Below are 144,179 nucleotides of genomic sequence, written 5' to 3'. Positions count from 1 at the left end.
AATGCTTTACAGGTTACCACTTTATGGGCAGTTCCATATGGAAATTTCTCATCTAAGTTGTTTGCATCTGTACAGGGCACTGACATTGTGAGCAACTCCATGCAAATGCGCCAAATTTATATCACAACTGAAAACACAGAAAACTGACTACTGAGCCCTCTGGCCAATGAAACAACACTTTGAGTTCTTTTGTGTATTTCCCAACACTGACATAAGAGACAACCTCCTACTGCCAAGAGATGAATAACCCCAGTCATCCTAATGTAAAAAAATAATATATGAGTGTCCCAAGTGCAATGTTACTGCAAAAAAAAAAAAAAACTTAAACAAACTTAATGAAACCCACAAGCAATGCAATAAGTCATTCAAAATATCAGCAACAGTGTACTTTAAACTGCTTATAAAATGGTGATTATTCAGTAAAAGACAAACACTTGTGAGGTACATGCAAGGACGCTGAGTCATGTAGTACCGCAGAGCGTTACAGAACATGGTTTAGTTTCAATTGCCAATATTGTGGTAGATGCTGGGTTCGCAGTTACTCTGTAAGCAGGTATAATTAGATAAATTCAATTCCTTTTGGCTTGGCACAAGCATTAGACTCACGTACACATCATTGTTTCATTCATGTATGCTGACCAGCATAACAGCCTATCACATGTTTTGACCAAGTTCACTATCCCTGTGTTATGAGATAGCTATGTCCATATGTACATAGTGCATTTATGCACATCACTTTACTTGTATAGTACACAGTGATTATATGACCACATATCTGGGAGACATTCCATTGCATAACTGACATGGGTCATCTGCCATTGTAATGCAATGCTGGCCTACAATGGGTTATACCTCTTTTGTCTTCTGCTTAAGCACATCATCAATAGATATGTGGTGATCTTGAGCATGTTTTGCTACATCACAGGTTATACTGTATTGTTGTATGGGGGTTTGGGCATGCCACTGTAGGGGATGTCATGTCATGTTGCATACAAAATAATTGCGCTGTCCTGTTTCACATGCATTAAGTATGTTAGCAAACACACATTATCAAAATGGTTGGTATCACATTAATACTATTGTCAAAAATGGCATTCACCACTGAAGTGCATCAGGTCTTTTATCTTATCTGCTATAATAGGGTGTCTGCAGTATTCATGTCCTTTTATGTTTTCATTAATGCTGCCATTGGTGTGTTGCACATATAATGTGCTTGTCATTTTAACCTCTATAACAGCAAAACATGTAATGGGATGAGGTTGCATATATCTACAAGAGGTACATCACAACTATGGATGGGACATTAATCAAAACACCTACACAACCAGTACATGGCTACCTACAGACTGCACATATGTGTAAGCCACTACAATTGTATAGGTTGTATTTTGTGATGGCACTGGAATAGCATGTTACAACAGCAGATGTCATCTGCTCTTATGTAATGCTATAGTGTCCAGAACTCAAGCCAGCCTGCCCATCAGCAGATGCAGACAACACAGAGCATGACCACTGCTACTGGGTTCTGTCTTCAAGGCAGAAAAGGACTACATGATAATGACAATTTTGGACCATCTGGGATGATCATACTAGCCAGTCAATAACTACCTGCAGCACCTCCTCCTGATGAACTGAGGGACCAGATTTGTGATGTCATCACTGATATATTCTGGATGTGCATGGAGGAAATGATGGGCAACTTCTTCCAGGGCATGCCATTCACAAGTTCATACAGGAGACTATATGCATGATCCTCTGTGATGTTCAACCTGACCATGATGGTGAAGTATTGTCTGTCTATTCCACTCGTATTATGTTGCCAGCATGGTTTTCCCACACTTTGGGGAGGATGTGTGTGTATATATGTGGTCATGTTTTTTTTCCCTTTTCTATGTCCTCTGTGATTGGCAATTCATATTATGGCTCTCATGTCTTCATTTCAGTTGTCTTCTTAAAGATACACTGTCCTTCCTAGCCATAACATACAACCCATCCTATTAAGAAGACCTGCACTGCTTTCATAACCATCTGTTTGCATATATGGTCTGGCTCAGGGGGAGGATGCCCCCCCTGTTGTAGAAAGAAGTAGTAGTAGTCCACAAAAATCACAAAAACTGACAGACCAAAAAAAGACACATAAAGATGACGGAGTGGACTACTGAGAATAAGAAAGAAATTATGTATTGCTACTATTCTGGATAGAAGATCTACAAAAAGATTAAGACAGAAATCAGAGGAGAGAAAAATACTTGCACAAATAAAACTGTCAAAAGTTTCAAATGCAAATTTGTGTTCATTAATACAACAGATTTATGTAAAACATTATATAGACCAAGAATCCTTGGACTGTTTGGAAAAAGAAGCTATTAAGGATATATGAAAATATAAAGAACAAAATCTAGAGATTTTTGAATGTATAAAAAAAGAAACATGGACATGGGAAAGAGAGAGATTTGATATGGTGCAATATGCATGCAAAGGAGAAAATTCAATTAATTAATACAAAAGAGCAGCTCCAAAGATATTCAAAAAGAAATACAGGCAACGGCACCCAGAGATGGAAATTTTTACAGTACAAAAATAAGATCATAAAGTGGAGAATGTAGAACAGAAGATTAGTGAAGTAAAAGTTGAAAAAAAATAGAAGCTGAAGTTATAGAATACCTGCAAAGTAAAGAATTTAATGTAGAATGTCTAGCAAAGGTTATGTCACAGCATGATGGAATAATGATTCCCCCAAGTAAGGACAATCAGGAGGAGCGGGATACACCTGAAAAAGAAATATTGAAATGGGAAACAAAAAGAGATTTAGTATGGTACAATATTTATGCAAAGGAGAAAGCAAAACTAATCAATACAAAAAAGCAGCACCCTAGATATTTGAAAAAAAAAAAGTGTAGGCAAAGGCATCCAGATATGGAAAATTGTACGATACAAAAAATAAGAATACAAAGAGGTTAAATAAAAAAGATGATTACTAATAGAGAAGTTAAAGAAAGAAACTGAAGTTTTGAATTACCTGCAATGTGAATGATTTAGTGTAGAAAATCTAACTCTGCCAACATCACAGCATGATAGAATAATGAATGTCTAGATTAAGGAGAAACTAGTGGGATGGGAAGCATCTGATCAGTTGCCATTTGAAGTTACTTTGGAGCCTTCTGTAGGGAACCAGTACAAAGCTCATTTGGAGTTGTACAGCAAGGGAAGGAGCAGGAAGCATTGGCAATTCTGACACAGTCAATGTTTTGGAGTGATAGGCCAGCGAGTTCCCATACGAAAGAGCAATGGTTGATAAGGGGTGAAGCTGAAGAGAATATGGCACTGGAAGATTTTCTGGAACTTTCAGTAGAATGCTCACAAGAAACAGAGACCAAAGAATGTGCCCTTAGTTATCTAAGGGAAGACTTGCTTGATTTAATAGATGAAGACAGACATATTAAGATCAATGAAAGAAGTAGACTACAGAAAGTTAATATGACCCTACATTGATCGATTACATTACAGTGACCATGTAACAGTGGCAAGCAACATTGCAGCTAAGCCATAATAAAGGACAAATTATTATCCCAGGGATAAAAATTCAGAGGGGGATATTTCAGGGAAACTCGTTGTCACAGCTAATCTTTTGTCTTACCTTTAACCCATTAAGCTGTCTACATAATAGATTACATCATGGCTACAATCTGGCTCCCAGACAACAACAGTGTAAAGACTTATCTTCTTTTTGTGGATGATTTAAAACTGTATAGTTCATTAGATGAGGAATTGAAAGCACAACTGTAAATGGTCAAAACTTTCTCAGATGATATAAGAATGTCATTTGGTCTTGAAAAATGTGCAAAAGTGACCATTAAAGCAGAAAAGCTGCAGCACAAAATATCATCTGGGACAATAATGTGATATAAAAGAACTTGAATAAGAGGGAGTATATACATATTTGGGAATTGATGAAAGATCAAATATAAAACATAACAAATATGAATAAAACTTAGTAAGGAATATTTTAGAAGACTGAAATTAATACTGAAAACAGCACTGACATCTAAGAAAAAAGTCTAAGCTATAAACCGATTTGCTCTTCCTGTTCTAACATACAGTTTTGGAATGATTGACTGGCCACTAAAGTTACTGGATCAGTTGGATAGGAACACAAGAACAATGCTTCATGCTTATCAAATAATTTATAAAAATCTGTGTATCCCAAAATTATGTATTCCACAATATGAAGGAAGTAGGGGCCTCCTTGAAATTGATTACATATATAGATCTGCATTCATAGTACTACATACATATCTGCTGACCTCACAAGATCCAAACATTGAGAAAGTTTTAAAACATGAGGAGAACAAGTCTAAGATGACTTCCATGCTTAGTTTAGCAGAAGTATATCTGTGTCAAGCAGGAATGGAAATCATACCAGAAGTAGATAAAAATTAGACGGCAACTGAATGTGCCAAAAAAGAAAATAAAGAATATAAGGTGAAGGATCAGATGAGAATGCAAGAAATGTGAAAAATGCATAAATATAGTTGCAAGTACAGAAAACTCCTGAGTATACAGCTCAGCAAGCTCCTGCCTGGTGCCCTGCAGAGTTCTACAGCAGCAGAGAGACAAAAGAGAGAGTCACCCCCAACTAAGGAAACCACAGTAAACAACTTTTCTAAAGCAAACTTCACCTTATTTAAGACAGCGGTGGTGAGTTTCACAGCTCGCACGCTAAAGATTAACACTGCCCAAGATGCAGAAACCTTTACAAATACACTCTATAAGCACCTACAAGGATGCATGGATTGTGCCATCCCTAGCAAAACCAAGACTCACTCCTCTAAGAGAAGTAAACCAGTTTGGTGGACCCCTGCAATAAACAGGTTATACAACAGAAGGAGGAAACTAGTTCAGAAAAAAGCAAATCCCAAGAAGGAAAGACATCCCTGATCAGTATCAGTAAGAAACTAAGGTCCCTCATGAAATCATCCAAGGCTAACTTCAAAGGAAAAATAGCTAAGGATTCAAAAGATAACCACAAAGCCTTCTTTAGCTATGTTAAGAATTTAAGTGGCAGCTCGCAGATATGCACTGAACTAGTGAAAAATAGCACAAAATATACAGAACCTAATATTGCCAACACCCTCCAAAAGGGCCCACAACAATACCGGAAAAGTGTAGTGTCCCAAAAATCACAGACGCACAGGTGAAAACAGCCGTTTCAAAAGCTAAAAACACAGCGTCAATGGGACCAGATGGTGTCCCAGGCTGCGTCTTGCATGAACTACAGAACAAACTAACCCCCCCACCTAAACACGCTGTTCACCCTCAGGCTCTCCACAGGCTACGTGCCCATAGAATGGTGCACAGCAACAGTTATTCCTCTCCACAAAGGAGGGGCCACAACTGACCCTGGTAACTATTGCCCCATAAGCCTGACTAGCCTGGTCTGCAAGGCTATGGAGTGCATCATCATGGAACTCATTAACAAACACATTGGAAACCTCCAAACACTTGACCCGACCCAGTTCGGCTTTGTTAAGGGCAGATCATGCCTACTAAACCTGGTTGACTTCTTCGAGACAGTCACCAAGGCCATAGACGAGAGAAAGGTGGTTCACACAGCCTACCTTGACCTCGCCAAGGCTTTCGACACCATTCCCCTCTCAGGTATTACAGAAAACTCACCAGCCTGAACATAAACCCCTACATCATGAGATGGGTTGCCAACTTGCTTACAGACAGAACTCACATGGTAAAAATAGCGGGCTCCAGGTCCGACTCTAAACCAGTCACAAGTGGTGTCCCAGAAGGCTCAGTCCTGGAACCCCTACTGTTCGGCATATACTTCTCAGAAGTACAGGCAAACACAGGAGGACTATGGCTAACCAAGTTCACCGATGACTGCAAACTGGGAGCCATAATTGCCGCTCCAGCTGACACGAACATCCTCCAAAAGGGTCTTACTGAGATGGACACCTTGTGTCAAAGTCCTGGCCTCAAGCTAAATGCCAAAAAATGCATAGTCATCCCAATTGGGAAAAACAAAACACCCACAAATTACCACATAGGTGGCAGCCCCCTTAATACAGAAGAGGTAATAAGAGATCTGGGGACCCAGGTGGATAGTAATCTCTCCTTTGACAATCATATTGCCAAAGTAGTTAGGAAATCCTTCTATGTGGCCCATCTAATTACTAAAGGGTTCGCATCTAGAAATAAAGAGGTTATAGTGCCCCTCTACTCGTCACTCATTAGACACATCATAGAGTACAATGCCCCATTTGGGATGTACCTCACAAGACACTTCCAACAGCTGGAAAGACCACAAAAGTACCTCACCAAGAGGATTACTGGCCTCAAATATATGTCCTATGCAGCCCGACTGAAAAAACTCCGGCTGTACTCAGTGGTATATCGCTTACTCAGAGGTGATCTCTGCCTGACTTACAAAGCCATGTCCAACTCAGAATTGATGGACATGCTCCACCTAATGAAATCCAAGTCACTACGAGCCACGTGCTCTAGTGAGTTAAACCTCGCTACAATAATAAATAGAACATGCTGGAGGGATAGATTCCTGTCACAGAGACTCCCCATGCTTTGGAACAAAATTCCAAATTACATCAGGCAGAGCCCCTCACTAACTGACGAGTGGATGGGTAACAGAAAATACACCCCTGGGATCACTTTATTGGCTCTGCCTGACAGAGGATCAGTTAATTAATCAATGGGGCGGCAAAAGCTGACATACCTACCTATGAACCTATGAACCTATTAAGTATAATTTTTCTGCATTTTCATGCTGCCTTTAGCTAATTCCACCTAAAATGCTGATTTTCTAGAGTTACTGTGATTTTAAAAAGCTTGTCTCAGCTACATATTGTACTTGTTTTACTGCCTGCACTTTAACAAAGTCGTTTTTGTGTTTAAACTACCTGTTTAACTGTTGTAGGCTACACACTCAAGTGTGATAGCCATTTCTGTGCATTTAAAGTGTTTTTTTTTATTGTATCAGCTTTATTTTCTGAAAACAAAAAAATTGTTTTCCCACTTTTCTAAGCTTGTATAGTCCAGTTTTCAGGTTAATTCTGAATTTAGGGCTGTGTTACAAGTTTCTGTGTTTTTCCCCTTACCTTACTTGGATAGAAAGAAGTTTCTCTGTTCACTGTGAGAGAGGGAGCTTTGAGCAGCCTATCTGTCCCTGGAGGAGTGGTTTCATCCTAGAAATTAGTACTTTCTTGGCCATTTTGGGCTAATTTCTATCTCTTTCATTTCCCTGCTATAAAACCCACATTTGCAAGGTTTTTGCGCTAGTATACAGCACAGCAAGCTCCTGCCTAGTGACCTGCAGAGTTCTACAGCAGCAGAGAGACAAAAAAAGACTTTGGAGTGATGAAGTATCATTTTTCTGTGTTTCCTTGCTGCCTTTAGCTAATTCCACCTAAAACGCCGATTTTCTAGAGTTTCTGGGATTTAAACAGCTTGTTTGAGCTACATATTGTACTTATTTTACTGCCTGCACTTTAACAAAGTTGTTTTTGTATTTAAATTACCTGTTTAACTGTTGTAGGCTACACACTCAAGTGTGATAGCCATTTCTGTGCATTTAAAGTGTTTTTTGATTGTATCTGCTTTATTTTCTGAAAAAAAAAATATATATATATATATACTTGTTTTCTCACCTTTCTAAGCTAGTATAATCCAGTTTTCAGGTTAGTGCTGAATTCAGGGCTATGTTACAAGTTTCTGTGTTTGCCATACCTTACTTGGATAGAAAGAAGTTTCTCTATTCAGTGTGAGAGAGGGAGCTTTGCGCAGCCTATCTGTCTGTGGAGGAGTGGTTTCAGCTCAGAAATTAGTAGTTTATTGGCCATTTTGGGCTAATTTCCTTCTCTTTCATTTCCCTGCTATAAAACCCGCATTTGCGCAGTTTTGCATGCCGGGCAGCACCGGTTAGCTAGGGTATAACTATTCCCGGCTCCACAAAGTCTACTCTTCAATTTTTCCCTTGGAACTAGACAAACTTTCACATTAAGCACTCAAACCATTCACTTCTCATCCCAGCACTTGCTCAAAACTCATAGCAAGCACTAATAAACCTTAGCACTAGACCCCCCCCCATACTGTAGAGAAGGACAGGGCTCTCTATTTGACCTTACTAGCCAATCAGTAAAACAGTTCACTGCACCTATCCAGGCATGTCCAAAGGGCAGTTTCAGGTGTACTCTCCAGTCCAACTGGTGAATCTGGGCATTTCAAGGCAATGTTACAATTGCCTCATGTACACAGACAACCCTCTCCTCCTTCCACCAAACACTAATACATGCGAGAGATGCAATTATACAGCCAAACTGGAGGCTAAGCTCTCTCAACCCAAGACTAGACCAGGGAGTCAAGAGGAGAAGGGATTTACTTGCATCACACCACCAGTCTCACATAGACCTATGAAACCAGCATCTGCAAAAAACTCACATAAATACATGAAAACATACTCGGAGGCTCTAAACAAAAATCTGCAAAAGCAACAGAGACCTCCAAAGCAGACATCCAAGAAACCTCCACCCTCCAACATAAACCATGAAACACATACTTCACAAAACCAGTGTGCCACGCAATCACAGCTCTTAAGGCAAAATAACATACCCAACACACTAGTAATAGGTGACTCTATAGTCAGGCACACTGACATCTCACTCACTAGGCTGAACAAGGAGAAGGTTACTGTTAGCTGCCTGTTGGGTGCCAGGATCTGCCACATAACACAAGCACTCAGGTCACTCCAGAACAAGTACAAATATGACTCTGTCATTGTCCATGTTGGTGTGAATGACCTGAGCCATACCTCCCTGGACTACATGAAAATAGACATGGAGGAGCTCTCTGATCACATAGCCCAGGCCAGTATGACCCTGAACCTGAGTAGCATCTTGCCCTCACCAAGAATGATACCACGGAATAGAGAAAAAATTATCAATTTCAACAACTGGCTAAGCTTCTGATGTCATTCAAAGGGGATCCAGTGTCTGTCAGCCTGGGATTACATGCTCGACAAGCTACAATGCTTTGCTAGAGATGGCTTGTACCTGTCATCCTTAGGCTTTCAATTACTGGCCAAGGCTCTTGCCACCCCATAGTGCCTTTTTTAGGCAAGGCTCAAAAGACAAACCGACCGCCATAAATAGTACAAGTAACAAAAAACTGAGGGTAATGTTACTCAATGCCAGAAGTCAAAACCTCAAAATGCACGCACTTGAGGCACTCCTCATTATGGAGAAAATCGATATATGGGCAGTAACAGAAACCTGGTTTAAGGCTCCAGAGAGAACCCCGGCACTACCAGGCTACAACTCATACCATGCATTTTGGACACAAAACCCTGACCGAAATACAAAAGGTGAGGGAGTATCTATATTCATCAAGGATACCCACACCTCCAGGTTAGTGGCACAGCATGATGCTTTAGAGATCATACATGTGCAACTAACAACAGGCAAAACTGCTATTCAAATTATAGCTTGCTACAGATCACCCACCCTGTCCCAGGACCCACACTCCGCATTCCTGGAAACAATGGGAAACATAAAGGTCCTACCAAATACCCTGATATTGGGTGATTTCAATTACCCAAACATTAACTGGGAGAACCAGTGGTGGCTGGTGAAGTCAAATCAAAGGGGGGCTGCAGGAGACAGCTGAATGGGTGGGGCCAATGGGAAGGGGTGTGGTCAACTAGAAATGGGAGGTGCTATGCTCAAAACCACAAAAACTGGAACTTTAATAAAATACGCTACCCTGGGTTTAAAAACCATCATTATGAGAGTCCAATTAAAACAAAATGAAGAGTAGAAGAAAAAAATATTTCAATGCATTGACTGCATGACAACTTACTTAATATCTAGATGGAAACAAAAAGATTGTGAGCCATGAAAAAATAAATAACTTTTTAAATACATTACTGGAATGCCAGTAAAAGTCAAGTATAAGAAAAACAAGCAGCACTCAACTCAAATCACTTCTCCTTGCACTGCAGTTTTCATTATAATTTATATTCAGCTTTATTAAAGTAACAAGTAACATGCTGAAAGTAGCAATCTCTGTGATACCCCCACTTGTAAAAATGTTTCTTATCCAAAAAAGACCTGCTGCCTGACAACAACTATCTACTTGCTTCATGGGGAAAACATTATCAAAGTAAAAAATGAACAGAAAACAAGAAACAAGCTCAAGATAAATTGCTTAAAGGATTACTGCACAGGTTATGGACTACACATGATAGATTGCATTCTGTTTAGTTTACGGGTAAAGTCTGCAAAGATGACCAAGTCTTCAGCAAAGGTAATGAGCTTCTTAAAATACTGTAATCCTGTCCTTTATTACAAATACTGTCGTATGCATTTCAATACCCAGGGCTTATAAGTTATCTAGTTATGTAAGTATTTTATGCATGGCAGCAACAAAAAGGCTTTCAATGTTGGTAATTTTTTAACAGTATGCTTATTAAAACTTATTTGCATCTTACAATCTCAGACAAGCTTACTTGATGGTCATGAAAGCATTGCTACTTAAACACAGAGCAATGGGCACTTTATGAATAATAAGAAGCATAAATCAACAGTATAGAAATATGACAGAAAACCAGAACATTCTGCAAAATCAAGCAAGGACAGATGAAAAACCACTGTAGTACTTGTGTCTACCTTGGATGGGGTGATACTCTGCACACTTACACTGCTTAACTGTCTGTGTGTCCCCTTTAATAAAAGAAGTTCTCATGTATGTGAACCAGTATATGTTAACAAAAACTCAAATTTATACCCTATAGGTACAATCAAACAGATCACTTGGTAGCAGTGTGGTCACAACTAACAGGTGTCAGACAATGTCTGTGTCTCTAGATAAACATCATTAACTTAGACAAAAGTCTGCACCATGTTTATTAACTCACTTTCAAATAAATTGTTATTTTGCTGCTAATCGACGGGATTGTGGAAATGGGATTCTAAATTAGGTGTGTACACTTTTACTGAAACAGTACTTAATGATATATGATGAATTCGGCATGTGCCTGTGTGTGCAAACAGCTAATTTAGAAAAACTTTAACTGAACAATCTGAACAATGAAAATAAATATTGTTTCTTCCATGTAGTTAAGCATTGCGGGACCTAAAGAAAACATAATACGAGGTAAAAGAGCAAGTTATTTCAAGTTGTAACGACCAAAAAAAAAAAAAAAAAAGTGATATGCTGAGTGGCTAGATTGGCAGCGGTAACTCTAAACTCTTCTGTTGTGCGAGGGGGATGACGTGTGGCAAATTTCAGCTACCTGTGGAAAAAAATCAGCTATGCCTTTAACATAACATGGCAGAACACTTTACTAAGTAATTTGCATTTATTCCCGTTTTCTATAAAAACAAGATCTTGTAATACAAATAGCAACACCTTTCATTTTTCTCCATACATGCCACTTGCTTAGAGCATAAACACATTTTATAACACAGCATTTCTCGCGGTTTACAGTAAATATATAATATTCTGTAGCTATTAACCAAAGGCGTGACTGGCACTATGCTCTAAATATATACAAACACTCACACTCTGAGATTTGTTTTGAAGTATAAGTGCACTCGTACCATTGCACTTTTTAAACTTTTAGACGCTTTCCACATTAACATTACTTAATCAGTGCATCAAGAAAAAGAAAGCCTATCGAAACTGTAGAACAGTTTTGAGCACATCTCGGCACAACTGATCAAGTTAAGCTAAGTATATCAGGAACATGCAATAAATGCGTGCGCACACACACGCACACACGCACACACACACACACACACACACACACACACACACACACACACACACACACACACACACACGCACACACACACACACACACACACACACACACACACACACACACACACACACACACACACACACACAAAACACACACTAGAAGCTCACCTTCACTTCATCTCTGCCAATGAGCAAATCTGCCCTGTAATACTCTCTGCTGACTTGCATTGGTATCCATTGAGCCCTGTAATGCCAACAAGCAAATCTGCCCTGTAATCCTCTTTGCCAACAAGCATTGGTATCCACTGAGCCCTGTAATCCTCTCTGCCGATGAGCAAGCACTTGTGATTGGTCCAGCGCACCTTAGCTTAGATATCCATTGAGCGATTGGTCCAGCCTGCTGCTGCTGCAGTCCGGAGTGCCTCCAGTCTATGATGTCACCACCTCACAGACTGCCAGGCATCTCAGGGCAGAGATGCCTTTCCACCTATCTAGACTGCTGAGAAAGCAGTCTGAGAGTGTGCGTGCATGCATGGAGTACTTCCGGGAATTATGGGAACATGTTGTTTTTTACTGTTTGTTTTTGTGTTTCTTAAGTTAATTTTTTTTTTTTTAGGTGGGAGGGCTGCAGTCCTGCAGTCCTAGAGCATGAGCCACCCCTGGGGAGAACTACTCAAGTACAAACTCCCTTGCACAACATTTCCTAGAATTTATAAACTCAAACGCCATGGATCAACTGATCAACACCCCCACCAGAGGTGGCAACATATTGGACCTGGTCATCACCAACATGGGCGACTGGTGTTCCACACCGGAGGTCAACCCCTCACTGGTTAGATCTGACCATAAACTAATCAATCTGGATATCCACATTCCGCCACCACCCCCGGTCAAAGAAATCACTGTGAAAAACTCAAAAGCAAACTTCACGTTACTTAAGACAGAGGTGAGAAGTTTCCAAGCCCCCATGCTAAAGGATAGCGCTGTCCAAGCTGCAAAATCCTTTACTAATGCACTCTATGGGCACCTACAAGAATGCATTGTTCGTGCTATCCCAAACAAAACCAAGACTCACTCATCCAAGAAAAGGAAACCAGTCTGGTGGACCCCTGCCATAAACAAGCTATACAATAAAAGGAGGAAACTAGTACAGAAAAGAGTAAAATCCCAAGAAGGGAAGACATCCCTGATCAGTATCAGCAAGAAATTACGTTCCCTCATAAAATCATCCAAGGCTAGCTTCGAAAGAAAAATTGCCATGGACTCCAAAGATAACCACAAGGCATTCTTTAGCTATGTCAAGAATCTAAGTGGCAATTCTCAGATCTGCTCGGAGTTAGTGCAGAATGGCACAAAATACACTGAACCGATGGATAAAGCCAACATCCTGGCAGACATGTTCATTGCAAACTTCACCCCCCTCTCACCCCCAAAAGGGCCAATAACAATAACAGAAGAATGTAGTGCCCCTGAAATCACAGACACTCAGGTTAAAACAGCCCTCTTCAAAGCCAAAAACACAGCATCAATGGGACCGGACAGTGTCCCAGGCTGCATCCTACACGAGCTCAAAGATGAACTAACCCCTCAACTAAACACACTGTTTAAACTCAGCCTCTCCACAGGCTACGTGCCCACAGAGTGGCGCACAGCAACAGTTATTCCACTCCATAAAGGTGGAGCCACAACGGACCCCAAGAACTATCACCCTATAAGCCTTTCTAGCTTGGTCTGCAAAGCTATGGAGCGCATCATCATGGATGTCATTAACAGAGACATTGGGAACCTCCAATCACTGGATTCTACCCAGTTCAGCTTTGTTAAAGGCAGATCATGTCTTCTAAACCTGGTGGACTTCTTTGAGACAGTTACCAAGGCTATAGATGAGGGAAAGGTGGTCCAGACAGCCTACCTAGACCTCGCAAAGGCCTTCAACACCATTCCCCACTCAAGTATTATAGACAAGCTCACCAGCCTGAACATAAACTCCTACATCACAAGATGGGCTGCCAACTGGCTCACGGACAGAACCCACATGGTAAGAGTTGCGGCAGCTAGGTCTGACTCTAAACCGCTTACAAGTGGCATTCCCCAGGGGTCAGTCCTAAGACCCTTCCTGTTCAGCATATACTTCTCCGAGGTACAGGCAAGCACAGGAGGACTATGGCTGACCAAGTTCGCAGATAACTGCAAACTAGGGGCTATAATTGACTCTCCGGCTGACACATACCTTCTCCAAAAGGGTCTCACTGAGACAGATACCTGGTGTCAAAACCATGGCCTAAAGCTAAATGCCAAAAAGTGCATAGTCATCCCCTTTGGAAAAAACTAAGTACCCACAAACTATCACTTAGGTGGTAGTCCCCTAAATACAGAAGACATAATAAGGGATTTGGGGACTCAAGTAGATAGTAACCTCTCATTTGAAAATCATATTGCCAAAGTGGTTGGAAAATCCTTCTATGTGGCCCACCTAATCAGAAAAGGGTTTGCATCCAGATCGAAAGTGGTCATCGGGCCCCTCTACGCATCACTCATCAGACCCATCATAGAGTACAATGCCACATTTGGGATGTACCTTACAAGACACCTGCAACAACTGGAAAGACCACCGAAGTACCTCACCAAGAGGATCACTGGCCTCAAGCAGATGCTCTATGCAGCTCGACTGAAGAAACTCCATCTGTACTCGGTTGCATACCGCCTACTCAGAGGTGATCTCTGCCTGACATACAAGGCTATGTTCAACCCAGAATTGTTGGACATGCTCCACCAAAAGAAAACCATATCCCCTTGAGCCACATGCTCCAGGGATCTAAACCTCACCACAACAATAAATAGGACGTGCTGGAGGGATAGATTCCTGTCCCAGAGACTTCCCATGCTCTGGAACAAGATTCCAATCTACATTAGTCAGAGCTCCTCACTAACCCTCTTTAAGAGAAACCTTGATGAATGGATGGGAAACAGAAAGTTTACCCCAGGGATTACGTCAATTGCTCTGCTGGACAGAGGAACAGGGAACTAATCTAAGGGGATGGTGAAAGCCAACACATTCCGGCTAGGCTTATAAATGCCTTCGGGCAGATAGCCTAGTACCGACCTATGAACCTATGAACAACCTCATGCTGATCAGGATCTAATGCAGGAATGGTTAAGGAGAAGTGAATTTAAACTAAAATACAGAAGATTAATACTGACAACCCAGGATAGTGGACTATGCACATGTTGGTTTACAAAGTCAATTGAACATGTTGGAAACACAGACAAATGCAGGTTTTGAAAAACAAAAGTGAAAACAGTTGCACATCTTGTTGGTTGGTGTGATACACTAAAGACAGAAGGCCTGTATATTGAAAAGCATAAGTCTGTTGCACTGGGGTTTGTGCCAACATTATAATATTGAAGTAGCTAAGTAGCATTGGAAACATGAGCCACAAAGTATTATAGAAAATGATGAAGCTTATATCACGTGGGGTCACCCATTAACAACAGTTCAAAAACAGATGTAAAAAAAAACAGACATAGTAGTCAAGGAAAAGAAGACAAAAGTAGCCTTCATTATTGAAAGGCATGCACCCAGTGATTACAGTGTCTCACATACAGAGACACACAGAGTCATAAAATACCAGGATTTGCAGATAGAAACAAGGGCAATGTGGAAAAAGGTTACCCAGACAGTTCCAATAGTAGTTGTAGCAGCAATGGATCTCATAAAAAACAATTTACAGTCATATTTAGATATGCTACCAATACATGTAACTCTGTATGATTGCAGAAGGAGTCAGTTCTGGGCACATTACGGGTGCTGTGAAGAGAAATTTTGGCTAACATCAAAGACTGAAACAATACTAATTTCATGAACTTTAATCATACTTTGACTTAGGAATAGGGTTCATTTCTATCATGGTATTAGAAACCCAAAAGTCTTGGAGAAAATGAAAAGAAATTACACTCAAGAGCCTTTGTGATGTTCAACCTGACCATGATGGTGACTCTGAACTGTAAGTATTTTCTTTGTGTTCCACTCATGTCATGTTACCAGCATGGTTTCTTCCACACCTTGTGGGGGAGGTTTACATATATATATATATATATATATATATATATATATATATATACATATATATATATATATATATATATATATATATATATAGATAGATATACACACACACACACACACACACACACACACACACACACACACACACACACACACACACACACACACACACACACATCTGTTCACCTTTCCTCATATTGTGGTCATGACTGAAAATTCATATTGTGCCACAAATGTGGTCATCTCAGTTGTATGCTTGAAGAAGCATTGTCCTTCTTAGCCATAACATACAATCCATCCTGTCAAGGAGACCAATGCTGCTTTCATCGCCATTGGGAGTGTTACAGATAGCTGAGTTTGCTTTGACCATCTACATTTGGTTTGCATTATGTACATATTGTGTCCCCATCTGTTTGCCTGTATGAGCCTGTATAGTCATTTGTCACTTTCTAGAAATACTGTACATTGCATTCTACCATTGTCCTCAATGCTGTCATACAAACAAGAGTGTGCCCATGATGGCATGTACTGGCAATGGACTATGGCATGATAGTTGCATAGTTGCCCTGTGATGGTACTGTGCTATCAGAGCATGACACCTGGCCAGATAGGAGTGTCGGTTATGTGCAACACACAACCAGATTATGTTGTGACATATGAGGCTTCTGCCTTTTTTTTTCTGTACTAGAGTCAAATGAGTTTGTATAACTTCAGTGTCAATATTCCTGCTTCTCTGTTGCTGTACATCACTGATGTTGTTCACCATGTTGTGCTTCAAGTCAGTGAACTATATCCACTTCAAAATGAAATTAATGCACAGTAACACACCAGTGTATGCCATTGTTTGACCTGTTACTGCAGCACATTGGGCATGCTCATGTTGTCCACACTGCATGTATGACAGATCATCACTGCATATTTGGATATCATCACTCGTGTTACTGGCATATGACATTCCTTGACCCAGAATGACCAGCAGTGTATTTAGTAAGCTCACTTGCCCATTATGATGCCCCCTGCACTGGCCCAGTCATCAAGGAGCCTTAATCCTCATCACTGGCAATAGTGAGGGACATAGACATTGGGAGGATTAGAAGTACACATACACTAAAGTGCAATTTCCCTTAAGAGCACATAAAGATCACAGTCAGTCTGGGGCTGGTTTTCCCCTCTCTCCAGATCCCCAGTAAGACTCCCCACTGGCACAGCTATAGGGTTGAGATCTCAGCACCGTTGCTGTTCAACAAGGGCTTTGTGTCCCTGCCCAAGTAGCTGACACACACACACACACACACACACACTTTGGGATTTGATTTATATACAAACACACTCACATGGAAAATGCTGGCACAGGTTTACTAGCTATGCCCCCTTCTGCCCAGACTATAAGGTAGTTATCACTGCCACCAACCAACTCTTTAGCAGCTACTCTAAGGCCCTTACAAAGGGTGACTAATCCTACTGTGTAATGTTACTATTATCCAAATGGTAAGCGTGACCAAGACTTGCAAGGCTATTTAGGAGTGGTCTGTACAGTGTCACCAAATACATATGCAAGTACTTTAAGAGCTTAAATATGTCTCACAAATATCAGCCACAAAGACAGGTTTAAATATATTTAATAATATATAATAAAAGAACAAGGCAATAGTCAATCAACACAGTAACTACAGAGTTCAGAATCACAGGAAATGTTTTAAAACAACATTGCTGGATACTCTAAAATAAATACAGAACACATCTAAACTAATCTTTACTATATTCCTATCTATATCTAAGAGAGATACTATGCCCTAAGTCTTACTTCAAGAGCAAGGCAAATGCAGATGAGTGGATATTGCTGCTAGGTCAAAGACAAGATGAAAAATGCACAATCTCTCTCTGAGAGAGTTCTTAAATTACTATCAAACATTACTGTTGGGTCAGCTTGGATGACACCATTCTTTGTCACCCGCCTTCAGTTCCCAGGCTAACAGAAACTAACATCACTGGGTTAAAAATACATATCTCAGAAGTTTGCAGAACTTGGAAGTCGTAAAACAATAAAATGCTTTTACATTTGAAACCTAGTAATTATTTCTGTTTCAAGACAATAGAAAAACCTCTAGCTCTAGACATTGTGTCTGCTTCACTGAAACTGAGAGATAATGCAATCATAAAACAATTTCAACTTATTTTCTTGACGTTTTGCAAGTTAACTTTGTATGTTCCAGCTTCTACTATTAAAACATACATTTGCATAGGTATATTGTTATATATACATTTCTGTTCTTTTCCAGTAGGGTACATTGTGGACACATCCTTGAAGCTCAGTACTGTACAAACCCTGTTCAACACACACTTCTGCACCAGTAGTTTAATATACACATAACATAGTTCTCTTTGTAAGACAAGCATATTAATCATATTAATATTCACAAATGACATAGAATTATTTACATAATTTCAGATAGCTGGGCTGGCAGTGTCACACTCATAATACTGCCATTTGTCCCATGCACTGCAGGACTGCTGCCTGACTTTGAGGATAGATGTTTGCCTTTTGAATGTATGGTGAGGCTTCTATTCTGACCTCTGCTTCTATATGCCTATGTGTGCTTGAATAGATTCAATTTGCCCTGCAGATGAGTGAGTTGCATTTCTAATGCTGATAGCCAAACATGGCTACATATCTTGGGCACAGTGTGTTGCACTGACCATTTTCCCAGTAATTGCTCCCTTTCATATGTCTAACATCATTCCTAATTGTTTTTGTCTGACTACTACACAGTTGCCAACACAATAGCACTTCTATATGCATCGGTGCATTTATTACCTTATGTATTTCATCATGAGGACCCATTCTTGGAGTTTCATCCCTAGCCTGTTTGTTCACTTCACCTGAACCTTCTTGTGCAGTTTTTATATATGCTGTCGGTGTAATATAACCTGTCCTTTTTTGTGTTATTTACCTTTGTATGTCATGTGGTATGATATCTGTTATATGTTTCTTACCCACCCTTTTCTCTTCTTCAGTTGGATAACACATTACCAATCCTGTTTACTCCATAAAATGAAAAATATATATATATATTTCCACCAAACAAAATATTACTTGTGCCTCTCTGATTCTCCCTCTGACTTTCCTATTCACTCTTCCCTCATGTGTGCCCTCTTCTCTACCCTCACCCTCCATCTGCTTTTCTAAAACTCTTTCCTCAAGTTTGTGTATTACCAGTGCCCCCCACCCCCACTCACCCTACAACTTTTTTTTGTTAGCTACAGTTACTGCTGGTGATGTGGCTATGCATATCACATCACTTCACAAGAACCTTCATTTTTGATGCATTTGTTTTGTGGATTCTGAGAGATTTTGCAAATATATGTATATGTATGTATGTATATATATATATATATATATATATATATATATATATATATATATATATATATATATATATATATATATATATATATATATATATATAAAAAATTTTAGTTCAATTTATGATGGGTTATGCAGTATATTGTGGATGTGTATAGTATACAGAGAATGTTACTGTTGGTCATTTATGTTCTGTTAACCAATTGCTGCTGTGATTAGGCATATATGGCATACTGGCAGATAGCTATGGACACTTTTGTATATATATATTTTACAAGTGCCATATAGGTACACTCATATTTCCTTACAGGCCTTACTTTTTACATGTGAAGTTTCTAGATGATCATACTGTTGCACCAAACTTACTCTGTGTTCTTGCTGCATTTTAGTGATGTATTTCTGTATGTCTGCTCTTCAGCATATTATCTGGTTTTCTGCAAGATTTGTGCTCAACTTGGCAGTTTCCATCAATGTCCACAAATCTTTGGGAATCTGACCCAGTGTCTTACTGTAAAATGATACAATTTTTTTTCTGTAAAATTGTATCATCTCCATTAAGGGCCAGTTTTAGACCAATTGACATGCCTAGGTGGAAACATAAATACATTGAATACATAGCTAAATAAACAAGGAAACAATGAAAGCAAAACAAAAAGTGCATGTCCTTCAAGGGCTTTTTAAGGGAAATTTGTTAATAGAAGAGAGATTTTTGTCACCTTGAAACTCATTTGACATCCATAAGATTTAATACAAATTTAAGATAGCCTTCAGAATACCCACTTTTTGTATCACAGCACACTACTTATACTATTAGAGGATAGCTTATTTTCATGCAGGTGCTGTTCTTTGTAAGGTAAATGCCTGACAAATTAAATGCACAAGCAAACTCACACAACAACCTTGTTAATATTTGATTTTTATCATAGAGTGATACTTTATAACAAACACTATATGAGATTATTTGGTAATGTGCTGCTCATTTTTCAGGCTACTATAAATTAACCCAGTTTCCTGATCCAGCAATATTTTCTTGTTTGTTGGTAGATGCAGTTACTTTGTGCCCAATTCAAACTAAGGAACACTATAATATAAACAACATGGCACTTTAACAGTCAATAACAAATTATTACAAAGAAAATTAATGATAATTTATGAGAATGCAATGTTAAGTAAGTAAGTGAGACGGGGAATTCAGCAAAATGTTACTGAACCAATCAACAATATCCTAGCACAGAGCATAGTCCTATTATAGTGCCCATATATACCTCTACCCTGATAAGTGTATCAAAATGTTCACAAACTCCAATATAATTTCAAATCAAAGTTATATTTAGTCTGTTATGACAATATTTGGCTTTTTCACAAAATATAAGATGTTGATGGACCAGCCTTTTGTCCAACTTAGTTTCAATCTGAAATGATCTTCAGTTAGCCATTATCCTAGTGACTGTGGTTTCAGTTAGCCATTGTCCTAGCAACTGTGATTAATAAATCATGGAGATTTCTGAAATGCATTCCCATCAGATTTAATAATTTGAATAGCATTTCTGACAGCATTCTATATTCTGCACCAGTATCAAGTATACATTTTATATTCTTGCATTTAAACCTTTTTTCTGACTAAAAACAATCACTCTAGCTGTTTAGTGTCTCTTCTGCTTGCACACTATGCATATTACCAGTACCCACATAAATGTCTGCTTTATATTTTCTTATTGTCTATTACATATATATCTTGCTGCCTAAATTTATTAAAATTTTTCCAAATTTGTGTGACGTGAATATGATCACTATTAGCCTGCCAAACATGCTTTCTCATACATATAGCTACATTTCTTTTACTGGATGCCTGACTACTCTTTTATTAAGAGATATCATATCAGATTAAATGCAATGACCAGTCAAATTTTATATTTAAACAATTCTGTGATTTATTTTGTCTTCATTTTCATGTGCACCTTTTGTTTCTATAACTTCATGTAACTCAGTGAAGCATATTAAGTGTAATACCTGAAAGTTCATTCACTCTGTATCAATTGCACATCTGATTTTCTTTGCGCCTTGTAATTGTGTTCATCATATTTGAATACCTTTACACTGCTGTGTTTCATGAATGATGAAGCCTCCACAATCACAGCTTTTGCCACTGTGCTTTTATTTGGTTACATTAAAATCTATTTAGTCTTGATTGCTTTGATTTTAATTGAAAAAAATATATTATTTACATATGGAAGACTCTTCCTTTGTTCACACTGTTACTGAAATATTTCTCAGGACTGACTACTAGTTTATTTCCTCTAATTTAATCAAGAAAGTGGTAACTATCTTTATCACTTCCTCACCTGTTGCATGAAGTAACATTGCACATTGGACCTTTTCCATTTTCTTAGCAATTCCACTTGTAGTTTTATACAGAACAGATTTTTTAATCTAGTTTTCAGACATATCACCATTCAAATTTAGGAATGTTGGTGGTGTAATGTAGAAGCTTTGAGTCAAACATGAAGATCTATAACAATGGCAGTTATGATTCAACAATATCAGGTATGAACAATGTAAACAATAGCACATGAAAAAAGGTAGTCAAAACTTAGCAATTCATTTTGTATGTAAAAGATTGCAACATTGTTCATCTCATTGTCGACAGTGTGAAATTAAAAAAAATACTTTTTATTTGACTTTATATTGAAAAACTGGCATACATATTTGGCTTGATCTTGCACATGGCTGTGATACTCTAAAGGCATCTTTGCACAAGAACTAGTCCATTGATGAATAATGATTCAGAAGTTGTAAAATGTTGCACTGCATGAAAAAGCATTTGTTACTAAAGTATTGTATTTGTGACACCATGTAATGTATGCATACACTTAAGCACATATAAAGTTAATGTGATTAAATGAGGAGGTCTGTGACAAAATCCACCAAAAAGGCCAGCAAATCTACCCAGGAAAGAAGTAAGCATGCAATTCTTTTCTGTCTTCATAAATATGATGCAGTGGAGCAAATGGATTTACTAGCCATGGGTACAATAGAATGCCTTATAGAGGAAGAGAAGAAATGAACTCCAAACTAGTCATAAGAATAACTTCTACAACCTACCCTATCTCTTTTTTTATAAGGCCATTACCAAAAAGAGAGCAGTCTAAACATTAAACAGCAGAGAGTCATAGGAGTTCACTCTGAAAGCTGAACTGATGTTATATTTTTATAAGTTATAATATCGTTACTGTTAGGGTAATAAAGATCCTTTCCATCTAGCTACCATATTTATGCCTAGTTCATTTAAAAAAAACACATAAAGCACAGTTCAGAAAGGTGCTCGCATTTTTTACATCAAGGGTACATTTACTCAATTAATTCGATTGCAGTGTAAGTGTTCTGTTACTTATTAGGTTAAATCAGCACTGTTGATGATGCTGTATAACTCTGCCCATTTTAATTCACTTATTTATTTAGGTTTCTTAAACACTTCTTTGTTTTCCTGAATCTATCTGTTACCTAACAGCCTTAGTGTAGAGAAAAAACTTCAGTGTGCTACAAGATAGTTTGTTTAATCTAATCTTGAAAAAGTTTCTACCTCCTTCACAGGTGTAATTTGGATTGTTTGTGCACAATAGTAGGCTGTGTGAAATCCATTTACTGCTGTTAAATTAGTGCACAAGCCCTTCATTATAAAGATACAAGGAACAGTTTTCATGAACACTGTTTTTCTTTTGGGATTTGAAAATTAATTTCCCAGGGATTCCAGAAGTGATTTTAATATCACTGCAGACTTGACGTTAAATAAGTCAGAAACAAAGGTTTGGATATTTTAATAGGTACTTGGTAGGATCAGTTATTGGCTACTGGCCTAGTGCCTTTTAAAAGATATTGAGTGGGTCATGCCCTAATCCAATTCATTTTCAAATCACACAGGTGTGCAAGTCTCCCTTTCAGCTCTTAAAGCCTCTTGATAAAATGTGAGACAATGGACAGTCAACTATTTAATGTTGCAAGGTTCAAACTCAATGCAATACTTGACAGTTATATTTTGCAGACTTCTATGAACATTTTGCCAATACTTACCTATTTGCAAAGTGGCAAGTTGAATATAAAGCCAAACCTATAATGGTGCTAAAGATAAAGAGCAAGTTATATAAAATGACATGATAAAAATGTTAGACATCATAGTGGGAGATGCACTTGCCAGATGTAAAGACACTGGCTTAAAACTAAACAAGTATTTCCAGGAGGATAGATCAGCTAAAAGAGAACTGGCATTAGCAGTGAAGGATAGGTCAACGACATACCTACTAAGAGCTTTGATATGGTTATGAACATTAAATTAGAAATTAGTAAATTATTAGCATTTATACTGAAGAAACACCAAGAAAAGGTTAATACACATACTGTCAAATCATATGAAAACTAGTTATCATAACCAAATATATCCATTCTGATAAAATTCTTGATAATAAAGTATGAAAGCAATTGATCCTGTTCAGGCATTTCATGGGGTTTTATTTATGTTATTGTTGATTCTGTTTTTGTTTATTTATTACACAAAATGCATATTCTCAAAGAATCTATAAATACTATACAATCAAATGAGATTTGGAACAGACCATTTTGTCCAGGGACATCTTCAAGGTGGGGGGTTAGTTAGAGTTGCAGGATTTGGGAGGATAGGGGTAGGATAGGGTTAAATAGGAATGGGTGAGGTTTGGAAGGAAGTGAGGTAGGGGTAGGGAGGGGCTTAAAAGATGTTAGGCAATTGTAACTGGATTAGGAGTCACATTTTGGCATGAACTCGCTAAGCCAGGGTACGCCCATGACGACCTGTGGATGTAACAGGAGAGAGTGTAGGCCTCTGGGCACTGGTTTGTGGGTATGTATTTATGTTTTGAGTTCTCAAGCAAGGGATTAGAGATCCATATGGCAGTCACCTTGTCAGAAGCTTTGTTTTGGAGATATGTATGTATATATATATATATATATATATATATATATATATATATATATATATATATATATATATATATATGTGTGTGTGTGTGTGTGTATGTCTGTGTAGGTATGTGTAGGTAGGTACAGGTATGTGTATACATGTATGTGTGTATGTAGGTATATGTGTTTGTATATGTGTGTATGCGTTTATGTGTGTGTGGGTGTATGCGTGTGTAAGTGGCTTGTGTGGCTGGTCAGTGTTTCTGTTGGTGAATTAATTGTGCGACCTGATTTACCGGTGCATCTTGGTTTTGTTGGGTCTGTCTTTTTTTTTTTCCGGCACTTGGGGGAGATTGGCTTTGGCGTCTCGTTGGTGGTCGGGTGTTGGTGCGGGGTTCTGGTGTCAGGGAGGTCGAGAGAGCCATGGATTCCATTTTACAGGCTTTGGGCTCGGGTTGTGAGCCTTACCTGAGGTGGCTTTGTTGTCTGTGCAGGATGAACTTAGTCCAATGTTTTGCATCAGACAATTTTCTGTTAAGGTTAAGTTAATGTTCACATGAATAAACATATGTGTGTTTGCTTCATATTCAACACTGACTGAAATGCTGAGTGTGTTTGTAAATGAAGAGTTTGGTAGTTCAGTCATGGAAATATTCAATTTCCAAAGATTAAACATAGAGTTTTAAGTTTTGCTGTACTCCCCTATTGCTTATAATAACTGAGTTGGGGCCACATGCTGTTTGAAATATAACTAAAATATAGCATCTAAATCATCAGGTCAGGGAACTGTCCCACCCTGTGTTGAGACTTGGTCTGGGGCTTGTGCAGAGAGGCTGCTGTGGCTTTCCTTTTGTGGGCTTGGGGTGTCGGGAATGATATCCTGCACAGGTATGTGCAGTCGACTCCATACATTTTGTTATGTTTAATTGAGTTTAAGAGTTTCATTTGAGGTATTCAGCACTTTTGGATTGTGTGATGACCTAAACAGACATCAAATGTGAAGAGTTTTCCTCCACATGTCTATGGTGGGGTTTCTAGGACCTGCATCTGCTTGACTGGAGTATCAGAAGGGCAAAATATAAAAAAAAAAAGGGCAAGAGGGAGCTACATGAGAGCAGTGGGGCTTTCATCCCTTGGTGATTTTGACTGTGAAGGATCAGCAGAGGAAACATGAGCATTTCCCACATCTTTCAACAAGTGTCAAATAAATAATAAATAAATAATTATTATCTGCTTCCTAATTCTATGGGTCATATATCAGGCAACTGAAGGTTACATCACCTGTAAACTATACTTCGACACAGAGGGCCATAAAAAGATCAGCACAATTTATTACAGAAATGTGAGTAAAGAATGTACTGTGCACTATCATGTTGAGACCAGATTTCAGATTTTATGATGGCTGTAAAGTCTGAGTAAAATTTTAACAAGCCTGTCTGATGTTCTATATGTTATATTAAATGTTAAACAAACACTAACACGTGAATTTAAAAACTAATACATGGGCTTTTTTTTTTTTTTTTTTACTGACAATATAGCAATTAACATAAATCATATAGTGAGGATACAGGAATTCACAATCATTTTAACAGATCATGCTTCTGATTAAAAGGTCAAACTGAGGCTAGCATTGGACAACTCGAGAAAGGAAAGTTTGCACCCTACATTTGTAAGACATCTCCAGTATCAGGAAACAAAAGTCATACCAACACAACTTAATTCTCCTGCTTTATGTGAAGGCTTCCTTCTCGTGCCTGGTTTAGGTGTGGGGTGTGAAATTACAGTAGTCATATAACAGGGTCATAGTGATGCACTGCAGCCAGCAGTATGAAGAGGTCTGCTGTTCCCTGCCTGTAAAGGCTAATGAGATATCATTAGAAGATGCATTTCTAAACCGGATGGATCACAAGACAGCATGTACAATTACAGGAAGACCTACAGAGACACTTGCTATATACTACTATGTTAGCACAATATTCAAAAACATCTTCCTAAAGTTATCCCATACTTATGGTATACATAGAAAGAGCAGAAACAGTAGATTTGAAGCATTCCACACAATAAAACAGCAGTTTAGTTTGACTATTGTAGCTGCTGTTTTTGGTGATTCACACGTAAAGGAGTGTCGTTGGCCTTGCTTGAAATAGCTTTTGTTGTTTATTTGTGAATAGAGAGCATGATTAGTGCAAGGGATGGATGTTGCTCATTCAGCTAGAATGGTGATTGGGGTTACAAATCTTTGGGTCCAGATTTTCACAGAATTTGACTCATGTTTGGGTGTTTTCATGCTGGTTTTGCCTGTCTCTGACCATCATACTGATTTGTTCAGATGTTTGAGTTAAAAATACATTTGTAAAGTTATTTGTGTTAAAAATGCATCAACAGTAGGTTCTGCTGAAAGTATACATAGGTTCATAGGTAAGTACTAGGCTATCTGCCCAAGGGCATTTATAAGCCTAGCCAGAATGTGTTGGCGTTTGCCATCCCCTTAGATTAGTTCCCTGTGCCTCTGTCCAGCAGAGCCATCAGTTCCCTGCGCCACTGTCCAGCAGAGTGATTAGTTCCCTGCTCCACTGTCCAGCAGAGCCAGTGCAGTGATCCCCGGGGTAAATTTTCTGTTTCCCATCCACCCGTCAAGGTTTCTCTTGAAGAGTGTTAGTGAGGAGCTCTGCCTGTTGTATATTGGAATCCTGTTCCAAAGCATGGGGAGTCTCTGGGATAGGAATCTATCCCTCCAGCATGTCCTATTTATCATTGTGGTGAGGTTTATATCTGTAGAGCACGTGGTGTATATTAGGGTGTATTTTTGTAACTGATCAAACTTGTATGCTTATTTTTTTAATTATTTTACAGTTTCTTTATCAAGATAGTCCATTGGGCCAAGAAGAACCTGTTTTCAATGGAGTCCCAGGGAGAAAAGCTCCATGACAACAATATAAAATAAAGACAATATATTCACATACATCAGAGAACCTGGGAAGGGTGGAAAGTTTGAAATTGGGTTATAGCTTTCAGAGTGTGCCTCATTTGGAGTTGGAAGATTAAGAGCTAGGGAGATGGCTTTACAAAATAAGTTAGCTTCGCTTATATAGGGCACTAATGGATGTGGTCTGGAATTGCAAGGTTACCCGGGTTGTGGATATTGCTAGGTCCCTTCATGTGTGGGGTTTAGTTTAACATATTCAACTGGTAGTTAAATTTATCTTGGGTATTTACTAGGGTCTTTGGAAACATAGCTTCAGTTATGGGTGCTTTGTCATAGATGTGAGGGGTGGTGGTACATTCCTTTCCATGTTGGCAGGATAGACTGTCCTTGAAGATGTCTTGGAATGGGGGTTATGTATTTTGGATGATTTACATGTCTTTTCTTTCTTGCAGATGAGGTCTTTGATTGCTGTGGCTGTAACTGGGAATTGGTGGGTATAAGATGGAGCCTTTTATTTACATATTAGGGGGTTTACTCTTCTCCTTTTCTTTGTAGATGGTGGTGTGCCGAGTACCAGGGGTGGTGATACATAGTGAATTCGCAGATGATGGAAGCAGTGGTGTGCGAGGAGATTATACATGGGGAGCACAAGTAGACAACAGTTACTGATGGAAGTAAGTGAATTTCACAGCTGTTGAATTTTGGTAAAGGATTTACATTGCTAGTCAGTGAAGGATAGGCATTTGAGTTTTTGATCTCAGTGTTAATTGGTTGTACAATTTGTTCTATTACCCATTCAGTATGCTAGATTAATGTTGGAAGTTGTCCCTGTTTTGGGCATTTGCATTCAATAGTAAAAGGGAGCAACGGCCATAGGTAAGAGTTGGGTGGGGCACAGAAAGGCCGGAGATGGGCATGTGCTGAGTGATCAGTGGACAGCATCCTGATTAAATGCCTTTGAAAAGTAATGGATGCTTTATGTGGATTTTGATGGTCGGACTAGTGTATAATGGAATTGGTGATTTTGGTGCTTGGTGGTGCATAGGGGGTTATGTAAGGAGGTATGTTTGGGTCAAGGTAAGATAAGACTAGGCGTGTGACGGTGCAGGTACCATTGGCTGTTGTCATTGATGGAATGGTGCATAAATGTGCTTGATTGTGGGAGTGTGATATAAACAGTTGCTGTCCTGCAGGAAATAGTTAAAGGTAGTTGATGTTGAGGGGCTGGACATTCAGTTTGTTGGAGTTGTATACAAAGGGGTCACAGGGAATTTTATTTTATTTGCTGTTTAGCAAGATATGTTGAACTTGGTGTGATTTGGGTAGTGTATCGACAAGAAAAGGAGTGGTTTGGGGGCTGGGTAAGGCAGGGTTGCGCATCTGTTATGGGGGGCCTGGGGGGTTTCTACAGGTGGGGTGGATGGGCAGTAATTAAAGGCATAGGAAGTCACTAGGTTACTGGTGCTAGGGCCCTTAAAGTCAGTTTATTTATATTAGTTTTATTTATGGTTATTATGCACTTGTATTTGGAGGTAAGGTATTCTGCTGGGGGAGGATGGGTTGATGTCTGGTAGATGGTATGTTAAGAAGTGTTTGTTTTGTACTCATTAAGGCATTTCAAGGTTGGGACAGCTGGGTAGTGTAAGGCCAAGAAAGGATAAGGTATGTTAAGTGCAAGTTATAACAGGGTTTGATATTTGCTTAGGGGTAGTTTTGTGTTCTTACTGGTGTGAGGATTGGCACCAATTTCAGGAGATGGGGTAGTTACTAGGTTAATGGCTCTAAGGTTTTGATGAACTAGACAGCCTCAGGTAAGTAAGATTCCTTAATCCAGAGTGCATTCCATGTTGCTTTTGGTCAAGAGGGACATGGGTGATTGTTGCCTGTGTCCAAAAGAAATATAGGTAGACCCTTTGGGAGGAATTTACACTTCAGGTTTGGTAATAGGATATAATAGCACGGCTATTGATGTTTTTTTCTTTGCCTTAATTATGGTTAACAGCGTTGTTGGGAACTAATTGGTTGGGAAAAGAGTGGTATATTATTTATATAATAGGCCCCTATGTAATGCAATCATTTGTTTATTTTGCATGGGTATTAGTTGTATTGTGACTCTGTCAGGTGTGGAGGAAATCTTACGGGTATTTTTGTTAACGCATCTTAAGTTTCATTGGTGTCTTGTATGTGATAGTAAATGCATTTTCAGCAGTTGATGAAGGAGATATGCCAGTAGTGGTGCATACTGTCATTAAGAAGTTGTGATTATGTGTGGATGAAGTCTTTACAGTTTTTTTTTTTACAGGTAGGGGAAGGAAGGTGGCTTTGACAGGTGAGAGAGGGGGTCGAGGTTGATGTCAGTTGATGGAGTGGTGTGAAAAGAGGTCATGGTCTCCCAGCAAGGCAGTCACATATGGAATTGCTATATTTTCTTCCTAATAGTTACAATGTAATGGTTTGTTTGCTTGTTTTTGCATGGGGAGCATCAGGAGTGGAAGAAGAAGAAGAAGAGAGAGAGAGAGAGAAAAGAGGATATTGTACCTACTGTAAAGAGATCTTATTGGTATGATGGTATGCAATGGGGTTTAATAACAAAATAGTATGGCTTGTTCTGTTGAGTTGCTAGAATGCCATGATGGCTGTTGAGCTGTTTTATTGCTTAAAATGGATAGCTAGTGTGATGGCGGGATTGCTAGACAATGGGATTTTATGATACTATTTTGGTTATTTTAAGCAGTAAAATGGGGCTGGGATTAGGCATCATGGTTTGTTCTTGTTTCTGTGTGGTTTCAGATGACAGTGGACTTTGTGTTGGGTGTCCAGTTGAAGGGTAATGATGGGAGAGTCATTAGAATTGTTATTGCTCTGGCATTAAGGAGAGCATATTTGGTTATTACTGGATTGGGTGGTAAATGGGGTTGCAATTTGGTATTATGGCATATAGTTGACTCTGTGTGGTTTTTATAATGCCTTTGAAGTCTTTGTGGAGCTGCCATTGGTCATGAAGTAAGGATTATTTAGTTCATGTGCAGTGGGTATGCTAGGTTATCTTAGCATAGGTGAAGGGTCAGTGTTTTGTTTTCAGTAGTTTTGATAACTGGTTATTTTTGTTATGTGATAGGGCTTTAGAAGTTAACTATATCCACCTTGGTTAGTGGGGATGGGGTACGCTGAATGATGTTTGGCCGGATGCTTTAATGGTGTGTAGATTGCTGGAAATGTGCTGCAGAGAGGGAGAACAGCCTGGTCAGGCTGATGGGCAGAGAAGAGGGGCAGGCTTGCACTCTTCTGTTCCCCCTCTGGTGCTGGATGGTCAATTCAATAAGTTGGAAAAGGAAAGTGAGCGGTTACACTGCTTGACAAGTACATAAGTAAGCAGAGGAAGCTGCTTATTTGGTTGATGGTATAATGCAATAAATGGTAATGGAAGTGAGCGATTACACTGCTTGATAAGTGCCGGTAAATGGTAACAGAAGTGAGCGGGTATGCTGCGTCATAAGTAGGTGAGTAGAGGTATAGACGCTGATTACTGATCAAGATGAGCAGGTTTACGCTGTCCTATCCTAAGATAATGATACATGGATGTTATTTCCTCTGTATCATGTTTGGTTGAAATGAATGAATATTGAGTAACATTTATGCTTATGGAAATTTAATAAAGGTCGTCAAATGTCATTCGGTGTAATGTGCTTCTTGAAGGGGACAAGGACAAATGAGGTTTGGAACAGACCATTTTGTCCAGGGACATCTTCAAAGTGGGGGGTTAGTTAGAGTTGCAGGATTTGGGAGGATAGGGGTAGGATAAGGTTAAATAGGAATGGATGAAGTTTGGCAGGAAGTGAGGTAGGGGTAGGGAGGGGCTTAAAGGATGTTAGGCAAGTGTAACTGGATTAGGAGTCACATTTTGGCATGAACTTGCCACTTGCTCTCCCTCCCTCTTTTATTAGTTGGGATGTGGTCATGTTTAGTTTGGACAAGGCAGCGAAGAGGGGCAGGCTTGCCTTCTTCTGTTCCCCCTTTGGTGCTGGATGGTCAATTCAATAAGTTGGAAAAGGAAAGTGAGTGGTTACACTGCTTGACAAGTACCTAAGTAAGTGGAGGAAATGGCTTATTTGGTTGATAGTATAATGCAATAAATGGTAATGAAAGTGAGTGGTTACGCTGCTTGATAAGTACCGATAAATGATAATGGAAGTGAGTGGGTACACTGCTTCATAAGTAGGTGAGTGGAGGAATGGACGCTGCTTACTGATCAGGATGAGCAGGTTTCCGCTGACCTGTCCTAAGATAATATTACATGGATGTTATTTCATCTGTATCATGTTTGGTTGAAATGAAGGAATACTGAGTAACATTTATGTTTATGGAAATTTAAAAAAGGTCATCAAATGTCATTCGATTTAATGTGTTTCTTGAAGGGGTCCGGGACAAAGTTAAAAACGATAAACTCATTATTAACACTGAAGTTAAATTATTTGATAAAAATGTAGTCAGCAGAATTCACTGACTCTTTTTGTATTTCACACATGCTATACAAGCAAGATTTGTTAAAGCACAATTGAGTCAAGACCACCTTAGGAAAGTTGTATATGCTTAGTTGTATGTTCTGAAATAGTATTTGGTTCCATTAGATGTGATTATTTGCTGTCTTTATTTGAATGTTAAACCTTTTGTATATCTTTAAACAGGGTAGTGCATGAACCCTTCCACAAGGTCTTTGCAAGAGTTTTATCCCACACATTATTACCTAATCACTTTCCCACAACTAGTGGTCAAGACAGAGCAGGGCAGTCTCCTTTTACCCCCTCTATTTTCTGTATGGATAATAGTCTCTAGGCAAAGAAATGAGGTTGCTCACATTTGCAGAGATTTATGTCACACTTAATTAGATACTAATTCTGGTCTATAGTATTTCTTTGACAGCTTAGGTTGTCAAATGCTCAATGATCGACACCTAAGCGTCAAAGTTTCAAAATTGCGAATGGCCATATAAGCAAATTCTTTCCTCGGGAAAGAATTTTCTAGGCCGTCCGAAAATAAAATTAACTTTTCAACCTAAATATAGTGGGGGGCTTTGCCACCCCACACCCTCCGATGTGGGGGCTGTGCCCCCCACCCCCCTAACTGATTATACCAACTCCAAGATTGCTCTACAATGGGGAAAGGGCAAATCCCCGATAACGGCCAAGCAAATTCTTTCCCGAGGAAAGAATTCACTTTTATGGCCATTTGCGATTTTGAAACTTCAACGCTTAAGTGTCGATCATTGCGCATTCGACAACCTAAACTGTCAAAGAAATAATATAGACCCACTAATTCAAAATGCAGTGGATGTAAATAAAATGTTGTATATGTTTTATGCTATTTCAGTTCAGAAGGCACATAAATCAAAAACTGAGATTCTCACTATCAACTAATAGACAAAAAATAAATAAATAAATCAATAAATGGTAAATTAACTTATTCTTTTAAATGGTGCAGTGTTCCACCCAGATACTTCAGAATAGTGTTACATATGGCCATAGTAACAATACTGCATATAAACTTGGAAGTAGTATGGGAGAATTCTTTTCACTGATGGCCATATTTTCAAAAAAAAAGGTTATCCATTATTGTTTTACCTATGTCAGAAAAATGATTTGCAGCTCAAAAGTCTTTTATGCCCTGGATCATATCTCATCCCCTTCTAAAAATAAATGGCCAGTACAGATTGAAAAATTCATAGCATAATTTATACGGGATGGAAAGAGACACAAGTTCAAGCATTAAGCACACTTAGACCAGGTGGTGAAGGGTCACTTGATCTGAAGTTATATGTGTCTGCTATTACAGTACATAAAACTATGACAACTCCTGTTACTAATCCTCTACTATAGGCTTTCCTGGAATTCAGAAAGCATATTCCACTATCAACCATGCATGCACCTACAAGGAAACTAATGTAAACTACTGGTTTAAAACATATTGTGCTTTGGACCTTGTTATAATGGCAACCAGAACTTAAAACTGTCTTTGCAACACATTAAACAGGTGCTGGGCTTCAAACACACTTATGCATCATTTCAAAATCTACCGGCACTTTTTTCTGCATAGTTCCCTTAACACATGGCATTACGCTTAACTCCTTTGACATATATCATTACATTCAGCATAGATGTGTTAGTATGTCTTCTTCAGTAAATGATCTACTAAAGACAAGCCCTACAACAATATTAAGATATTAATTACTCATAAACAGAAGCATATTTGTTGCCTGCATATAAGTAACCCAAAGCATCAAGGTTTTGCATACTGTTAAGACTAGAGGTAAACCTTGTTCTCAGTCTGTTTTAGGAGCACATGTCTAGTTTTTCCCAAGTGGGTCACACTTTAGACTTGCTTTACAGATAAAACAAATGAAGTACTTAAACCATGCATCCTCAAATATTCAGAAAACCTTCTGAGATTAGTTTATGGTAAATCCTGAACTCCAGGTCATAGCAAGACACTTGGTGATACCTTTCAGAGAATTCGGAGTGGATGTGGAGAGAATAATTATTGCAAGTTATAGAAATGAAGATTAAGTTCGGTCAATCTGCAAAAGCTTCGTCCATCTATTACAGGATGTTTTTGATGTTAGTTATTTCTTCGCACTCCAAATGTTGAATACTTCTTATGAGACATCTCTCAGTGAAAGGAGGAGTCTGGTTATTACAGTTAGCAGCATTTGCACAGCAATTCTCAGCCTCAGTCAAAAGCTACAGATTATCTTACTTCTACTGCATTCTGTTGCACTTGTGTAAATACACACACTTCATGTTGGCCAGTAAAAAGTCACTAGGCATTCCACGGGATATTTTGGGATCTGCATAGCTGTGGCATAACATTTACACCTGCACAATAAGATTATTAGTCACAGATACTTCAGACAGTTTATTATGTTTTTATGCATTCATTTTGTAATCCACCCAAATAATCCTATGCTATGAGTCCACTACCTACAGTCAGTAAGATCATTACTTCTGCAGAGGTGAGAGCCAGGGTTCCTTGCCAATGTAAGATGCCTACTGACCATTTGTTCATGCCTTAATAAGCATGTTTGAGCCATCCATTCCACTGGCAGTGAAGGTCGGGTTTTAGGGAGTGTTTCAGCTTGCAAGTCTTACAGACTCACAGTGGCTGCTTGCTTAGAGAGGAGGTTGTGCATGATTCCACATATACATTCTATTTTTTTATTTAAAAATGAAGTCCCTGCCTGATACAATGCAAGTTAACATAGACACGTAAGGTAGATGCTACATCAAACCTTCCAAGAGTCACCAAATCTGAAGACCTAGTGGCCTTCCTCCCCTGAGGATAAGAGATCTGGTGTTGGCAACTCAAGCACATCTTCCCTCATGCTGCTGATCAAACACAGATTATCTGTCTTGTATTTTTGGCTTCATCTCTCTATGTCCTGGAGCTGTGTGTGTGTGCATTAATGCTTGATTAATTGTATTTTTCCACTGGCAATCAGAAAATATTATCAGCGCTACCAATCTTTCTTGTAGGTACAACATGCAATGCAGCTTTAGTTAGAAGCTGCTATTTCAAGAATGTAATCATTCCTTGCATTATTCTGTTCCTTGCATGGCAAGTGCATCTAGTAGATCTAGGTAGGTCTAGGTAAGAATTGTGAGCTTCATGGGTCATAAAGACTGACCTGTAGCTAGCCAGGAGATGGTAAGAAACCTTGTCTATGGACAATTGGATGTGGATAAAGTCCAGGACATATTCCCATTTAACCAAGTTGGAGTTGTATTTGTTACTCATGGGAATCAAGACACCTCCAGCTTTAGCCCCTGTCTGTGCTGCTCTTTGCCTACATTTGTGGACGGCACTGTATTCTTGCACAGCCAGAGTACTTTCTCCAGCTTTGAACCAAGTCTCCATAACAGCACATATGTCAGCTTTCTACAGACTGAGGACAGCTTACATGGTGTGGACTTTCGTGTGAAAAATGCTAGCATTGAGCTGTAACACCTTAAGGTTGCTTCGAGAGTTTTTTGCTATGTTGTTAGTATAGTCATTTTGACATTGCCTAAAAAGGCTTTATCTGTGGCACATATTCAGAAAGAGATCCACAATGTTTTTTTTGTATATAGTCTAGTGAGGTACATCTCAGGTCATGTACACCCATATGGACTATGATAGAATCATGTTAATACCTTTGGTGAGTGTGTGTATAATACTGTGTTTTCTAACTCCATACAGGCAACTAACCATTATCTTCTCCTTGTCTTGCCTGGTGAGAGGGTTATAGCTGTGTTGCATCATAGAATTCCCTATGACAAGACTACTTCGTAAATTGTTTACTTTTCATATGGGCTTTGTTCTTGGGGGATCATTGGGTCTACGGTTGTATATGTTGTTAGGCTTTGCTTTTGCTGTGTCCTTTAGTGATGACTGAGAACAGGCATTCTTTGACAGCTTAAGAGGTCTTTCAGGTTTAGGAAAGTTTATTTTAGTTGTCTCATTATAAGGTCAAGATGTGTGGTGACTGGTATGTATGAAGGATGTAGCATGTGTGTGTTCTTGACAATCTTGTTTGTAAGCAAAATATTTGCTTCTAAGAAAGTTATGTATGTACATCTCTTGCATATTCTGCTAGTTTCTTTAAGAATTAAAAGGTTATCTGAGTACATGATACAATTGCTACATTGTTTTAGCATAACAATATCTATAAAGCTGGCCACAGAGACATTAGGAAATTACTTGTTTACAGGACCTATACTAGGTTTGGGATATTTTGGTTTACAGACTTGGTTTTACAGGGATCAACTGAGGGGTGTCTAGGGTTTATACTAGATGATACACAGTGCTATGATCTGGTAATAGTGCTGTTCAACATGTTAACTACCTACCCTAAGCTTAGCTTAGTGCAAAGGTTTTCTGTGTTACAGGTTAAAGGCCTAAATACTAGCTTTATGGATAAATTTTAGAGGGCACTGCTAACCAGAGCTGCAAAGGTGCCTCATTTATAGCAGAGAGAAAAAAGCTGAAAATTAACTCCTGTGATCTCTGGCCAACAAATGACTGCGTTTTGAACTCCCTGGAGTTCTTCCTAACTCATAGATATCAGGTAAACACCTTCTGTCACAAGATGGACGATCCTGAAATGTATTTATTTGTATTTATCTATTTCAGTTTGATGACCAGGGAAGTCCACTGAGCCTAGAAGAGCCCATTTTCAGTGGAGGCCCGGAAAGAAAAGCTCCAGTAACAAATAACAAATTACAAAACACACATATATATTACAGATTTATACAAAGCAGTGTGATCAATTACAACATGCTAAGGATACAGTGAAACAGATAAGAGGCATAATAGTTATAATACACACATGTAGGGTACTTACAGGTTATAGAAACATTGGAGGACAAATGTATGTACAAAGTTAGAGTACTAATTTTGTTGTGATAAATTACAGTATTTGATATAAGAAGATGTAAACAAGGTTAACCATAGTGCAACAGGAGAGTGTTCTGTGCAGGTAATAGAAAGTGGTGATAGGCAGAGTGGTGGTGTGAGTAATATAAAGTGGTGATAGACAGAGTGGTGGTATGAAAATAGGGTGAGTTGGGTGGGGGAGTCAAACAAAATAGGGGGATATTCATGCAAAAGCAGAGCAAAAGTGGATCTCAAGTGCAGATTAACATCAAACAATTAAGTCCTTAAAAGCTTCCTGGAAGGAAACAATCTCACTTTAAGCCTCCCTGTGTGTTTCTCATCCCTGATAGACCAAGCTGCCTTTCTACTTCCATTATATTGTAATTGCAGTCCCAGTCTTCGTAATGCAAAAACAAACTTTGGTTAGCCAAAAGAGAAAAGGTTTCAACTAGCTATAACAAGTAATTTATACTTTAAGCTCCACCAACTCAGACAGACCAGGTTACCTTCTACTGCTCTTAGAATTACAGGCCCGGTCTTCTTAATGTAAAAACAAGCTTCACTTAGCCAAACGTGAAAAAGATATCATAAACAAATCAAATAACTAGTGACAACAAGTAATTCTCACTTTAAGTCTCCCTGTGAGTAGACCAGACTACTTTTCTATTGCCACTAGAATTGCAGTCCTGGTCTTCTTAATGAAAAAACAAACTTTTGTCAGTCAAAAGTGAAAAGATATTAAAAAAAAATCAAACAACTAGCTACAACAAGTAATTCTCACTTAAGTCTAACTGTGTATATATTATCTCAGACAGATCAGCCTACCTTTCTACTGACACTAGAACTGCAGTCCAAGTCCTCTTAATGTAAAAACACACTTTAGTTAACCAAAAGTGAATAGGAACTAAAAACAGATCTAACAACTAGCTGCCAGCAATTCAAGATGATTCAAAGGTAGACAAGCTAGCAATGTGAAACACATACACACACACACACACACACACACACACACACACACACACACACACACACACACACACACACACACACACACACACAACCACACACACACACACACACACACACACACACACACACACACACACACACACACACACACACACACACACACACACACTTTAAAGCAATTTCAAAGTGCACTAACACTCTAAGGGGTGGGCCTCTCCAGTGTCATCTGTCAGTACCCAGTAAGATGAGCAGAGAAGATAAGACTGAGATGAGCTTCTAGGGACAGGTATGCAGAAGGTGAGACTGGAGTAACCAAGGCCAAATATACAGCAGGGGTGAGCAGCTCAAAAGCCTCCAAGTTTAAAAGCACAACATGAAAACAGTGGACAGATAGGGAAAAAATCAGAAGACAGATAGTAAATATGCAATAAAATGAGATCCCACTCAGAAATTATTTAAAATCCTAAGCAGAACACAGAAACTACTTGAAATACTGTACTATAAAGCACTGCAGCTATAAAAATGTCTTCAATTAACTTTAACTTCAGATACAGAACAAACACAACAGGAAGCAAACAAAACTGATTTAAATAGTAAGATAAGTGCATTATTTCAAATATAGTTTAAATGTACCTCCCTGGATACAAATTGCAATCCAAATGCTTTGTTTTCAAACTTCAAAGCTTCTAACAGTCCCAAGACTAAGATGGCTAACGACTTGTGTAATGTAAAATATCAGGGGGGGGGTGGTTAATTACCACAGGGTCTAATTACAACTCAAGCTGGCTTTTTGTTTTATGGGTAAAAAGTTACAACACAAAATTAAATGAGCAGTGCTAATAATCCACTTAAGAGCTCAGAAAAATAACAATGGATACTGATTACAAAGAGACTAAAACAAGAAAATGGATGAGCAATGTTGATAATCCCAAGGTTTTGGGATATTCCCTTTCCCCAGTTTTGTGTGATCTAGGATTAGTATACATAATTAGTGAAGGGGTGTATGGGGACTTGCATCCCCCCTGCAGAACTGTATTATGTTTTTCTTGTTTTGTGTTTTACTTATGCTGAGATTGTTTCTCAGCTCATGTGTTGTAGCTGGTTGGCCTTTGTATTTTCAGTGTATTATGATGTCTGTTTAGGACATCATCTAATGCAAATGTTGACCAAAGCAACTATAATCATATATATATATATATATATATATATATATATATATACGTACATAGGTGTAGGACACTGGATCGATGCACACTGATGATCAACAGGTGTGCAAAATTGACACTTCCTGGGTAGGGGAATTTTCCCTTTCCCAACGGATTGTGTAATCTCTGAGTTAGTATGTATAATACGCAGGTGGTATGAGGGCTGGTGCAGGGGATTTGCCCACTGCAAAAACACTTGCAGTTGGTTTGCTGTGCTCCAGGATAACCCCTAGAGCATGAGCAGAATCTGTTGACATTTGTAGTTGTGAGGTTTTCACATCAGGATTCCATATGTTGGTGAAAGTGCACAGTCGAGATAGTGCCCTACATTGACATATATATATATATATATATATATATATATATATATATATATATATATATACATATATATGTACACAAACATACAAACACACACACACACACACACACACACACACACAACTCACATAGATATATTTTGGTCAGTGCAAACATTTGAAACAGACATAAAATGCAGCTCAAAATATAGTGCATACATACAAATAACTAATAAAAACAAGAACCACAAACTTGTAAATAATACCACCAGGACATACATACATACAAATACATACAAATATTTCAAACCCTGTCATTAATGCCCTTCTAGCCTGCCAATATACCAAAACACTTGTTTCAATAATAAGTGGCCAGGCTGTTCTTAAAAATATCTAAACTAGCACTTGCTTTAATGTAATTTGGCAGTCTGTTCCATGCATCAGCTACTCTGTCAAAGATCCAATTAGTTCACTTATCATTCCTATAGAATCTTCTACATAGGTTGTCTTATGATTCTCTAGTACTTGTTGATAACCCCAAACATTCCCTGAGGTAGTTGTCACTAAATGCCCTATATACCTCAATAAGATCTCCTCTTAGATATCTATGAGGCACTGTACAAGTTCAGATATTTTAGTCTTTTATAATAGCTTCAATTTTCACATCTATGGATGCCCTTGATATATTTCCACTGTACTCTTTCCAGTTTACTCATGTTTGATTTTTTTATAGGGTTTCCATATTGTTATTCCATACTCAAGTCTGGGTCTAATGAAATTAACAAACAATGGCATCATAATTTCTGAGTTCCTAGACATTAACAATATTTTTTATACAACCTATAGTTCTGTAACTGTCATTAACCAATTGCTTGATATGATTAGAAAAACTCATAGCTGGATCTACCCATATATCCAGGTCTTTAAATGAATCTACTTTTTCATTTACTGTGTACTATATTAAATATTCACCTTTCAATTTATGTCTCCCACATCTCATATGGTTAGGTTTTGATGTATTTACCAGCATATTATTCTCCTGTGCCCAAATGGTCAATTTAGTCAAGTTTTTTTGCAGACATGCCTTAACTGTAACAAATGTAATCAATTTACCCAAATTTGGGTCATCTGCATATAGACTGTAGAACACCTCAGATGAACAAGTTAGGTCTGAAAGATACAACCTAAACAAGTAAGGGCCTAGGACAGAGCCCTGTGGGATCCCCTGACTGTAACCAAAGATTTCATCTGTCCACTTGCCATGTCCTATTTATAAGCCATGCAGCTATCCATCTTATCAAAAGTACATCAATATCAAGTTGTTTTTAATTTATTGCTCAGTGTTTTGTGTATGACCATATCAAATGCTGAACTTAAATCTATATATATATTACATCACAGCACAATTTTTTCATTCATAGCTTCACTTCACCAACTCCACTGGTCACTGAAAGTAGACTGAGTGTGGGGATCATTACTCTCAACATACAAAGGTGAGGGGCATGCATACCCCTCAAACTGAATATTATAAACTCTGAGGTCATTGCACCTTTCTTTATGTTATAGTTAAATGGGGGCAGTGACAATTAAATGAACTGGTGAAAGGGATTCAGTGAATTCCTCTTTGGGCAGTTTCATTCCATCACTCAGTAAGGTCTTGATGTGGTACAGCCATTTCTAATTCTCACTTGCCAGGTGGCTCATGTCCGTCATGGCATGCCAAACTAAATGGTAATAGTCTAGATGATAGCAAAACTGAATAAAAGCTGTAGTTTTATAGACTCAAGTGAATGAGTGCCTGCAAAGTGCCACCTCTTACACATGACCCATCTACATTATTCACATGGTGTAACACATTTTTTGTTGAGCAATGATTCCCAAAACATTAATGTAAATATGACTTAATACTAAGCAGAAGTATGGTGCAAAAAGACAATCCATAGCAGTTTAGCAGTATATAAACATAATCCCCTTAAGTATAATACCACCTTAATAAAAAAAACAAAAATATAGTCTCGCACTGATGCTTCATGAATTTGCAAAGTGATGCATGCCTTAACTATACCATATTTCTTAGATAATTATATTGTTATGCTATATAGTGTTGAATCACAAAAGGTATTGTTACCAATATGCAATCATTTGTGATGTGCAGGGGTACATTAAGAAGGAAATACATCCTACCAACAATGTTTCTCCTGATTTATATTTAGCATATTAGTGTGTGTGTGTGTGTGTGTGTGTGTGTGTGTGTGTGTGTGTGTGTGTGTGTGTGTGTGTGTGTGTGTGTGTGTGTTTGTGTGTGTGTGTGTGTGTGTGCGTGTGTGTGTGTGTGTGTGTGTGTGTGTGTGTGTGTGTGTGTGTGTGTGTGTGTTTGTGTGTGTGTGTGTGTGTGAGTGCATGTGCGTGGGTGCGCACATGCACATGTTTGAAAGTGTGTTTCTAGAATTTCTGAGCCAAAGACAGTGCAGAAAATTAAACTGGCAGTTTTTCTAGCCAGCACAGCTGGTAGTGTGCACTGGCACATTGTCAGCATTGTAACCATTTTGTGCTGGTGCACTGTGGCAATTCTCATGCAATTGTAATGTGCAATGTCATGAAGCTTAATAAATAACATGCAGAGACAGTAGTTGTGGTCTAGCCTCTAAGTTGCATTCTGTTACACTGATTTCTTTATAACTTCTTTATACCGCATTCCATGCTATGCACTGTTGCAAGCTTATAACCATTAAGAAGTATATGTCCCCTACTTAGCTTCCCACATTTTCAATGAAAAAATAAAGTAATGTCAACTGGTTACTGAAAGTTCCCACATGTGAACTGATTTAATATATTTTTACAAATACAGCAGATTATTCCTGTGAGACCATGCATTACTTTAAAGTAATCATGTAAAGAAACCTTATTCAAGCATACTTGCCATGTCATGGGCTATTTAAGTCCAAATTAAAGCTTTGGTACACATTAAAAAATAATAACGCAACCTATCAGTTCTTAGAACCACTTTAACTCTGGCACAGTCCACATATCCACCTGTTTTTTTTTTCCGCATTCTGCTATACCTGAAGAATTTAACAAGACTATTTGCACCTTTATTTTGGTTTAATTTCTGCTGCAGAATAGCTTTGATTTGGAGAGACATCAACAGGCTCACTGTACAACTCTTGACAAGCGCAGTATCTAAGTTCTTACATAAGAATGGGTTGTGGCATCTCTGGTTGCTCACCTTACTGCAGCCTTAATTTTGAAGTATTTGTCTTGTACAGATGTCTCAGTTTCTTTTGTACAGCTTTCAGCCCTTCCCCCCACCTCCTCAACAAAATACTACCATAGTTCTACACCAACACCCTTAGCTTCAGAATAGGGACAGCAAGAGAACTACTTATTACTGCATACGACTCTACCATTATCTGCTCTGCTGACTCAATTCCAAAACTCATGAAAAAAAACAAGCTGCCTTCAACAGCACTGAGACATAGATGCTAAATAATCACTTAGCTCTTAATGCATCCAAAATCAAAATCATGATCTTTACCCCTTCTAAAAACATCAAAATAGACATAAACTCTTTCTCTATACTAAGCCATAATAAGACTCCTATCAAAATAATCTCCCAAACTAAGCTTCTAGGTGTCCTTACTGATAAACAACTAAAATTTGACATTCACCTTCAAACCAACATCAAAAAACTTACCAGAAACTTGGAATGCTTTATCGCTATAATCGCTACTTCACTTTTTCAACCAAGCATACCCTGTCTACCACATACCTCCTTCCCTCTCTCATGTATGGAGCCCCTCTCCTTACCAATCTTCAAGCCACTCTCAGAGCTAAACTGGCATCCTGTTACAATAAAATCTCCAAGTTTGCTACCAGCTGAAAGTCCTCCTCCCACAACTGTGACTCCTTACACTCCCTGAACTGGCTTGAACTCCCTAATTAGCTCTCTTATATTCAACTCTCCACTGCTCATAAATTCATTTTCAACCCATCCCAAAAGCCCTCCCTGTCCTCCATCCTTACTATGCACCTTTCTGATCGAACACTTAGATCCAATAATCAAAACCTTCTTGAAGTTCAGAGACCATAGTGTATCGCAGGGCAACTTTTTTTATCCTTCTCTCTTGCATGAAAATTGAACTCACTTCCTCCTCAACTCTGAACTACACAGAATCTTTCCTCTTTTAAGACTTTGCTCCATTCATATCTCTCTACTACATGGGAGTGCTCCTGCTCTCACCCCCTCCTAACTTCCAACCTATGACTCCTACTCCCACTACCACTCTCCCATCCTTCAGTTCTTTCTGCCTCTAAATTCTATCTAACTCACACCTCCTTTTTCTCGCCCTTTATCTTCTCCCACTTTTACACCCTAGCTTGTATAGGCATCTGTCTGCCACCCAAGATATAATGCATACTCTAACTTTATGGTTCAGTACTACTTTATGTCATACCAAATATCTTATTGCTGCTACTGTATCTAAATCTTTTGCTTCTTTTAATTTGTATTACATTATGTATTAACTACTGCTGAGTTTGTTTTTTGTAATATACTGTATTAACTCTTTGTACTTATTGCTGATATTTTTGTATGAATGTACTTGTGAGCTCTTCACCCTGGGCCTCCATTGAAAAAGGGCTCATCTTGGCCCAATGGACTTTCCTGGTTAACAAATTACAATAAATAAAACAAATAAAAGAAACAAATTGGAGCAAGCTATGTGTTAAGATTAGAAATATGTTGGACAGATGAGTGAGTAAGAAATTTAGGGAAGATAATGGTATTTGGAAGGATGTTGCTTCCTCTAGTGATCTATTTAGTTCAGCATGTAATAGCCCACTAGGAAGACAAAAAAGGTAAATTCAAAGGTAGTGTTCTGAATTTATGACTACTTTGCTCAGAGTGAAAGGAAGAACAGAATAGGTAAGGGTAGATTTAGGGTAGAAGGAGTTAGAAGCAAATTTTAGGAGCTACATAATGGTAGTCAATATGGATATGAAAAGTAGTTGGGTAAAGTATGAAGTATAACATTGCAATGGGTAGAGCATGAAGGTGAGTAGGAAGAAGGTAGCTGACAAAGTGAGAATATACTGAAACTTAAATGCATAGTGGGGTGGAAAGACTGTGTGGTGTTAAAGCTTAATTGGGAAAGACTAAGAGATTGAGAATTGTGGAGGTGTTGATTGAGGAGAATTAGAACATTTTTGTTGAAATACTGAGTTGATAGAGAGAAAAAATACCACATTTAGAAGGTGATTTGTTATCCTCAGATGGAGAGTGGGATGTGTATATACTTTAATTTGGCCTATGTAAGATGAGTATGGAGAAAAGAACTTGGTTATTATTTAATGTTGTTAAGGTTGACTGGGGAAACAATATGATGGATAAAGGAGGCAAAGAGAGGTGGAATTGGAAATGGAAAAGAGGGTGGTTAATGACTGGTTAAAGAGGAGTAAAAATGGGATAGGAAGAATTTATAACAGTTTGAAATAAATAAATTGGAGACAAGTTTTGAAAGTTTATTAACTCAATGAGCCACAGAAGATGAGGCATGAGAGGCTGACAGGGTATGGTAAATTTTAAGGTGAAAGGTGCAGTATTGATTTATGTATTACAGATGAAGGTGGTTTACAGATGTCACAGGACCACAAAGAGGGTGTATGAAGAAGGGTAGAATATTAAGGATGACAAGTATTAGTGATGTGGGCACATAGGTATAAATTATAGGCATATGAGGTAGCACTGGGAAACATTTGCTTACTTATGGACATGTTCAGAGATGCAAGATGTCATGTGGGAGACTGACTGACATTGGATTGATTGGTCTGGATGCTTGGTAGTAAGGATGGAGAACCCTAGAGAGGTATTTATGAGGTGAGTATGTTTAAGTTGGTTTTTAAAGTGGAAAAATGGAAATAGTGAAAAAATGGGAGAAAGATTGGGAACTGAGGATAGGGGTGAAGGTGCTGAGTGAATGGGGGAGATAGCATGCAGGACATAAACACAGCAGATTAAATGATTGTTGGGAATGGGTAGACTTATGGTAGAGAAATATGAATAGTAAATGTTATGGGGATGCTTGTTGGGGTGATGACTGACTGACAAGGGCTAGTAGGAAACAGGTAGGGAAGGAGATTCACTTCAGTACAAGTAAAGGAGGGGGCTAGATGGCCGAGTGGATGTTGTGTGTGTGAGATATTTGAAAATGTTCAAGTATGGTGGAGAAGGTGAGGGTATGTCTGTCTAGCACAGAGTAAGCTGTTCTACATAAATATTGGGTGAATATATTCCAATATGAGACTGAAATGGTGTACTAAATGCACTATGATGGTGTCCACTGGACTGTTGCAATTGCCATGGATTATGAATGTAATTTGTATATGCATGAGTAAGGTAGATGAAATGTTTTGTGTGTGGGTTAATGTATAGGAGGTATATTTAAGTATTATGTATTCCTGGTAAAGAAAATGCGACTTGATGAAGGAGGGGGTATACATTATGATGCCTGATGCATTTCTTTATTTAGAAGAGGTAATAACAAGTACTTAGAAAAAATCCAGAGATGCACTGATTTGGGCTTAGAAATGCAGATGCTGAAAGATATTACAATGAAAGGATGGTCTGAGTAAATGCCATACTTAATGGAAAAAGTCAGAACATATTTTTCTTTCAAATAATAAGTAAATTCTTCTAATGGTAATGGCTTGATAACTAAGTTTGACAGAAACATGGATTATCAATCAGCTGAGACAATAAATGCTTGAGAACATGCACAAATCATACCTGGCAATACTAAAGTGCAAAGTAAGAGCAAGAGATATAATGTTTTATTCCGGAATGTTAGTTCTGGGTTTGCCACCTGATCTTTGTTGTGTGGAATACTCTCAATAGTTTTTAACAGTCTGCCCTGTGTTCTACATCACTTATAACAGGATAGTCAATGCAATGGTTTAATCTCATTAGTAAAATGAATCTATAACATTTATTCTTGCTATTCTCCCCCCACACACACACATTTTTTGTAGCTATAATCTTGATGTGTCACATGTGATGTTAGGATGGACTTGGGTTGTGGGGTGTGTAATGCTAATACTGAAAAGAGTTGCATAATACAGCTTCATTTGAAAAGCTGCTAAGCTACTTTACATAGGTTAAGGTTCTCTTTAAATTTTTAATGATATTACTGGTCTGTTAAGCTAGCAGTGATAACTGTAAGGTGCCTGTTGTTTGCATTCTCTCATCTTTTCACATCTTGTCAAAAATTTTGAAAACATGAGCAAACGCAATAACTATTTTCTTCTTTGCTCTCACATAGTCAGAACCTGAATGCTAGACCGTGTACATCATGTAAATGGCCTTATCTGTGGGCAGTTCTTGAAAATCTATAAAGTAAGCAATTGTTAATAAATATTCTCTCTTTACCTTGTAGAATCTGATAGGAGGTATATCACACAGATATAAATACAAGAAATAAAGCAGCTCAAGTGTTTGTTCTGGAATAGGTTTCCTCTTGTTTTTCTTACACTCTGTTAAGCAGTACTTTGAGCTTCAACTACTTTATTTAGCTCCCAGTTATAGTATAACAGGAGTGCTCTTTGTATTGATGTAATGATGCATCTTGGCTGAGTTTGGTTTGTAGTAATACATGAAACTAGCTGGAGTTATGTTGCACACACAGATGTTGCTTGCTGTACATTATATGTAGATAACAAAGTCTTGCTTTAAGCAGGTAGGCAGACATTTTTGTAAACTGTCCACTATATTCACTTCATGGCATTGGCAGATGTTGTTGCATTACTTGTAGTGGTCTTTTGTTAGGCCAAGAGCATATTTTTATAGAAAAACATATGCATTTTTGTTTGTCTGGCAGTTCATTGTAGTGGGTAAGAGCTATGAGTTACTAATGAGTTTCAGCTTGCAGTACAAAGTTTGGTTTCCTTCCTTCAGTCTTCAATTTCCTGCATTCTGAAAAACTCACTTAACCAGGAAATGATGTTAGAGACAGCTTGTAAGAGACATACTTGGGTCTAACAGATTAACATTTAAATAAATGCAGTAAATGTGCAAAATGTGTGTCCTATGGAATATGTGGCAGGTACTGCCTTATAACTACATGAGCATATCTGAAATACCCTAATTATCTATTCACTAATCTGGTGAGTGCAATTAAAACAGTTTTGTTCTATGATAAAGTGTGTGTGTTTAGTGTGTTTAATGGCTTACAATCTCCATTTTGATTATAAATCAAATTAATTCACATACGGCAAAGATCAGGAAAGGTAATTCCCATAAAATAGAAACTTTATTTTCAAAGAAAATAGGCAACTAAGAGGATGATTAGGTCAAGCAAAGCAAACATTGCAGTTAAGAGTGCCTTCCAAGTGAAAGATAAGCATAAGGCTTTCTACAGCTAGTCAGAAATCTCAAGTGCAGTACACAGCAAAGTGCTGAACTGGTGGTTAATGGTGCCATATTCACTGAGCCTGGCATTATAGCAAGCTTGCTAACAGATACATTCAGTTCCAAATTTATCCCCTCTCACCCTAACCATCTCCTCAAAAATACCATCAAACATAACCCCTCCAGCTAAAACTAGAGAGCATGTACTGGCTGCATTTACTAAAGCCAAGAACACTGCCTCAATGGCCCCCAATGACATCACATGTTGCCTCCTGAATAGTCTAAAATATGACTTATCAGGAACCCTGGAGTCATTATTCAACTATAGTCTTAAAGTGGACCTTTTTCCACTTGAAGGGGCTGCAATTGCCATCCCCCTTCATAAGGGAAGACCTTCAACAGATCCTGGCAACTGCAGGACCATTAGTCTGACTAGCCTTATTTGCAAAGGCATGACAAGAATTATCATGAACATTATCAAGAAGGAGATAGGAGACCTCCAGACATTGGATCTATCCCAGTTTGGATTTGTCAAAAGCAGATCATGCTTACTGAATCTGGCAGACTTTTTGAAAAGGTCATTCAGGCAATGGATGAGGGAAAAATGGTGCATGCTGCCTACCTAGATCTAGCTAAAGCATTTGATACATTATCCCACAATGTCAATAAACTCATGGAACTAGGTATAAACCCCCTTTATAACATGCTGGATTGCTTGCTGGCTCACTGATGGGATCCAGAAGGTTAGGAATCAGTGAAGTCACCTACACAAAGAGACCAGTCACCAGTGGAGTCCCCCAGGGCTCTATGCTGGGCTCACTCTTCTTTGGCATAAATCTTTTTGTCTGACCAAGTTTGCAGATGATTGCAAACTGGGAGCAGTCATTGAATGCCCCAAGATAAGAACACCCTTCAGGATGGTCTAATACAGACAAACATGTGGTGTTAAAGCAATGGCTTTTAACTCAATATCAAGAAATGCATTATAGTGCCTTTTGTGAAGTCTACCACCCCAGGTAACTGCATCCTCAATAAAGCACCCTTTAAGCTTTTTTCTCTGGGCCTCCACTTAAAATGGGCTTCTACCCAGTTGGGCTTTTCCAGTAATCAAATGTCAATAAATAAATAAATAAATAAATAAGAGTTGATTCACTAGTCAGGGATCTGTAGATGGCAACCTAGCCTTTGACTAGCTCATGTCTAAGGTAGTAAGAAAATCTTTCTATATTGCTTAACTTATAAGCAAGGGCATGGCAGCTAGGCCCACTGCTCTTGGTTCTCATCAGACCCAATATTGAGTTTAATATCCCCCTTTGGCATGTACCTGACCAAATAAGTGCAGCAACTGGAACATCCACAAAGGTTCCTTACAAAAAGAATAAAGGAAGTAAACAAAATGGGCTACACTGATCACTTCAAAGCCGTATCTCTTTACACAGTATCAGAGAGACTTCTGAGAGATGATTTTTTTCCTGTCTTACAGAACATCCCTGCACCTTGTTTTGATGAATCTTTTGCACATCCACCAAACAAACAGCAGCAGAACTACTAGATAACAAGACCTAATTTTTGCTTGCAACATAAATAGGACATGTTGGAGAGACAAATGTGTTTCTTAGAGACTTCCCATTCTCTGGCACAGGCTCCCCAGCCATATGAAGCAGAGACCTTCCCTATCTCCTTTCAATTTCAACTTGGACCAACTGATGGGTAATCAGAAATTCACCACTGGTCTGGATCTTATGTCTCTGATGGACAGAGGCAGTCAAGAAATCACAACCTATATAAATCAAATTTGTGAGTCACATTTGGATTGCATGGCTAGGCTTATAATGGTCCTAGTGGCCATTAGCCTACTATACACACCTATGAGCCTATGAACCTACAAACAAATATATTCCTTCACTTTTACTGATATATATTTCTTAAGTTATATCAGACATTTCACAACTCTCTGAAAACAATGTAATGTCCGAAGATGTAATAAATATTATATACAGGCAGATAGTTGTAGTCTATCCTCATAAGGTCTATAGTCGCTTGCTTAGCTTTCTGTATAACTTTATGCAGCACACAAGATGTGAATCACTGATTTAGTTATTTGTATTTAAAGGTATGTGTTCTTTATCTAATAACATGCATTCATGTTGGACAATATATTTTATATATATCCGCATGATATAATGTCTAACAGTTTCTATTACCTTACCCATGAAATGTATTTCTATTGCATATTAATTAGTCTTGCTTATATAAAAGAGCAACTACTGAAAGATTTCAGTTTATATGATGAAAATATAGTTCCAGGATTATAGAACTGATATATTTAGTAAGAACGCATCTTCTGCTTTATGCAGTGCAATATGAAAAAAGGTATTTGAACCATCAGGATAGCCGTATCAGTAAAGCCAGAATCAATTACCACTTTAAGTATAAATTCAGCTTTGCATATAACTACAGGCTAATCTGTTATCTATTCCATCCATCCATTCTTAACCCCTTTTTTCCATTTTGCACATGGGATTGGAGTGTCATCTAATACTACCTTAAATTATAATTATAATCAGCAAACTATGTCTAATACAATACTAAGCAGGAACATGATACTTTGTAAAGCAGGAACAAGATATTCGGTCATAATTTAACCTAAGTACTATGCGTTGCCTTAACTCTGACCATAAAATCATACATCTCACTTTATTGCTAAAAGTGTCTGTTCATTTAAATTTATCCGAGACTCTGGCTGTAATATATTATACCTGACTCGAATGTTAACTACAGTACTATCCGTCATCCAATTACTTTATTTAGGAATTAAATGTTAGTGAGGTTTATTGTATTGCATGTCAGCCTTTAAACCACCAACTTAAATGTTATAGTTTAGTGCCATGACTGAGACCCTACCTTAAATACTGGCATATGACTGCAGTATAAATGGAGTGCCCATATGACTGCAGTATAAATGGAGTGCCCTTCTTCTCTAATGAGCCATCCTTTGAATTAAATGGTGAATGGGTGTCCGTCCACAAAACTGGTGTGCTGTTCTTTTTAGTGTTATGGAGAAAGTAGAACCAAACTGACTATATAGAAAGGGACATGAAATTCTCCTTTCACCTTTATCTGTGTTCTGCACCTTGAAAAAATGCAGTGCAAGGTATTTAGGGTAATCTGTGTGACAGGGTATGTGTTCTCTTTGTCACTACATTTTTAGTCATCTCACTACTAGCTGTATATTTTGGCATAAAAGGCCATCTCAGACCCAGCCTTGATGGAGTTGCTGCAATACATATGTAAGTCAAACTTTACTCGTGCAACCCACACGCAAGGCCTTAACCTGGTCTGTGACATTAACAGAATTTGTTGGCAAGATAGAACTGTGTCCCAAAGATTCCCCCCATCTGTGAAATAGACTCCCTCTTCATATCAAGCAGAGTACCTCTCTAGCCCTCTTTAAGAGGAACCTGGACGACTAGATGGGAAACAGAAAATACACTCCTGGGATCCTACCTGTGTCTCTGCTGGACAGGGGAAACAGGTGCTGACTTTGAGGGAACATAAGTGAAATTCATGGCTAGGTTTATAAGGGCCTCTGGGCCAATAGCCTAATGTCATCTTATGAACCTATGAACTATGAACTAGTTATACCACTGAATATATAAATTGCTTTGGGATAGAGCTCTGTGTGTTTAGTTTGTGTTACATTACAAACCTAAAACTAAAGCTGACTTTTAATTATTACCAAAATCCTATTCTAACTTTATAGTCATAGTAATTTTTTATTGTTCTAAATTTAACTTTGGGGTATGGGTAGGATTTGGATTACATACAGAGTAAGCAATTGACTTATGAATCAAGATAGGACTAAATTTGCATTCAGTGATAATAGTTTGCAGAGGTGAGGGTTAAAGTTTTCTGTGAAACAGACCTGCAATAAGTGTTAGACTGTTATGTTGTGGCTGGACTTACATTTAGGACTAGAATTTCTGCTTAATCAAGTTCTCAAGACTTGCAGCATATGTGTGTATATGTGTTTGTATCGCTTCCCATTCTAGCATTTCTCTGAGGGCAGTATTTGCAGTAGACTGTCAAATGAAACTTAGTATGAAATGCTACTTTTTGTGTCGGTGACTGCTAAATTGTAAGACTTGTATTAAGATCTTGCTCTTCTTTTTGTGTTTGTGAAGGTGTATGCATGTGTGTGTGTGTGTGTGTGTGTGTGTGTGTGTGTGTGTGTGTGTGTGTGTGAGAGAGAGAGAGTGTGTGTGTGTGTGTGTGTGTGTGTGTGTGCGCGCGCGCGCGCGCAGACACACACACACACACACACACACACACACACACACATATCCATTGTGTTTGTGATGTCCCCTCTGTGGGCCAGCAATCAAGGAGACAGAATCCCCACCACTGACACTGGAGAGGGACATTTACTTGGAACAAAAAAAGATGCACACAGTATTTCCAGATGCAGCTATCTGCATCAAGCACAATTTATCTTAAGAGCACACAGGGAACACACTAAGTCCAGGGTCTGGATTTTTCTCTCTCTGTCTCCCTCAAGGTCACCAGTAAGACTCCCCACTGGCACAGCTATACAGCTGAGTTCTCAGCCGAGTGTCCAAACCATGTCCTCCAGCACCCTCTCTGTGAAACCAGTGTTTTGTGGCCCTGCTCCAAGCAGCTGACACTGACACACACTGTTTGAGATTTGATTTTCACAGACACACACACCTGAGAAAGGCTGGCACAGATTTACTAGCTAGGACCCCTTCTGCTCAGACTATAAGGTACTTACTGCCACAAGAAACTCCAAAACTGGCTACTTACAAGGGCACCCAATTATACTGAGTGAAATTAATACTAATAGAAATGGTAGTGTTTTGCCTACAGCAGTAAAGCTTTCATGAGTGGCCACAGAGTCACCAAATATATATCAGCACTCTCAAAGTTTGAAATATTCTCTAAAGGACCAGCCACAATGAAAAGTTTAAATATATTTAATAATAAATGATAAAATAATATGAAAATACTAAATATCTGTTTACAATAAACACCAGTGTTTCAATCATGGGAAATATTACAATAACACAGACAAAGAGATTCACAGAGATATAGAAAAACAGTACTTAACTAATCTCACTATATTTTCCTGACTGATGTAAAGAATTACTATTCCCTGGTCACTTACCAAAGCAAGGCAAGATGAAATATGTGAGGGATCTGAGTGCCATGAGACTTCAGTCTCATTTAGTATTAAAATATCATTACAGAGCTTGCTTGCAGAATGCTATCAAACACATCTCATCATATGACTTCTGGTTTCCATACTACCCCCTTGGCTAGAAGCTGCCAGGATTTAGCACATATGTGTTACCATACACACAGATAGAGTTTTGCGGAGATATGTTACAGCATCTGGAGGCTATAAAACCATAAAACACTTCCACTCTTCCTATAGGAGCTAATAAACCATTCTCTGCAACAGACATTTAGTCTCTGGCTACAATCAGAACTGTAAGATACATGCTTTATGGCCTAAACCAGGTAATTTAATTTCTTACTATTTTCCAGAGTTAGCTGGACTGAGATTAACTTCTTCTATACCAGAATCCTCTGTTAAAACATATACATTAAATCAATTACAATACAGTCAGGACCCACTGTTGGTACATTTTTAACACAAACAGCTTTACAAAAACATTTTCAACACAAGTATCTGTACAAATCAATTTGATATACAAATGACATAATTCCAGCTAGCCGTACTGGCATATGTTACATAACCACTGCCCTACTTCTCCTGGCATAGCTGGCAATACCTCACATCCTCACAATGTTCATTGACATCTTAGCTTTCACTCACATTGACAAAAGAAGAGAAAATGGCATTATGATTCACAGTATTGCTCATATCTCTCAGCCTCTTAGCTCAAGAAATCTGGACAACAGCAAAAGTAATGGGGTTCAAAGCACCAAAAAAATAAGGACAGATTTTAAATATTGTTCTTATCAACTTAGAAAAAATATAGCATGAAAGGTTTGCATTAGCATGTATTTTCTGAAACTTATGAAGTCGGAAACTCAAATGTCAGACATTATTAATGACTTCAATCCTCAATTTGCCAGAAATACACAAATTTTATAAGGAACAAAAATATCTGTCAAAAATATGGATGTTCTATGAAAATCTGGATGGTTGAGTGGTATAGACTGTTGTCATAGCTTCCCACACTTCCATTTTACCATGAGTTCTGCATTTGTGCTCCATCATAAACAGTTTCACTCTATCCATTCTTTTCCCATGTTTCAGCAATAGCTCCTCCATTCTGAAATTACAGAAATGTTGTTTGTCATATGTTAATATATGTACTTTGTGTGTCAATTCAGTCCTGAGCTGAGGGACTCCTTAATTATATTTCTTGGACAGTGATTGTTTTTAGATGTGCATTGCATGCACAATGAATGATTTCTTATCACAGAGAATAGCATCTGTAACAGTGATTTTTCTCAGTATGTGCTTCACTGTGCATAAGTGCTATACAGCCAAATCTCATAGAATGAGTAGAGTATTAGAACATGCACTGATTAGGAGTTGTGTCCTCTCACAACGTATCATTATGTTTCTTTTGCTTAGATTATTGTCTCTTGCCTTCTGGTAATCTCACCCTGAGCAATATTTATTTTACACTTTGTAGGCTTCTACATTGGACTGCATTACATACTAAGCCATTTTCTGAGCTGCAGTCTGCTAAGCTTGAATTTTGTCTAGAGAAAAACTTATCAATATTCATGTCAGTAAGCTTACTGGAATACAGAGATGCATATTGATAGCTCTGAGGGCTAAATAAACTGCCATGCTTCACGAACAGTTTCCTGCTCTTAAGCATAAATGAATAAAAAATAGCACATACTGATCTCTTTCTCCCTTTTTGGAGACTGAGACACATCAAAGGGAAATTTTTCGTTAACCTGTGCATCTGGGGAAAAAGGAATTTTACCACTGAAAGTCAGAATGGCTGCTATCAACAAGTGCTATTTTTTCAAGCAAACTTGTTGAAGTTCCCCATGAGTGATTCCACTGACTTTGTCGCTTTCTTCATTGGGAACCCATTCTCCAGCTACATCTGCAAGTTTGTATCTTGCTAAATTAAGAAAGTCTCATGAATATTCACAGTGGAGAATTCACTGTAATATGAAATGTTTGTCAAGTGTGAGATTTGAAAAAATTGAGTACTTAGTGGACAGCTTCTTGCTGTTAGGTTTAAAAGAAAAAAAAGGGCATTTATTTTTTTTTCGTATAATCACCCTTTGTGATACTGACATCTGTTCTGGGATCTTCATCAGTATTAAGCGAGTTCTGCATTCACTGTCTACATCAGAAAACAGAATACAGTCGCAGGATTTTAGCACTGGTTGTGTTGCTATCATTGAGTACTATAGCAGTTAAAGTGCATGGCTAACAAAATAAGAAAATGCGAAGCAATGAGGAAGTGGAGATAGGAGCAATAATGTCATGGTTTGCATTAGCAAACGTTAATGCCGCCAGAGGTGCAAACATGATTTTTGAAATTATACTCCAGTTTCCAGAATGCTGTCCCTCAGTCCTCCAGTGTAATATTGAACAATCATTCTACCTAATGCATGTTTCTGGACCTTACATCTTTTTATACCAAAACAAAACAAAAAAAGAATGAAATTATGGACTTAAGCAAAAAAAAAAAAAAAAAGCCAAATTAACTAACACAACATTCAGAGAGATAAATAATTATCTATAAGCATAGTTGGGATAGTCATTTACTTGCTTGGATGTTTCCTAGGTAAACTGTGTTGCCTATAAGTTTATTTGGGAGTGCATTTTATGTGTGTGTGTGTGTGTGTGTGTGTGTGTGTGTGTGTGTGTGTGTGTGTGTGTGTGTGTGTGTGTCTGTGCATATGAGTGAGTGTATAAGTGTGTGCTCACAGGCACAAGTGTATACGTGCATGCGTCTGTGTGTGTGTGTGTGTGTGTGTGTGTGTGTGTGTGTGTGTGTGTGTGTGTGTGTGTGTGTGTGTGTGTGTGTGTGCATTTGTATACATGAGTGCATGTGTGTCTCTGTTTCTGTTTTTACTTGTGAAAACTGGAAAAAAAAGAATCACTGGTTTAGATAAAAGCTAGGATGTTTTGCTGCCATTGCAAGTTAAAAGATTGGGATGAAGAGCTGGATCAGTTATAGTGGTCAGATGACTTCAGCAATGAAACTGCAGAAAATATATTGATTGATTGACATTTGTTTACTGGGAAAGTCTGACTGGGCACAGATACCCTTTTTCACCAGAGGCCTGGGGAGAAAAGCTCCAAGGTACAATCATAAATGCAACTAGCTGTTTTCAGTAGTTTTGAAGAAGTATATATATTTTCAAAGGATCATTTATAAGAATGCTAAGTATAAACATAGTAATATGTGAGCTGGAAAATAATTTGTTTTGATCTGAGACAACATCTTTCATATACTCAGATAAAATGTCTACAGTGCTAGCTTTGGTTAAAAATATTAAAAATGGATACATTTGTGTTGGCACTTCTTTATTCTTCTGTTTGGAAGATGTTGCAGTAGCAGATGACACCATGCTTTAATGTGATATCATGTTGAACAAAGTCAATGGAGTTGATGAAATGATACAGTATCATTGTTACTGCCTGACCTTTCTCTGGCCTAAAGAGATACCAATGACAAGTGGTAGAACATCTCTAAAGATAACTGCACAACACTATTGTAGGTCAAGGAGTGCCATGATTACCCTCCTGAATTGGGGAAAGACAATCTTTTTAAATACCCTTCTAACCTTTACATCAGAAAGTTACTTAACAGGGGCATGGCCAAGATGCCTAAGTGTTAGCAGCACTTCTCTGATACTCTGTCTCTAAAGATTGTTTCTGACAGGATTTTTTAGGTTCTAACCTAAATAATTTCAAAATTTTTCTTCACAATTTATACTTCTTGGTACTGTGGACTATCTACAAAGAAGAAATTAAACTTTCAGAGTTTGTATCAAGAAATTTCCTGTCAGAAATACTGCATTCCTGTACAATTGGACAAAACTATGAGTCACACAAGAGCCTTTCCTCAGGGCAGTAACATGAAAAAGGAACTTCACACAATAATTTCAAGCATCTAGGACATCTCAGTGAAGATGGGTAATTTAGAAAAGATTATGGAGAACATGAAAAAGGAAAGTAAGAAACAAATAGAAGACCTGAAGGAAATTATAACCAAACATTCAGAACAAATAGCAGCCATAGAGGAAACTGTAAATAACATTGATGGGAGACAAATGGAAAATGACACCCAAATTGATTTCCTTCTAAAACAGAATAATCATTTACTTGACAAAGTCGAAGACGTGGAGTCCAGATCAAGAAGGAACAATGTCAGAATATATGGGGTACCCGAGAAGATGGAAATAAACAACATGGTTCTTTTTTAAATGAATGGCTATGCAAAATATTAAATCTTCCTGAATCTCTCTCATTTGGGATCGAGAGAGCACACAGGTCTTTATCCAGCACATCTGCTTCTAAAAACTTTAATGCAGTGAGATCTATTATAGTTAAATTCTTATCCACACAGGGCAATGACTTAGTATTAAGAACAGCTTGGTCAGGAAATCCAATACAATTTGAGGGGAAAAATATAAGGTTTGATAATGACTATACCTCCACTACAACAACAAAAAGTAAATAATGTGTCCCTCTTATCAAAAGCTTGAAGAAAGCTGACATAAAAGCTCAGATCTTGTTCCCTGCAAGAATTAAAATTACTCTCTCAGATGGAAAAAAAATATTCAACAACCTCAAAGAAGTAGCAGTTTTTCAGAAAGAATAGACTGTTGGATAAATTAGAAGATATAGACATTTCATTACCTAGTCTGAAAAGACAAGCCATCAATGGTAATTCATTCACAAATGATAAAAATACCAAGAAAAAACTAAATGGAAAGTAATTTTTTTTTATTGTCACTTGTAACCTTACTCATTTGACAGAATTTATCCAAATACTTTGAACCCAAATGAACAAATACTAAGGTAAAAAAGCTTATTCTAATATATATATATATATATATATATATATATATATATATATATATATATATATATATTATACATAAAAATCCTTATATAAAAACAAGCAGTTCAGTCATGATCTAGTTGCTGATTATTGGAGTGGCACCTTGTATAAATACTAACTGTAACTAGTGTATTGTCAGTATCTTATGCACATTAAAATATATATAATACCAAGTCATTAACATCTTAGAGGCACTAGATCCTTATAGTAAAACTGCTGATAGAAGGTGAAAGTAATATATGTGTTTTTATTTTTTTGACTTGATAGTGTTGTACACTGGGAAATACGGGGATAGTGTAAATACATTTGCCAAGTTTACTCTGACTTGTTATTTATTATAATAGATGGTAATAGGAGTAATAATGTGTAGAAACTATTTTACACTTATAACTGAGTGTACATGTTTTAAAGCATGCTGTCTTATTTACTGTATCCATTAATAGGTAGGCATTGTCAGTTTTGATATTTCACAAGTCCCTGATATAACAGTTTCTTTTTTACCTTTATCTCAATGATTGTGCATGTTTAGTTTCATTTTCCCTCCATAAACGGATGTAAATCTTGCTAACTCTGTCCTCGAGGTGATTTTCTTGCTAGAATGCAAAAAGCTTCACATATTTAGTGTCTCAAGTGCAGTACAGCTGTTTTTTCACTCATAGCAGTTCCCCAGATGATTTACTTTGTGAAAACAGGAAATATATGACCTTTGAACTTTTGTCATCATCACGTGACACTCTGCGATGAAAAAGGCATCAGATTTCAGCTACTGGACTCTAAAATTAGCTATATCAGCTTTTATACACTGTAGACATGCAATCCTAGCTGAATCTACTAAAAAAAAGGTACTAGAAGTGTTTTTTTTTATTTACAAAGCTATTCAGTGATGTGCTTTTAACATAGTAGTCGCATTTTACTGTCTGGATAAATGCATGGAGGTATTTCAAATACTTCTAATGCTTAGTAATGTTGGGGTAAACTGATTCTGTTTGTTAAAACAAAAATGAAGTATTATGTTTACTGTTGGCATATAAATTTGCAATGTAATAAATTTTATGGGAAAAGAACAGACACAATGATATTTATAGTTCTAACAATATGTGTATATATTATTTTACTCAGACTACTTGATCATCTAAAAATCACATGCAAGCATAATATATTTTATTGATTCTACATGTATGCATCTTCTGGAAGATTCATGCAGTCACACACATGGTTTAGAACTATATATACCCCCCTTCTTCTTTTTTTTTTTTTTTTTATATACAAATAGTAAGAAACTAACAGAAGGCAAACACAGTATTTAATACATGAGTAAATAATAAGAAGGGACAACATTCATAACTTTAGAGAAAGCTTCTTTTTGTTTCTCATAACTCTCATACAATGTTATCTGTAAAAAGTTCATTTAACAAATCCTTATTAACATATCATTCACATTATTTTCTTCTGAAAGTGTTAAATATTGGCAAGATTAAATTTAGGAGATTGTATTCCTTTTTTACATTTTATTCTAAAGTCTTACTACCAATTGTAAATATAAAGGACTTGATATGAAGAGGTCAGTAAGTTACTTTAAATCCTTATAAGACAAATGTAAATCTTTTTATTTACTTCATTATTTTATTAGCCAATATTCTGTTATTTAGCAATCACAAGGTACTTATTACTTGAAATAGAATGTTTTGTGACATAACTGTTTGAAACTGTATCTTATGTTCAAAGCTGTTGATTAAGATAGTCAATTCACAGTCTAATGATACCTTAAAAGAACTGTTTAGAATTCTTACATAGGACAGGATAGTTGTCATATCCTAAAATGCATTGTACATTTCAGAAATTACAGGCTGAAGCATCACACTAACGATGGCTATTGATTGTAAGATGGTAGAAGGTGGATTCAATGACTTGCTCATTGAACCAAGAATTTTAAATTCCATGTTTAGTATTGTATATAGTTCTGATTATTTGTTAGATATGCGTAAAGTTAAAATTTTGTCCATAATAGAATATATAATGCAAGGATGTGTTTTCAAATATGTCTATATATAAATGAGTTTCGCTTAATGTTTGCCTTAACACCCACCCCATAGGCCAAAGAAGAATAGAATGGACATATGCATGTAATGCTGTGAAGGATGTGTGGTAGTCCTCAGTATCACAGTGTTAGGGACACAGACACACTGTCATCAACTGTGGCGTATGCACGTACACAGCATACCTGCATGTAATACAGAGGACAATCATGTGCCACAGAAATATACAGTAGCGAAAGACTATAGTGGATGGCCAATTGTACATGTGACAAACTATGAATATAGGTTCACACGTCCATAGGTACAGGGTAGGCCATCGTCCCAGGCCCAGCCATAATACTACACCATAGTTAGGATGACTTTGCCAACCTTCTGTGCTTCAGATGAAATACCCATGATATTGCTGTATCTCTGTCAAGCAGTGATAATGATGTAATCCCTGGCCTATACCTGCAATTCTCCATCCAATGGACAACATAGCTGCGAACAAGGCTAGGAAGGATGTCTGTCTCACATGTACTGTGATGTAGATCCACAGCATAATGATTGTCTGGGTGATATATGTGTCACCCAAACACATCCCATGAATGACCGTGACAAAGTAAATGTCACCTGCCCTAGTGATTCTGAGGGATGCCGATACAGTAGGTGAAGCATACACATGACATATGGGTTGACATGGCCTTGTATGTCAGGCACAGGTCAACACCAAACAGCAGGTATGTGATGTGATGTGGCAGGGGTCCTACATGTGGGGCAGCATTACACAAAATGGTGTCATCCTGCATCTGTACAACGATCAACCTATGTGGGCTTCCCAGCTGCTGTAGGTGTATGGTCAGATACAGTCTGAATGGGGCAATGTAGTAGATCATAGGTGTAACACGTAATGGGTACAAGGGAACAATGACCTAGCCTGATGTAGATGTGAATCCCTGCACCAACAGGTGGGCAATGTAGAAGACCCACACAACCACGATAGCAACGTGTGTGTGGAATGAATGGTGACCATCCAACACTGTCCCCTGATTCCTGGTAATCACCCCTGTGCTGAGTGGACAGCCACCTATATGCTGGACAGGGTGACCTAGTACTTCTCCACAGGTATGATGTTGCATGACGTTGCATTTAGCTGTGGGGCATGTCCCTGACAGCAGATATGCAGGATATCTGTGTCAGATGTCTGTCCCACTATGGCACCTGTTTTGCAGTCATCTACAAACACTGTTGCCCATAGCACCCCTGTGTGTGCCTGTACCGTGAAGATGTAGGTGTATGACAGGAGTGCACACATGGAAGGGCCCCATGGGACACCACTTCTGACAGGCAGTAGGTCTGATATGCTGCCAGCAACTATGACTGTGTGGGTTGTGTCACATAGACAGTTTACAACACATTCTGTGATGCGTGTTCACATCCCAGCCAATGGGTTTATCAATGATACCTGAGGGGGGTAATGTGATGAAGGGCTTTGCCAGGTCGAGGTAGGCTGTATGGACTGCAACAACCCCATCAGTGGCCTCGGCGACTGTCCTGAAAATGTCAACCATGCTTTAAAGGCATGAACCGCCCTGAACAAGACAAACCGTGTGTGAGGCAAAGTAAGTATGTCCCCTATGCAGTCATGTACGAGCCACAGTATGATCCCTCCCCATGTCTTTGCAGATAGGTCTCCTCAGGGTAATGGGACAGTAATAACCAGCCTCAGTGGAGGTATTGGCCTTCTGACGTGGGACTACAGTTGCCATGTGACACAACCTGGGTACCCTACCTGAGGTGAGGCTACAAAGAAATAGCTGTCCTAACTGTGGGTCCAATTCATAACCGAGATAGTGGAGTACACAGCGGGTCACCAGCTGGTCTCATCGATGCTATGTCCACTACCCTGGAGAGAGCATGTCCCACCTGTGTGTCACAGAACATTTGGTGACCACAAACCTGTGGTACACACATCACCTCATGTGTGGGCGAGGGTGTGGAGATGTCCTCACTGGACTTGTCAGCCTGTATGTTGGCAATGTGTGTATGTTGAGTAAACCCCACCTCTATGTGAACCCAGTCAGAGCATATGTGGGACTGAGCTCCCAGGTGTCCAGCATAGCAACTGAAGGTGGTATGATTGTTAGCCAGGTCCATGTAGGTATATCTGTGGAATGTGCCCTGACTATTTCATGACAGTGTGTAAGTCTACACATATGATGACCAAGGGTGTCACACCTCACAAGGTGTCTGCTCCACCTTGTAGTAGCCACCTCCTCGTGTTGTACATTTTGTGTATGGCTGGGGTACACCACACTGGATGCTTGGCATTGGTACAGTGAACCACAGTTGGGTAAGTGAATGACTGGCTCATGCAGTCCTGTAGGTACTGGTAGATGGCAATGTGATTGATGCAGTGGCTGCCGCACCATCGACCACTGGCTCAGGGTCCTTAAAGGAGACCACAGTACTGCGCAGTATTGTGTAGTCTGCCTCTGAGCAAGCAATGTGTATGGTAACTGGCAACACTCACAGCAACGGATGCCAAAAGCAGAAGCCAATGTCCAAATAACATAGATCAACTTCTGCATGACAATATGTGTTATCATACATGTATTGACATGTGTCTGCCAATTACAATTGGAAATGGCCGGTAAGACTGGCCTAAAGTTCCCATGATGTACACAGTCTGGGGTGTTGTTCCGATAATAAAGTGGCAATACCTCCCAATCGTGACCTCTGGGTATGGTATGAAAGTGGTTGTTAACCTGCAACATTGGATGTATAGCATTGGTTTCTGGTGTCGGAAGACATGGTTCCTGTAGCACAACACAGTATGGGTAGTCAAGCACACATACACGATTGCTGAACACACAGCATCAGTGAAACCCACTGCTCACAAGGACACAGTCCGACAAGCTCTACACTTTACATATGCACAGTGGTGTCCATTGTAGGACCCAAAAATTGTGGAAAGAATCGAATAATTTCTTATTTCAATGCGTACCTGAAATCATTGTCGTCACAGGTACACATATGCACCGCAAGCGTGTTTAATGTTGCTGATAGCTGTCCATGTAATGCAGCACAGATGCACAGAAATACCCAGGGTACCGGTCCATAGAACTGCGCCCACATCACAGTTCCGCACACATGACGGATGTGTAATGGGTACTGTCAATTGTTGCAGTCAAGGGATTCTGGGTATGTAGACGCTGTGCTCGGTGTTGTTTCGCAGGCAATCCTTTCTCCCGCCTCGTGGGAGGGATGTGTGCGTAGCACCTGCCTTACTCTCCGCTAATAATGCAAACCATACTCCGGAGAATGCTAAATGTAGGTGTGGAATGTGTACAGCCCTATACTAGTGTCCAGTAGGCAATTGTCATGGATGGACACCCGTATGGCCAGGATGGCACCTACAACTGCAAACCCGCGTACATGACATAGCCGCCGTAAGGCATAACACAGGAAATACACATAGGGACTACAGTTGACATTCCACATACAAAGCCGGACCCTCGTGCCAACACCGGCATACACAGCACTCAGTCTGCCAGCAACAGACTGAGGAGCACCCGCTACCATACAGCGGAACAGATGTGCGACCTGTGGAACACATACTAATGGCACACACACAACGTCAAGTAGGATATGTAAACTATGGCATTCCCACCTATGAAGACAACATGGTTAAATGAATGCATAGGTAATCAACATGTTCCGGTGGTGTTATATTGGAAATACAGTGACGGATATGTCCCATTGGGATGTCTGCGGTTTATATGGAGCATTTGCTAACCAGCATCATTGGATGTATGTCATTTGTCCACAGTAGTAGATCACCTGGTTATGTAGCACCATGTGGAATGGGTAGTCCAACAGACATCCGCGATTGCTGAACACACAGTATCAGTGAAACCCACTGCTCACAAGGACACAGTCCGACAAGCTCTACACTTTACATATGCACAGTGGTGTCCATTGTAGGACCCAAAAATTTGTCTAAAGACAGGAATGCCGCCTTCTTTCAACACTTAATTGAACTCATTGTCGTCACAGGTACACATATGCACCGCAAGCGTGTTTAATGTTGCTGATAGCTGTCCATGTAATGCAGCACAGATGCACAGAAATACCCAGGGTACCGGTCCATAGAACTGCGTCCACATCACAGTCCCGCACACATGACGGATGTGTAATGGGTACTGTCAATTGTTGCAGTCAAGGGATTCTGGGTATGTAGACTCTGTGCTCGGTGTTGTTTCGCAGGCAATCCTTTCTCCCGCCCCATGGGAGGGATGTGTGCGTAGCACCTGCCTTACTCTCCGCTAATAATGCAAACCATACTCCGGAGAATGCTAAATGTAGGTGTGGAATGTGTACAGCCCTATACTAGTGTCCAGTAGGCAATTGTCATGGATGGACACCCGTATGGCCAGGATGGCACCCACAACTGCAAACCCGGTACATGACATAGCCGCGTAAGGCATAACACAGGGAATACACATAGGGACTACAGTTGACATTCCACATACAAAGCCGGACCTCGTGCCAACACCGGCATACAGCACTCAATCTGCCAGCAACAGACTGAGGAGCACCCGCTACCATACAGCGGAACAGATGTGCGACCTGTGGAACACATACTAATGGCACACACACAACGCCAAGTAGGATATGTAAACTATGGCATTCCCACCTATGAAGACAACATGGTTAAATGAATACATAGGTAATCAACATGTTCCGGTGGTGTTATATTGGAAATACAGTGACGGATATGTCCCATTGGGACGCCTGCGGTTTATATGGAGCATTTGCTAACCAGCATCATTGGATGTATGTCATTTGTCCACAGTACTAAATCACCTGGTTATGTAGCACCATGTGGAATGGGTGGTCAAACAGACATCCGCGATTCCTGAACACACAGTATCAGTGAAACCCAGTGCTCACAAGGACACAGTCCGACAAGCTCTACACTTTACATATGCACAGTGGTGTCCATTGTAGGACCCAAAAATTTGTCTAAAGACAGGAATGCCGCCTTATTTAATCAACTAACTGAACTCATTGTAGTCACAGGTACACATATGCACCGCAAGCGTGTTTAATGTTGCTGATAGCTGTCCATGTCATGCAGCACAGATGCACAGAAATACCCAGGGTACCGGTCCATAGAACTGCGCCCACATCACAGTCCCGCACACATGACGGATGTGTAATGGGTACTGTCAATTGTTGCAGTCAAGGGATTCTGGGTATGTAGACTCTGTGCTCGGTGTTGTTTCGCAGGCAATCCTTTCTCCCGCCCCGTGGGAGGGATGTGTGCGTATCACCTGCCTTACTCTCCGCTAATAATGCAAACCATACTCCGGAGAATGCTAAATGTAGGTGTGTAATGTGTACAGCCCTATACTAGTGTCCAGTAGGCAATTGTCATGGATGGACACCCGTATGGCCAGGATGGCACCCACAACTGCAAACCCAGGTAAATGACATAGCCGCGGGAAGGCATAACACAGGAAATACACATAGGGACTACAGTTGACATTCCACATACAAAGCAGGACCGTCGTGCCAACACCGGCATACACAGCACTCAATCTGCCAGCAACAGACTGAGGAGCACCCGCTACCGTACAGCGGAACAGATGTGCGACCTGTGGAACACATACTAATGGCACACACACAACGTCAAGTAGGATATGTAAACTATGGCTTTCCCACCTATGAAGACAACATGGTTAAATGAATGCATAGGTAAGCAACATGTTCCGGTGGTGTTATATTGGAAATATAGTGACGGATATGTCCCATTGGGATGTCTGAGGTTTATATGAAGCAGTTGCTAACCAGCATCTTTGGATGTATGTAATTTGTTCACAGTACTAAATCAGCTGGTTATGTAGCACCATGTGGAATGGGTAGTCAAACAGACATCCGCGATTGGGGAACATACACCAGCAGTGAAAAGCACTGGGCAGGTGGACACAGTCCAGCAACATCTAACTTGACATATGCACATCGGTGTCCATTGTAGGACCCAAAAATTCTGTTCAGAGAATGCCTGCTAGCTTCCTGCATTACTCATGTGATCTAATTGTCGGCACCACGACACAGGTACACATATGCACGCAAGCGTGTTCAATGTTGATGATAGCTGTCCATGAACTGCAGCACACATGCATAGAAATACCCAGGGTATCGGGTCCATTCAGCTGCGCCCACATCACAGTCCAGCACACATGAAGGATGTGTAATGGGTACTGTGCACTGTTGCAGTCAAGGGAGTCTGGGTATGTAGAATCTGGCCTCGGTGTTGTTTCGCAGGCAATCCTTTGTCCCGCCTGGGAGGGACGCAGCGTAGCACATGCGCCACTCTCCGCTATTAATGCACACCATACTCCGGGAATGCAAAATGCAGGTGTGAAATGTGTACAGCCCTATACCAGTGTATAGTAGGCAATTCACATGGATGGACAAGCGATGACTAAGATGGCACCCATAACTGCAAACCCGTGGAATTACACTGCCGTAGTAAGGCATTACACAAGTCATACACATAGGGACTACAGTTGACATTCCCCATACAACAAACACAGACAACCGGCTGATGAAGTCTAAAGCAAAGACGAGGTACTGTAGGGACCGCCAGTGACCAACCAGAGCACACCAAGAACTAAAGGCAGCCACCATAGTCTATTGAGCTCACTTCGCCTGCTTCATAAGCAGACTTATTCAGACTACATACAATGCAGTCCAACCTACTACATTTACAAGCATTAATTGGTCAGTACATTAGATGTGCTAGGTACTAATTACATGCCTTAAAGGCAGACAAGTTTAACAAACCTTACTTGGGTTACAGATCCCACACAGTGAGGACATCAGACATTGCTTCGAAAGGTACAGTCTTCATCGGAAAATATAAATATATGTACATATATGAAACATGAACCAACATAAAATGTTTTCCAAATGTCTGACTGTGTAAGATACATATATATGTCCTACGGATTGTGCCAATATATTAACAGAACTGCAGACACCTAGTAATATAAATGAACCATAATATATACACATAAACCGTATGATTATGACTACTGTAAAATAGACCAACGAAATGTAAACATTCACAATGTGCTAATGTAAATATTCAGTTAGAAGGTTACTTAAATAAATCAACTCAGTCATCCATGTGTAAATACTAACACAAGGCCAGCGAGGTGCTTGCCCTCACATGTACTGGGATGTTGTTCCACAGCATAGTGAGTGTCTGGGTGATGAATCCGTCCCAACAACACGCTCGATTAATGACAGTGTCAAGGTGTACGCCAGCTGCCCTTGTGGTTCTGAGGGATCTAACTTATTTACGTGAAGCATAGTCATCAGAGCTGGGTTCGACTTAGCCGTATGCCAGGCACGGGTCACCTCTGGGCAAGTGGTATGCAACTGTATACAGCTGGAATTCTTTCAGTCGGTCAGTATAACACATATACCTGAGACCCTGCATCTGTTTGTCAAGAACTGTTGGTGCCTTTCCAGCTGCTGCAGGTGTTGGGTCAGATACATTCTGAACGGGCATTGTACCCAATCATAGGTCTATTGAGCGATGAGTACAAGGGGACAATGACCTCCCTGATCTAGATGTGAATCCCTTCATGATGATGTGGGCAATGTGGAAGGTCTACCTAACTATGTTAGCAACATGTGTGTCTACCGAACGGTTAACAACAACACATGTCCCCAAATCACTGGTAACCCCCTCTGTGCTCAGTGGATTGCCACCTATATGGTAGCTCGGGTAACCTTGTTCTTCCCAAGGGTATGCCTATGCATTTCCTGGCATTTAGCTGTAGGACATGTCTCTGGTACCACTTATCCACATCTGTGAGGCACTCCTGAAGGATATCTGTGTCAGATGTGTGTCTGACTTTGGCACCCGGTTTGCAGTCATCTGCAAACATTGTCACCCATAACCCCGCTGTGTATGCGTGTACATTGGAAACGTAGATGCTGGAAATAGTGGACCCAGGACTGAGCCCCATGGGACACCACCTGTGACTGGCTGTGAGTATGACATGGCACCAGCAACTATGGCCATGTGTGTTCTGTGACCAACCCATATGGCGATGTATGGATTTACATTCTAGATGACGGGTTTATCAATTATACCCGAGTGGGGTATTGTGTCTAAGGCCTCTGCCGGGTTGAGGTAGGCTGTATGGACTGCTTTACCCTCAGCAATGGCCTTGGTGACTGATTCTACAAAGTGAAACACGTGTAAAGGGCATGATCTGACTCTGACCAAGCTAAACTGGGTTGTATCCAAAGTATGCGGGTCCCCTATGTCTTTATCTATGTGTCCCATTATGATCCATCTCCATGGCTTTGCAGATAAGGCTTGTCAAACTAATGGTATGGTAATAACCAGGGTCAGTGGAGGCACCATCTATGTGGAGTGTGACTACAGTCGCCTCTGTGCTACTACTCAGGTACGATCCTGAGGTGAGGCTAAGATTAAACAGCTGTCCTAAGTGTGAGTTAGAGTTCCTGGAGTACACAGCTGGGACACCATGTGGAGCCATGGATGCTGTGTTGACTGCCTTGGGGCTGGATGTGGGTAATGCTGGACATACCCACGGCAGACGTGGCACGTTCTCGAGTCCGATGCCCAAAGGACTACACACATAGCCGGACTTAGGCATAGGCCAAGTACGTCGCCGCCTACGGTGTTGCTCTACCGGGCACCTTTCCAGACTCTATTTGGTGTAGGTAGACCAGGAGGGGGGTAGCGGGTGATGTATCGGTGGCAACTTCTGCCTAGGTCACCACTTACCCTAAGGCCACTCTTCCCGTGGGTAATACAGCAGTACCCACACCCAGACGCAGGTCATTGCTAGGGTCATTGCTAGTATGGCACATCATCTATGTAAGGAAACCATATATCCCCAGACATAATGGCACAGCATAATGCCTGTTCGCCGTCCAAAGGCAGACATACGTCACCCGCGGCGGTGCGGACGCATTCGCGCGTGATGTCCGCTAACAATGCCGACATTGTCTCGCTTTGTGTAACAATCTCGACAGAGTCATTGAATAATAGACAGCGACGGACAACCCGATGTCCTCGTGGTTCGAGCTGTTCAACCTGTTACGCCATGTTAAATGTGTGTAGCACAGCGAACCGGCCAAACAAAGCAACGGACATGTCTGTGGCTCAGTGAAAGTCGCCACGCAATGTTAAACCGTTGTAATATTGCGACACAGGCCATACATACGGAGGGTTAGTAATGGAAATTGGTTATTTCGAGCAGACCGTGTGCAATTAGTATAACGACATCTACAACGGGTACACCGCCAATCGATGCACACGGTTACGTAATAATTGGGGGCGTGACATGGTACCATGGACACGGACAAAACGTGCCCATGTGACTCATCTAACATTCGTGACAGGGTCAGGGCAGTCCCGCACAGTGGGCGCCAAGACCAAACCCAAAGCACCACAGCAACACCCTGACAATCAAGGCCTGTATGCGTATGGGATATAAGCAGCTGTCATCTGAACAGCCCTGCGGTGACGACATATGCATCCTGGGCCATGAGCGAGGGGAAATTAGGAATGTTCAACATGCAGTACCGCACCTTTCCCAGCAGGAGAATGGATGCCTGTGACGTATGTGTGCGGGGATATGTAAATGTACATAGGTACCATGGGTATGCATATTAATGCCAACGAACACCTAACGTGCACTGGTCACAGTAACTGGCCAAACGTGAATGCAGTCACGCTTGAATTACTTAATTATTTTTATTTATTTTATTTTTATTTTATTTTATTTTACATTTGTTGACCCGGCTAGTCTAGCTGGATATATGTCCATTTTCAGTAGAGGCCCGGGGAGAAAAGCTCCACACATAACATAATAATGACAGACAGACATATTATTAATAAAGACATACAATAAAAATAGAAATATAAATCAATTTTGTTAATAAAATCAACATACATTAAGGAACTCAAACAGTTTAATATCATACATAATGTTTGGTCAATTTCAAAGCATTTTATCTAGTACATAAAGGTTATGCAATAAGGCATTTGCCATATGGATAACAGTTGAAGCTCAGAAGGATACAGTAGTAAAAGGGGAATGTAAGATGAATAAAAGGGAAGAGGCAGGGGTTAGGAAAAGAGAGAGGAAAAGAGGGAAGACTATAGAACATATAGATGTGCACGTACGTAAAGCACCCATGCTGCAAAGACTGTTACATATATAAAGCTGTAAGTGCTTTCTGCACACGTCCGCCAACCGGATCAGACATATGTTACCGGAATAGTCACAAGTAACGCAAAACACGTAACCACACAGACACTGTAAACATATATAAACGGACTACGGATATGCATGTGCGCGCCAGAACCCACAATCCGACATGCGAAAAGTGTGCGTGTGTGATCCAGTGGAACCAGGGAAGGTTACGGATGTCTCCTCCACACGTTTACATTCATAATTGTCAAATATATGCTTAAATAGTACTTATTAATTCCATGCTTTGTTATCGTAATGCTACTATTATACACATTGATATACAATAACCTGATCAACACACTACATTCTAAGGTGCACTCACAACAATTATCAACTATGTGTCCGGATACTGATTGTATTTACCAATATTGTATATATATTAACACATTGTTGCCGTATTATTGTTTCCATGAAGTAAGGCATGCAACACTGATATGTATATGTCACGCTATAATCAAGACTTGGAGCACTGTCCACCTAACTATGAGCAGGTTTATTGATTATTTCGCTTTAAACCGACTCTGAAGGAAGTGTATAAGGGACGGCTATGTCATGCATTCCGCATCTCGACGATGACCCATGTTAGTAGGTGAGAGAGCTCAGTATCCTTTCACTGTGGAGTCTATCGTATTTGACAGTGTCTGTTTTTGCCGATATATGTTCCATAATGTCGCTTATGAAGATGGGCAGGACGCGAGCTTTGCTGTACTTCCGCGATACTGGCACGTGGATATAGATAGGCCATGTCATACAAACGATGGGTAGTCAAGCAGACATCCACGACTGGGGAACATACAGCGGCAGTCAATACCACTGGCCAGATGGGGACAGTCAAACACGTTCTACACTTTACAAATGCACATCGGTGTCCATTGTAGGACTCCAAAAATTACGACGTCTGCTCCGTTATCCATCGGGATCAGCCAATCAGAGTAATAACCGTGACTACGGCACAGCTAGACATATGCACCACCAGCGTGTTTAAGGTTGATGATACCTGCCCATGACATGCAGGACATATGAACAGAGGTCCCCAGACTGCCGTGGTCCATACATGTAAGCGCCCATATCCCAGTTCCGCCCACATGAAGCATGTGTCATCCGCACTGTGGGGGGTTGCAGCCATGGTATCCTGGGTATGCAAAATGGGGCTCGGTGTTGTTTGGCAGATAATCCGCTGTCCCGCCCCGTGGGAGGGCTGCGGGTACAGGACGTGCCTTAGTCCCCAGTAAGGATGCAAAGCATCCATAGGGTAATGCTAAAGGCATGTGTGAAATGTGCTCAGCCCTACATCAGTGTCCAGTAGGCATTTCCCAAGGATGGACAAACGTACGGACAAGATGGCACCCATAATAGCAAACCTGGTGGAATCACACAGCCGTAGTAGGGCATGACACAAGACATTAAGATGGAAACAACAGTAGATACACCCCGTAGACATCCATCCTGCCGCGTAATCCCAGCGCATACAGCAGCGAAGGTGCTATCAAGTAGGTCGGGATCACCCCCTTCCACGCTGCGGAACATACCTGCCACCTGTGGAACACATATTAATGGCACACCAACAACCTCAAGTAGGAACGTCATACTACCGCTAAAATATGGCGCTCACACACATAAACGACATACTGTCATGAATAAATAGGTTCTACATGTACCGCTGTGTTATACTGACAATACAGTGGCGGATAGTTCACAATGGTACCTGTGAGGATTATCTAAAGCAGTTGCCAACCTGCAGGACTACAGTAACACCCTATGGGTAAATTGTGGAAGGACACGGGTTACTGAGCACTACATAATATGGGTAGGCGGACAGACATCCGGGAATGGGGAACATACGGCGGCAGTCAAACCCACTGGCCGAATGGACACAGTCCAACATGTTCTAAACTTTACATATGCACATCGGTGTCCATTGCAGGACCCAAAAATTACTCCTTAGGTAAGTGTAGGCAACATAGTGTGAACCGGAAGAGGTGACAGCCGTGACTACGGCACAGGTAGATATATGCACCACAAGCGACTTCAAGGGTGATGACAGCCGACCATGAAATGCAGGACATATGAATAGGACTCCCCAGGCTGCTGCGCCCATACACGTACGTACACATCCCATTTCCGCACACATGAAGGGTGTGCAAGGAGTACTGTCGAGGGTTCCAGACATGCGATCGTCGGCATGCAAACCTGGGTCTCAGTGTGGATTGGCAGCTGATTCGTCGCCCCGCCTGCAGCGGACGTGGCCATGGCATATGCTACTCCGCAATACTAATAGGGATCATCCACCGGAAATGGAGAATGCAGCTGTGAAATGTTGACAGCCCGATACTAGTGTCCAGTAGGCAGTTCCCATGGATGGACAAACGTACGGCCAAGATGGCACCCATAGCTGCAAACCTGGGGAATCCCACAGCTGTTGCAAGGCATAACCCAGGGAATACAGATACGGTCTACAGTACACACTCCCCATTCAAAGCAAGACCGCTGGGCAGATACCGCGACACAACACTCAATGTGCCAGCACATCTATGGGGATCACACGCCCATACAGTGGAACAGATGGGTCACCTGTGTAAAGATACCAATGGCACAATCTCCACGTCTGCTGGGAATGACATAGGATGGTCAAACTATGGCGTTGACACCAAAGAAAGACATCCTTCGTGAATTAATAGGATTGATGTCAATACACCATGGCAAACACCCAATGAACAGGGAAGACTTGCTGGCACCCTATGGCCACAAACCATGTCACACATAGGTAGATGGAACAGTCAACATAAACATTTCGTCCCACGACAGGTCGTGATATGGTATCCAAAGGTACTTCATAGACATGTATGCGCTTATCACCCGCTGGCCCCGTGGAGACTTACACATAACATGGAAGTATCCAGGCTTTAAATGTCCACCCTTACACTTCCATTTGTCACTTTCTATGCGAGCAATGGAGATGTAGCCACAGCATAGAAAGCAGAGACACACTGCTAACGAAACACACACATGTCAACATCACAGAAAGCATACTATGAACACACTTATTACATGATATTGTACTATGAAACACAAACAAACCAGCAACCTGCAGCAAGAATAGTCCCCGTAGTTCGACACAACACAAGTCTTCGTAACATTTAAACAGTTCATTAAAACATGCAACGTTTTCGTTGTTTCCACAACGTGTGCAGGAAAAATGCTATGTCTAAGAATGTTCACAATCAACAATGTGAGTCTTAACATGATTTTAAATATCACATTGTTGATTGTGAACACTTTAACAATTTGCTTATTCAGTTGTATTTTCGAAAGCAACGGAAACACACACACACACGGAAGGGACGGGAGATGAACCTACGCCTATTTACATGAACTCAGTACAGTATGAAGCATTTACACAACGCGCTACCGAGTTAACTGACGTGAGCGCTGTCAGAGGCATACATGTAGGCTGCTGACGCCACCCGCAAGACAATATTTGGAAATAGCCAAGGCATGTGTTGCGGAGCGTCTAAAAGCATAATCAGTCGCAGAGGCAGCTGGAAACACACACACACAGAGACACACACACACGGAAGGGACGGGGGACGAACCTACGCCTATCTACATGAACACACTACTGTATGAAGCATTTACAGAACGCGCCACCGAAGTTTACTAAACAGAGCGCTGTCACAGGCATACTTGTAGGCTGCTGACGCCACCCGAAGACAATAGTTGGCAATAGCCAAGGCATGTGTTGCGGAGCGCCTAAAAGCATAATCAGTCGCAGAGGCAGCTGGAAACACACACACACAGAGACACACACACACACGGAAGGGACGGGGGACGAACCTACGCCTATCTACATGAACACACTACTGTATGAAGCATTTACAGAACGCGCCACCGAAGTTTACTAAACAGAGCGCTGTCACAGGCATACTTGTAGGCTGCTGACGACACCCGCAAGACAATAGTTGGCAATAGCCAAGGCATGTGTTGCGGAGCGTGTAAAAGCATAATCAGTCGCAGAGGCAGCTGGAAACACACACACACAGAGACACACACACACGGAAGGGACGGGGACGAACCTACGACTATCTACATGAACACACTACTGTATGAAGCATTTACAGAACGCGCTACGGAGTTTACTAAACAGAGCGCTGTCACAGGCATACTTGTAGGCTGCTGACGCCACCAAGAAGACAATAGTTGGCAATAGCCAAGGCATGTGTTGCGGAGCCGCCTAAAATCATAATCAGTCGCAGAGGCAGCTGGAAACACACACACACAGAGACACACACACACACGGAAGGGACGGGGACGAACCTACGACTATCTACATGAACACACTACTGTATGAAGCATTTACAGAACGCGCCACCGAAGTTTACTAAACAGAGCGCTGTCACAGGCATACTTGTAGGCTGCTGACGCCACCCGCAAGACAATAGTTGGCAATAGCCAAGGCATGTGTTGCGGAGCCGCCTAAAATCATAATCAGTCGCAGAGGCAGCTGGAAACACACACACACAGAGACACACACACACACGGAAGGGACGGGGGACGAACCTACGACTATCTACATGAACACACTACTGTATGAAGCATTTACAGAACGCTACCGAAGTTTACTAAACAGAGCGCTGTCACAGGCATACTTGTAGGCTGCTGACGCCACCAAGAAGACAATAGTTGGCAATAGCCAAGGCATGTGTTGCGGAGCCGCCTAAAATCATAATCAGTCGCAGAGGCAGCTGGAAACACACACACACAGAGACACACACACACACGGAAGGGACGGGGGACGAACCTACGACTATCTACATGAACACACTACTGTATGAAGCATTTACAGAACGCTACCGAGTTTACTAAACAGAGCGCTGTCACAGGCATACTTGTAGGCTGCTGACGTCACCCGCAAGACAATAGTTGGAAATAGCCGAGGCATGTGTTGCGGAGCGTCTAAAAGCATAATCAGTCGCAGAGGCAGCTGGAAACACACACACACACAGAGACACACACACACACACACACACACACACACACACGGAAGGGACGGGGGACGAACCTACGCCTATCTACATGAACACACTACAGTATGAAGCATTTACAGAACGCTACCGAAGTTTACTGAGCAGAGCGCTGTCAGGAGGCATACCCCACGTGAGTGGTATAATTTGCAGAGGCAATGCGCCCGATCGAGTTCGACAGAGTGCGCAGTCACGCAGTCTGTTACCATCCTGTCGCCGACACCAACACGCTAGTGCTGCAGTCGAGAATAACAAGTAACTACTGATCAGTACATCACTGCATACTGGGCATGCTCAGACACTTAGACTCGGCACAGGGCAGACATGCATACACATGTTGCGACAGCATGGGTGGCGGAATGTGGACCGCCGTGTGTGTCCAGCCACACAACAGGAACCTGGCCATGCCACAGACGTGGCCGCTATGTAGGGGATACAGGCATGCACCCGGGTATAACTGCAGACGGGCGCGGTGTGCACTGTGCTGTGTGTCTATCTACACAGCTGCCTACTGGGCATGCTCAGACACTTAGAGTCGGCACAGATCAGACATGCATACACATGGTGCGACGGCATGGGTGGCGGAATGCGGACCGCCCTGGGTGGCCGGCCAAACAACAGCAACCCGCCATGCCATGCCACAGACGTGGCCGCTGCTGCGGGAATATCTAGGTGCAATTAACCATGTGTAGGACTGGCCTACAGTTTGTTGCATGCTACAGACAACCCTCCCAAACACAGGATACCTTCACAGATGTCCTGAGGACACTGGTGAGTGGGCATGCTCTCACAACAGCACCGTATTGGGTGACATGAACCACCCATACATAGCCTGGGAACATTACCCATGGCACAACACAGTACGCCAGCAGTCCCAGGTGTTCACACACCTGGCCACTGTTAAACAGCCATGCACCATACATACTAGGGGATGTCTGACAGTTCTGCCCATCACACATGGTGAGGATATGCCCCACACAGGATGTACAGCCCTCAATGGTGATGCAAGACCGTATAGTGGATCCACTGGTCATCCACTCACTGTAACCAACACCAGCATGGGGACCTCAGTGATGACCTCTCCACAGAAAACCACACACATCATAATGACCGGTGTGGTACCCTACAAGTCCTCCATGCCAGTGTTGAACAGAGGCCAGACCGGCAAACGCCTAACGAATGCCTTCCCCGACCACCCACATGCATGTCTGCAACAGGCAAACATGATGACATCAGGACCTTGTCCACCACAGGTAGGCACATGGTGTGGTGGACCGCAGCCACTGACTACCTGTACATCAACAGTTGGAGCTACTACATGGCAGAGCAATGACAGTACCAGGGAAACCATCACCCATTCATACCAGCGTCACCATACGGCCCCACATACCATCATCCAGGTCCGCTTGTGGGAGTGGTACTGCAGAGGGCACATGAGACAACCACAGGGCCTTCCCTAACTGTGGTAAGGACATGGTTGGGGCACACAGACTTGCCTGGAAATGGTCCAGAATGGTACAACAGTCACTGCACCCACAGACATTGTCTGCAAACCACAGGACATGTTCCATGCATACATCCCCCCCCAACAGGGAACATATCCATCCCACCAGAGTGTATCCTCCCAAACATGTCATATGGCCTGGAGTGATCCCATATCTCTATGGCGGTTGACACGACAGCAATGGGCACCGATGGTGTCCCTGGCTGTGTGCTATCCATCCTCATTGAGGCCCTCGGCCCACACATGTGGCCACTGTGTCATGTTAGCCTTACTATGGGCTATGTCCCCAATGGATGCCATATGGCATCTGTGGTCCCACTATGCCAGGGTAGTGCTCCTATGGACTGTCAACAGCCACACCCTATACGCTTGACAAGTGTTGTCTGCAAAGCTGTGTGGAGGTCCATACAGGTGGCCATGGTTACAGATAGCAGTGTACAGCCAATACCGGAACATACCCACAACTACATAGTCAAGGGCGGATCCTGCCTCCCGAACCTGCTCGTCCAGTCTGGAGTGGTCACCAAGGCCATTGATGGGGATACGTGGGTTTGCACACAGTACCATGACCTGGTGGGAGCGGTCAGAGCACACTACACATGGGACCCATAGAAAGGCTCGCCAGCATACATGTGGGGACATATGTCACCCGATGCTTCTCAGACAGGTTGGAGGTCACACCACACAGGGTTGGTGCTCAAGGTGCCTTGTCACACTCATATCTGGACCCAGTGGAGGCCCACAGGGCTCACTCCTGTGCCCCTGCCATATGGCATCCGACCTTCCAATGTGCATGCAATCATAGGGGATTGTAGCAGACAAGGTATGCAGATGACTACGCACCGCCAACATACCCAACACCCCATGTTACACGGACATCCACCTAGGGCGCCATAGACAAGGATGACTGGTGCCAGAGCCATGGCCTGCTACTAAATGCCAGAGAAGGTGCAGCCCTACCCAGTGTGAAGGACATGTTCGTCCCAATGTCACATGTAGGTGGTACGCCATTAAAGATGGTGGACGGTTCAGGAAATGGCTACCACACCTGTCGGCAACCTCTGTCAACACACACAATGGCAATGTGGGTGTGAAGACATTCCATTGTGGCCTCCTGGTCTGGATGGAATGGCAACCACATCAGGGGTGTTCATTGTACCCCTGTACACATCACACACCAGAGCAATGACTGCATACAATGGCACATGTGGCCTGTAGCTAACCTGACGCCTGCAGCACTCGGAAGGACCGCAAACGTTCCACAAGACGGGATGACGGTGCTAGGACATGTGTCACAAGCTGCACGGCCAAGGGGACACCGCTGTGGATCTTCACAGCACAGCTGCTCCGTGGTGATCTGTGCCTGACATACACGGCCATGTCTGACCTGGGTGACATGGGCACATTCCACCTCCCAGGCTCCATGCAAACACGGGCACAGAAGCGACTGTCAGACACCTCAACACAAAGATGAGTGGGACGTGCTGGGGGAACAGGGTTAACGGCCAGACACCCCTACAACACGGGAGGAGTGCCAGGCCATGTGAAGGAAAGGCCCTGACTGCCTTTGTCCAGGACTGCTAATGACATGTGGATGTGTGATGATAGTTATGCGCCAGCCAACCTCTGTGTGTCACTGCTAGACCAGGGACTGGGGACTGATGGATATGGCATCCCCATCCTGAGGGGTGTTAGACGCCACACACAGTCATGCTAGGTCCACACATGTCGTAGGGCACATATCCTGTTACGTTCATGTGCGCCTATGTACCTATGTAGGGTCCATGCCGGATGCGGGTAACTGTGCTATGCTGATGTTGCCAGACATGCCTGTGGGTACCCCACGACTACACGTGGGGAACTAATTACAGTGCTCCCAGTAGGCACATGCAAGTACACCATCAGTATCATACGGGTTAACTGCACCGACATGGTGCTACACATGTAACCACCACACATACTGTGTACACATATCAATGAATGCTGCACCTGTCCTGCATGGTATGTCTGCTGCATGATGTCCGTGCACAACCCACATCACATACATACCTGTCACCAGCCATACACACACACCACAACATACACATCACGTAGTATGCGGACACAGGTATCACATACACCTCTCACTATCGTGTCCACCCTGTGCATCAGAATATGTTAGCTTAACCGCAGTGATGGTGTAGCTCACAGTTATGCGGCAGAGACTTCATCATATGCACAGGGTGATATGTGTGCCACAGGCATGGGCTGTACCAATGGATGACATCATGTGTGTGTGTAAGGGCCAGTGCATTGAGTGGGCATGACTATGTAGATTGCATGTGGGTGTGGTGGAGCCCTACAGTTGTGTCTGCTGTGTGTGGGTGTGTGTGTACACAGTTCAGTCATCTGTGATGCCTACACGGGGTATGCTTGGCAGCCCCTGACTGTACAGTGCAGGTGTTACGGCTCACTGTGTTCGCCGGGCGCCCTGACCCGCGCCTGCCTGGGGTCGCACGGGCACGACCGGGTGGAGGTACGGACTGTCCACTCTCCGATGTCACATGTCCGCTGGAAACGTGCCCACGACGGGGCCGCCCAGGGCCACGTCCACGTGGCCTGCTCTGTCCTGGTGTGGATGGTGTAGTAGCAGCTGCACTGCTGCTGCTACCAGCACCTGTCTGGGTGGGCATGGGAGGTGGCACGCACACGCTGACCTGCAGCAGGTGGTGTGGCTGGCACACGCCCACGTGCCCTATGCCTCACCCCTAACTGGTGTTCCTGCACGGACTGCGCGACGCCAAGGATGGCCATGCCTCGGTCGAGGATACCAGCCATGTCACCCAATCTCCTATCCAGAACATCGGCAAGATGCTGTTGTGCATTCGCCAATGCCTGGATGTTGTCATTCAGGGTACGGATTGCGGACCTCTGCAGCCTCTGCCCTTCCTGGTTCTGCCGTTCGGCACGTGCCTGCGCCGCCATTACAGTCTGGAACATGCGCCTGGTTATACCAGCTGCTGCACCCTGTACGGCAGGTGTATGTCTAGCGGTGCTCCCCACGAGCAGCACCTGCCACATGCCTGCGTGGCACTGCACCAGTCCTTACACTGGCAACATCGTGGTGTACCCACACCTTCTGCAGCCACCACACATTCCTGCTCGGGGACAACAGACGCTGACTGACCGTCATCTATGGTCAACGGTGTTGGGGTATGTGTCGGCATCTGAACCGCAAAGGGGATGAAAGGGACGATGTGTGATGTTCTCCACTGGCACAGTGTCTGCCTGTGACGACCCTGCCTGTGCCTCATGCACATGGTCATCACCACTAGTATCTGTGGGGACACTAGCATCAGATTGACCGCAGGAGGGGAACTCACCTACAGCACCTGTCAATACAAAGACATACCATCGGTTACAATACAGACACACACACACCCACACACACACACACACACACACACACACACACACACACACACACACACACACACACACAGACAGCATGCATGTGATAATGCAGGTGGCATGCAGCATTCACACAACACAGACCAGTGAATGCAGACCAGACATTCATAGTGGCAGTATGTACACTGCCCTGGTGGGGACAGTACAACAGGCAGGTGTCATTTAGTAGGCATGCAGTACACACATTCATGGTAGTTTGCATGCATCAGCGTGATACACCGTGGTGGTCATGGGCGCAGTTGAGAGTACACATGGCTCCCGACATTATGTAATGTACACCGCAAACATGTGCGGTACCATGTGGACATGTGACGATGGTGACTCCACCGCATGCACCACATCACAATGGCTGTCACGGTGCAGTGTTATGTGTACAGTCTACAGATACAATGTATGGGTAACAGTGATGTCTGTGCAGGTACGCTTGCTGTGAGCTGTGTGCATAGCTGTACAGTGTGTAGTGCGGGCTCTGTGCCACTGCACAGTAGCAGGACACAGCTATGTGTCTGTGCGATGCGTGACCTGGACGCATTACATTGCCATGTCTGTAAGTCAGTTCAGATGCTCAGCAGCACGTATATGGTGGACATTGGAGGCACCTGTAGTAGCTGTGGAGAGGCGCTCCATGTCACTGGTGTACTACATTGATGTCCAGGGGGTCCACTACAGTGATGAACCCACTATGTGTGTACAGGGTGCAACGGTGAGTACCCACTGTGGATGTGCTGTGTGGCAACATGCCTGTAGGTATCAACCATGGCCTTGTCTGTCTGAGTCATTGACTATTGTGTGTGGTAGACATCGTGCACACGGCCCTGTGGTGGCCCATGTGACATACAACCATAGTAGTGTGAGGTGTCACATTCTGTACGGATATGCTGACAGTGTGGATGTCTGCTATGTTGTGCATAGGTCATGTCATGGTGTGACAATGCTGCAGCCAGACATCCACGTGCATGGGACATGGCATGTGCCATGTCACAACGGGTGCACCCGATGCAGGGGCATGGGTCACATTGGTAACACCTGTGCTCTGGCCAGATCACAGCTCACTATGTGGTACTGTGTGCATACTGCACTGGCATACCAATGCATACTACACATGCAGCCATTGTGTAACACCTACACCATTGTATGCATAGCTGACTGCACGTAACACACCAATAGGTTGTGTGGTGTCATAGCACTCTACGCTAACGGGTGTATCTACTGTACATGGGTGTTGTGTGTGTCGGGTGGTGCGAGCTGTATACCGTGACTGGGGCACACACAGGTGAGCATGTCATGCCTAGACACATGGGGAATATCAATACAGCAGAACATGCCTTTGACTAGCAACAGACTTACCTGCAACAGACCCTTGTCCTTGCGACACGCCAGACGCACCTGTAAAGGCATTGCACAAAGGTATACACATTAGCCATTACTATCTCCACAGTCAGCACTGTGCATCTCACATCATGCATGTGTGTGGTAGCATGTGCTATGCACATGTCTGCTAACACAACATAGCATACTATGGTTTGCATCTTGTGTGGCCATATACCTGGCATGTATTGCTATATCATGTGTTGTACTATGACACCCACACCCACGTCGCCTATCATACAAACATGCAACACTGACTTACCATGCGGCTCCAGGCTCATATCTCGGGAGACACCCACCTCCACGATGGACGCAAGTGTTTCTGCGTGTTCTTCCGTGGGTGTCCCCAGACTGGCCAGGAGCTCCTCCGTGGCTGTGAGTGGTGGCTGGGTTGGTGGCCCACCACCTGTCCCACGCTGTTGCCTGGCGATTGCAGCGCACGCTGTCTTGCATGCCGGATCAGGTCTGTGCAGTGCCTGCGGATTTGTTGATAGCTGCGGTTGTTTACGCCCACGCTGTTCACCCTCCTGCACATCTCCTCCCACATCTCCTGCCGCTCCTGTGCCTGCTGTGGCACATGGCTAAATAGGGCGGCGTGGTTGCCATGGAGGTATGGAATGATCACCTCCTCCTCCTGTCGGCTGAATGGTGGAAGATGGGAACGTGGCATTATCTGGAAGACATAATGATGGTGGCAGGTCACATTCACACTGCTGTGCTGGCATACTGTTGGAAATACATTGCTATGACATGTACGACATCTGCACAGTGATCTGTGAAGGGCATCGTGGCAGTGACACAGCCGATGTTCTGGCTTCACACCATTGAGCACTGGGTGTCACATCATATCTGTGTGCCACCCCATCACACTGTACACGCACCATGTAGATGTTAGCCTGCCATGGACATGTGTACCTGGCTGCACCTATGTCCATATCAGTTGGCATAGGTCCCCATGTGACGACTGTGGTACTGTTCACCTGGACGCTGTGTATATGTCAGTACACATCACGCCTGTGTCCATTGTGAACGACAGCAGCGGCACTGTACACATACACATGGACACCTGCACATGCATGTGTTGTGCCATGTACTTCCACACAGCACTGTACGGGTGTTGGACAACTTGCCACAGCTCACCTGTGTTGCATATGTGATAGACATGGAGCAATGTGTAACCATGACACATTAGCAGGAAAGGCCATGCATAGCATGTACACACACACATTGTGCAGAGCATCACACAGCACCTGTAACATGACAGGGTGCATCGCCGCCACATTACTGCTGTGTATGGTTGATAGTGAGAGTGCCTTTTGTCCATTGCACCATGTGGGACTGTGATAGCTCATGCAGCCTTGCTGGTCAGCTCTGCATGATATGGCAGGGTATGCCACATACATGGCACTGGGTGTGATCCACCTGGGGTTGACGGTATTGGCAGGGTGGCTGTCCATTGCATATGTCATAGCTGTGTGAATATGGACATTCAACATGTTTATCACCATGGTGTGGGCACTGTCCTCGAGCGAGGTATGCTGTACACTGCTTGTTGAGGGTGTGTCTGGTGCATGCAGGTATCACACATCCATGCATACACTGTAGCCCTGGCAGGTGCTATGTGCTGGGATATTGATCGACACAGTGCTGTATGTGGACACACACCACTATCCCATGCACATGGATGGCTGCCTGAACTGATGTGGGTAACACATATGTGTACATCCAGTGCCCGCTGCCACCCACATGTCTGCTGCTGCACTACACACCGCCATCCCTCCCTCTGTGAATGTGGTGTTGGGCTCAGCAGAGGTATCCATGTATGGGGACAGGGATGTTCACATAGCAGGCCCACTGATGGTATCGCCGAGCGGACCCTACACATATGATGCACCCTCACACATACAACCCATTCATATTGTTGTTCACAACGGTGACACAGCTATATTGCTATGCCGGAGGCATTCACAGACATACATACACACAGGCATGCACGACCATCTGTGTCATTGCCTGGACTATTGGTGTGGTTTGGCACCCAACGTGTTTGACTGCAGGTGGCGCAGACCTACTGTGCACATGTGTACATGGTAGGCCTGTTCTACGGTAGGCATCTGTGATGTGCTGTGCACATCTCATATCTGCACATTTGGTTGGTGTCCATCAGTCCACGGGCCAGTGGTGGGACATACAGGGATGTTGCTGAACATATATGCATGCGACCCTGTACAGCTGTGACGCTAGCCTCTCAGATGCTCATGTGTCGTGGACGTGAACACCGTACACACACATGTGGTTGTGGGCTGCCGTCCGTACTCCATCTCCACCTGTGGGTTGCTATCATCCCACACACTCCTTGTACTGTATGTTCAGGCTATGCACCTATGTGGGGCTTGTGTGCATGCAATACGATACTATGTGCCTTTGCACCCATCACAGACAATGTCACACAGGTACACCGCAGCCATACACATCGCAGCTTGTTGTCAGCACGCCACATGTGGTACACACCTAACACATCTCCTGTGGGACATGGTAATTTGTATGGGCATGTCCAGTTGTCACATACCACAGCTACCCCTACATGACGGCTATGCAGGACATGTGTGTGGACATCTACTGTGACATGTACACGAGCAATGCCCCCTACCTACATCACATGGTACTACCTGTGGAGTATGTGTGTCTGCATCCATGCTATGGCCATAGATGACAATTGTACATCAATATGTGCAACATACCTCATTGGCGGTTGTCATGTGCACATGTTCCATGTGTCAATGCATTGTTTGTGTCTGTTGGGCGGTCATTGTTGTGCATGGTTTACATGGCTGACATAGCGCACTGTGTCTGATTCCAGGTACTTCATTCGCTACCAGCATTGTACCTGGCAATACATTCCAGCCATCATGTAGCCAGCTTAGATGACAGTGGAGGTGTTCCGCCATGTGCACATATGTCACACAGTACGAGGGTGACTGACACACATTGTCAGGACTGGGTTCTGACTGCTGTGGCTGTGTGTACCGGTGTTGACAACCATGACTGCACCAGATGGTGTCTTCTGGATGTGTGACATTCACAACAAACACCTACATTCACATAGCAGCGCATCGTCCACCTACAATGGACATTCCTGCATGAACACTGTGTACGGTATGTCTGTATGACCACTGCATATATCACTGGTGGCCACCAGCATGGCTGCCTACAACAGCAGTGTGTATCCTGTGCAAACATGGGTTACACCAGTCACAACACACCTGTGTCAGATGGCCCTGTAGTGGGTGACAGTGCAGTTCCATTCATCATGTAACAGTATACATCGTGGCACCAGTATGTTGCAGACATGTGAACGGCTGTGCTAGTCGACATATGCACACATGACACATCACCTGGTACACCGTGGTCTGCCTTGCCACCTGCTATTGTGACCACCCTGTGATGACATTGTACGGCCCACATGGACTTGGACATGTGATGGCTCAATGGTGAATTAACCCTCCAGGTGTGTGTCTAGCCAGGTGTCCAGTAGCCAGTGGTCTGCATGCAGGGATAGTCTACATTGGCCTACTCTGTCACTGGGACTGTTGACTATGGTCATACTGTTGTTATGCAGGCATGTGCTGTTTGTCCAGTCTGATAGTCGTGTTCAACCACACTACCGTGGCACACATGACGTGTGGACATCTGCCTAAGGTGTGCAGCCCACATGTACATCTTCACATGCTATGCTGCCTGTGCAGTGGTGTCACATGTCTGTCTCCGGCAGGGCTGTCACAGGTAGGCACAGCATGCAGTGATGTGTGACAATGCTTACACCTCCACTGTGCTGTACACTAGCACTGCACACACAGTACAGCACACATGTCATTTATCTGCAGTGCCTGGGACCTGCCTCCATGCCCTACACGGCACACCTGCCAGTCCAGATTGTACACAGATCATACCTCCCAGGCACATACCTGACTGTAACACACACGGGTGGGTGGTTCCCACACCACACCGTGATTTACACACATACTGTATATTCCCATGACACATTGCATCATAGGTAGTCCATGTTCAGATACCCATGTTCGTGGCCACTATGCACATTGTGACACGCGACAGTGAATACACTGTACACCACAGGTTACATGCCGGTCGGGTTGGCATACTGTACATTGCACCTAGGACAGTTGCTACTGCTATGTATTGCCAGCAACACGCCTTCCCTAGTATGGACTCCCATGTACCCACACATGCTTGGCCATGCAGTACGCATAGCTGGGTGACACATTACACGACACATACCATACCTACACTACCCTCAGCATGCACCAAACCTCCATGTGTCTGTGTGCTAGGCCTACACACCTCCCTCTGTTTGCTGAACATCCATGCTTACCATCCCTGCTAGCCACACCCTAAACACACAACCATAGCAGCATGCATGGTACATACACACTACAGCCGGTATTACTGACATCCACTGACAGTGGTAGTTGATGGCATGGCACCCCGTACGATGGACAGTCTACGTGCCTATGCCAACACTGATCACAGTGCACTTCTGCTACATTTACACACTGGTAGGGACCATGCTATTCCACACTGAGACATGGTGGTACTGGCCTTTTCACAGACGCCACAGTGGTATTCCTGTTCCATGCACACGTGCTGTATGGGCACATGTGCAGGCTGTTGCACGGTAGTTATGTTCACCTGTGTGTTGTGTGTCACTTGACAGTCATGGTGTGTCCTGATGGTGCATGACATACGCCACAGCTAGCTACCTACACATGACTGCCAGACATTGCAGTGTGGGCCCTCACGCAGTGTGGTGGTATGTCTCTGCTGTTTGACTACATCCACATTCAATGCAGCATACCACGGTCATGCAGGCATTGACGACACAGATGTTGCTGTCATCGTGCCTGCCAATGGGGTACCTACCAACAATACACACTCTCACTCACTACAGGGTTCCAATCCTTGGCTGGACATTGTATTAACCCTGTGGACACATACATAGTACTGCCATGCACATGTTATGTCCGGGAACACAGTCCCAATGTCACCTCAAACCGCCGTAGTTGTTGTATCCCGCCAACCTGGCTGTTACATGTCTCTGCAGCAGCACACGACAGTGACTGCTAGCCCATTCATGTACGTTGTGCACCCTGACCACCACACTACCACATCTATCACACTACACATGGATGGTACTGCATTGCACGTATGGGGCTGCATCTCTACACCCATGACTGGGCCATTCAGTATGGCACTGGGCCACATCTTGACATACATGCTTCACACACTCATTGACTACCTGCATGCCTTTCCTGGCACCCTTGTTGGGCTTCTGTGCGCCACAGCACACCACATCCCATGCTGGCCACCTGTCATATTATTGCATGGGTGGTTGGGGTGGTACAGAGGGTATCACATCAGACATGATCCGCTCTTTGCCCTTCAGCACCATTCCACTTTATGCTATTGCCAGTGTACACATCCAGCATCACATCGCACCCTATGTATCGGGATGTTACGCCATGTGCCTTCTGTACAGTTCACACAGTGGTGCAGGCATATCATGCTAACTACAACAAGTCAGGGACGTGTGACATTGCACGGTCCTCAGACATGTGGCCCCTCATGCTCAGTATTTGCATACGACACTACCTGCTGTCACACAGTACTGTACATGCCTACATATACCACTTCTACATACCTGGCAGCATTCTAGCTCATCCTACTATGTTGCTGACACCCATACAGGTGTCAGTGTGGCAGATATATCATGTAGATATCATTGCATCAGTTACATCACACATAGTGCATACACATCACCTTTGCATACTGACAGTCATGCGGTGTGTATCACATGGATACTGTCCCTATACAGGCATATCACGTTGTACATGGTTGATGTACACACACATGGCCCACATGGTGCTGTGGTTGCCATATTACACCATGGCGTGGGTACACATGTGCAGGACCACGATTTCTGGACCGTATGTCTAGCTGATACCTTGGGTGCCCTTGTACCAGTGCCATACACACATGTACACGCAGGCCGTGTTACAATAACACATGTGTGGTGTACCTTACACAATGGATACAACGTTACATGTCTCAGTATAGTCATGCTGTGCTCTCTACCCAGCTCAGACAGTTTACATATGCAAATGACAGTCATGTAACACATCTGTGCTCACCTGCATGCCACTAACACAGGGGTGTAATCTACTCTGCCATGGGCCATGTTCTCCGCAGTACTGATGCATGTAGTACTCCTACATGGCGCTTGCAGTGGGCAGGGTGGGAGGAGCAGTCCTGCATGTGTGCACACATGCCACATTGCTCAGCCCGGGCGCCTGTGTGACATCCACAGACTGGACACACACCATGCTGTGGGACATAGGTCCTGTGCACATCCCACAGGGGCACACTGTGTCACTAGTCATGTGATAGCTTCCTTGCTGGTAGGGTGACACAGACCCATGGTACCACCACAGCGGACGACTGTACTGTATAGACATGACAGTTGACATCCAGTTCTGCCGCTCAGTGGACACTACCATGGGGGTCAGTACTGTGTACATTGCACATGTGTTTACACACGGCCCTGCTGGACATCATTGTGGCACACATTGCACCTGCTATGGAACGCTTGGACATGGTCACTTGCTGTTCCCTCCATTTCGGTACCTATTCTGCTACTACATTGTCCCATATGTGCAGGCCATACATATCTTGTGTATGTACATAACATTAGGCCATCGCCCATCATGCATGCTATGCCTGTGATACTGTCTATGATTTGTGAACATATCCATCATGACAGCTTTGCATTACACATAATTGACATAGTCGCCTTACTGCGTGGGATACGTGCACGCCAGGCGCACATTCCGTATGACATCGATGGTATATGCCCATGCACATGTGTGCTGTGACACTATACATACATGTCCTATCCCCTGCTGTGGCACTTCATTGTTGGATATCCACTGCCAGCATCAGCGTGGGTGGTGGCATTGTTCTGTGTTTGCAACCCCTATGGCAGACCTGGGGTACGGTTACCACCTGTGCCACTTTGCAAGGGACAGTCCCTCCTTGGGCAGTTGTGTCCTGACAAAATATATTACAAATGGCAAATGTCCTGAGATTGTAGGACATCACTATATGCCATTCTTATGTAAGAGTTGCATCACATACTTATTTATGTATGTACATTCCTAAATGTTACAAGACACACAATAAGCAACTTAACTGCTACAAGACTACACTTTTCTTTATGCAAAAGAGTAGAGTTCTAACCTTTGTACTGACCATGGGTATGTGTCCACCTGTAACATCTGATGTGTGTCCCAAGATTTCCCACTTTGGCCATTTGAAAAGGTGGCAAGTCGAACCTGGGGTTATCCCGGTGTGTACATGTTGTCCCACTGCTGTGCACACGTTGTCCACAGTCGCTGGTATGCTGCGCGCTTTAGCATTACATATCCAACCTTCGCCTCTCTCTGCCTGATGGACAGGTATCTTTACCTACACACACCGCTCACATACTGTACAGATTCGCCATACGATCGTATGCGTTACACACCAGTACATGTCGTGGGTTCGACATACCTTTCCGCCTTTTGTTCTGAGTTCGCCTCTATTCCCTTGTTTCTCCTTCTCTATTCGTGTTAGTTCGGTATGAACATACGGTTTGAATATCCAGGAGTCTTCCTTATATTCGCCGTCACCTGAGGCATGTGTGTTAATCAGGCCAATAGCTGTTCCTCGGTGTGTACTTATGCGCATATCGGCGGTGATCCCCTTCCTTTCGCTCGCTACGCCGGCACTAGCCCATGGTTCTTTCCTCGTGTGGCCGTTGGTTATTTGCAATACCTTCGTGAGGATGGTATGTATTGTATCATGTTTGTGTGACTGCATCCGCTATGTGTGGTGTCGGGCACATTTCGCTGTGGTGTTAGCCGTGGATTGTGTGTGTTGAGTATGGTATTGTGTTCGACATGTGGGTCCCCGTGTCCTGGCGGCGCCTGTCGATGGCGTTGTGCATTCAGATGTGTTACATAGCTGTTATTTTCCTGTACATAGCGGATGCAAGGATGCATCAGCCGCTGCTAGTGTTTCCCAGGAGCTTGTTGTGGGTATGCCGCTGTCATTCACTGCCTGTATGTGTTTGCTACGGTTTTAGCTGTTATCCCTTTGATATGTGCAATGGGGTATATCTGCGGATGTGGGTGACGGGTACGGGGTGTGAGTCTTGCATTTATACATACCAGATATGCTTGTGTGTGTGCTCCATCCCTGCTTGGGGAGCTGCGGTAACCCGCTGTCTGTTGTTCTGGGAATGTTTGTTTGGTTGATGTCGTCTGCTGTCGGTATCGCCTGCATGTGTGCTTCCTGCACGTATTCCTCCTTCACATCGGTTATATATCTGCGGATGTTCGTCCGTGCCTACTATCCATTGGCATTTTGTCGCTGATAGTTACGGTGAATGTGGTCCTATACTTGGGGCGGCCTGTATGCTACCAGTAGCCTCCTATTCGTGTGCCGCCGCTTGCTTACACACCGCGGTATTTACGGGACCGTAAGTGTTCACGATCGGTGCCGGATAGCACATTCGTGATTTTCGCCGCACATGCCTGATGCTGTGTAACGCTGCCGACGGACCGTGTGGAGTCTACCTTATGGCCGCCATACCTACGGTCATGGTTTGTACATGCGCCCTTTGCATCTCCTGTTGGCTATGGCCCTGTGGTACACTTTGGGACATTTCCGCTTTGCATCGCTTTTACGCCGCCACATGCATAGCCACTGAGGAGATGTCAGTACTACTTTGTGGGTACTGCTGTACATACGCCTATGGTTCCTGTACTGTATGCCCACGCCTGTTATTACACTCCGCCTGTGACATGTCATCTACATACACAGTTTACACTGGCACACACATTACACACACACAGCGGAACACACGACAACCTCACCTCACACACACACATATTGCCGCCATGGCTGTCAACCTTCTATTTCCAGAGTGAGGAACACACACAGTAGTAATGTGAAACAAATGGGCATAATGTGGAACACATAGTAATGGCATAGTGACAACTTCAGCTAAGTAGGTCATAGGTTGATTATAATATGCTGATTTACTTACAGTGAAGAACCTTTACTGACTTACTATGAGTACATTCTATTTACCAGGATGTCATTTATATACATTCCTAACAATGGATGTTTGACAGACATTTTCAATGTGGAACTTGGAGGAACTGCGAGGAACATGAACTGTTTTACACCCCAAATGAGGTACGCTCCTCATAATGTCGTGACACTTCACTGGTATGCTTTCCGCCGCACCGACGGTTGAACACAATACCTACGCTATCGACGCCGGTGGCGGCGTATCTCCAAGACTCATATCCTATGGATATGACACGCACATATCTAGGGTTGCCACCTTTTCAAATACCCAAAGTGGGACATTTTTGTAGAAACGCCAGATTTTGCATGCAAACACATACCCACGGCCAGTACAAAGGACAGCAATTCACTTTTTGACAGAATACAAACCTGTAGCATTACAGTTGCTTATTCTGTTTATTATCATATTTAGATGTTTCTTCTACAAAATAACTGTTTTATGCAACTAATAAAGAAATTATGGGAAATAGTTTTGTCCTACAATCTCAGGACATTTGCCATTTTGTCAATGTTTTGCAGGACACAACTGCCCAAAGGGGACTGTCCTCACAACGTGGGACAGGTGGTAACCCTACACATATCCCGTTACTGTACCGTGGACTGGTGACCATCCCGACACGCGGATATGTATTGATGCAGGTTAACATTTCCATGGTTGGTGTTACCTGCCCTGGCCACCCTCCAGGATGATCGGGTTGTCGGTCACTATGTTTACTATGTGGTGATTTCGCGTCTTACTTATCTGTGAACTTGCATCCCTGGGTTCCATATTACCCTGTTGTACTTTATATCTGTGTATGCGTACATATATTTCTACATGTGTACTGATATGTATTTCCGTATCTGTGTATGCACATGAGTACATATGTGGTCGACTTGCGGCGATAGTGGCAGCATACGGCTACGCCGTGTGCTGTAGAACCGGCATGCGTTGAGGTGCTGGCACTCCATGCTCTGCTGGCTATTGGGTGTGCAGTGTTTGGGCGGTGCCTTTGTTGGAGTCACACATACGTCCGCACATACGGTACACATTACGGGCGGACATGTTTGTGTGGCGCCCATTTTACTGTGTGTGCAGGTCAGGAGGTGTCAGTCCATGGGGCCTACACTGTCAACGTATGTGCTATGCGTTCCCTCTTTGCCAGGGCGTAGGCATATTGGGTACGCCTCTGTCTACCTACTGGGGCTGGCTCAGTGTGTCCATGGCGCTGAACGCCCTGTGCCTGTGCTTGCCCTGGCAGTTGTGGCGGGCTTGGTGGCCCTCCGGCATTATGTCCCTGCAGCAGCTGTTTCCGCAGAATCATATTGTGTAGCATACAACATACTATGAATATGTGGGCACTTGTGCCTGGAGAGTACTGCAAGGCTCCACCGGATGTATCCAAGCACCGGAACCGTGATTTCAACATCCCAACACACGCCTATGATTATTCTCGCTTGTGCGTGTGCCTCATTATGGCGTTCTTGCATGTGTGTGTGTGCATTTCTGATGGGTGTCATCAACCACGGCTCCAGTGCGTAGCCAGCATCCCCCACAAGGTGACCTTGTGTGATGTCCCCTGGCTAATACCTGATACAGCTGTGAGGCATGCCAGATATGGGAGTCGTGGTAGCTTCCAGGGCTGCCAGCACACACATCCATAATAATGCCCCGCGCATTGCACACCTGGCAATTGATGGAGGGGTATCCCTTGCGGTTTATGTAGCGCCTACCCTGCTCCCGGTGGTGACTTAATTTCTATGTGCGCACAGTCTATCGCACCCAGGACCTCCGGTATTGTGCCACACGGTGGAAGCGGCGATATTGCTAGCCAACTCCTCCTGAGATGTGGGGAAATTTATGTGCTCATGGGCATGTGGTAACATGGCATCCAGGAACTGGTGTAGTACCCTGGATGCTGATGCCTGTGAGATGCCCATTATGTCCCCGGTTGGCCTTTGAAAGGTACCTGTAGCCAGTATTCGCAAGCTCACACATACCTTTGTGTCCACTGGGATGGGCTCCGCTCTGTTGTCTCTTGTTCTCAGGCGCCGCCGCACAGCTCCACTATTTGCTGTAACGTGTCCCTGTCCACCCTGTAGCGCTCTAATATCTCCAGCTCTCGCAGCCCCTGGTAGGTCACCCTTGGTCTGAACACTCTCCTTCTCCTGTGAGGCCTACGCTACTTGTCGGCACCACCTCCGCAACTCCGCCTGTCTCTGCCACATACCTATGCATCACGGCGGCACCCAGCATATACATATTAAAAGTTCCCCGCCTGTTTACACTCCTACGGTGCGGCGCTTGGGAAATCGCGCTGTGTGTTGTGTGCATTCACATTTAATACTGTTGTGCTGTATACCCGGTGATGTCATTGGGTGTGTCTGTGCGGCCGTATCCACGGATTATTTCCGTGGTTTTACGCTTGCAACTGCAACGGTACTGCCTGTAGTGTTACATTACAGTTGCCTGCATTGCCTTCGCCTGGCATCTTACATTACTGCATCCTGCAGGCACATGGCATATGATGCATTTTATCTGCAGCCGCAGTTATGCTACCTCTGTACTTGGCTGTGCTATTTCGGTTCTTTGCTCTTTGCATTTCTACTACATCCCCTACTATCTTTGCACTCATATGCCTCCCTTTCCCGTTATGCAGGAGTCTGCATGCAGAGTTATCAGCTGCCGGCGCTTGCCCTTCCTGCATTGATTGGTGTTAATTGCTCATTACGGATCCATTTACACTGCTTCCGTGATTTCCTCGATTCTCCGCATTACCTTCCTATATCCGTGGTTGTTGACGGTGAGGCCGCCACATGACTGGTTTAGGGAACGTAGTCATCCTCGCACATGCATTTGTACGCCAGATTCTGTACTCTCAGCGATCTATCTATTTCCTAACACGCCAGTCCTGATGCTGTGATGTGCATTGTACAGCCCAGATTTGCTGACCTCCAATATCCTTCCTCCTACAGTGGCACACCCTCTGTGGTTGACATGTATCTCGTGTAGGCCACCGGTGTAGTACCGCCACCGCTTGCTCCATCCTTACGCCGGCGCTTTTGCGATTCACTATTATCTGCCTCATTTGCATGGAATTGACTACTAATACATGGTTACGGGCGCCGACACCGCCACCACTCCTTGACAACCATTGCGCTGGGGTTGCAGCTTTACATACATACTATGGTGTGTGGTGGCTGTGCAGCTGATTTGTGTTCTACTGCTCTTTTAGGACATTGTCATATTATTTCATTGCTTTGCAACTTCTGTGCACATATCCCGGGTCTGCTGTTCTTTCTACATACGTGCCATTTATGTCATTTTTACATTTTGTGCATATTTTCTTTGGACATTCTCGGTGCCTTTCCACATTGGCATATTGCACCTATATGATACCTGACTTTGACAGCCTTCCGCTACTCCTCCGGTATGTTTGGGTAAATGTAAACCGCTTTTTTGGTTTACATTGCCGCGTTCTTACGCTTACGCCTGCGCCACTTCGTGGATCGCTATTTGCCCTCATTTGCATGGTGCAATACCGCACACAGTGTGTTTTGCATACCTACGCCGGGCGGGACGGTCCGCGACGCCGGTAGTGCACGTGGAATTCATTCATACCTGAATCGCTAAGCAGCCATATTTGGCGTTATAACGCCGACGCTATGCTGGCGCCTGGCGCAAGGTTCATGAATCCCGGGGAATGAAAGGCACCAAGCAAGGGTGCCCTCTATCACCCTTATTATTTGCTCTGTCAGTGGAGCCATTAGCTAATTACATAAGAACTAATGATAAAATAAGCAGCTTTTATGTCAATGCAAAGTACAGTTGCAAAATCCAGCTTTTCACTGATGATATCTTATTAACAATTGGGAACATAGATACCTCAACTGAACATTTTATAGAATCTCGTCAAAACTTTGAAATGATATCAGGCCTAAGTTTTCATCAAAATAACACTGAAACTATTTTATTAAACAAAAAAATAAACCCCTTTCTGTACAGATATAGAGACTTTAATTGGGCTAACAATATGATTAAATATCTAGGTATAACCATTAAAGCAAACTGGAAAGACACTAGGCAATCAAATTTCATAATGTTAATAGACACCATTAAAGATTACTTAAACAAATGGAATAAAATGCTATTCACCATGGAGGAAAGGCGATCATTACTTAAAATGATCATACTACCCAAAGTTCTATATGTTTTTCAAGCCGTGCTAGCACCCCTTCCAAAAAACTAATAAAACAACTTAACTCTCTATTAATAAAGTTTTTATGGTTTCCAAAAAAAAACAAGGATTAGTCATTCATGGCATTACAGAAGTTGGGAAGAGGGTGGAATCTCATTTCCACATCTAGAACTATATGCTGAATTAATTATTTTTAACATTATAAGTCATTGGCTAAACAGCAAATACACTTCCAACTGGAAAAATCTACATAAAGTAATATTACTAGACAATTGTGAGGAAACCATAAACAATTATATGTTTTCTGAAGTGGAAAAAGTTTACCTTGTCATAAAAAAAAAAATGCTTTAATACAAATAACAAAAACAATTTCTCTCCATCTGTTAATTACATAGTAAACAATTTCAAACAGCTAATGTTCAAAGATTATAAGATGAGGTCTTTTATTTATTATGTTTCCTATAGCTTTAACAAATAAAGTTTTGGGCTCTTATAACATGAAAAAAATAAAAAAAATGAAAGGAAATGGGCTAGTGTTCTTGTATCAGATTCTTGATCACAAGTATACAGGATGCAACCTCTCTCATGGCAAGATATAACATAAAGCAAAACAACTGGCTAAATATACACATTTTAGAGAACATATAGTTAATGCGTTTAAAATAAATCAAATAGTGAACTCCACACCTAGACCCAAATTTCTAACACTTTTTTGAGAAATCAATGCACTATGCAGTGTCAATGTTACACAGGACATTGCAAATGGATTTACCAACTCCAGATGAGTCCCTATGGATCTATGCAGAAAAAAATTAATAAATCTAGATTTTCATAAAAAGAGAAATCATTAATACTTAAATCAATTAGTAATACAATATAATCTTCCTTTTGGAAAATTTAGACATGGAAATTTATTCACAGAAGTTTTTTCACTCCTCAAAAAATAGCATTAATATTAGGGAATGAGACATCATTATGTTGGATATGTGAAGAAGCAGTATATGCAGACTGGGTACATATGTTTATAAAATGTAATACTGTGATCCCCTTTTGGTCGAAATTCAAATCCTTTATTAAAGCATTGTGGTCGGATAAATGTGAAGTCACTGACTCATTGTTATTACTTAATGCTCCAATTCCAGTGTATTCCAAGTACACAAGTGCACCTCCTCTGGTCCCTCCTTGCAAAAGCAAGAAAACCCATTACCTCAAACTGGAAAAGTAAGAAAATTACACCTTTTGTGAAATTTATATCACTGGCCAAAATAGTTTGTAATAGCGAATTAATGACTATGACTTTAAGAACTACAAGAATGACACATAAAAACTAGTTTGGTTAAAACTTAAAAATAATGTTAGATAAAATGTGAATGGATTGACAAAGTTACTTCTATTATGGACATTCTATATAGTTAAGATTTGTTTATATTGTTTAACATTTTTGATGCGTTTCTATTTATGAAAACGCAATAAAAATTATGTGGAAAAAAAAAAGAAAGTTACTTAACAAGCTTTGGCTAAGCACCCCTCACCACTGTTAACTGCTTGTTTTGAGCCACAGCTTTAGTAGTCAGTAGCCTACAACAGATATGTGGGATGAAGCTGAAGAAAGGCAGAGTGAAATATTTATCAACATTTGAGCTCTTTGAGTTTCTTGCCACTCTTCAGTAGTGGCTGCTGTCTGTGTGGAATGGTATGTGTCATAGCTCTCAACTGTCCAGATTTTTGCCTTTAATTTTATGTCTGTTGTTTATAAAATATGTGGTTTTCTAGCAAATAATTGAGAATTTAAAGTCACTAAATAATTATGTACATTTGTGTTTTAGACTTTATTTCCTAAAGAGAATGTATGCCAACAAAAATATATATTATTTACCAAATTTTTAAATTCTTAAGGGCAATATTTAAAATATGTCCCTATTTTTGGGCCTTTGTACCCCCATTATTTTAGGTTGTGTCCAGATTTCTTGTACTAAAAGTTGAGAGGTATTGTAAGCATTTTATAGCTTTCTGTCATGTCTCCATAATAGTTCAGAAAGCTTTTCTTCTGCCTCATCCCATTTCCAGAGGTATCTCTCCTAGATCCAGAGGAGGCTTAATCTCCCTTAACTAACCTTTCATCAAAGTGATTAGCAGGAATAAAGCCTCTTTTTCAGATACTTGTCTGAACACATCACTGAAAATTGTAGAACTCAGAGATAACTAACTAAAAACAATGGCCTCAAGAGCCTCAGTTTTCCAAGCAGAATGGCAACCTTCTCGCTTTAGATATTCTCTTATATACTCCTCCATGGTGATCTGTCATTTGCATCATGAAAGATCTGATCCTCCCTCTCCCTGACATCCTATTATTTTGCAGGAAAATGATTCATCACATACCAAATTATAGGAACTAAGCCTTCATCAACAGATAAAGAAGTCACATTGGTGTGATAAATTCATATTGCAACATATCTCTCCTAGCTCTGGAACAAACTTCTACTACATAATAGCAGTCTTGACATCTTCAAGTTATATCTAAGCAATTGGATGGACAGCCTCATATTCTTACCACTCTGTCTTGTATTGCTCTCCTAGAGGCCAGAGAAAATTTTAATATGGTTTATTGACTAGGTTTGTCATGCCCTGCTGACTATCTAGCAGAGAGTTATAAATCTATAACCCTACAAACTCATAACTTGGGGGGATACATAATGGTCAATAATGTAATTTTCAGTATAGTTCTTACCTTGACTTAAAGCAGTGGGCTAAATAACATGTGAATCCTTTAAATGGTCATACAGCAGAATACTATACCTGGTATGTTTCACAAAATGTACATCTTAAAAATTCTTCTTTGGATCCAACACCTTTTTAGATTTCACATCAGAAAAACAGACCTTCTTATGCTGAGTAATTAAAATCTGCCTGCCACGTCAAGAATATGAATGACATCTCTTTTGACACTGGTGCTTTATTCCATAACAACACATATTAGCAGTCTATGCCAGTGCACTGTGCTTCTTCTTCTTTCACTTCGTCTTTCGGCTGTTCCCATTAGGGGTTGCCACAGCAGATGAACTGTTTCCATTTCTTCCTGTCCTCTACATCTTGCTCTGTCACACCAACCACCTGCATGTCCTCTCTCACCACATCCATAAACCTTATCTTAGGCTTTCCTCTTTTCCTGTTACCTGGAGCTTCATCCTTAGCATCTTTTTCCTAATATACCCTGCATCCCTCAGCACATGTCCAAACCAACATAATCTTGCCTCTCTGGCTTTGTCTCCAAACCTTCCAACCTGGGCTGACCCTCTAATATACTTATTCCTAATCCTGTCCATCCTCGTCACACCCAGTGCAAATCTTAACATCTTCAACTCTGCCACGTCAAGCTCTGACTCCTGCCTTTTTGTCAATGCCACTGTCTCCAACCCATATAACATAGCAGGTCTCATTACCCTCTTGTAGACCTTCACTTTCACTCTTACTGGTACTCGTCTGTCACAAATCACTCTTGACACTCTTCTACACCCACTCCATCCTGCCTGTACTCACTTTTTCACCTCTCTTCCACACTCACCATTACACTGAACTGTTGATCCTAAGTATTTAAACTCGTCTACCTTCGCCACCTCTAATCTCTGCATCCTCACCATTCCTCTATCCTCCCTCTCATTTACACACATATATTCTGTCTTAGTCCTGCTGACCTTTATTCCTCTTCTCTCTAGAGCATATCTCCACCTCTCTAGGGTCTCATCCACCTGTTCCCTATTCCCACTACAGATCACAATGTCATCTGCAAACATCATAGTCCACGGGGACTCCTGTCTGATCTTGTCTGCCAACCTATCCATAACCATTGCAAATAAGAAAGGGCTCAGAGCTGATCCTTGATGTAATCCCACCTCCACCTTAAAACCATCCGTCACTACCACCGCAGACCTCACTGCTGTCACATTACCTTCGTACATATCCTGTACCACTCTTACATACTTCTCTGACACTCCTGACTTCCTCATACAATACCACAACTCCTCTCTAGGCACCCTGTCATATTCTTTCTCTAAATCCACAAAGACACAATGCAACTCCTTCTGACCTTCTCTGTACTTCTCTATCAACACTCTCAGAGCAAACATCACATGCACTGCTGTCTAAATCTTCATTTATTATGGGCAGATCATTTTTCATTTTCTAACACATCGCTCTTTATACCTAAGGTCAGATTTATCACTTCCCCAAGTGTGCATCTTTTTTTTAATTTTATTTTAATCCTTATACTCTGAATAAAGCAAATTGTTGACAGTTTGGAGTATAACACATCTTTGCTGGAGAATTATCAGTAATCTGCATGCTATTATAGTTCCCAAAAGGCTTACTTTTTTTTCTACTTTTCAATAATTGTTTGATACACTATCTTAACAGTTTTTACATTGTACCATGTTACTCCTCATCTGAACCTCCCATGTCATGCATGTTCATTTAATATGGAATGGGGCTTCCTTTCATTACAGAGCTCATAAAATATTTTTTACAACTGCCCACTCTGACATCTTCTTCAGAGGCTGCCTATAGTGCTTCACCTAGCTTTTTGTACAAACATTCATGCTCCTTCAAACTGCTTGCCAAATAATTGCATTGCACTGAAATGTCTTGTATTGCCTAAACTTTGTCAAAATGTGATGCAATGCACCCATATTTCGAGGTTGTTACTTCAAACAATAATTTTATGTATCATAGTTAGAGGCACTGACATAGTGCCAGAGATACCCTGTTCCAGCCACCTCCATCTGATTCATATATACATCTGTACCATCTGTCAGGAATGTGACTCAGTGCTGCACCTGACACATTTTATCCTTACGTGCCATGTCATCAATTATTTTATTAGATATAAAAGAGTATGCTCCATCAAGTTCAGTATAATGTTTTCTGGTGCCACTAAATCAGATACAGTAGACATTCTAGACTATATAGCAATGCATTTTACAAAACCCTGCCCCCTCATTTCTTTGTTGCTAGCATTTGTTTTCATAAGATTCTGCTCACGAATGTAACAGATCCACATAAAGTGGACTATCAATTCATCTGTATCACAGTCCACTTGTTCATTCTGTAGTGGTAGGAAACAAACTGTTTGCAAATAAGGTGTTTGGGTAGTCTCTTCCTCTACAGGGTTATTTTTATTTATGATATACCATGTTATTCTTGGAGAAATAAGGCAGCATCTCAGGCAGTGCACAGGGCCTGATTTATACGCCCTGGCTAAAATAAGCCACCATCTTTCACTTCGGGTTGTAGGCATGCCACATGTGCTTGGAAGCTCACAAATAGAGTGCACAAACATGTGGTAGGAGTTCTACACTGTTAAAATAATTACATATGGAAGCATGAATACTGTCATGCAATGGTTGCAATGGAGGAAAAAAAGCCACATTTATTCACTGCAATATAAGTCAGTAAAAATGTGGGAAGACAGAATAAAGAAAATAAAAAATATATATCCTGTGGAGAATAACTATGGAGCTATGAAATCAGTAATGTAAAATGGCAGATTGCAAAATCTGTATTATAAAACAGGTGAACATCATGTGGCAGATATAACTGGTACATTCAGGGTGGGACTTCAACACCAGAAATTTGGGGTATGGATTTTTATATCTGGAAGATATTACATCATGGAATTTCTGGGGTTAGACTTCTCCTAAAAATTATATGGGTGCGTGACTTCCATGCATCACTTTTTCTGATATTTTTATACCCATACTAGTCCAAGCAGTTCAGAACATGTATGTATTTTGGCTTATCTACATGCCTCCAGTCTTGCATCAGGTCCCATTACTATCAGAAGATGTATTATTAAGCTGATTATGAAAACACTAACATTGACCCATGATGATGGGAATCACAATCTGTAATGAATTCCCAATATGTACTCATTTCAAAACAATAATATCATCAAGTGGAAAAAAAAACTTCATAAGTTATATTAAAAAGCATCAATGAAGAATTATAAAGCCTATGCAGCTGAACTTTTGGAGGTTTAAACTATTTGTTTACTAGAAGAACAATGTTCAATGCCTCCATGCTAAAAGCACAATGTGAGTTGAGTCTGGTTAAAAGCATCAATGCAACCACTGTACAAATATCACTCCTTTGTCCCCTGTGAATCTGTTTATCCAATTTGTTTTAGAGTAAACAACCATGCTTCCATCAAATAGGTCTTCAGTGCTGCATTTTCATACTCCCCCTCTTTGCTGCATTCAGCAGAGATAGGGTGCAATGAGATAATATATGACATCTATCCTACAATAAGTGAGTGATGATGTTCCTTAGTAAGGTAATGATCAACTCCTTACCTGACCTTGACAATGTCCTTACCCAATATTAGAAGTATTTGCAGTACCAACAAAATGATTGTATGCATTTGTATTTACTTACTTTGCTGTCAAGAAAAGAAAATAGCCAGGTACCAGTGACAAACAAATTCTTGGGTCAGCTGAAAATTCTCATGACCTAGGCAGTCTAGTGGATTAAAAATATAGATATCAGATTAATACATAGTTCTACATATCAACCATAGCATAAAGCTTTTAGCTTCTTGTCTTAGCTGGTCTACTGATATTCCCATTATTTTTCTGTAGCAAATAAGAGCACATGATTGGTCAATAACAGAAGAATTTGTGACACAATTTGTTTTCTGTAAACATTCTGGGCTAAAGTGTTGTCTCTGATTCTGGAATATCAGTGTTTCAGCTTTTAAAAAGTAGTACAATAAAATAAAACTATTTTTTCTAATGGGCACTGCAATCAACTGATAACATTAGTGTTAGACAGAGGCAATTTCAGTTTTTGGAAAACAAATCAAAAGCTGACTTCATGCATTCACTCATGCAAATGCAACTTTTTTAATGCAATATAGCTCTCCTCCTTGTATCTCTGTATGTTTCTTTTGCTCTCCCCTTTTACCCACCCTTACTCATGTGTGCTAACCCTAATCCCATAACCAGGGAAGTAAATATTGTGGGAAGAAATAGCTAGGGAATTGTTATGGCTAGGCTTGTACAGGCCCTAGGGCCTATAGCCTAGTACCAACCTATGAACCTATAATCTCTACCCCACAAATTTTCTTATTAAAATTCCTTTCCCTGACAGTACCACTATGCACAGAGAGCTTGCTTGTCAATTATTGGGTTTTGGTTTCTTTTTCTTTCTTTTTTCTTTTTTCCTTCCTTTCTTTTTTATTTCTTTGTTTGATTAATCACAAAAGGAGACTGTTTATCTTTTCTCATTGGTGTATTTTTGACAAGACTTCCGTTTGCATAAGTGTGATGTCAAAGTGCAAGTAATAAATGTTTCTGCACATCGGCATATCAACAGTTAATAACTTGCACAAATATCAGATAGATATTGATATATACACATACACATTCATGTGGGCATGAATGCGAGGACACACACACACGTGCGCGTGCACACACACACACACACACACACACACACACACACACACACACACACACACACACACACACATGCACACGCACACACAAAATCAAGCATGCAGCTTTCAAATTATACCTGAAGTATACAACACATGGTTATAGGAATGCAGGATGAGTATCAATACAGTAGGGTGTCAAACCAGGACTCTGTGTTTTAGTATCTGAGGCTGTAGTATTACCTACTGTTTTTTTCATTGCAAACACTGCAACAATTGACACATTTCCCTGCAGTATTTTAAAAACACTGTTTATTTTTCCTTCCTATCTTTCCTGTCAGAAACAGAAATACATATATTCTATGGCTACCTCATTGACAGGGCCCTGGTAAATCTTAGTTCTCTTCTCTTCAGCCTTGTTTGCCATTCCTGGCAGGGACATCTGCTTCTCAGAGAATGTAGACCTATGGCAGTGCATTTGCAGAGTGAAGAACTGAATATTTCGGACCAGATCATCCATGGCCATTATTATTATGTTGGCCAATCATGAGCATTTTCTATGTCCCTGTTATGCAGTGAAATGCTCTGACTGTAAGCACAGGGTCTTGCATGCATACTCAGACCTCATCACATCTGTCTTCCTAGTGTTTTACTATGCATATCCATGCTATCTTTCCTCATCTTTAACAGGAAACATGCATGCATAAATGACTGAAACACACACCTTTTTTCCAAAAAGAACAACAGTCTTATTTTTGCAGTGTGTGCTAATTTCTATGTTTTTTCTAGATGTTATATTAATATACTAGTCCAGTCTATGAAGTAAAGACTGTTAGTTTATGTTTTAAGATCATTCATTCATTCATTCTTTCTCTGATTACTCAGTTAATCCATTTGAGGATCACAGGGGAACAGCAGTAATACAGTCCTAAGTTTCAAATCATGATTGAGTAAATTTATGCAAATGTAAGACAATGTTTTTTCTGTTTCCCCTTCATCTATTAGGACTGGGGAACTGAAATAAGAATAACACGCTCCATGATCGGTGCTACTGATGACATTGTTAAAGGTTCACTTTGTCCAAATCACGGACCTTTGTCTGCCTGATCATAAACAAACAGTGAACTAAACTCTCTGTTTATTTACTCATTTATTTATTTAGTGTTGTTAACAGGAATAGCCTGACTGGCCACAGTGGTGCAGTGGTTAGCGTTGTCGCCTCACAGCAAGAGGTTCTCCCATTCGATTCTCGGCTGGAGCACCTTCTGTGCAAAGTCTGCAAGTCCTCCCTGCAGTCGAGTGATGTAAAAGACATGCAGGTAGGTGCGTACGTGATTGGGTGTACCTTCCTTGAAGGTTGGGCGTCAGGCTGGCAACTTGGCACTGTAAAAATCCACTGCCAATTGTTAGCAGACTGGAGTTCCGCTGTGGCGACCCCTAACCGGGAAAAGCTGAAAGACAATTATAAGAGGGATAGCCTAACTGGGCAATGCAAGATCCTCTGTCAGCCGAGTCTCATGGAAAAAATCTGCAGTAATTTAACAAAAAAGTATTAAAATGAATATGCGAATAATACAAGGAAAATATGAATTCATTACCAAGGTAATAGTGAGAAACTTCAGATGATCTCTTTGCTCCTTGCTCTTAGATTATGGCTGGGATGCAGAAAACTTTCTCACATCATGATAAGCAAATTTGTACAATGAGAGACAATGCTCAGGGTGTGTGTGTGACAAAAATAAAAAAAACATGCTCCTTGAAATGGGCAAGCTAAGTAGTATGGTAAGGCATGGTATCTGTCAATGGCCATATATTGACATTGTAATGAGCAACATTATTAAAACAAGCCTATCAGTGTATACTAATGAAGCAAAACAAGATTGCAGACCAATCCATAACTGTATCACTGTAAACTCCTCAAATTGTGGCTGTACCCGGAGCATATTTGAACATGGCTGAATGATTGTGTTGAGAGTAAGGACATTTCTATAGAAAGTTAGAGATTGCTACTGCAGTAGTAAATGTGCATCTGCAAGAGGATGTTGTTGCCACTTCAATGTCCAGTGGTGAGAAATCAGTGTCCAATGGTGAGCAATGTCCCCCTGCTAGATCATCTAACATGCATATTGTTTCAAAAACTGGTACTTTGTAGATAGGGACATCATCCAAGAAATTGTGATCACATGTCAGCATCATTAGCAGCCTCATGGACATCATGAAGCACCTCTCTCAGTGGATAATAAGGTATGTGTGGCTTTGCATGTATTAGTTACAGAGACCTTTCTGCAACCTACTGGAGAAACAGTGTGGGTTCCTCATGAATCTGCTGCAAGAGTACTCCTTCAGTTTTTTGATACCATGCTTTGGCATGTGGATTGCATTTATGGTTCTCATGTGTCCCACAGGTGGAGATAGCCAGCACCCTGCAGGACTTCTATGATACAGCCCATTTTCTTAAGATACAGAGGCCAAAGGCTATACCCACATTAAGTAAAGGTCCCAACTGAAGCTGATGAACTGGGGATGATGAACAGGAGACATAAAGGGTATTACGTTACTAACTGTCTGGTGGCCTGCAAAGCACAGGATATCATCCACAATGTGTACAGGCCACCCAGACAGTTATTGTGACTCTTATAACTGACAAATCTTTGATTTGTAGCAATGAATTGCAAGAGGTGACTTTCCACAGTTATATTGGTGATGCTGGACATGCCAGGATTCCTGTCTCAAAACACCAGTAAGAAGTCCACAAAATCAAATAGACCAATGCTACAGCCATGCCCAGTGCCAAACAAAGAACATTATTGAAGGAGTGCTTGGGATGCTGATTCATTTGGTGATGTACTGTAGCATGACTCTGGCCTGCCTGCAAATGTCAGTGTGCTCAGTGTTATGCAATATCATACTGTGAAAGCAGTTACAGCATGGTGGGTGCTTGCAGGAGCAACATCCCTCAACACACCAGTCGGGAGGGGGCAAAGCAGAAGAAGAGTCACTGGAGGAACCAGCAACAGGGAATGAGCTTGTCATCTAAGGACAGGGAAGCAAAGCATGTAGTATCACCATTAGCAAAACTGCAGCAGCTCGTGCAAAGCTTCAGAATACAGTATGCAAGAGTAAAGAAGATACACTACAGTAAAAGTGACGTATGCAAAACCAACATCAGGCTGTGCTTACCCATGCATAGGCTGCTCATGAGATGCATTAGACATAGGAAACCCAAGTAACAGTGTAAATAGGGAAGAATACAGTTATCATCATCTGCACAGGTGGGGAAGGGGACACAGGAGTGGTTTCTTTCACAGGGAAATATGTCACTGCTTAGGATTATGAAAGTAAAATGTGCTGCTGTGAGCCTACAAGTTTGTGAGGGCTAGGACTTTAATGCAAACCTCTCTGTGAAGGGACAGTATCAGTGGAAAGGTGTATGTATATATGTGCCTGTATGTGTGTGTGTGTGTGTGTGTGTGTGTGTGTGTGTGTGTGTGTGTGTGTGTGTGTGTGTTCGCACGCATGTGTGTGTGTGTGTGTGTGTGTGTGTGTGTGTGTGTGTGTGTGTGTATGTGTGTGTTCGCACACACGTGTGTGTGTGTGTGTGTGTGTGTGTGTGTGTGTGTGTGTGTGTGATGTACTGGGGGGCTGTGGAGATGGGACTGTGGGTCTGCTGTATCACAGCTTCAGTAGTAGTTGCAGAACTGTGGATCAATGCACTGGACAGGGCCTAGGCATGCATGACAATGGTCTCAGTATCCTGTGCAGGCCCCGCCCATGACAGTTGTCTCTATTAGGAGTTGCAATGGATACATCACTACTCCGATTAGATGCTGGTGTGCTGTATGACAGTGAGCAATGTCGGCTATAAGACATGCCACTGTTATGATGGCCACTGGTATGTCCTGTATGGATGTAGACACCTCCACAGCAGATGTAACCATGGGGGTGCTAGCACTACAGGAGCACAATATTGATTGTCCATAGCTATGATGGCTATCACCTGTGGATGTAACAGTAAACCAGCCTCATGGATGGCTCCATCACTCATGGCTGCTGAGCCAGAGATGACATGTCATCTTGCAGTATGTGAGTAAGTCTATTCAATCAATTATACATAGAGGATATGCACTCCTGTAGGTCATCACACAAACATACACACACCCCACAGCTCCCTCACTGACTCTGCCATAGATGTAGTTATACTAACCTGTGCCTACATGATGGCCCTGTGCATACACTGAGTTGCAGCTACTGATGCACCAACCTCGGGGGAGAGTAGTTATTATGTGTTTAGCAAGCACTATTACTCACTCCCCTGTGTGCATTCCTTTGCCCATAGCTGCAAGGCACAGATCATGACATGTGTCATGCTACCACACATCTCTGACTGATGGTGTCTCCATAAACTTGTCCACCCTGTATGGTTTGGCTATCCTGGGTATCTGCAGGCATTGAGGCTGGGTCCATGGTCTGTCCAGGGATGCAGTGGTCACATTCCCTGTGTCCAGCACAGACTCTAATCTGTGACTGTGCCAGTTCATTACCACTTTCATTATCAGAGCTTACAGATCCTCCAACATCACATGGGGGCAGTCCCACAATGCAGGTGCTAAATAAGGAATCACATATGAATACACCAAAGTGCAATATCCTGTGTAAGTATCACCCAGTATCAGAAGTATAAAAGCAACCAGAGTTTACAAGTATTAACTTGATAACAATAACTAATGAACTTGCATTCCTTGCACAGATGGCTGTGCAAAGTGAATTCCTAATGTACTAGTGTATTGTAAAATAGACAGCTGTGATAATTTGTTTAGTGACTGAGTAGTGTAGAAAATGTATGGGTATTGTTCCACACAAATAACTCTATGTATGAGCTTGCCATCTGAGGACAGAGAAGCACAGTATGTTGTAACACCACTAGAAAAAAGGGAGTAGATTGTCTCAGCGGATGGTCAAACACCCAGCACTACACTATGGGACTGTATGGAGGTGCCACTGCCTCTGAGAGAGACCAAGATATCATTTTTCTTGTTTCCTTCAGTGACAATCTATGAGGGATATTTCTGTCTGGGCAGTACTTCTCTTTGCATATGTACTTTTCTCAAAGACATCTCACAGTTGTGTTTTGAACTACATATACCTATTGATCTGTCCGGGTAGCTCACCACAGTGCTCTTATGCCTTTATGCTTGCAGGTGTTGTGAGCTTGGGTCCCTCTATTCAAACAGCCTTGTTAGATTGTGAAATATTAGTAAGTTCAGCTTTTGTTTTTTCATTGTCTTTGTATTTATTTCACCTATGCTTTCAATTACATGCATTTATTTTGTTTATTACTATGTTTCTCTCCATTTATTTTACTATTATATGCAGCAACAGCATCTAGACATACACCCATCCATGAGGCAAGGCCTCCTACCCCCATACACATAGATGGCCACACCACCACCAACAACAACAGCAACACCAGATGCACCCAGCATATCTGGATCACAGCCAGTCACATTCACCTGCACACCTTTTGCCTTACCTGCACTACATATTAGAAGTAACCTTGCACTGGATACTGAGAGTGTTATATTCTCTTGTAGAGGTATCAGTGGATGTGACAACTTCATCACCCACTGGCAGCTAGTAGATATTATGGTGGAAATAATTGACAGGAGGTTGGGAGCTTGAATCAGCCAGATGAAGATCTTCATCTGGCGACTCATTGAGTTGCATCTCTGTCCAGTGCTGTCTTCACTATCTGAGAGTGGTGATGGTAACTAGGGTAGTGAGAAATCCCCCACTTTATCAAAGCTGGCATGGACTACCCTGTGGATTCCCAGACTATCCTCTATTTTGGTTTACCCTCCCTTTTGTGTTAATGCATACACCTATTGGTTATACAGTCTTACTACCACCATTATATACCCATCATTTGTGTTATGCTTCGTTCCCCACTGTGTCCCCCCACCTGCACTGTGTTACCACGCACCCTGCTATTTCTCTTTGTCTTCCTCCAGTTACTCTAACCTGCTTACCTTCTTATACCTCCCTTCCTTCCTTCTGTTCCTCAACTTTCCTTATGCATGACAAGTGGGCACCTGTCCCACAAAAAATATTTATTCCACCTTCCCTACCTCCATACTACTCTTTCCTTACTTGCTCATCTTCTGTTCTATCCTATGTGTGCTTGCAAAGAACTAGTCTGGCATGTTTTACACCTCCATGTATTATGTACAACCACTTTCATGCACTACTTATACCACCACAGCTCACCACCAAATGGTCACATAAAGTGGGTGTTGTTGTGTGGCAGTTGGTACAAATATAATTGGGTATGACCACTAGTTTTTGAGAACTTCTCTTCTCAAGGTATTACACTGCTAAGTATTCCTGCAGATAACAAAAAGGGTTCCAAAGGTCATTCTATGGTATCATTCTTTCATTCCACACACATAACTACTGTACATTTCCTGAATGACTTTGAGTACAGATGTATTTCAGCCTGTAATTAAAGTGCCATCCATAATACTGGGATAAAGGTTAGGAGTTTAAGTCCACTTAGAGGTGTATGCTTTTGTCCCTTTCATTCTGCAAGTGTGGGACATGAATCTACTGTGTTCCCCCAAAAGCCTTTTGCCTGACTGCTGTAGTAGCTCATCCTGTAAATGAGTGCCTTGCACAATATCTAGCATAAAGATTGTGGGTTCAAGTTCCCTTTGGGTTTATCCTTTTTGTTGCTTTTATTCTTTCATTCTGTGTGTGTTTCCCTGAAGGCTTTTGCCTGACTACTGCTGCAGGTCAGCCTATGAATGAACTGCTTTGCTGAGGCATATGATGACAGATATGGTCTTACTCCTGTTAGGGTTGTGTATAAATGTGTCTTAGCTGAGCTTTGGCCAGCTAAGACCTACATGCAATCAACTGGATGTATAAGTGAATTTAAGTAAATCTTTATCTGCACTTTTTTCAAATAATACAGCATTTAAATTGATTTATTTGTGTTGCATTGAATACTATCTAGCTGGAAGTTGTGGCTCTGTTTTTTCAGTTAATGCTTGTTAGAATTCCTAAATAGCCAGTGATAAGTGAGGGTAGTTCACTTCATTGTTATTCGGTTTCTGCCTTATATAAGTGGTACATTTTGTATTATTTTCTGCTTAAACTCTGAGCTTTTGCCAGCTAAGACCAACATGCAATCAACTGGATGTATAAGTGAATTTAAGTAAATCTTTATCTGCATTTTTTTCAAATAATACAGCATTTAAATTGATTTATTTGTGTTGCATTGAATACTATCTAGCTGGAAGTTGTGGCACTGTTTTTTCAGTTAATGCTTGGTAGAATTCCTAAATAGCCAGTGATAAGTGGGGGTAGATCACTTCATTGTTATTCTGTTTCTGCCTTATATAAGTGGTACATTTTGGATTATTTTCTGCTTAAACTCTGAGCTTTGGACAGTTAATACCTACATGCAATCAACTGGATGTATAAGTAAATTTAAGTAAATCTTTATCTGCATTTTTTTTCAAATAATACAGCATTTAAATTGATTTATTTGTGTTGCACTGAATACTATCTAGCAGGAAGTTATGGCTCTGTTTTTTCAGTTAGATCCCTACCTACCCTCCCTGCTTTTGTTTTGGTGTTAATCTTGGTGGCTTTGAAACTGCCCACCCCGCTTGTAAATTTGCATTTGGATACTCCTCCTGGGCCCATCTCATTTGCTCACTTAAAAAAAAAAATTGCACTTTTTTCATCTGCTTTCTGTATTTGTGTTTCTTCCCACTTTATTTTGCTTTTGCGTCATCTTAAAAGTACTCAATTGCATGTATTATTGCTTGGTGTAACTATCATTCTAAGCTTTTTGGTTTAAGCACTTGGGCTTCAGACCAGTTGTTTTACATTATGAAGGTTTGTGGTCTGCACTGTTGTGGCAGGACAGGTAGCTTACATCCTTCTAAGTTGGGAACTGCTGATTGAAGGCTAAGTGTCTGTTATTCTAAAAGTGTATTAGCTCTGGTTTAAGCACTTGTGCTTCAGACCAGTTATTTTATATTAAGGTTTGTGGTCTGCACTCTTGTGGGAGGAGAGGCTGGACTCTGCCCTTCTGAGCTGGGAATTTCTGGTTAAAGGCTTATAGTGCCTGCATATTTGAACTGTTTCTTGCTGAAATTGGTATGCCTTGTTTGCTGTAGCATAAAATAGATCCAGGCCTGCTGAATCTAGCTTTGTTTGCATAGCTTGAGCACTAATCCAGGCCTTCATAAAATGATTCAAGTGTATTTATTACTGCTTGGTAGTAACCTGATTAAAGTGAAGCTATCATTCTAAGCCTTTTGGTTTAAGCTCTTGGGCTTCAGACCAGTTGTTTTACATTAAGAAGGTTTGTGGTCTGCACTGTTGTGGCAGGATAGGTAGCTTACATCCTTCTAAGTTGGGAACTGCTGATTGAAGGCTTAGTGTCTGTTATTTGTAAAGTGTATTAGTTCTGGTTTAAGCACTTGGGCTTCAGGCCAGTTATTTTACATTAATAAGGTCCGTGGTCTGCACTTTTGTGGGAGGAGAGGCTGGACTCTTGCCCTTCTGAGCTGGAAATTTCTGGTTAAAGGCTTATAGTGCCTGCATATTTGAACTGATTCTTACTGAAACTGGTGCACCTTGTTTGCTGTAGCATAGACTGGATCCAGGCCTGCTGAATCTAGCTTTGTCTGTATAACTTGAGCACTAATCCAGGCCTTCTTTTTTGGAGAAGTTTCCCCTGCACCCCAGTGGCAGGAGTGTACAGCTAAAACTTGTCTGATTGAAGACTACAGGAACAGGGCTCAGTTTTGAGATTTTTTACTGGTTAATTGGGTAATTTGTTTAAAAGCCTTTTCTGATTGCTTGTAGTCATCTGAAGTTGTTTTAAGTGTATGTTTTACTGTTTGTAGTAGTTTAAAGCTGTTTCAAGTGCATTTTTTTACAGTTTTTGCCTTATCTTTTAAAATAATGTCCTTGTTTCCCACCTTTCTAAGCTAGTATAGTCCAGTTTTCAGGCTAGTGCTGAATTCAGAGCTGTGTTATAATTTTCTGAGTTGCCTATACCTTACTTGAATAGACGGAGGTTTCTCTGTTCACCTGTGATTGAGAGACTTTCAGCAGCCATCTGTCCCTGGAGAAGTTGTTCCAGCCCAGACGTTAGTAGTTTATAGGCCATTTTGGGCTAATTTCTATCTCTTTCATTTCCCCGCTGTAAAAACCGCATTTGCACGGTTTTGCACGTCTGGGCAGTGCCAGTTAGCTAAGGCTAAATTTATCCCGGCTCCACCAAGTCTCCTTTTCAGTTTTTCCCTTGTAAGTAGTCTAACTTTCAACCTAAGCACTTAAAAAGCATCCTACAGACCAGCACTTGCTCAGACCTAATAGCAAGCACTAATATGCCCCGACACTTGATTGCCCAGCAGGGCAAGGTTCATTATTCACCCCTCACTAACCAAGCAACTAAGCAGCTCACCCTACTATTCAGGCATGACCAAAGGGCAATTTCAGGTATACTCTCCAGTCCAGCTGGTGAACCTGGGTATTCTGAGGCAATGTTGCAACTGCCTCATGTACACAGACAACCCTCTCCTCCTACAACAAAACATTAACATATGCAAGAGATGCAATTATATAGTTAAATTGGAGGCTAAGCTCTCTCCACCCAAGACTGGAACAGGCAGTCATGAGGAGAAGGTTAACACTTGCACCACACCTGCAGCCTCACATTGACATACTAAACCAGCACTGGCAAAAAATACACATAAATACACAAAATCATACTCGAAGGCTCTAAATAAAACCTGCAAAAGCATCACAGACCTCCAAAGCAGACACCCAAAAAACCTGCACCTCCTGTCACAAACCAGACAACACATAAAACACAAAATCAATGTGCCGCACAATCACAGCCCTTAAGGTGAAATAACATACCTAACACACTCGTAATAGGTGATTCTATAGTCAGGCACACTGACGTCCCACTCACTAGGCTGGACAAGGAGAAGGTTACTGTTAGCTGCCTGTCAGGAGCCAGAATCCGCCACATAACACAAACACACAGGTCACTCCAGAGCAAGTACAAATATGACTCTGTCATTGTTCATGTTTGTGTGAATGACCTGAGATGTACCTCCCTGGACTACATGAAAAGAGACATGGAAGAGCTTTCTGATCATGTAGCCCAGGAGGGTATGACCCTGACCCTGAGCAGCATCCTGTCCTCACCAAGAATGATACCGCAGTATAAAGAAAAAATGTATAAATTTCAACAATTGGCTAAGCTTCTGGTGACATTCAAGTGGATCCGGTGTCTGTCAGCCTGGTATGACATGCTCAACAAGCCTTGTTGCTTCACAAGAGACAGCTTGCACCTGTCACCCCTAGGTTTTCGAATACTGGCCAAGGCTCTTGCTGCCACCATAGTGCCTTTTTTAGGCAAGGCTCAAAAGTCAAACCCACCTCCATAAACAGCACAGTTAACAAAAAACTGAGGGTTATGCTACTCAATGCCAGGAGTTTAAAGCTCAAAATGCACGCGCTCGAAGCACTCCTCAGTATGGAGAACGTCGACATCTGTGCAGTAACTGAAACCTGGTTCAAGGCTCCACAGAGTACCCCAGCACTACCAGGCTACAACTCATACCACACATTTCGGCCATAGAACATGGACCGAAACACAAAAGGAGGGGGGTGTATCCATATTCATCAAGGATACCTACACCTCCAGGTTAGTGGTGCAGCATGATACCGCCGAGATCATCCATGTGCAAGTATCATCAGGCAAATCTGCAAAGCAAATTGTGGCCTGCTACAGATCACCCTCCATGACCCAAAACCACCACTCCACCTTTCTGGAGACACTGGTAAACATGAAGGTCCTACCAAACACCCTGATATTGGGTGATTTCAATTACCCTACCATTAACTGGGAAAACTACTCAAGTACAAACTCCCAGGTCCAGCGCTTCCTGGAATTTATCAACTCACATGCCCTGGATCAGCTGGCAAACCCCCCTACCAGAGGTGAAAGCATATTGGACCTGGTCATCACCAACATGGGCGACAGGTGTTCCACACCAGAGGTCAACCCATCACTGGTTAGATCAGACCATAAACCAATCACTCTGGATGTCCACACCAAAGCACCACCTCCAACCAAGGAAACCACAGTGAAAAACATTTCTATAGAAAACTTCACTTACTTAAGACAGAGGTAGTAAGTTTCACAGCCCCCATGCTAAAGGATAACAGTGTCCAAGATGCAGGAACCTTTACAAATGCAATCTATGAGCACCTACAAGGATGCATGGATTGTGCCATCCCCTAGCAAAACCAAGACTCACTCCCCTAAGAGAAGGAAACCAGTCTGATGGACCCCTGCCATAAACAGGCTATACAATAGAAGGAGGAAACTAGTTCAGAAAAAAAAAACAAATCCCAAGAAGGAAAGACATCCCTGATCAGTATCAGTAAAAAACTAAGGTCCCTCATAAAATCCTCCAAGGCTAAATTTGAAAGAAAAATAGCCAAGGATTCGAAAGCTAACCACAACGCCTTCTTTAGCTATGTCAAGAATCTAAGTGGCAACTCGCAGATATGCTCTGAGCTAGTGCAAAATAGCACAAAATATACTGAACCCACTGATATTGCCAACATCCTGGTAGATAGATTCAGTGCAAACTTCACCCCCCTCTCACCCCCAAAAGGGTCTACATCAATACCGGAAAAGTGTAGTGTCCTGGAAATCACAGACGCACAGGTGAAAACAGCCCTTTCAAAAGCCAAAAGCACAGTGTCAATGGGGCCAGATGGTGTCCTAGGCTGTGTCTTGCACAAACTACAGAGCGAACTAACCCCCCACCTAAACATACTGTTCAACCTCAGCCTCTCTACAGGCTATGTGCCCATAGAATGGTCACAGCAATGGTTATTCCGATCCACAAAGGAGGGGCCACAACTGACCCTGGTAACTATCCCATAAGCCTGACTAGCCTGGTCTGCAATGCTATGGAGTGCATCATCATGGAACTCATTAACAAAGACATTGGGAACCTTCAAACACTTGACCCAACCCAGTTTGGCTTTGTTAAGGGCAGATCATGCCTACTAAACCTGGTTGACTTCTTTGAGACAGTCACCAAGGCCATAGATGAGGGGAAGGTAGTTAACACAGCCTACCTTGACCTCAACAAGGCTTTTGACAACATCCCCCCTCAGGAATTATAGAAAAACTCACCAGCCTGAACATAAACCCCTACGTCATGAGATGGGTTGGCAACTGGCTTACAGACAGAACTCACACGGTAAGAATAGCAGGCTCCAGGTCTGACTCTAAACCAGTCACAAGTGGTATCCTACAAGGCTCAGTCCTGGGACCCCTTCATTTCAGCATATACTTCTCAGAAGTACAGGCAAATACAGGAAGACTATGGCTAATCAAGTTCATCGATGACTGCAAACTGGGATCCATAACTGACTCTCCGGCTGACACAGACATTCTCCAAAAAGGCCTTACAGAGATGGACACCTGGTGTCAAAGTCATGGTCTCAAGCTAAATTCCAAAAAATTCATAGTCATCCCGTTTGTGAAAAACAAAACACCCATGAATTACCACATAGTTGGCAGCCCTTTTAATACAGAAGAGGTAATAAGAGATCTGGGGACCCAGGTAGATAGTAATCTCTCCTTTGACAATCATATTGCCAAAGTAGTTAGGAAATCCTTCTATGTAGCCCATCTAATTACTAAAGGGTTCGCATCTAGAAATAAAGAGGTTATAGTGCCCCTCTCCTCGTCACTCATCAGACCCATCATAGAGTACAATGCCCCATTTGGGATGTACCTCACAAGACACTTCCAACAGCTGGAAGGACCACAAAAGTACCTCACCAAGTGGATTACTGGCCTGAAACATATGTCCTATGCAGCCCGACTGGAAAAACTCCAGCTGTACTCAGTCATATATCGCTTACTCAGAGGTGATCTCTGCCTGACTTACAAAGCCATGTCCAACTCAGAATTGATGGACATGCTCTACCTAAAGAAATCCAAGTCACTGCGAGCCACTCGGTCTAGTGAGCTAAACCTTGCCACAACAATAATTAGAACATGCTGGAGGGATAGATTCCTGTCACAGAGACTCCCCATGCCTTGGAACAAAATTCCTAACTACATTAGGCAGAGCCCCTCACTAACACTTTTCAAGAGAAACCTTGACGAGTGGATGGGTAACAGAAGATACACCCCTGGGATCACTTTCATTGGCTCTTCTTGACAGAGGCTCAGTTAATTAATCAATGGGGCGGTGAAAGCTGACACACTCTGGCTAGGCTTATAAATGCCCTCGGGCAGATAGCCTTGTACCTACCTATGAACCTATGAACTGGGGGGGGGGGGGTTGCTTCCTGATATTGTAGTTAGTACAAGTAGTGTGGCCAAACTCAGATGATGGTGTACCTGTATGAATTTTACTTTTCTCTCCACCATTTACACAAGTGTTGTTATACTTTTTTTTTCTTGTTAGTTGACATGTATTATTTTTTAAAGAATCAATTAAAAATCAACACTACATCATTATGCAGTACAACAATTTGAGGTTTATTGAACATCTTATATACTCATAAGTATCAAACCAGAATAATACATGGAAAACTAACCCTGGTATTGATCAAAAATGATAATAATATTTCAGAGTTGAAGGACAACTGATATAGAGGAATACACCAAGCTTCAATCCAGGCTTGCATGTCTAAGTGCCTAGAATTTCATGATCTAAGTCTATTGCCCATACACTTAATTTGATGAGGCCAGTTGTGTGGAGTCCCTTTCAATGTTGAAACAAAGCAAAAAAAAAAAAAAAACAGCCAAGAGGACACTACACATGTTATCCAGCATTTATGGGTTTACAATAGACTAAGCACACCTACTATGGTGATCCATAGCAGCCAGAATTTAGAGAGTTATCTGCTCTAATATTGTCTGTGATTGCATTTCTCGTGTGACCAATTAGTGAAGCCCATATTAATGTAATTTTTGTATATGTCCAAACCATATGAAAGTACATGGCATCATGTAGAGCACATCTCCAATGCCACATAGTCCTAGCCCGGGATGTAGTGATAAAGCCCCCTGGTGGTCTTTGTTAATAGTATACTAGCTTAGTAACAGAAAAATTAGAAATGTGGGGGATGTGTGAATTGTTTAAAGCCCTGAGACAGGAATGCCATTCTGACTGTTCTGGGGAGGGGGGGGGGGGGTTGTAAAAATTGTTCTCATTATTCATTCAGATGGTGTCCAACCTTATCTGGGAGGGGGGCAGTCCCTTACTGTACAGCATTTTAAGTGCCTGCCTGGGTAGTGGACCCTCCTTCCTCTCCTGTGTGGCTGATTCTCTAATGGGTCATAGATAGTTACTTAAGTTATTATTAGTATTGCCACCATCCTATTTAAATACCTTTAACTTGTTTTTCAGATCCATGAAGTGCATGAAATTTGTCTGTTATTATCCATAACCTGCCATATAAATAGATGCTAGCCCTGAACCAATTTGCCCACTAAACTGAGCCTCCATTGATCGTGATCGTTTTATTGTCTCATATACATGAATTATGAGAGATGTCCCATTTCTTGATTTCCTTTGCCCTTCTCTGCAAGTGATATCTCTCATCCATACCTTTTTGGTTCCAGACCTTGAAGGAAGAGGAATCCACTATAATGCTTTTCATTTTTACTCTATAGAAGATTTCTGGCAGAACCCAAGTCAGAAAAGGGATTGCTCTGGTCCTAAAATAGTACCATTTAATTGAGGCTTTTCCCTAATCAAACAGGTTTGGGATTGCAAGGCCTTCCACTTATTTCTGAAGGAATAATTTCTGCCTGCTTATTGTGGGTGCCCTTCCATCCCATAGAAAATTCCCAAGAAGTCTGGCATTTTAAAATAAAAAAAAATTGAGAATGTTACATTGGAGAGGTGTCGTAGAAAAAATAAAATTTTCTGTTGAATAAGCATCTTTATTTCTTGTAATCTACATTAAAAATAGCTTTGGTTTGTGTAAGTGGACAATTTTGAGCTGAATTTACTTTAATAAAGGCTCAGTGTTTATGCTAATAAGATCTATTATGTTTAGGACCATTTGGATACACAAATACCTGCAAGCCATAACCACTCTGAAGGAGAGATCCAATCCCTCTTGAAATCCCTGCAGAGTTAACTCATTTAAGGGTAAGTGACTGACTTTTGTGCATTAAGCTCCAGTCTCATAGCAAAGGCAACTTCCTTGCAAGTATTCAGTATGGGCATAATATTATCCCTGGGGTTATTAACCTACATGACACGGTCATCCACATCCCATGGGGGAGAGAAGATAAGTATTTTTCTATTAATTTTATACCTCAAGCCTTCTGCATTTGATGAATAATATGATCTACCATAATGGCTAACAGAATAAATTAATGAAGTGATAGAGGGCATCTCTGTCTCATCACACCCTTTAGTTATAATACCTTTGATGGCACCTGATTAGCAACCACTTGAGCCATGGAACTGATATACAGCAATCTACAAAGCCATATAAATTTGGCAGGAAAAAACAGAATATCTAAGCAAGCCCAGACAAACCCCACTGAATGGATTTGAAGGCCTCATGAAAGTCTATCAGGATTGTAGCTCTAGGCATCCTCAAAGCCATATCTAAACTTTGAACATCCAGCCATAATCTGATCAGGTATGTCCCACCCTGTCTGCCTTTTACAAAACCCATATGATTGAGGCCCAATAGTTTAGTGTTGGTTGTAACTAGCCTACTTGCTGGAATTTTAGCATAGCTATTGAGATCAAATTATAAAAGGGAAGTTGGTCTGTAATTACTAGGATCTGGTGGGTCCTTATTAAATTTATGAAAGAGGATGACCTTCTCTTTTGTAATCTCTTGTGGGAATGTTCTCTGAATCAGACACTCTCTATAAAAGTCTAACATGGGTCCAGCTAGTGGATGGTGAAAGGTTCTGTAAAACTCTCCAATGTACCCATCCAATCCTGGAGCGTGGCTTGCTGTTGATGTCTTAATGTCCATCTTCACCTCCCAAAAATTAAGAGAACTACCAAGACGTTCCATGTCCTGCTGAGAAATGGATGTAAATTTGAACTGATAAAGGAATTCTCTGACCATATGAGCCTTCCAATTAAGTCTGCTTGTTGCTGTCTTCTGTAACAAGCAATGAGTAAAGAATGTATCTCCTTAGGCTTTGTGATCACATCATCCCTCTTCTTCATACAGAGAGTGGATAAGAAGTTCTCACAGATCCAAGCCAGCAGCTTTATCAAGAAACATCCTCTAGCCTAGAAAAAAAGCTTCATCTTTTCCTATTTTCCTCCACATCCTTATAAAACAATTGAATATATTCTTTTTTCAAACTTCTGACATCAATATGGAGTTCGATTCTATCCACCTCCTTGTATAAGCCTTTCTTTCCCCTAAATACTAGTGTGGATTTCCCTCAGTTTTCTATTAACACTACTCTGTTCCTAACTTTACAAGCCATTATCTGCCCTTTGCATGCCCTTTTAAACAAGACCCACCTACATCCCCATGTTTATCAGCTGTAGTGTTGACTGGACAATAAGCTGCCATCCAGCTCTGTAACTTATTAAATCCTACATCTCGTAGTACTAAAGGATCCAGTCGCTAATGCAAAATCCATTAATTCCCCTGATCCATACGCATTTTTACTACTACCAATCACAGTCTAAGTTTTATGTTCACCAGCTCAAAAAAGCATTTAAGAACCACATAGGTAGCCTACTGTCTGCTATCCAACTCTGGATCATGAATTGTGTTAAAGTTTCTCCCTATGAGAATCATGTATGCATTTGACAAAAGAGGTGAAATAGTATTGGCAAAGTTTTTAATGTGCATTACTTCATCACCATTAGGGCAATAGAAATTCCCTAGAATCTCCTTCCCGAGAGTCAGTCTCATCACTAAAACTTTTCACCTCCCATGTGAGTGTTTAACCTTCCATTGAACAGCCCATCACCAAGACTCATGCAATAAAAGTGCCATCCCCTCTTGGAAGTATGAGCACAACTCAAGTGCTTAAGCCCCTCCCAGTTTTTCATAAAAAGGTGTGCGTTACCTCTTCATATTTTAACCACCTGTAACATTACAATTTTTGGAGAATAAAGCTCTAGGTTCCTTAACATAGCGGTGACCTTGGTGGCCAACAAAACCCCTTTAACATTACAGCCGATCCATAAGAGTTATGATTGACCCCAAACTCCAGCCAAAAGAAGGTAATCACTAGCACCTGGAAGGAATGTTACTCTCAGTTAGCACCAGACAGATAATTAGCTTATCTCCTGATACTCCATTCAGTGTTCTACTAATAAACCAAATAAGCACAACATGTACAGTAAACCAAAAAATAGCTTTGTGCAACTTTTCCCCTTCACCTGAGTAAGCTACTATAGGAGAGTTACAACTGCAGCCACTCAGAGCACAGACTGTGGGGAGATAGGCCAAAGAGTAACCACTATAGTAGCCAAATGACAGAACATAATTAAAATGGGTAGACAATATAACACAGGATACATAACAATCAGTCAGCCTAAGAACTATAAAATAACAGTCAAATGTCCTCCAAAGTGTTCCTACTGTCATTTCATTGTGGAGGATTCAGAGACATAGATTAAACTGAATTATTTCTCCCTTCTCTGATATATGTACTTTGCCCAAATTTCTTCATGCACTGCTTGGGGAGACAAAAGTGACTTCAAGATTTTTTTTTTGGTAAGGGGAGCACACTCCGCACTCCTGAATGCCCATGATCACTCCATACATGTGATTTCTTCCACCAAAAAGTCTAGATCTGCAAAATGTCTCACTTGTGGAATGTCTTCCTCCAGCATTATAGTGACAGGCTGCAGTGGTGCAATTTGTTTAAGTAACTACCTGCAGGGTAAATAGCTATGTAGGACCCTTTCTGCCTTCACCTGTTAGAATTTGCAAAGATAGCTCCCCACTGGAATCCTTGCCCTTTTTCACAGCTGGTGGCCTTGCTGTGTAATGAGGAGGATGTTCTATCATTCCTCTTTAAAGTAAATGAGCTGGGAAGATCCTGAGAACAAAAGTATACAAATGACCTGCTGATCAACTGAGTATTTCTTTTTAAAACAATTGTCACCGTCCCAAGGAGAATTAAGAGTTACTTGTACATTGTTTTAAGTAAGACAAAGCAAAGCTGAAAATTTTTGTGGCTCTAAGTAATCCAGTTACTGACATTTTCTCAGATGGGGCCATCACCTTCCTTCTATTATAGAGAATCAAACTGTTGTCAGCAGTAATTCAAACATGTTGACCCACCATATGGAGATTGTTGCCTAGAATACAAGCTTTGTTTAACACACCTTCCTTGTCCAAATAATTATGGCATTTGATAATCAGGTGCTTAGGTAAACCTGGCTGCTGAATGTGGATGTTAATTCTGTGGACTGCTTCTATGACTGGTGCAGTCATCAAGCCCAGCAATGCTTCAAGTTCCTTCTAAACAAATTGAACAGGATACATCCCTTCCAAATGCTCAGGTGGCACGATAATCCTCAGGTTATTCTTGCAGGCTCTGTTATCCAAGGATTTCACCTTTTGTTGCAGTCTTACTGGATGTACCTGAAGTTCCTGGATCTCTGAGGAGGGTTGGCTTACTATAGGGTTTTGTTTCATGAGATCATTATATTGCTGGATTAAAGCTGAGTAGATAGCTGTAAGGTGAGCTTCATGTTTGGCAGTCACTGTTTTAATATCAGTCAGGTTGATGGCATCAGTTTTCATTAGCGTCAAGACTGTCTTGTTAGATTCATATATTGCTATAAGCTTCATAGCCACTCCTGTACTCTCTGTCACCATTTTACCCTGTGTCTTGACCAGGTCAGGCTTCTCAACTTTGCAAACTGGTGACCTGGCTATTTAGAAAACTATACATTATCATCTCAGTACTTATTAAAGTGCCACTGCTGGGGGATACTCTGTTCGCTCAAAAGAGTGAAAAAGTAATGGTTGTGGCTGAAATATTTAAATATTTATGCTCTGCCACTTAGAGCAGTTGCCTTGAAAGCAACATCCCCTAGCTTGCATCCATGCATCCTCCAGTTACTTGACATTTATATGCAACAGCATCCAGGCCAGGACCCCAGCCACCACATCACCATCAGGAGCTACTATCTCATCCCTAGTAACATGACTAATAGTGGGTTACCACACTGCCACACTCACCTCCAAGCCCTAGCAGCACAATTGCCTTTCCTCTGCATGTCTTCCGTCTCCTTCTCCATTTATCCTCCAAATCCCTACTTTTGTCACCACCTCACATCACAGTACTAAGTTATATGTTTGTATGTGTAGCCCTTCTGCCAACTGAACCCCCTCTATCTTCATCTTCATCTTCATCTTTATAACCTTACTACCTTCCAGAATTTAGCTTCTCTGCATTATGTATTTATGTATGCATCATAGCTGGGGCTTGTGCTCAACAGATGAGCCCTCCACAGTGCTCCTGCATGGAATGTCCACAGTCCCTGCTACAGCCACAGCCAGAACATATGTCCCTGCAGCATCACAGTGCTCCTGCATATAATGTCCGCAGTTCCTGCTACAGCCACAGCCAGAACATATGACCCTGCAGCATCACAGTGCTCCTGCATGGAGTGCCCGCAGTCCCTGCTACAGCCACAGCCAGAACATATGTCCCTGCAGCATCACAGTGCTCCAGCATGGAATGTCCACAGTCCCTGCTACAGCCACAGCCAGAACATATGTCCCTGCAGCATCACAGTGCTCCTGCATGGAATGCCACAGTCCCTGCTACAGCCACAGCAAGAATATTTAATGAGCTGATCATCACTCACAATTGCCTGGCTACATTCATTGTTAATGTGTATTGTGGATCGCTGAGCTTGCACAGTAAGCAAAGGTGGGACACAGTGCTTCCACATATCAGGTGAATATTTAAACTATTAGAATATCACTCTTCTAGAGATACCTTGGTCTAACAGAGAAACAAGTTTTTCATGTTTTTTTTTTTTTGTTGATTCACTAATTCCTTGAATAAAATTCTGATGCATTTCATAAGTTAAACATTAAAACAGACTGGAAGTTAATTAGGCATTTTTTTTCTGTGTGTGTGTGTGTGTGTGTGTGTGTGTGTGTGTGTGTGTGTGTGTGTGCGCATCACCTATATGTATATATATATATATATAGATATATATATATATATATATATATATATATATATATATATATATATATATATATAGATATAGATATATAACACAATCAATGGCACAAATGCAATAATTTTGACATGTGGTTCTTTGCCTAATTATTCTGGCTTAAAACATAATGCACTATTCTGGCAAAAGCTAGAATTTATTTAACTGATAAAAATTTAGGTTAATTTATTGTTTAATTATCTGAAATGTGAGATACTGCTTTATAAAAATAAAAACTTTTCATTCTGACACCTGTGTTGTATTTGATCAAACTTTAAAAAAGAAAAAAAAAAACTGTAGGAAATGTAAAATGTGTTAGTACATATACAAGAAAACAATTCATTAAAATAGCCTGAAAGACACTCTTTGTAGAAACTAGGGAAGTAATACACTGTGCTGATATATTGTGTTTTCCCTCAGAGTGACAGTTTGTCTTGCTACACTGTTGTGGGTACATTTATAACCTTTCACAGTCTGTTGAATATTCCTTCTTAGCCGATTGCTGGTTCATTAATATGATGCTAGACAGGTGAAATGAGAGAACATTACTTAACACAATGGATTCATCTGACAGTTTGTTCTCTCTGCATCACATTTATGGCAGACAGGATAATATGTACCACCTATACCTCTGGCTAAATCAGCAAGCTTGTTTCACAGCACACTGCATACATGCAGAAATTACAAACATTTGACCTAACCCTTTGCAATGACATAGCTCTTATAAATTGCAATGAAGGCATCAAAGACAACCAGGTAAGTATTTACAGTTAGGTGTTTACTTTCTCAAAGCTAAACATGTTTCTTGTCTGATATTTTGATTTGTTCTGAAAAATATTATTAGTGTCACAGTTTTCAAATTTGCAATCAGTGACTTTAAAAGTTTTCTTAATATCTGTTAAAATATATAATCTTGACCACAAATACTTCATCTGTGCCAAGGGTTACTGAGAACGTTTGAATATGAAGCACAAAAAAGAAGCAAGGAAATTCTATTTTACAGCCTTGTTCTTTGGTAAGTGTCCCCAATGAATATTGTCCATTTGTTAAAAATTCTGGAGCAAAACACACATATAAGTGAAAATCTGTAATGAGCACAAACTAGAAGTACATGGAAAGCAAAACTATAACCATTATATTTCAATATTTCAAGCCAGCTGTTCACCTGCAAACTGGTGAAAATATTTAGTTAACTGACTATGTTATTTTAATAATGACCAAGAGGCTAAAATGACCATTCAACTTATCTGCCTCAAAATCAGCTAAATAATAGTAAAAGAACTAAAGTGATTGATTAACTGCATATTAAGCATAACAACACCAAGCATAACTACTAAAACTGATTGTTCATTTCCATCTTAGTTTAAAAGATAAAACAACAAAAAATAAAACAAAACTTGATAGGTAAACAGTCAGGCCAGGATTCCTGGACAAGGACTATGAAAGCCTCAAGTGATAGTTCTAGAACAGGTCACTGTGTGAAGGGTTGTTGAACTAATGAGATATATATTAGGTACAGAAAAGTGCTAACAGTCTGAGCAAAGAAAGGCATAACTAAAGACTGATGTAATGATAATGGGATAAACAGGACTAAAGGTGCTGTATGGCACAGCACTACAATTGGTCACGTGACTTACGAGACAGACATCACAGTTACAGCAGGACAGGAAAGCCATGCAATGTAGTTCCTCATAACTCACCTTGCGCTCAATCTGCATAAGAATGGCAGCAGAAAAAAATCAGAGAGAGTGAGAAACCTCTGTGGGTTTGCACAACAGAGTGCCAGCACTATTCATCATATAAAAAGGGGAGTAAGTGGAGAAGACAGGAAAGTATGAACAGGGAGAAAAGCAAGCAAAGAAAAACACACAAGCATAGCCACAAGGTATGAAATGTGACAGGGCTGAAGGGCATTTGTTGTAGAAGGAAAGTTCCCCTTTTATAAGATTTACCAAAAAGGGTAGGTGGGGATTGCAGTGAGGCAGGTAGCAAGGGAAAACACATAAATACAAAACACCAACTTGAGTAGATGGAATGGTATGCACACAAAAAGTTGATATAACAGTGGGTGGGCAAAAACAAAACGAGGGTGGACAGATGGTTCTGGGGAAGGTTGGACAATAAACAGGGAATGAGGAATGGTGCATACAGGAGTGAAGACACCAGGGTGAGAATTATGTAGTATCTGGGCAATGCTGGATGCCAGAACAGCCCTTTGGGTAACTTAGCATGGTATCAGTCATCAGTCTAGCCAATGTTATGGGGCAGTTACTCCCACAGTGACAAAGTGAGCAGAGACTGAAGGTTATGCAGTGTACTAGCCATACCACAATGCTCCACATTGCTAAAGTGGGCATTCTGTTGCCAGCAACCTCAACAGTTGCCAGATTCTACAACTGATGCTGGAAAACTAAGAATGATCCTTCTGGCACACATTCCAAAGGTGAACCTTTGCCATCTTGAGAAGCAGGCAGTGGGAGCACCAGTAACCCCCCAAGTCTCCTCCAAGCAGACACTGATGGCAACAGTGCCCACCAGGTCATCTACAACAAGGGGACTATTATTCTCATGCTGTGAATCAGACATGGTGGACACTAGTAACCTTGAGCTCAAAGCATTGAGTGGCACAGCCAGAGATGGCCATCTTCACTTTTTCTTTTTCCACAACTACACCTGCAGAAGGGAGACACATAATAGGAAAAAGGTTGCACATATGTGCTACAAACACAGTTGTAGTTGTATAGTGGACTAGCATGAATGATATACACACCCCACTAATGGTAGTCGAGCCCCCACCTTCTCCATATCTAATTATATTCAACTGTTACTCCTCCAGCATTAGAAAACAAAATTGGTACTTTTATTTATACATCTATAACAGTTTAAATAGTGCAACAACAGTAATAGATGCTGCCTTTTCAATCAAAAAATCTCTAAGATGGCCTACAGCATTCCTTTGCAAACATTGAAAATGGAGGGAACAATAAAAATCATTCATACAGTCAAATTAAAATTAAACTAATGGCATTCGCAATTCCAACCCAACAAACAAACAAACTACTGTAAAAAATAATTTATTTTAAATAATACTAGAACTTAGCTACTAATAATATAAAACTACCGAGAATAACAATTGCCCACACACCAGAATTTGATCAGCACATCTAACATGCAGTGCAAGAATCTAATCATAAACTAGGAGACCTTTATAAAGTGAAACCTTTTATAACAACACAAACAGAAGACCATAGCTCACACTAGTTGCATAGATACACCATTACATTTTGTTAACCTACAGTCCTCTCAGCAAGCCAAACTAGAGCTCTCTCACAATAAAATTGCAATAAGGAGGGAACTCATTAGACCTCTCAAACTACAGACCAATAGCCATATTATCACCACTGGCCAAAATAATGCAAAAATACATCCATAACCAACTAATGCACTATCTCACACAGAATAAACTCCTGGCTTACTCTCAGCATGACTTTAGGCCACAACACAGCATCACCTCAGCCCTCCTATTCTTCTCTAACTCTATCAACCTCAACTGAAACAATAACAAACTTACCTCAGCTCTCTTCCTAGATCTCTCTAAGGCCTTTGATATGGTCAACCACCAACTACTTACCCATACGCTGAAGAAACTGTCACTAAACAACTGTGCAATTAAATGGTTCCAATCTTATCTGTCTGAAACACAACAAGCAATTCTATGGCAGAATGCACTATCCACTCATCTACTCATCGAACTAGGAGTCCCCCAAGGCTCCATACTAGGACCACGTCTCTTCTCAGTCTTTATCAATGACCTACTCACCATCACTGCAAAGGCCACCTGCATCCAATACATGGATGACTCTACTTTAATCTACGCAGCCTCCTCCTCAGCTGAGCTTCTGACTCTATCCCAGAATACTTTCAATGATGTAAAAAAATGTTTCGCAAACCATCAGCTTATTTTAAACCCCAACAAAGCTAAGCTGCTAATTTATTCCCCCACCTGTAAATCCTCTTCACCATTTTTTACTATAAGATCCAACAATGGCACAATTATATCCCTAGATGCTCACACCAAACCCCTAGGGGTCACGGTCAACAATACCTTAAAATATGTTACCCATGTCAATCAAACCATCAAAACTATCAACAAAAAACTGGGCTCCCTCTATAGGATCAAACCTTTCCTCACTCCATTTGCAAGAACAACTATCGCTCGCTTCCACTTACTACCTACCCATCTCTATGCCTCTCCCCTTTTCACTAACTTGAATAAAACCACTCTTACCAAACTTGCTAGCTGTTACAACCATATTGCCAGATTTGCTACAAGTACAACCTCTAGGACCCACCACTGTATAAATTAACTCAACTAGGATGGTTGAATGCACTAGTCTTCTCCAATGCAACCAACTTATAATAGCCCACAAAGTTCTAAACCACCCTGAAAACACACCAGCAGTAAACAAGATCATTAATCCACACAGTAACCTGAGGTCACTGCGCTCTGCTGACAAATTGTTAGTCAAACAACCAAAAGTATAAATGTGGCTGGTGACTCACTATTTGCCATCTCTGCAGGCAAAACTTGGAACTCTCTACCAGATGAACTTACTCTCCAGCCCTCTCTAATCCAGTTCAAAAAAGCCTCAAACTACACGTTCAGATGCACTGGCAATGTTCCTGTTCAAACCCTGACTAACTCCCACCCGCTGGTCTTGGATACCTTTGCCTAACCAAATCGGTCATTTGATTCTAAAATGTATCTGACTTATCTTTGTAGAATATCTAGAGCTCATTAAGGGATTAAGCCCTTATCTGTGTGAAACACGGTGTGAAACTTAGATGCCTTATCTAATTGTGTCGACAATGTTCTATAAATGTTTGTAACCTTTCTGAAGACTGTATACTATACTAATTTGTAAATGTTTCTAATGTAATGTAATCTACTAACTTGGAGCTTTTCTCCCCGGTCCTCCGCTGAAAATGGACATATATCCAGTCAGACCTTCCCGGTAAACAAATGTAAAATAAATAAATAAATAAAATAAATTGTAAGTAACTACCTTAACCAAACACATCACTGTGTGACTCTTTAGTCCCTCAACTATCTGTAGCTACCTAATCTAGTTGCTGACATTCACAATAAGAATGTATACAACATCTTCTATACCACTGATAGATTCTCTGCCACCAGACAGTTATTAAACAGTTGAACAATTCACAGAGAACTGTGTTCGATAAACCAATATCTAGAACTCATTCAAAAATATAATCATAGTAATGACAGTCTATACCTGTATGCATTGCTAAACTATGGGAACCTGTCTCCAAAGATATCAGAAGTGCTTCATTTTATCTACAATTTAAAATTACATTGAAGACATGCCTTTCAACAAAACGGTCCTGCACTTGTAACATCCACATTATTTAAGTTCCATTCTTATCCAAAATCTTATTTCATCTACAATTTAAAAATGTTAACTGTTTATATATGATACACATATGTCTAATTTGCAGTTTGTGGCTAAAATTGCATTAGGAGATATTCATGCACTAAAATAATGTTGACTGCTCTACTGATGTGTGTCAGCTTACTGTGTTGTATCTACCATATAGTGTACTTAACATGGTGATCACCTGTTAAGCTGTATATTCCTGAATGTTAAACAGCACAGTTTTACTGTGAGCTTATGCAAATGTATATAATGTGAAGATTTTTTCCTTGACCTCTGCTGAAGAAGCACTTTGTCCAGACTTTCATGACAATCAAAGTTAAACAGATTAATAGATAGACAGATAGATAAACAGAGAGAAAGATAGATAGATAGATAGATAGATAGATAGATAGATAGATAGATAGATAGATAGATAGATAGATAGATAGATTAGATAGATAGATAGATAGATAGATAGATAGATAGATAGATAGATAGATAGATAGATAGATTGATAGACAGACAGACAGATCAGTAGAAGGCAATGGGATTGCAAAAATAATGCCTACAATAGACAATAGACCTCATCCTCCATCTCCTGTAATGCTTCTGCCCACTGATTACACCGGTCGGTGAGTGCCACTTTGGGCTGTTACATATGTTGGCACTGTACACCAAAATGGGTGATGCCAATGTTATCACTTGCTATCCCGGGAAGCTTGTGTCAGGCATCCAGTTTCTACAATGGGCCATTATAACTGACCAATAGGTGTTTCCCTAAATTTCCTGTGCAGGAAGAACAGGAAAATCTTGCGCTACCTGACATGCCACACTTGAGCCCTGCATTTCTCAGTGCATGAAATAGCCATGACCACTCATTCAGTTCCACCTGGAGAGAATAATGGTGACCCTGCACAAAAAGATGCATGCTTGTGTATCATATGCCATGCAGTTTGTCACTGCACAATGACCCTAACAAATAGCCACAGCACTACACAGAACCACTGCTGGTATACACATGTGCCACACATGGACATTTATTTATTTAATATTTGTTGACCGGGAATGTCCGACTAGGTTTCACAGAGCCTGTTTTCAGCAGAGGCCTAGGGAGAAATGCTCCAGATGCATGTTTTTGAAATGTGGGAGGAAACCGGAGTACCCAGAGGAAACCCATGCAAACACAGGGAGAACATGCAAACTCCACACAGAAGGCACCCCAGCCGAGAATCGAACCGGAGAACCTCTTGCTGTGAGGCGACAACTTTAACTGCTGCACCACTGTGCCGCTCTGGTGACATACTGGTCAGATAGTTCTTAACACTATGATGTGCATGGCTGGTGCCAAGATATTTGTAGATCACATTATACAATGATAGCAATTCGCTGACAGTGGCATTAACTAGTTTTGTTATCACAACCATTGTAACTGGAACTTTTTGGCACAATATAAAGCTTCAACCCTATTTTGCTGAACAGAGCTCAGTACCATACTGCTGTGAGACAGAGGAATTTCAGTAAAGATTCTATAGACATGGAACTTCCTAGAATTATGGAAGAAGTCCCACCTGGTAAAGTGCTTCAGCAAGAAGAAACCTTCTGGTGGATGTCAGTGACAGTCCAGGCAGACACTTTGGTGCATATGTAGCTGGGAACACATGACACAAGCACAGCACTGTACAATCTGCTTGCGGCTGGGGGTTCTGGTTAAACCATGCACAATGCAAACCTTAGCAAGTACACAAATAAAGAGATATCAGGCTCCAGGCCATATGATGAGGCATAGCTAACAGCATGTAAATGAAGGGAGGTTATGACAAACACTAAGTTGATAACAAAGTGCATAAAAGATGGCAGTTGTGGCCATGTCTATTTTACACAAATGGGCTAGGTAGTCATAGCACTAACTACAGCTGATAACCAAGTGAACAAAGGAGAGTTGGTTGTGGTTGCAGGTATATCCACCCCTCAGTGTACCATATGCATCCGCTAACTGGCATTTTTTACCCACAATTGTACATGCACTGGCATGGTGACCAGAAAGAGGGAACGTCTAGAAACATTCACTATCTGGGAGTATGACCTGTGACTGCAGATCTTCTACACAAAATGCATGTGTCTGCTGGCTAAATGAGTCACAGGTCAGCACTATCAGGGCCAAACTAAAAAAACAAAAACAAAACAAAAAAAAAAAAAAAACAGGAAGATGAAGTATTTTTTAAATAATGATTAAAGTGCTTAATTATAGTAATTTTAGTGATCATGATGCCTTAATCTTGTTTTTTTGTTGCAGGTTTGAAATTCAACAGAAATCGGGATTTTCAGTGTTTTTTTTTTTTTTGATTATTTGGACTGTGGCAGAGACTAGTGCAGATGTGAATGCTGTAAGCTTCCATAATAGATATTCTACAACAGGTTTGACAAAGGGTTACTAATATGCTACTCCATCCAAAGGAAAGAACAGGGGGCATTGCAAGAGACAAAGTTACCACAGAAGATGGACCACCAACACCAAAGTCGTTAACTGAGAATCAGACATTTTTTGTTTTTAGTTGCCGGTCAGGACCAATGATGCCTAACAACTGGGGATGGCTTGTTTGTGGGAGTTGGCTGGCAGCAACCAGAAGTATGTCAATGGGAGAAGTGCCATGTTAGTAATGTCTATTAACATATTGTATAGCATACTCTACAGCATGTCTAAATGGAAGGACTGACCAAAGTGCACCTGTATATTTGCCATTGCAGGCATCTCTTGTCTGCAACAAAAATTTGCATGGTAAACAGTGTCAGTCAACTTATGTTACAGCTGTATATCAATATGTAATAGCCTGCACACCACAGGGATTTATAGGAGTGTGTGTGTGTGTGTGTGTGTGTGTGTGTGTGTGTGTGTGTGTGTGTGTGTGTGTGTGTGTGTGCTAGAGGACAACATTGAAATGTGTGTTCCTGTTTTCACAGGTTTCGTTGGTGGAATGTCCAGCAGACCATGTTAACATAGTACTGATGTCAGAATGGCACCTGTGGCTGATGTTAATGGCAATATGCATGCGGCATGGACTGATGACACAGTGGCACTGTCTGCAACATTACAGGTGGAGTGGTCATCCACATCATTACAGAGTCTCCTTTCGAGGTACAGGTTGAGCCTATAGCCTCATTGATGCATGACAGACATTTTGTACTTGACAATCCTTAATAGGTTCCACTTGTGTCCCAGTGTACACAGCACCTAAAGTACACATGTTCTCCTGTGAGGTGCAAATACACACCCTAGAGATAAAAGTTGCAGGGGGTCATGCCCCTCCATGACTCCAACACCATTGCTGATGTGGCAAAAATACTCAGCATTAATCACCAAATGGGCAGGTCAATGATACAAGCCCAAATGTCTGCTAACCACAGAATTTTGTAGACTATGAGTATGCTCCATGGCTTACACCCTCTGCATAGTAACTTAGAGTATAGAGATATGTAGCAAACAATGCTGATGAGACTGTCTATGGCAAATGTTGTCTACATAGGGATCTGCATGAGACACATTGCAAACTCCATCGAGGGTGTCTCCACAAACTATGAATTCTATTGCTGTGGAATGGTCTAGATGCAATGTCAGCCAAAAACCACCCCCAAGGAGGACTACATATGCATCATTGTTGAGAAAGCATCACTGTCACCCATGGTCACACAGAAAGCCACTCAAGGTCATTGGAATCAGCAATTTCATGAAAAAAAGTGTTTTTCCAGTTGAGCATCAGGGTGTCTCATTGGAAAACACTCTTACTTTCATTTGGTTTACCTCTTCCCTGTAACCTGTAGACACATAGCTTGCCAACCTTGACTGTGGACATTAAGCAGGTAATGGATATAATGCTTATCAGGATCAACACACACACACAGTATAATTAATCGTGGTGTATGCGCAAAGTTCCATAATTCTACATTTTCACTGCCATGAACTCCATTGCACCCCAAATCTGCAAACCGACTTAGTAGACACCTGCAATAGTCATACCATGGCACTTTAATCCCACCACTGGGAGATTTGATACCTGACTCCACACAACCTCACAAGCATGTGGCTCCCATGTTCACCTCCCATGATCTTACCCCATAAAGCAGCATTGCAGTTGCATGTCACTGTATCCCCCACTTGTGCAACTGTTGATGACCTGCCTACCCCAGGCTTCTAGGGATATGGTGGTTTGTGATGCAAAATGCATCAGTCCATGTAGTGCCATGCATAGTCTGATGTGATAATATAGCCACCATTTTACTCTATGCTGTCTGTCACATGGCAAATAGTTGTGGACAAGATACTATTTCTTTGCCAGTGCTGCAGCATACCGTGCTTACATCTGCTTCTGTTGTGCTATTGCTGATACATTTTACCCCTTCTCTGTTGTCTGCTGCTACTTCTACAGCTATGACTATTAAGGATGGCCCTGCCAAAATTTTATCTACTACTCTATCCTGTTGTGCAATACCATGTCATGAGGCATGACACACACCACAAGAATCTTACTGAAGATGTCTGCAATGTATTGCAAATCCTCTTCTAAACTGCATAGACAATGAACGCATCCCTTCAGTAATTAGTCTAACCATATCATCTACTACATTTCACATTTCTACATGGGCTTCATTACAGTCCTTTTTCTGCATGATTTGGGAATTGCATATGGGGGTCATCAACCAAGGCTCTATATTGTATCTGGCTGCCTACTTGCATGCTACCTGTATGTAAAGAGCTGTGTATCTATCATCCATGTGTGTGTGTGTGTGTGTGTGTGTGTGTGTGTGTGTGTGTGTGTGTGTGTGTGTGTGTGTGTGTGTGTCTGTGTGTGAGAGTGTGTGTGTGTGTGTGTGTGTGTGTGTGTGTGTGTGTGTGTGTGTGTGTGTGTGTGTGTGTGTGTGTGTGTGTGTGTCTGTGTGTGAGTGAGCGTGTGTGTGTGTGTGTGTGTGTGTGTGTGTGTGTGTGTGTGTGTGTGTGTGTGTACCTGCCAGCCAGAGGAACTTTTATTTTAGGTCAGACTTATGCCAAAGGTATGATTAATATGAACTGCCTAGGTGGTGTATGAACACATTATAAATAATGTCCTGAAGAGTAGAGAAAAACAACCTGGCAGTCCAGGAAGTAGAAGCCCTTCCTGTTGATGTGCTGCAGGACTAGATGGGACATTTATGGTAACATGTGCAATCTTTGGCACCCAGAACCTCAAAGAAAAGGGTTGTGTTGTAAAATGCCTGCATGCTGCTAGTTCTCTCCACTGCTGTCCTGGGGAACCTGATATACTTTTCCACTTGTTAAAGCAAAGTGACAAGTGGACAGCTTAAGATGCATGAGGTCATTACCTGCAATATCCCTAACATGTATGCCTGTAGGTTAGTTAAAAGTCCCTGTAACTCAGATAGTTAAGGCTACACAGGAATGGGTATACCACACATCCTGCTTAAGTTTCCTTGTGAGTGACATGGTTCAGCTGGCTCCCTCACAGTTTCCATGTCCACTAGATATTGGCTCACAATATCCTGGTGTATAAACAGGTGACATGTTAGGTGTTGCCTGCAGCTCTTCAGCTGGTGTGGATGGCTACAATTTGCAAAATTCAGACATGGATTCCAATGGTGGATGCCAACACATGTACCTGTGCTATTACCCTGCTATTCCTAGCATTGCTCTTATAATGTACACCAAAAATCTCAGTGATCAAAACAGGTATTCACCTCAGGACAGCATGTGAGTGTTATGTGTTTCTGCAATGATCCACTATATTGGGTGTCATTATTTGCATAACCAATGTGGTTTTCTTATTTCTATGTCATTATGGTACTATTATGGGGTTGAATGCCAGTCACCCTAAAGTATTGCACTGTGGCTGTAATAACTAATGTTTTCTATACATTCTAGATTGGGTTAAATTAAGTAAGGAGAACAAGGTTAATGATTTATGATTAAGGGTGGATAAACTATGAAGGTATGAGGACAATCTTTTATTGGTCAGTAAGAAGTGCGATGTATCTGCTAGGGACATTTTGCACAGCACTTCAGGCTGTGATTAGATCATTTATTTTCTCATTACAAGGCTGTTGTAGGACTTTATATATAATACTGTGTCTATAACTGATGTCAGTTAACTAAGCTGGAAACATTCAAAAGTATTAAACTAGGGTCTATATTACCATCTTGAATGGTAAAAATATCAAACGCTCACATGAGTGAAAAGGTACATAAACAAACTTGTTTTTTTGGGGTCGCGGTACAGTGAGGAATGGAATATTTGCCCTTTCCTCACTGTAGTGCGACCTTGGAGTTGGAATATATATTTAGTGGGGGGTGTGGGGGGCACAGCCCCCCATGATAGCAGTTAGTTTTTGTACCTTTTCACTCATGTGAGCTTTCGATATTTTTACCATTTGAGATAGTAATATAGACCCTTAAATTAAACTGCTAGATGGATTTAAACATATAAATTACAGGAATTTATTGGAAAAGTTGTCTCTGTACTGAATAAGGTACAGGCTAGACAGAAGGGACCTTATAATTATGTACAAATGCATGAATGATGTGGCTGTGTTAGCTAGAACTAGTATGAATATAAGAAAATATAGTTATGGCACCAGAAAGAATATTTTTAGAGAGCAATTAATTTTATAATATAAACCTGGGGAAGCAATATTTTCATCTAAGGGCCAGTACATTATGGAATGAATTACCTTTAGGAATAACATAGTTACAAGGCTGATTTAGGCAAACACTTTGGTAAAAGTGTCTGTGGAGTTTCTTGACAGGTGGCAAGCTCATGTGTGGACTCTGCTGTAACCCAGAGTTTCTGTCATGTTGAGCATTGAACATTTTGTATTTATTAACCCACGCATCAAGATATTTGACCTATGTATGGCTATGCTGTCTGTATCTCAGAATGGGTCTCCTCCCTGTCTGTTGTTGCCACCCAGAATAACTAACACTGTGCAGTATGCTACATGTCAAAGAATTCCAGCTTCAGTGTTGTGCAGGTTCATGGAATGTAGCTACACTTTCTAATTTGTACATTCAAAATATTTAATAGCTGAAAACAACTCACTTTTAAATTAATTTCGAATGGAATGGATTTAACAATCATAAACTGATTTTCATGGTAGCTACCTAAGCTCTGATTAATGCTTCTTGCAGATACAAATCCAATTTTTCCAAGAAATGTGCCAGGGACAGTCCAGTTGTAAAATTCTAACATTTGCGGGATATGTGCTTAGTTATTTTGAGGTCATGTTCCTAAGAAAGGAGACAATTTGGTTTCTCGGAAGCTGACAGCTAAGTTGCCACCTTTACTAGATCATGTTTAATAAAATATTGAAAAGGAATCAAAGGTACTTCAGAAGCAAAGCCACATATGATGGCTTTCTCTGTGACTTACCTAAGAAAATTCATGGATCTGATCCAGAACCTCTGATATGGAACTTCAAACACAATACTCTAATATAAGGATTGTTGCATAACAAAAAGGGTGCAAAACCAACTATAATAGTTTTTTTTAACTGTCTATTTTTGATACCTGTTGTTGGAATAAAATAACTTGTCTTGTAGCTTGTATGTATAGATCCATATTTCAAAAGCTGTCATCCCAGTCTCAATAAACCATCCTGTGCAGTTCATCCTGCACATGGCTAAGTACCTCACAACTTGGAGCTATTGAACTGAATTGAGTCCCTTTATGCCATGATAAGATAAAGAGATTGTGTAACAATCTATTTTAATGAATCTTAATGTGTTTTAAAGAATCTCATTTTCTAATCTGAGTGTAGCCTGAACCTACTCAAAGACTTGGTGGAGAAGCCAAGTCTGGTTAAATTCTTCGATGCAGCAACTATAACTTTATATCAGACTTGGTATTCCAGACAGGGAGACTGTCTACAATACCTGTTCTGCCATACATGTGGAGCTGTACAGTCACAAGGCTGTCTAGCATAAGAGCTCTACTGGTAAAGCAGGCTGTTCAGTGGTTTTGCCTGCATTTGCTCCATCCAGGAAGAGGGAAAGGTATCGGGCGCCACTAGACCACCAGGGAAATAGACTCCAAAAGATTTTAGGGAGAGCTCACACTACACACAAAATTGCATTTGTGTGATCCCAGACTTGGCCCACTGACTCACTAAAGAATAGCTCTATTCTGTATGAGAAACTAGATGCTGAAGGCAGTCTGGCTTCTGACAAGGTAACATCTATGTTATAAATCAAACATTATACACCACTGGGGAAATGTTTAAAAGAATATTTAATATGAAGCACAAAACAAACAAAAGCATTTTCACAAAAAACATCCTTTGGTCTAAGATAACAATTGCAACCTGTGCTGCTACTTGCATAACATCTGATTGGTCACATGACTCATAACTAAAAAACAGTACAACAGAAAAAATGTCATCTCTCTCTATATAACTTTATACATACACACACACACACACACACACACACACACACACACACACACACACACACACACATATATGTATATATATATATATATATATATATATATATATATATATATATATATATATAGGTCCACTTCTTAATGTCAAAATTCCACAGTCCCAAAGCTCTGAATACTGACGCTCAAAACTTTGAGACTGCAGAACCTCGAATTGAAAAAAAAAAAAAAAACTAAAACAAAAAAAATCTGGAATTGTGTTCTTCCAGGGGGGCAAGCCCCCTGCCCCCCACCCCCCTGCAACTTAAGTATACCAACTGCGAGATTGCACTGCAGTGGAGAGAATAGCAAAGTTCCCGTTCCGCACTGTACGTCAATCTCCATTCACAGTTTTTGAGATTCCACAATCTCAAAGTTCTGAGCTCAGTATTCAGAGCTTTGGGATTGTGGAATTTCACAAAACTTTTAAAACTCTTACTAAGTCCTTATAAGAGTATTTCATGTCAATATCAAGCTATCATAGTAAAAAGAAGTTAATTATGAATACATAAAAGACTACAATTATGCTGTCTGGCACCTAACAATGGCCATATCAAAATTAAAATTTTAATTTTTACTGACCCTAATATGTGGCTTGCATAGTGAGCAGCATTTACGCATTTATTTAGGACAATTTAGGTCTGCTGTACCTTATTATAGCACCCAGGACTATTGCTGCTCAGTGAGCATTTGGTTTGGGTGGTGGGCAGCATCATTGGTTAGATTAGCTGAAGATTGCACCAATAAGCATGCTTCCCTCATCTGGTTACAAACGCCTTCCATGCCTAGCCCTTGCAAGTACACATTAGGACCAGCAACTATGGATGGACACTTTACTACAATGTCTGCATCCAGCTTGGTAGACATGGGCATCCTGAGGTAATGTAACAATTGCCTTATGTAAACTGGAACCACCTAATTGCCAAACAGACAAATACGTTACCTAAGAGATGTAGTTACACATTGACACTGGAGGCCAGACTCTCACATACAGACACAAAAAGCAACAAACAGGTTGTCAGCAACTTGTATTTCTCACTGGACCCACAAAGGACCACACACATAGACCCACATATGAAGAGGTGTTCATCTGTAACTTACCCAAACCTCAAAGGCCTCTCAGGCTCAGTCCTCAGAAACTCTGCATGCACACAAACAAGAGAATTCCCATCACAACACATAAAGCCACATCTCATTGTGTCTTAACTACCAAGCCTATAAGGTGAAAAACTCCACAACCCAATATCCTGGTCATAGAAAACTCCATTGTGAGATGCACTGATGTTTCTCTTACCAGGATGTATAAGTAGAAGGTTATAGTTAGCTGCCCAGCAGGGGCCAGGATCCACCAGATTACACAAGCACTCAGGTCACTTACCCCCAAGTACTAGTATGATTCAGTCATAGTCCATGTGGACATCAATGACCTGATATGTACCTCCTTGGACTATATGAAGAGAAATATAACTGAGCTCTCAGAATATGTGTCAAGGCAGGTATAAGCCTAACACTGAGCAGCATTCTACCATTTCCAAGTGTGATGCCACAATGTCAGCAGAAAATGATTATCTTCAACAATTGGTTTAGGTACTGGTGTCATCCCAATGAGGTCCGATACTTGTCAGCCTGGGAGGACATTGTTGACAGGCCACTCTGCTTTGCCAGGGATGGTCTTCACCTGTTACCTCTAGGCTTTCAGATATTTCTCAAAACACTATCCACCCCTATAGTGCCTTTTCTAGGCATTGCTAAACAGACAAATCTTCCAACCTAATAAAAGCTAATCAAGACAAGATAAAGCTATTACTGCTCAGTGCTAGGAGTCTCAACAAGAAGCTGCTCTCCCTGGAAGATCTCCTCACCCTGAGAATGCTGTCTGTGCAGCTATTGAAACATGGTTCAAAGCCATGGAAAGTATTCCAGCAGTGCATGACTATATGCCTTTCATACATTCTGACCATCCACTGAACATGAAAGCGCAAAAGGTGGAGGTGTACCTCTCTACATAAAGGATAGTTGCACCTCAAGCCTGATCAAACAATATGACATTCTTGAGTTACTCCATGTCCAGCTAACCATGGGAAAATCCATTACCATATTCTTGCTAGCTAAATGTTTCTCACCATAAACCAGGAAATCCATATATCATATTTAAAGTTACTAGAATCACTTGCTATCAAGCCAAATACCTTACTCATGGTGATTTTAACTACCCCTCTATTAATTGCGGGGGATACATGACCACTAACATGCAAGCCCAAAGATTTCTTGGCTTTGTAAATTCAAATGCCCTGGAGCAGCTAGTCTGCACTCCCACTAGGAGAACAAATATCCTAGACATGGTACTCACAAATAGGGGACAGTGCTGCATCTGCCACCCCCCTCCCGGCGTGATGTTCTCATAGGTAAGATCAGATGACAAAGTGATTTCCCTTGAAATGAAGGTAAAACTAGTCCCCCCACCTACCCCCAAAACCTATTAAAGGATGGCATAGCTAGTTTCCAAGCTCCCCCAAGTCCAGAAAACACAGAAACCTATGCAGAAGCATACACAAAAGCTCTGTATAACTTTATAAACAATTACATAAAAATGGCAATATCAGAGTAAAATAAACTCAGGTCAAATTGCTAAAACAAGCCACACTGGTGAACCCTGATTTTAATATGTTGTACAAAAAAAGAAAGAAAGAAAATCCTGTTGAGAAGTAACAGAGAATGCTGCTCTACACCAATAGTCAACTCCTCCCTGATTAGATCCAACCACAAACTAATTACCTTGGAAATCCACCCCCCGCAAAGGTAACTACCATGAAAAACTTCTACAAAGCTAACTTTGGCTTCCTAAAAACAGAGGTGGTTAACTTCACGGCACCCATGCAAATGGAGAATAGTTGCATGGCAGCTGAATCATACACCAATGTACTGTATGAACACATACACAAATGCATGGATCTCACCATACCCAATAGAACGAAGAAGGTCTCCTCCAAAAAAGGGAAGCCAATCCGGTGGTCTCCTGCCATAAAGAAATTCTACAACAGAAGGAGGAAACTGGTGCGGAATAAGATGAAGTCCCAAGAATGGAAAAACTCCCTTATCAGCCTCAACAAAAAGTTGAGATCCCTCATCAAATCGTCTAAAGCTAGCTATGAAAACAGAATTGCAGCAGATAGTAAAGACAACCACAAGGCCTTCTATAGTTATGTAAAGAATCTCCATGGCAATACCTAAATTTGGTCTGAACTACTGCACATTGGTACCTCCTATACCAAGCCAACAGATATTGCCAATATACTGGCCGACAGATTCAGTGCCAACTTTACCCCCCCCCGGGACCAATCACAATACCAGTAGATGGCCATGCACCCAGTATTACTGCTGCACAGGTTAAAACAGCACTGTCCAAGAATACAGCTTCAATGGGACCTGACAATATCTCTGGCTGTGTTCTACATGAACTACAGAGTGAACTGGTACCTCACCTGTGTGCTTTGATCACTCACAGCCTTACCTCAGGCTTTGTCCCTACCAAATGGTGCACTGCTATAGTCATCCCTCTCCACAAAGGAGGAGTGGCTACAGATCCTGAGAACTATCACCCATTTAGCCTGACAAGTCTGATATGCAAAGCTATGGAACGCATCATCATGGACCTAATAAACAAGGATATACAGGCTCTCCAAACACTGGATCCCATACAGTTTGGTTTTGTGTAAGGGTAGATCATGCCTGCTTAACTTGGTCAACTTCTTTGAGTCAGTCAACAGAGCTGTGGAAGAAGGCAAGATGGTTCATACAGCCTATCTTGATCTGGTCAAGGCCTTTCATACTATTCCCCACTCAGGAATCATAGAAGAACTCACTAAGCTAGGCATCAACCCCTATATTTCACTAGGTGGGTTGCAAACTGGCTCACAGATAGAACCCACAGTGTGAAAGTAGCTGACTCCAAGTCAGACTGCTGACCAGTCACGAGTGGAGTCCCACAGGGATCGGTCCTGGGTCCTCTCCTGTTTGGTATCTACTTCTCAGAGGTCCAGGCCAACACAAAGGGACTTTGGCTGACAAAGTTCACAGACGATTGCAAGTTAGGAGCCATTATTAACTCAAGTGATTTTGACATCCTACAGAATGGCCTCACTGAGACCAACGACTGGTGTCAGAACCATGACCTTAAGCTCAATGTGAAAAATGTGTCATCATCCCCTTTCGGAAAAACCCAGTTCCCATGAATTACCACAGTGATGGTAGTCCACTGAACACAGAAGGCGTTATAAGAGATCTGGGAACACAGATTGACAGCAACCTCTCTTTTGACCACCACACTGCCACTGTTGTCAGAAAGTCCTTCTATGTGGCACATCTCATTACTAAGGGTTTTGCATCCAGGAAGAAAGAGGTTATTGTCTCCCTCTATTCTTCTCTCATTAGGCCAATCATCAAGTACAATGCCCAGTTTGGCATGTACCTCACTAGACACCTGCAACAACTGAAGAGGCCACAAAAGTACCTCACAAAGAGGATCCTAGGCCTTAAACATTTGTCCTATATGGACATACTCAAAAAACTCCAGCTATTCTCTGTTTCATATCATCTACTAAGAGGCGATCTCTGCTTGATTTACAAAGCCATGTCTGACCCAGCTCTGTTAGAAATGCTAGATCTAAAGAAATCCTAATCCCTCCACATCACATGGTCCAGCGACCTCAACCTCATTACCAGAATCAACACAACATGCTGGATGGGCAGGTTCATAACCCAGATATTGCCTATGCTATGGAATAGACTTCCCATACATGCCAAACAGAGCATCTCACCAGTCCTCTTCAAGATAAATCTTGATGAGTGGATGGGAAATAGAAAATTCACCCCGGGGATCACTCCAGTGGCTCTACTCGACAGACGCACTGGAAACTAAGGTCAGGTGGCGCGATGCTTGGGTGATCCTATGGGCTAGGCTTGTAAAGGCTTGAGGGCCATTAGCCTAGTACACACCTAGGAACCTATGTGCACAGCAGAGATAAAAGTCCCTCTTTAATCTAAATAAGTAAATCAGGGAACTAGTTAAGTCTCTGAAAGCATAGTTTGAGGTAAAAAATAGCCTCCGTAACTAAGGATAACAATAAGCCATTTTTCAGTTATGTCAGCAAGGTTAAGGGTACTACCAAACAATGTGCAGAATTATTTATAGACGGCATCCTCTATACTCAGCCAGAAGATATAGCAAATCTTCTGGCTGTCAAATTAAGCTCAGATTTCACCTCTCTATCACCCCCAATTCTCCCCCAAGAAATACCCTCTACCACTCTACTGTCGATTGTCACCAAAGAATAGGTTGCCACTGAGCTCTCTTAAGCAAAAATCATGGCTTCAGTGGGGCTTGACCATATTCCAGGTTGCCTTTTAAATAACTTAAAACAGGACTTATCAGGCCTATTAGGATCTCTGTTCAACTACAGCCTCTGGACTGGCTTTGCTTTGATAGAGTGGAGGACAGCAACAGTCTTCCCTCTTCATAAAGGGAGAACATCTACTAAGTTGGTAAATTATAGACTCATAAGCTTGACTAGTCTTTTATGTGAGGCCATGGAAAGAATAATCATAGGCCGGATAAATAATGACATAGAAAACCTCCAAACATTGGACCCAATCCAGTTCAACTTTGTCAAGAGCAGGTCATGCCTAATGAATCTGGTGGATTTCTTTGAGAAAGCCACTAAGGCCATGGATGAGGGTAAAACAGTACATACTGCCTACTTCAACTTGGCCAAGGCATTTGATACAATTCCCCACTCAGGTATTATAAATAAATTCACAAAACTGGGCATAAATCCCTATGTCACTATATGGATAGCCTATTGGCTCATGGGCAGGAGAGATGTGGTTAAAGTGGGTGAATCCAGATCTAGCAAGGGGCCAGTTCCTAGTGCTGTGCCACAGTGCTGGGACCACTCCTGTTCAGAATATACTTCTCTGAAGTCAAAGCTAATGTTTAAGGCCTCTAGATGACAATGTTTACCTATGAATACAAGCTGGGGGCACCCACTGAATCCACCAATGATGTAGATATCCTTCAAGAGGGCTTAGACCAGATAAATGATTAGTGCCAGAACCATGGCCTAAAACTAAATGTAAAAAAAATGCAATGTCATCCATTTTGGGAAGTCAAATGCCCTGCAAATTACAAATTCAATAGCACACCCCTAAGAATAGACTCAGAAGTGAGAGATTTAGGTACACAGACAGATAGGCAGTTGCCTGAACTTTAACTGCCATTTGTCCACAGTGGTGAGGAAGTCCTTCTATGTGGCACAACTTACAAGCAAATGTATGGAATCCAGATCCAAGGAAATTTTAGTCCCGCTGTACTCAGCCCACATTAGACCAATAACTGAGTACAATGCGCATTTGGCCTGTACTTGACTAAGCACTCATGGCAGCTGGAATGACCTCAGAGGTTCCACACAAAGAAAATGCAGGGTGTAAACAACATGCCCTATGTGGATAGACTAAAAGCTCTTTCCCTTTACTCTGTCTCCTACTGACTGTTAAGAGGTGACCTATGCTTGACCTGCAAGGCACTCACAAATCCAGCCCTGATGAAGCCGATGCACATCCACAAGTCAAACAGGATAATGGTCACCCAATCTAGGGATCTAAACTTAGTCAATGACTCAAACAAAATATGCTAGAGAGACAGATATTTGTCTCAGAGATTACCACTTCTTTGGAACAGGCTTGCTATTCACATCAGAACCCTTCCATGGCACTCTTTAAACACAATTTGGAGCAATCAGTGGGGAATCACAAATTCACAACAGGGGTATCGCCTATGTTCCTTATGGACAAGGCCACTCTGTAAGATACTCAAGGCATAGGCACAAATTCATGCCATCCTCTTTTGTCCCTAGGAGCCATATATTGGGTAAAATCAGGTTATATTGGCTAGGCTTGTAAGGGCTCTGAAGCCGTTAGCCTAGTAATAGCCTATTTAGGTATGAACCTAATGGTTTTTCATTACCACAGGAAAAAAAAACAACAGTAATATCCAGAAATTTCATTACACAAACCCTGTATTTGCACTTCCATTCAGAAACTTTGTTAGACAAGGTCCTAAAACAATTAAAAAGAGCTTACAAATTCTTTCAGTAGGAAAAGCTATGCTAACTAATGCTTTTCTCCTAAGATTCGAGTATAGGTACCCCTATTTGTCCTTTCTTCACAAAATAACCTATACACAAAAATCATCAGAAACAAAAGTTCTAAGTTTTATCAGCTCTCTCTGTCTTTACAGTGAACATCAGTGCTACACAATTCAAAGAAATACTTAGTTGCCATTTATTGTAAAAGCCACATTTTTGCTAAATTCTTTGATAGACAAGCAACTACAGGATAAGTACTGCCTACCTGTTTAAAATGAACTCATAAAAAAAACAAAAAACAACAACACACACACACACACACACACACACACACACACACACACACACACACACACACACACACTCATTTTTAAGAGACAATGCAGAAAACCAACTATTGGACTCACCCTTTGATATTCATCATATTGATCACGGCTGCAGTAGCTTTAGTTATATAAGTTATATTTTGCTAAGGATATAACAGTCGGCCATATTCCAAAGCTTCAGGGCACCTTGCATGCGCACAATTTATTAGACCCTTCAGAGCTTCCTGACTTTGATGAGTGTGATCCTCTGTGAGCTTTCAAGGATTGATGGTTGATGTACTGTTGTTTTGCTGGCCAGATATGTTCCCTTGGGGGAGAGCCCTTCTTCATAAAATATTTTGTTTAAATGTATTTTCCTGCATAGGAAAGTTATTTTTAATCTAGGTGTTTGTGTTTTAAAGGACTGTCATGAGACTTAACTGCACTTTCAAATGGAAGTACACTTTTTCCTGCCAATTTTAAAGTTGTTTAAAGTATTTGAAAACCATTTTTTTCTGTGAAGAAGGCATTTTTATTTTACTTTTTTGGAGCTGGGAAAGTGTATTAAAGTGCTTTTTATTTTATTTTTGTGAGAAAAAAAAGTGACTTAACAA

This window comes from Protopterus annectens, chromosome 3.part0 (assembly GCF_019279795.1).
Source record: "Protopterus annectens isolate FY-2018-M chromosome 3.part0, PAN1.0, whole genome shotgun sequence".
Taxonomy (NCBI): Eukaryota; Metazoa; Chordata; order Ceratodontiformes; family Protopteridae; genus Protopterus; species Protopterus annectens.
Note: the sequence above shows the minus strand (reverse complement) of the source record.